The 123,465-nt window shown below is 42.5% G+C and overlaps 5 protein-coding genes and 1 pseudogene across 9 annotated transcripts; 4 read left to right on the top strand and 2 right to left on the bottom strand.

Moving 5' to 3' along the window:
* Positions 1 to 5,565: 5,565 nt before the first annotated feature.
* On the bottom strand, positions 5,566 to 26,732 carry cavin1a (caveolae associated protein 1a). The gene is made up of 2 exons (XM_035405175.1): positions 25,936 to 26,732; positions 5,566 to 6,600 (listed from the first exon to the last, which is right to left on the bottom strand). The coding sequence occupies exons 1-2, from the start codon at positions 26,401 to 26,403 to the stop codon at positions 5,821 to 5,823; spliced, it is 1,248 nt and encodes a 415-aa protein (XP_035261066.1). The 5' UTR covers positions 26,404 to 26,732; the 3' UTR covers positions 5,566 to 5,820.
* Positions 26,733 to 35,585: 8,853 nt separating this feature from the next.
* atp6v0a1a (ATPase H+ transporting V0 subunit a1a) lies at positions 35,586 to 69,160 on the top strand. Of its 3 annotated transcripts, none has more exons than XM_035404962.1 (22): positions 35,586 to 35,742; positions 37,871 to 38,046; positions 38,460 to 38,538; positions 38,670 to 38,767; positions 38,893 to 39,021; positions 41,688 to 41,770; positions 43,188 to 43,314; positions 43,631 to 43,713; positions 44,452 to 44,545; positions 47,080 to 47,292; positions 50,875 to 51,025; positions 51,433 to 51,572; positions 51,999 to 52,162; positions 52,282 to 52,372; positions 52,512 to 52,630; positions 52,944 to 53,160; positions 53,279 to 53,386; positions 53,858 to 53,965; positions 56,732 to 56,749; positions 58,105 to 58,222; positions 58,848 to 59,019; positions 65,692 to 69,160. In XM_035404962.1, exons 2-22 carry the CDS (start codon positions 37,930 to 37,932, stop codon positions 65,783 to 65,785), a joined length of 2,523 nt encoding a protein of 840 aa, XP_035260853.1. In that variant the 5' UTR covers positions 35,586 to 35,742; positions 37,871 to 37,929; the 3' UTR covers positions 65,786 to 69,160. The 3 variants fall into 3 exon arrangements, with proteins under 3 accessions (XP_035260853.1, XP_035260851.1, XP_035260852.1); XM_035404960.1 differs by having other exon boundaries at positions 53,768 to 53,965; XM_035404961.1 differs by having other exon boundaries at positions 35,588 to 35,738; positions 53,768 to 53,965.
* A 12,930-nt stretch (positions 69,161 to 82,090) lies between these two features.
* Positions 82,091 to 82,996, bottom strand: LOC118220335 (C-reactive protein-like). The gene is made up of 2 exons (XM_035404187.1): positions 82,917 to 82,996; positions 82,091 to 82,745 (listed from the first exon to the last, which is right to left on the bottom strand). Exons 1-2 carry the CDS (start codon positions 82,978 to 82,980, stop codon positions 82,123 to 82,125), a joined length of 687 nt encoding a protein of 228 aa, XP_035260078.1. The 5' UTR covers positions 82,981 to 82,996; the 3' UTR covers positions 82,091 to 82,122.
* Positions 82,997 to 91,261: 8,265 nt separating this feature from the next.
* LOC118220329 (C-reactive protein-like) lies at positions 91,262 to 92,676 on the top strand. 2 transcript variants are annotated; one of them, XM_035404178.1, is made up of 3 exons: positions 91,262 to 91,376; positions 91,723 to 91,806; positions 91,979 to 92,676. In XM_035404178.1, the coding sequence occupies exons 1-3, from the start codon at positions 91,343 to 91,345 to the stop codon at positions 92,599 to 92,601; spliced, it is 741 nt and encodes a 246-aa protein (XP_035260069.1). In that variant the 5' UTR covers positions 91,262 to 91,342; the 3' UTR covers positions 92,602 to 92,676. The 2 variants fall into 2 exon arrangements, with proteins under 2 accessions (XP_035260069.1, XP_035260070.1); XM_035404179.1 differs by having other exon boundaries at positions 91,297 to 91,376; positions 91,738 to 91,806.
* A 3,339-nt stretch (positions 92,677 to 96,015) lies between these two features.
* LOC118220330 lies at positions 96,016 to 101,957 on the top strand (annotated as a pseudogene).
* LOC118220333 (C-reactive protein-like) lies at positions 100,393 to 101,785 on the top strand. 2 transcript variants are annotated; one of them, XM_035404185.1, is made up of 3 exons: positions 100,393 to 100,497; positions 100,854 to 100,937; positions 101,099 to 101,785. In XM_035404185.1, the coding sequence occupies exons 1-3, from the start codon at positions 100,494 to 100,496 to the stop codon at positions 101,725 to 101,727; spliced, it is 717 nt and encodes a 238-aa protein (XP_035260076.1). In that variant the 5' UTR covers positions 100,393 to 100,493; the 3' UTR covers positions 101,728 to 101,785. The 2 variants fall into 2 exon arrangements, with proteins under 2 accessions (XP_035260076.1, XP_035260077.1); XM_035404186.1 differs by having other exon boundaries at positions 100,421 to 100,497; positions 101,108 to 101,785.
* Positions 101,958 to 123,465: the final 21,508 nt, after the last annotated feature.

Below are 123,465 nucleotides of genomic sequence, written 5' to 3'. Positions count from 1 at the left end.
AGAGCTGTGTCTGAAATATGCTCTTGTTGTTAACCTCTGCTCTACTTTTTAATTACTGTTACACTGCGGTCTCTTTACCCATTTGAAGTTTGTAGCTTGCTTGTCTACTGTCTTGTTTGACTTTGTAACATTGTGTTTTATGTCAGGCACCCTTTGCAAAAGGTAGTTTGTTAGATAAAGGTTAAATTAAATAAAAATGTGGCTGGCTCGTAAAAATTAACTTTGTATTTTAAACCTTTTAATTTCAATGCATGTTAGTATTACTGATACAACACATTTTATTCAACTGAGCTCTGTCCTAAATGAAAACACTGCCACATTTGGCACATTTAAGAAAATGCCAATGGCCATGGATTATTCAAATTCATTACCATCCTTGTTCATCAAACAACTAAATAACAACCAGTTGAGACCGGTGATTATTTTAAAGTCCCTGTGCAGCGTCCCTTTTCTTATATTTAAATTGTTCCCTTAGTTACTAAATTACAATATATATGTATTTTTTCTACTCATTAGACTTTGAAAAGATAAAAAATCTGCTTTGATGTAAAACCTGAATTTGTATAGAAGACTGAAGACTGGCTAGGCGTGTCAGTTCTGTCCTAATTATTTATGCATTCACTTTTGATTGACAGCCCGGCCGCTCACTCCCACTGACCTGGGTCAGCGCTCACTCCACGTAACGTCAGTTGTCAGCTAGTTATCATACGACCGTAATAATAGATGACGAATACAGCAATAACAGCATTAGAAATATTGAGCCGTATATGCATGAGCCCATCACTTACAGCCTACAATATAGGACCCTAACGTTATAGGATAACCTACGTTAGCGCATAACATTATCGATTGGTTTTTTTGCGGCAGTAACGTTATAACATCTGGAGTTAAGAATTAAGAAACGTTATACTCGCCAGCTAACGTTAGTTATATTTACACAAGATAAGTACAGCTCATTGCTACATTAGCAAAATTATCAATAGCCAGGCAGCAAGTAAATAGCCAGACAGCAAGTAAATTGGGGAGATGAGGTTAACGGTAGCGACCTTATAGTTCGTAGGCTTGATTCCATTAATAGAAGAGCCAGAACGTCATCTAGCCCTTTAAATTCATGATTAGAGCCTCCTCTTTTCCAAGTTCAGGAGCTTCCACTGAGTAAGACATCATACGGTGTTTACACCCTCATCTATCTACAAATGCATATGTCTCAAAACTGTGGTCCTGGAGAGCCACAGGGCCTGCTGGTTTTTGTTTTCACATAAAAATCAACAACCAATTCAGACCCAGGTGAGGTGAGGTAACTGTGATGTAAACTCCTTTAATTGGCCGATGAAGGCTTTACAACATAACAGAATAACAGAAGAGACAAAAAAGAGGTCCATTGTCCCCCATGTAATTTGCGGTTGAGAGTCTGTGTTTATTTCATTGATACATAGAACAGTTTAGAAAGAGGTGTGAAATCTTCCGCAGTAGTTGCAAAGGCAGTATAAGGATAAAATCAATGTGTACTGTAGGGAGAATTTAAAATTAATTGATTGCAGGTTAACAATTCCTTAAAAGACTCATTTTGTCTATCGCTTCAATCTTTGAATCTTTTATATTCAAACCCCTATCTGTGTTGTCTAACTACTGTACATTTACAAGAACTTTAACTTCTGCTAAAATTTTAAAGCCTAATGTCCTGTAAATGGTTGCATATTTAAATATTGGCTCTGCAAATATGACAACTCGTGTTACAGACATATGGCTCGTGGAGTATCTGCCGATGTCATGTTTTCCCCTCTGTCACATCCAACAACACGAAAATTCCTGTCATCTTAAAATGTCACAGAAGATGATTTTTAGAGATAGGCCGAAAGGCTGAATGTGAATCAGGTTGCTTTTATTGAGATATTAGTGGTTAGGCAATGTGGCATTATATGATACAGAAAGCAAATGGCATTGTTTGGGCTACATTACATACAGTATAAGCACATAACACTTAAAATATGTGGTCAGTGTGGATGGATTTTGTACACCCTCTGTATTTCCCCAAAGGGCTCTATGAATCACAAATATATGACATTTCCTTTTTGTTTGTTGTGGCTGCAGATAGTTTATATAAAGAAATGTGCACAAACAAAAATGGAATAGCCCACTGTTGTGAAATCAACAGCATTGAACAGACAGGACAAAGGGAATGAGCTATGTCCCAATCACAGCAAGAACCCTTCTCTTACCATGTACAGCTGAAGGGAGGCATCATAAACCAGATTATGTGCAGTTACTATGTCAATATTAACTCAAATAAGGCTATTATAACAAAGATGGTTGTTTTTTGAGATAATACAACCAGGCTCAAAAAAAAAAAGTCAATAAAGTTTTCATCCTCAGAGATGCACCCCTATATTTGTTGGATTGGTCAAGCTTTAAAGGGGAAGTTCACTAAAAAATAAAATAAAGCTTACATTTCCACTTACCTGGAGTGTTCTCTATGTGTCTGTAAATATGGAGGTTTATTCAGGTTGAAGATTCAGTCACATATTATGGTTTCATGTTGCCAGGTCTTCCATGAATGGTGGATAGACAGGGAACATGTTAATCTTTACATATTTACATCAATCTTGAGCAGATTGTGTACTGTAAAACTCTATGTTGCTACTATTGCTCTACTGTAAAAGCAGTGAAAAAAGCTTTTGCTGTTATTAAAGTGAATTGATGCTGCATTGCTATATATAGCAGTGATTCACAAGTACACATACAAGTGTATGCCTAAAAATTTAAACGATAAAAAAATGCAACAAAGTGATTTGCCGTTCTATTGTGATAGCATTTTATTTGCGGTAACTTCAGTAATACGCAAAGCCTTTGCCTCTTTGCTTTTTGGAGGCATCGATATACTTCTGCCCTCACAAGCCCTCTCTGCTTCCTCCAGAATCTGCAGCAATCCCTTTGTTGTCCCCACCTTTAGATCTTCAGTCTCTCTGCCTCGCTGACAATATTACATCACTTAAACTGGATCACACCCCATAAACATATCTTTCTACCCAACAACTTATCTAGGGCTAACATGGGAGTTAGGGAGAAACTTAGATAACCCTCATTCCTCTCACCATGTATTTGTTGTTTTCCCACAAGGTGTGAATCTTGCATGACCAACTTCCTCTTTGGCACTGACCACAGCTTGGGAGGGGAGCTGGATCGTCCACTCTTTCTCTCTGTAACATGTGAGCTGAGTGAAACGGTCCTCATGCTGTATATAAGCTTCACACTATTTGTTTGTGACTGTCCTTCTTCTGGAAGCCCTTGTTTGGGGGACACTGTGCTGTTGGAGATGCCTTCTTTACAATCAGACATTAAACCAAGGTGCTGACGCACTGCGGTCATTAAAGACCCCATGACTCTTTTCGCAAAAAGTAGGGGGTTTCCCCAGTGTCCTGGCTAAATTCCCAACCTGGTACTCTCAAACTTGCCACCTAATCATCCCCTGATTTAATTGGCTAAAAATGTTCTCTCCCTCTCCACATTAACTAATTTGTGGTGAGTGTTCTGGCGCAAAATGGCTGCTGTGCATCACCCAGGTGGGAGCTACACATTGGTTGTGGCTGAGGTGAGTTCCCACTCATTACTGTAAAGCACTTTGAGCGTTCAGAAAAGTGCTATATAAATGCAATGATTCATTCTATACAGCTCCAACGTGCCTCCTGTGTGATGTAAATGGAGCTGCTCTGCACAGCCCAAACCTGCTTCAACGAACCAACACACCTTGTTTGACAGGCCAAGAAACACCTTTTTCATATCGAGTGATGCCATGACGTAATCTTTGGCAGTTTCCCGCAACTCAAACGCACAATATTAGACTGCACAATCATTATATTCTTCTCTGTGGCATTGTGTGTTGAACATCAAATAATGTGTTTAACGGTCGCCCTATACATAAGGTATTATAAACGTCTTTCCAATATGCAATTACACCAGAAAAGCCAAGGCTGAAAGCAGAGGTATTGAGTCATAACCATCATGCTGTTTTTATAAAGATGACCATGCGTGAGACCTTCTATTGTCATGCCCTTAAGATATCAAAAGTACACAGTAACCAACTGATCTGGAAGAATTCACTTCTGGCAGTAGAAAAGTGGAAACATTATATATAATGTGAACTGTGTGTGTCTGTGTGTGTGCGTGTGTGTGTTTGGGATTGCGTGCGTGTGCACGTATAAGCGTGTGTGTGTATGTTCAGATCTTCTAAACTGTGAAACAGATGAGGTTTTGAAACTGTGCAGACGCATGCATATATTTACAACAAAACAAGTGAGAAATCACAAATCTAATTTCTGTCTTTTTCAATAAATCTTAGCAATGTCTTAAGAAAAAAGACATTAACTGACAACAGCCTCAATAACTTTGTGTTTTTCGTAAATTCAGACCGATATTCTTTCTCAAACTGCCATTTATGACTCACAAATGTTTTAACATTAAAGAAAGAATCTTTCCAGGAGATTTCGATTCCCAAAATGTCTCATGGTTATTATTCTAAACAGTTGTGGCATCAGTCTGATGCAACAATGGCCTCCTGTTCACATGAAAAAATCTCTTTATTCTGCTTATTACACTTTATAGCATGTCCAGCATTCAGTTAATGCACACCATTGGGAATGCATCGCTGTGATTGGTTCATTAGCTTTGTCATTGATCCTTCATTTTTTAAAAGTGTACATTCATTTGTTTAGTTGTTATTTTTTTAGTGAGAAACACTGCATAGACATACATATGACCATTGATTATCTTTCTGGAAGCTTATATGTATGTAATGTACATTTGAACTTTTGAAATCTGGGAATATCTCGAAGATTGTGAAGTCATTCTTGTGATCCCTTATAAATCAGTTTCTCTGAAACTGAACAAAACCAAAACTAGCACAAATTGCTTTTTTGTGTGTACAGAGTGGCACCAAGGTTGAATCACATTGGATTCTGGCTTAAAAATTCAATTTGTAGTTATGCTGGATGCTTTTTGTTTTTTATGAAGAGAAAATATATCTGTCATCTATATCATCCATTGTGTCTTTATGTTTCCAACTGCATATGTTCCAAATTCTCTGCTCGTATTTATTCATTTTCATTTAGCTGGCTGGGATTCTATATGCAATTAAGGCTCCCAGTCAGAGGTTTACTTCAAGCATTTTGAAGTTATGTCATGCTTAGAGATATAGCCCTCATATATTTATGTAATTGCCAAAAAAAAAAAATATATATATATATGATACCTTCACAACCGGGGTAATCTGATCCCAAAAAGGAAAAAGAAAGACTGATGTATAAAAACAATTAACCAGGGAAATCTCAAATCTGGCCCTTGAGGCCATTTGTACTGCTGGTTTTCATTCTTCCCCTCTAATCAGGACTGATTCAAAACTGGGACACCAGGTGAGTTAAATCTCTTGGCATCAATTAACTATTGGGTAGAAAAGAAAACGAGCGGTACTACTGGCCTCAAGGGCCAGATTTGAGTATCCCTGCAATAAACCATAAGAGTGTTTAATGTCTTTGAAAAAAGAAGCTTAAAAGAAGAGATAAAATCAACAGAGAGAATAATAATTTGGGAGTGTATTTTTCTTTGATCCTCTGTGGGACTCAGTTTGAACTGAACTTAGGATTCATATTCATAGACTGTTACAACATAAATGGAGAAAAAGAGTTTTCACTCTACTGACTGTGAAAAGAAGCCTCGCCCCAACCTGAATCTGTCCTTTGTTCGTATTTATGATGTTGCCTGACATCCCTCCCACCTTACCCATGCACATGCCCCCTCCCCCGCACCTCTAACCCCTCCCGGGCTGCACTAGTCGCTGTCTCTGTCGTGGTCCTGCTCGACCAGCACCAGCTCAGAGTCCTCGGCCATCTCCAGCAGGGCCTGCATCTCTGGGCTGTCCTCCGTCAGCATCTCTGCTGACTCCCCGGCCTCCTCTACCTCCTCCTCCCCAGCCACCTCCACCATTTCTGTGCCCTGCACCTCCACCTCCCCATCCCGGATCTTCTTCACGTGGAAGGTGAAGGGTGGCACTTTGTAGACGGCTGTCTTGGAGCGGGCGTAGACGGTGTGGTCAGGGGTGAAGGACTTTTTCACCTTGTCCCTGGAGGACTTGAGCTTTTCTCTGCGTTCTGGGTTGACGGACATGCGGGTGCCCAGCTTGCCCATTTTCTTCTCAATGTTTAGCCGGGTCTTCTCCAGGTTCTCTTTAGTCTTCAGCTTGGTCTTCTCCAGATTCTCCTTGGTCTTCTGCCGCGTCTTCTCTAGGTTCTCCTTGGTCTTTTGTCGGGTCTTTTCCAGGTTCTCTTTGGTCTTCTGTTTGGTCTTTTCCATCTTCTCCTTGGAAAAGGCCTTCTTGATGTTGTCCACTCGCTGCATGCTGCTGCGTTTGAAGTGCTCAATGCGCTCGGCCCTCGATGGCTCGATGGTCTCCTCGATGTCCACCTCCTCATCAGAGGAGAGGTTAATGTTGGCCTTCTCTGTATCCTCCTCATCCTCCTCCTTCAGCTCCGGTTCCCCCTCACCCTCCACAGCCTCTGAGACCTTCATGGACTTGGACACAGACACCTTTGAGGGAAGCTTCACTTCGTCCTATAGACACAAAAGAGAGAAAAACAGATGCCGTTATGATCAAGTTAAATTAAAGTTGATCTACTATTCATTATCAAGCCCAGCAACAATTTCTGAGGTCTTTAGTAAATACCAGAGGTATTTGTGTGTGTGTGTACTATGTGTATGCGTTATTTCAGAATAATTTCATTATTAGAAAATACTCATGGAAATGAATACCTTGCCAAAAGAAAAAAAAACATTCATATGCTGAGGACTATGATTAATAATTTACATGGAAGAAGGAGTTCTCCTTCTGGCTTTCCTTTATTTAGACCTTGCTACACTTGTAAAGAATGTCATGCATATCGTCAGTGGAAGGCGCCCTCTTGTGGACACTTCCACACAATTACACTCAAGGACTGTCTTGAAAGGGAAGATAATCCATTTTGTTTATTGAAATTATTACAATAAATAACTGTATATCTACAGTATTTGCAGTTGAAAACAATGTTCCTTACACAAGAATTGTTTTCAGAATCAAGATAACTTTCATGCATACAAAACCATATCTGAAGGATTTATCTGCTACATCACAATATGCATTGAACTATTTATCTGCATTATTAATTAGTGGACACAATCTTCATTGTGGTTTGGATCAAACATATATGGTGCAGTTGACATTTCTCTTTCTAAACCTGCCCAAAGTGTCATTATGATGAATGAACTGATAGAGCATACAATGCAAGAACAAGAACTTTTTTGCAAAACAAACACAACATTAGCGTACAAAAGTCAATACTGTTATGCTGACTTGAATGTACTATTGTGCTGGAGCCTTGGACCTGTTGGACTAGGAAGCTCTATCTCACATGGGTTCGACAGCATGAAAGAATGACAGACAGCTCCCTGGGAATGTTTTTGTGGTTACATTTGGTTTAAAAATGAAAGTTTTCTAGCCAACAAGACAGAGCCAGGCTACATCTGGGTAAACCTGAGCAATCGGAGTTGACCTCGTCTATTTATGTCATTGTCTCAGCTTAAATTTCTGCCTCTATACATCTGGCTTTTGCTCACTGAGCTAGCATTAAGGTGTAATAAAGTGCCATTGATTTGTACGTGTGTGTGTGTGTGTATATGTGTGTGTGCGTGTGTGTGCGAGATTGATGTCTTGTAAAATTATCATGAAAGGCCCTGAAATCAGCATTAGGCAGTCTGGGACGGGATGGATCATCACTGTGTGTTTAGGGTCAAATTAGTAACAGATAAAAAAATGTGTTTTATGATCAATTGAAAATATGATTGAGTGTGTATAATCTGCAGTACCATGAACCATGTCTGGCCATCTTATGTTTCAGCTAGTCAGCTATTGTTGCGCAGCACATAGATAAAGCTGATCATTGCTGTTTCCATTTTCGCTTTCATCATGGACAAATACAGTTATTTTAAAAGTTATCTCATTGCTCATTTGGAATTCTGATATGCTATATAATTCATATAAAAGGCGGTAAATGTGCATTTTGATCCAAGAACTGAATTTATGGCACAAATAGACTACTTTGCAGGCAATTCGGTGTGTTTGTGCACCATCAGTAGTTGAAACTGATATATACACAAGTTTTCCAGTGACAACAAGGGATCCATAATTATTATCAGCTTTGCAAGGCTCCAGTGTTATAAACACCAGAAGACTGCATAGTCTCTCTCACAAAGAACATGCAACATTTTCTCACAGAATACTATTCATTCCCATTCTCATCAGCTGGGAATAATTTTTTTGCATTTATTTATTTAAAAAAAAAAAACCTGGAGCACCCAACCTGGAGCATGTCCAAATCCCAACCTAATTTGGAATTTCTAAGTGCCGGAAATTGCAGCCACGTTCATGCTCGCACCCCACTTGGGACAGTGTGGACAGCCGGTGTTCTGCTCCGAAACGTAGTGTTGCCAGCCTGCTTCTTTTCAAACTGCAGATTATAGCTATGATCGACCAGCAGGGGTCGCTAGAAAGCAATGAAATGTGAACCCGAAACTGAATAAATCCTCCCACGCCCTGGGCGACGCAATTACCAATTGCACGCCACACTATGGAGCTACTGGCCACAGTCAGCACTGGCAGCCTCAGTTCCATGGAGACCACAGTGTGGTGCCTTAACCCAGTAAGCCACTTAGCAGCTCCCAGCAGGGCATCATTACTGGTGTTAATGTCATTAATTGTTTTTGATTGTGTCATTTACGTACTGAATTTAACTGGGTGGATTACTGAGATCATCTTTACTTCCATAGTGAGGCATTTACATGCATTGCTCTTTTCTCAAGTGACAGAAAATAATTTTTTGGGATGCAAATTTGATATAATGTGGTGCACACACCCAAAAATATCTGAATGAAAAACACATTAATAAAACCTGTTCAGTTCTTCCTTTCCCAAGTGAAAAGGCTTGTCAATCCCCCAGTTTAACCCAGTGCTATCAGTAGACCTCGCCCATACGTAGGAAAAATGTCTGTAAATTTGAATGTAATGCTGTCAACTCATCTCATCTCCAAAGTGTGCCTAGGCCACCCAAAGCATCCTGATGCCCACGCTATGCCCTTGGACAGCTTGCCTCTTCTCTTGGGTCAGCCCAACCTTCCATGGCCCTGTCCCTCCATTTCTCCATCCCCCTCCTTCCTCCTCTCAGGTCGGTACTTTTTCCACCCTCCCACCTCCCCTTGCCAAGAAATTAGCTAACTTTTACCGTCCAGGCTCCTTAATGGATCCCAGGTCTCCTCTGGTTTGCCAAAAACAATCAAAGGCCTCTATTTATACTGCCTTAATGGCTCCATTGTTCAGCGTTTCTGCTCCTGATAACAACGCCCATCATGCACTTCATCCCCCCTGCCCTCTGCCCGGCGTGCAGGAGCGGGGAAGCCCATGGACCCTTTGACTGACAGGCGCTCGCCCTGGGCAGGAACTCCGTGAATGCCCCGGGGCTGACACGAGGAAACCCACACCTTGCATCTCTCAGCTGGCTGGTCGTGCAGGTAGTGCGCTCCCTGCCAATTCTTATCGGACTCCACGGGAGCGCCGCACGGAAAACTTGCGTTTTGTTATCGTATCCCGGGCCCCGCCCTTTCCTCCCGCGGCCCCGTCCCTCGTTCCGTGCATTCCAGGAGTGGAAGCCCCGTTCTGTCCCGTGCCTGCCGAGGGCGGCTGTACACAATGCGCTTGCTTGTTTGTGGAAACGACACATTTTTTCCACCATCCTGAGACACTGAGTCACCGTTCCTCCGTATCCACCCCCCCCCCCCCCCCCCCGAGTCCCAAGCCCATATTATGCATTGTTCCCCAAGAAAACAGGAACACCCAAATGCATAATTAAACCAAAAAAGGCAGCAAATGGGGATACGAGTCCGGGGTACGCGTTGAATTGGCTAGCTGTTTTCCATTGTCATTTTTACAAAGGTAGCACCTTTAATCGTTGAAAACAATCTGTTTCCACTCCTTTGAGAATAAATTGAAAAAAAGCAAGTTCACAGGGAAGGAGAGAAGAACCAAATGACCCTCCACAGTGTGTGCGCATTGGTGTGCATATGAGCCTGTGCATGTATGAGTGTGCATATGTGTGTGTGTGTGCGTGTACATATGCATGTATATCAGTGTGAGTGTGATTATGCGGGTGCGTGTTTGCACGTAGGTGCGAAAGAGTGTGTATGCCTGTGTGTGTGTGTGTGTGTTTCTGTGTGCACGCTTTTACACGCATGTGTGTGTTCTGTGTGTGTTATCAAAGGTGGGGGCAGGGGGTTGTGTAAACTCTGCCTTGAGAGATCTGACTGGGCTTTTCACACAAATCCAGCTCAAACAATTTCCTCATACTGCAGCTGCCCAAACATCACTCATGCACTGAGCTGGTCACGCAGCACAGAACTCCCGCAGTGCGGGAAGGAGAACTCTGTTATTCTTTTTCATCTGATAATAAATGTGCAGCATGGGACCTATTCTCTATCAACTTGAAGGTAGGGAGCAAGCACAACAGGGGTAGCGCTAGTAGGAGATAGCGCTAACTGGGAGAGGCGCTGGAATGGGGTGAGCCCTATGACTGACTGTTTATGATTACACTGTCTTCACTGTCCTCGCAAATTACAATGAATACTGATCTTGGGGAATTTTTAACATTATATTGTAATATATTGTAATATTATTATATTGACCGGGGACACAAGGGAGATGAGCATTTATTTTGATGAAGTAGGATTGATATCGAAGACCAAAAATCAGTGATCATCTCAATGACTCACAAAATCTCTCACAGGAAGAAATCAGAGGTTTTACAGAGGGGGGGGGGGGGGGGGGGGGGGGGGTTGTGTTGGCGGATATCAATCTAGCTTTATACAACTCCATCCAGCCCACTTCAGTTAAAGAGTACTTTTAAAAAAATATTTCTTCAGCAGAACTCATTATTCACTATGCATTTCTATAGATAAATATTTACTGAGGCAGTTTAGCGCATATTTATTGCTGTTTCCTAGCCCTTGGGTGCCACAGCAAAGTTCCACCTGGGGTCCCAGCCTGAAATGCTATGACAGAATTTATCTAAACATTACTCTACACAGTTGCTTTGGGCCTGAGTGAGAAGAGTGCTGCAGTTATATAACTCAAATGGCTGCAGAGGCAGGAAAATGGAAAAGACCGGGCACGGAATGGAATCCCGCAGGATATTACATGTTCGGCATGTTCACCGCTGCTTAACCGGCTGGGATCCTTTCCCCCCTCGCTACTGTTGCAGTCATTGTTTGCGGAGACGAAGGGTGGGCCGGAAAGGGAACTCCTGAGTGGACGACAAAGATATTAGCGCTGTAGGCAGGGAAGGTCTCGCAGAAGGGAAGCCAGGCAGCCAGAGACAGGAAATGCCCCGGTGGACAACAAATCCAACTTTCCGCTCTTTCTGTAGTCGAGTGGCTACAGTGCAGGTACTTGTAAAGAGGGAAATCCTTTGATACAGCTGTGATGAAGGTCAGTTTCAACAGCTTGCATGGAGTCAAACAGAGTGTCACGCCTCCTAGTGTCACACTAGCTCTGAACCATAGACAAGACTTGAACTAAAATACCCTTCCTTAAACCATGTACATTTGTACTAACAGATTTCCACTTCAGGGTTCCAAACAGGCAACATAAATATTTTTATGATAAGTTCTGTTACACCACTCTGCAAAGCTGGCTGTACTGCTGTACGTTCGAAGTTTGTTATAATTTTATTACATTTTGGAGCACTACAGTACCGTTTAATATAAACAAATACAATAATGTATTACTGAGACTATGTATAAAAAGGGCTGTAATTCCTACACAAGTCGATATGGATGTAAACACATGCAAATTACTGCGGTTTAAGAGCGGCTGACAGCTGACAGTTAATCTCTTATTCATAGTTTCATTTCAAATCCAATGTTCTGGAGTACAGAGCCAAAACGACAAAAATTGTGTCGCTGTCCAGATACTTTGGACCGCACTGTGTATAGCACCACACCAAAACATGAATAGAGGTTCTTGCTGTGAGTCTACTGTTTTGCAACTTGAGCATACATGGTAGCATAAATGAATGTGGAGCATTAAATCATTCCTCTCCAGGAGCTAAATCATCCCTTTCCAGAAGCAGAGGCTTGTTCTGCCTCCAGGCATTCTGCAGCCCTGTGGAAGTCACAGTAAAAAAGGGCTGCCTTTCCTTATCTGGTGCTTTGTGTCGTTCGGGCCTGTGGGGGTCACAGTGTCTGTTTATTTCGGGTCCGCCTTCCCTCCTCCAGTCCAAATTCCATCCACACTTCCCTGGCCACCTTCCACCATCACATTCCGCTCTCCCCTTCGGCAACAGATACTGTACACACAGCTCGTGGTTGCCCTTGGTAACAACTAAGGTATTAAAAAAGCACCAGGCGGAATGAGGCAAGGGCAGCAGCCATGTTAGCACTGCCGCCTCCTCTTGTTTCTCACACGGGAGAATTCAGCTCGTCTGGCGGCAAGTTCCCACGCACATGACGGCAGTTTCCCACGCACTACGTCCCATGAATGAATAGTACATCAGATGAGAAGGACAGTCCTGAAACTGAGCTCCGATCTACTCGCACAACAATGGAGTGCATTTATACAGCCTTTGCCTTCCATTCATCGACTCAAGCAGATTTTCAGTCATTTGCACACTCCACAATTTTGAGCCAGCACACTCATCACACACAGGGAGAGAGAAAGGTTTATGGTGGGTGATCTATCTAAGCCAAAGGGAGTCTGTTGAATGATTCCACATCACTGCCACATGTCATATGTTCATTGGCCACCACTTCCAGGAGTAGCCTCAATTTCCTCCTCGATGTCATCATATTGGTGAGGGTTACAGGGAGGCGTGGCTACTGACCTCCGAAGCATGCCACTTCTAACCAGCGCAGCCCCTCTCTGCAGCATATCTGGAATGACCCCTTCCGGTCCTTAACTGTGTCAAACATGGCGCACCAGGCAAAATTTATCACCCGGAATAAAACGAACTGTTTAAAACAATGAAAGCCAAGTTTGCTCAACCCATTAACAATGTTATAAATTACTGCTCTGTAACGGTGTGAACATTTTCCTCAAGAAAAGGGGGCCAAAACCTACAGAGCATGTTCTTCATCAGCGCCCCGAGTGAAAAAACAGAACAGCCAGTTGTGTAAATCACTGATATCGAATCCTGCTGCCGCTTCTCCAGCTGCCATGCGGAAACCCCCAGGTCCGCCGCTATTGTTTGCTCGGGAGACACGTCTGCCCACTCGCCGTGTTTTTAATCTGCGCTCAAAAGACCATTATGTAAATGACAAATACAAGCGTGAGGAGGGAAAGGGCCTGGCTGGCCGGTGGAAACTCCGCCGCCGTGCAGCGCACTCTGGGGCAGACAGAGGGAAGGCAAATAAAGAAACAGGAGCTGCAATCAGCACAGGATACACCCCGCTCATCCTGAGAGCCTGTATCCTCACTGCCCTGCTGATCGCATTGCCACTGGGAGGAAACGATGCCACAGAACTGTCACCTATCCGTGCCATGTTAACAGATTAACAGACAATGACAGATGACCAAATGAGAGGAATCTGCAGGGTTTCTCCGCTGTGCCAGTGGAAAAGGTGGGTTTTGGTGTTGGGAGATGGCTGCCATGTGCCTGTTTTCGGGTTCCTCTCTCCTTCACTCCTACCTCTGTCACAGAGAGAGGAGCTTGAGTTTGGAACCACGGCTCGCAGAACGAACTGGCGACTTGTGTGGTGTTTACAGTGCATGGTTACTGTATCTGAACACAGCCCCTCACTATGTGTATCTGTGTGTGTGTACAGTACTGAGGCCAGCCAGTTTCTGTCAGAACAGCACACCACTGAGACACCACTGGAAAGCACCAAATAAGGGAATATATGAAGGAAAATGCCGATAGTGTTTAAAGAATCAAACACAGCCACGTTATTACATCATAATAATGAATACTCATGTATTATATTACACAAAAATCTGAAATAGACTGCTATACACTGTACTATACTTAATTATAACTATACTCAGTCTAGTATAGTTAGTATTAATGTATACAATGATAGGTAAGAGTGTAACAGCATATTATTAAGATGGTAGTTATTAAGAGGTGAATTATTGGATGGCTAAGTCAAACATTATCTACAATAAAAAAAACATTTCCAGATAAACCAATGATTTAATGCAAGCATGTTGATAGTTTATAGTTCCAGTTACTCAGGACAAATCCCAACAAGCTTTACTCCAAATAATCAGGTCTATATATTTCACTGTATTTGAAAAAGGCAGGGTAAAAATGAAATTGTTAAGAGAGTAGAGTGTGGTTGCCAGTTCAGCCTTCTCAAGGCTAGATGAGTAAGAGAAAAAGTATCCACCACAACCACTCTAAATCCAGTACTGCAGTGCTTTGCTTTTTATGGAGCCTTTTTAATCAAGAAATTGTGGCTTTGGTTGCTTTTTGGTCTCATTCCTCCACACAGACATTGGCAGTGGATTATTCTAAACGAGTACACTGTTGCTAAGACAAACTAGATCCCCCCTCCTTCATCGTGCACTCCCACTCCTAAGCCAACCACTGAAGCAACTCTCTCTTTCCCAATCAAAATCTTTCAGAATCCCACATTACTTTATAATAGACACTCCTTCCAATATTTTTTGAGAAACTAAGTAACAGTCATATAATGCCTCCTTTTGCCCAAACAATTTGTTACACTAAGCACATCTTGGGACAGTAACTTGTGTCCCATGACATATTGTAATCAAGCCCATCTGGTCAGCTTTGGCACAGTGAAAAGGTCAGACTGTTAATCCAACTTTAATAGTGTTTATATACATTCATAAGGGATCAAATGCATTCAATCACTGTAGATTCAACACTTTACTGAGTAGCTTTAACAATTTGAACTACCAGTAATTAATCTAAAATGCCTTCTTCTGTATAATGATAACAACATACTGGTTCACAGACTTGCAACGACAGTAGGACAGAAAGTAAGAAAGTTTCAGAAACGGGCTCCAACAGGAGCCTGTCAAATGAGAATATGGTTGCATGAACTGACAGACATCATGATACATGCTTCCCAGTTATTCTAATTACAACATCCTCTCCCAAATTAGTGGGTGAGGATATTGTAGCTACAACTTAATTGCAGGAATTAAGGTACTGGTCAGTAGTAGTCTTGCAAGCCAGGATTTTTTTCGTGTGGCTATAACACCTGGCCATCATAAAAGAGTGCTGTTTTTGATGACACACTCCAGTCTAATGTGACTTCTTTAGAACAAATGAGTGTTCAGACAGTAACGCCCTTTAAAAATATTTATTGAACTCCCCGATTCGGAAATAAACTCCTTCGTCAGAGCATAGGTAATGTGACTTATGTCATGTGAGCTAACATGTTTTGCTCTAACTGAGGCCCAGAGCCAAAACACCAAAACACCAAAGCAAGAGTGTACAGAGAACTGGTACTATTGTGTTGACTACTGCGCCACTGTGTGGACTATACAACAGCCAATTCTATCCAAAGCTGGTGCTGCTGGTGAGCCAAAAACAATGGAGAAAGCTTGGTCATCTGAGAGTGGGACTGGCCACAGGACACTGGCTGTGTTTCACCCCTCTGCTGCCCAGTTAGAAAGTATTCAGCCGTGATGAGTAACTTGGAGCTCACTTAGAGTGCACAGTGAAATGGTTAGTGTTAAATCAACACTTACAGTGTACATATGGTCCCTATTGGACTCAACCCAGAACATGTCACTGTGCAGGACAGATCCATTCACTAAGGACATTCACCCAGTGTGGTGGGACATTGTGATGAGTAACTTGGAACTCACTTAGAGCGCACAGTGAAATGGTTAGTGTTAAATCAACTCTTACAGTGTACATATGGTCCCTATTGGACTCCATAAGAGTTCAATCATCCCTGAACATTTTACTGTGCAGGACAGACCCATTCACTAAGAACATTTACCCAGTGTGGCGGGACATTGTTGGGTCCCTGTCATTGTATTCTTTAGGAATTTGGCCGCTCAGACCAGGGGCTAGCAGCTGCTTTCAGCTGGCCTGTGCACTGTGCGGTCAGCAAAACTTTGCCAAGCATTTTCAATGGACATGTGATGTTTCTCTGTCACCCATGCAAATATCCAACTGGTATTCATTACATCATTAGGATTATTGTTGTTATTACAAGCTTTCAATGTGAATATTGCAATTATGCAATTAATGGTTAGTGGCTGCTAGCAATGGTGGCACTGGAGATTTAATATAAACTCTTTTGACCTATGGTGGAAACTTGTCATATTTTTCTTTATGGTTGCAAAATGTGAGGAGAAAAATTTCTTTAATGTGTGACTCTTCAAAAGCACTCACACAATAAATTTGTTTTTATGGAACCCTAGAACACTTTTGAGCTTGTAGATTTCGGTGTCCACAGATTTCAGTGGGTTATCCATGGAAATTTCCGGTTGCTAAGCTAAGCAGTGCATCACGGGACACCCACAACGTCAGACTGGCGTAGGACATAAGGTGGTAGTGTTTGACGTGGTGAGGGAACAGAGCCTGGGGTTCCCCTGAAACACGCCATGGAAGATTTCCACTGAGCTTCAGCAAACCTCCTCATTAGTCTCATGTGTGGAGCTCATTCACAGCTGTCTGCGTACTGAGGAATCCCCGAGAACACTGTCTCCCTGTTCCTCGGCAAGGCCCCACCCTGTGGTTACACAATATCCATGCTGGAGCCTGAAAAGGGGGGGTTTTCCACTAAAAATTACACAGGGAATCCTCATGACTTATCATTTGATACTGGCAGAGAGTGAGGCATGGAAACGTAAACAAGCACTATTGTGTTTAACTTTTATTTTCGTCGTTCTCCTAGCCTGACCTCCACTTCGTTTCAGACAAAACGTTTGTAAAATAATGGCCCTCTCAAAGCCAGGCTGGTGCTTCTGTGTGGACACAGTCCACAAGCAAAGGGTGGCATCCACATGACACAGGAGGAAAGGCCAAACAAAGTGGACTCAGCTGTGCCATGTGCGGAAAAGAGCAGAATTGAGCGAGAGCAAAATGAGAAACCTTCATGTGTTCTAGCACTGAGCTTGGCTATTAAACACACCCTGGCGCTTTGTCAACAGACCAGAACCGGATAGAAATGTATAGGCTCTGAGCTTGGTACCCACAGAATGCCATGCTCAGCCCCTCCCTGAAAAAATGGCGTCTCTCAGCTACAGTGGGGTGAGGGGACAAACACAGTACACGGAGTGCAGAACTGGAGCTCCCGAGCAAGAAGCATGGGAAATACTTTGAGAGGGGCGTGCTAATGACTCCATGGGGCCAGCTGCTCTTTTTTTCCCTGTAATCATGGGTCTGGGAGAAAGCGCTGTTTTAAGTTACGGGATGCCGGGGCCACCTCAGGGGAGTGCTTCCCCCTCTCCCACAACCCACGGCCCTGTTGTTTGGACACCTCATTCGACCTTCGCCTTCGAACCCCATGCCAGGCTCTGGGGACAACATGATGATGTCAGAGAGATACTTCGCCTCGACCCGAGCTGCTGCTGCCACAGGGAGACGGGACTCTTAACAGATTGCGGCAAATGGACGACCCACCCAGACTGCGGGTTCATCTCTATTTCAACACATCATTCCAAGTTTAATCTGGTTTATAGTTCACTCTGTCTGGTGCTACAAGACAGAGCTTGTCACTGTGAAAACTTGCTTGTTTTTGTAGACGGGAGATGGATGCATTTCTGAAAATGATGTCACTAAATAAATGTATACACTTACCCGCTTTTCTTCCCAGGTATAATGCATACCTTGTAAAACAATTAGGATTATGCCCAGCCATGCCAGTTAGACACAGCTGGTTGAAATGAGAGACTGATTTATGAAAAACTCCATACAGTTTCAATCTATCAATGTGAGGTATAAACTTCTGCACAACCCCCACACCCCAGCTTGACAATCTGACTGCAGCTGCATCCCAATGTGCCTGAGTTCTTAACACTAATTCTCCCCATATACTATAACTATAACATGACAACCTACAATCTGTTGCTTATTAAATGCATTCTGAGAAATTGCTTTAGATGAATTTAACACTTCATTCTTAATCTTTAAAAATTATTTGTTGCTGTCCAGTGTTCATGTTATGGAATTATTTATATTGAAAATTGATATTTCATACTATTGAAACTAGTGAAATCTAATATTTTGCTCATAAAAAAAGTATTTTCAAAATTGTTGAATGAATTCATTTTTGCATATTCACATTTTAAAATTACATTAGCTGCCATGCTTATTTCAATTTTTACAGGTTTGTTTGACCTTGATTATGAATCCGCTGTAATCTGGTCCCACTGATGTTGGTTATGTGGGAGTTGTAATAAAAAAGCATTAAGCAAAAAGTTTACTCTTAGCATACCGAGTACAGGATGTACAGTCAGGACCGATAGTTTACATGTTTGTTTGGAATGCATTCCTAGTTGCTATGGCATTGTGGTTGTGCTCTTTCCAAAAATAAGAGGGAGTTCTGTAGCTTTTGCATGGAGATTTATAGCCTCAGACTATGCTGGGATAGCCTTTTCTATAGCTCCGCTCAGTGGCTTTTCATTCACCAGTTTACTGGACACCGAAGAATTCCAGCTGTTCAAAAAGTCCACGTTAGTAGAGATGATGAGACTTCACATTCCAGCAGTTCTAAATAATTCGATATTGGCGGATGGTTAAAAAATAATATTTTATGCACTGATTAATTCATCCATCTGAAAATGATACTGAACATCACTGTGCTCCAAAATGATTTACAGTCTTCCACAAAACACTAAATAATAGCTGCTGGAAGGACTGAACGTATCAAAGCCATCTATCTTTGTTTATACAGTTTTGTGTTTGACCGACGTTCCTGTTGTGTAACAGGCACCTTTTCTCTGTGGCCCCAGGCGATGTCTGAATGGAAATATTGAGGCACTGTGCCTCTATTGTTCTCTGTTTTTGTACGGTCTTTAGACCTGGGGATGTGCTTCATGCTCAAAACACTCCTCCATTCTCCTTTTTCAAAGTACACCTCATCCCTGGCATGTCAGGGTGTACAGCAAAGCTGGCCAACAGCAGCTCCTAGATCGCTTACACCTGGGTAAGAAGGTAGCATGCCAGCCCCCCCCCCCCACCCCCCAGTATTTTGTTGAGAATTTTTAATCAGAAGCACCCATTGACCACCCACATGTTATTTCATATTGGCGATCCTTCTTCCCTGACACCGCATTCGCAACACATCATCACCGTCTATTAATATCCACTTTCCCATCAAACAAACATTAATAATTCTTCTTAATTATTTTCACAGTCATGCCACATATGGTCTCCAATCGCTGGCTCAGCTGCAGGTTTTTCATCCGCTTGATAGGTTGGAGTGGGTTTCATCCATATTCATCACTTGTGATCTGACTGAACCTACCCACTCACCAGGTAGTATTTTGATTGAACATCTGTGCGACTGTGTATAAATTGCATTCTGTACAGATGAATTTATCATGTCTGAAACCTGCTTCCTCCGTCTGCATCACACAAGCAAGTTAGAACTCATTAAACCATACCAAGTACATCAAGTTCCTGTGGCAGACCCAGTTAAAATGCCACTGGCTCTGCAGATACCTGGAACTGCAATTTGTTTTATAGACGCAAACATACACCCTGCACATGCGAAGTCTTGTTGCAAGTCAAGCTACAATTGGATGTTTAAATTCAGCCCCTCTGGCTGCTATGGAATACAGCAGCCACCCTAGACTTCACGTCAGACCCACTATTTACAACCAGTGGACAGTTCTAGTTTTTAGGACCTTATGCACAGGTTGGGCGTGGCCCCCTGACTGTGGGTGCCCACAGTGAAACACAGAGAAACTGAGAGAGAGAGAAAGCGTGTGTTTGCACGTTCTTTCAGTGGAATGTGAATGCATGCCTGTTGTTCCCCCAATGGCAAGCCTGGCTGACAGCATCATAAGGCACAGCACACTTGGGTTTATCTTGGCCTTTATAAATCACGCCGTCCTCTCTCTGCTTGTGGCCATTGACTCTGCAAGCCCGAGGAGAAGAAAACAAGGTGGGCTGGTGCACTTGCAGCACACGACAGCAGGGAGAGATGAGAAGGATCAGCTAACGGGCACGGAGGGCTATAATGTGCGAGCGTGCAAAACGGCACGAGGAGCGGGTGCTGTTTTTCAAGGAAGGCCTGAGAAGACGTGCCTCAACACACATTTTACAGAGCCCTGTCTGCACAACAACCGGCGGAAATTCACCCTGCCAGAACCAACCTGAAGTATGTAATAAGAAACACTGTGGAGAGCAGTGATCTCATAACTTCCAGCTTGTAATAAAAGCTATTAGTAGGTACCTTCAGATCCCTGTGCACGATGGAAAGGCTTACAGGATATAATTTCATCCCTCCCTTTATCTCCGAAAGTGGCCCCCTTGTGAGACACGACTAGGTCCTCACTGTTCTGGAGTCGATGTCCTGTTTTTCCCTCCCGTGGGGACCTCTGGCAGAGACTGACAGGAGGGAGTGAAAAAAAACCCTTTTGCAGCGAGGACACAGAATTATTTATGGCTCTGCAAAGAGATAGATACACACACGTGCGCGCACACGCACACATAGCAGTATAAATATATATATACACGTGCAAACACACACATGCACACACACACACACACATACTGAGGTGACTGTGATGGTTGGACAGATTTGCTGCCTGATTCTACTCTGATGTGTTTTGAGTTGAAATAAAGTAGAATCAGCTTCTGCGAGTGCTAAAAAGGTCAATAAAAATATTCCCATAGGAAATGTATACACAATTCACAGATACAATGTTTTGATGTGTGCTGTGTTTGCCAGACAGAACTGCACATTGTGTCACTGTGTGTATTGAACTTTTCTGACTTACCAAAAACGAGAAAGCAAATATTGAAGAACATTGCTCAGTTTAACTTGAAAAGTCGCAGATCACCATCAAAATAAGATAGGATATGTTACTGCTACGCTTGACGCAAGAAGACAGTGCTTGTTATGGCGACTGGCTCCAAACATGGTCACCACACAGCAACACATTACTGAGTGACTGTAAGCTGAAAACACTCACTGATTTTGGGAGAGGGCCTCATCAAATGAGAGGAACCAATCAGGAAAAAATGACTCCCAGAGCTTTTCCGTTGCAAAATCAAGCAAGTATTTGGGACTTCCTATTTTTAGAGCTCATGTTCCCTTTTCCCCTCTTTGGTGCAAGCCCAGTTGTTTTTTTTTCTTCCCATTTCTCTGACAAGCCCTCCCTGGATATGTGGTGTGAGGCCCTTGAGCTGATTTCACATGCTTGCCAGGAGAGAAACCCCGACATGTCCACTTGAGTAACTTGAGTAATGGGGGTTACGCAAATCGGCTATAAAAAGGATTTTTGAGTGAAAAAAAAGAGTTTCAGCAACTCCTGCCCTATATGGTCTTGCAGAAAGAAAATACTGGATATGATGAAGAACACTAAAACAATCACATCTGGCAGTGATGAATGACGTGCAAGAATAAGACTACCAGTTATTTAGGAAGGGGATCTTATGCCCACATATTTTAGTGAAGAAAATGGCACCAGAGTACATGCCCCTCCCTTAAAGAGCAACATTCTTACAATGCCCTTATTTGGAGATTGTTGCAAGCCCCAGCTGCATGTAGATGCTTCTGAAATGATAGTTATGGCTAAGAATCTATCGTGGAAACTCATGGAGTTAATGCGATTCTGGTAATTTATTTTAGTAAGTAAAGCGATAAGGTGAAAGTAATTACCCTGGGCCCCTTGCTTTCCTAAGCCCCTTGGCAACCATGCTGACGTGCAATGATGAAATGTTTAACCTGTTTAGACATTGCTGTCCAGTGCCTGGTCCAAGTGCAGGGGGGGGGGACCAAAGGGGAATGAGGCTGAGATTTGGACAGGGGTGGGAGTGCAGGGCGGAGATGCCAAGGGGATGAATCAGCCCGCTAACTTGGCACAGCCGTTTATCAAAAACGCCCGCTTCCCCGGGGCGCTCTGTGCAAGGAGGACGGTCTCTGCTTTCCCCAAACAAGCTCCCCGCAGCACGCGGACATTCCTGACTGACTGGACTGGGAGATGAGTGACTGCGAGCAAAGGCTCAGGCGGGTGCCGTGGGTACGGCCATGGGCGCGTGCCACCTAGGTCAGAGTCGAGGCCCGGGCCGGCGGCCGTGACCGAGCAGACCGGTGGCCCCAGCCGGAGGGCGTGGCTCGCTCCGATGTCATGCCAGCTGGGAAAATCTGCCACTTCTGAGACTGACATGGGAAGGGGAGGGCACAGCCGCTCCCGTTTCAGCAGCGGAAAATGCACGTGACCTTTGACTGAGGAGGAGCTCAGCACGAGGGAGGCTTTCATTTTTACTTTCCCCAGAGGAGGAGAGGGGAAAGGGGGATGGACCACACCTGTTGCGGCCTGGGGCTCCGGAGGACAGGCAGCGGTGAACGTCGGGTCAACAGCCACTTGCGGGCGAAGACAAACAGGCTGTGCTTGCTCTATTACAAAGCCCACCAGCTGTGACCACGGCCTACTGAAAAGCAACCCCCCCCCCCCCCAGCTGAACGGTCCATACAGTACGTGCTGAGGGACGGGACGACATGGAAACACAATGCAGCTCTCCGCTGTGACTCATTCTTTTGGTCTCAACCAAGAAGGCATGCCACAGAGACGGCCACGGTTCTCCTTTGTGAGTCACGCTTTTGATCTCCTCTGGGGAGGGCAATCCAGCTGCTCCGGGAGAGGGGGGGGGGGGGGTTTGCCTGCATTTGGGTGTCTCGCTGAGTCGCTGCGTGGAGCCATCTTTGCTCTGCGTGTTCAGTTGCAAAACGTTCCCTTCTGTGAATTTGCGAGTTGGAAGCGGGTTGCTGTTCTGGAGCATTATGTCGTAAACAGCATAGCGTAGACGCCTGTGGAAAATGTTGGCACATGCAGAGCAACCCTAACCCCAACTCCCCGGCTGTCATGCTTCACCCCAATTGGCTCTTCACTTCGTCCCTCGACCCATGTCACAGACAGGGTCATCCCCGCAGTTGCAGACAGAGTGAACCACGTCCATCCCTGCCCCGCCCTGCCCCGCCCTGCTCTGCCCCACCCTATCTCACCACACGGACAATCGAAACCTGACTCTGAGCCACTGTGATCCACACTCACTCCTCCAGTGTAATTTAACCTGACACCATGCGGGCATGGGACAAAAATAGAATGGGTCTGTGGGCCCTGCAGAGTGGAGGTGGCAGTTTGGTTTACCAGGCTGAAACTGCAACTTTCACTTGGTTCACGTGCTGCATGAATGCGTTGGGTGGGAACCAACACCCATGCCGCATTAGAGAGGCGCTGAGCAGGCCAACGTGTACATGACAAAAAGTCTAAAGATACACCTAAATTAATTTTCATAAAGATTTAACCAGCGTAGCAGCGCCACACATTTCATAAATAAATAAGCTCATCTGAGCAAAGAATGTCAGCCCTTCTCTGCGTGCCGTGACAGCCCTCCGAGGGCTGTTCCCTTTTTTGATTAGGATTAAGGCTCTGTGGTTGGGTTACATGGAGGCAGGAGCTCTGAAAAGCCTCCGAGCTACTTAAAACATCCACTCATCATGTAGCAGCGCTGCATGAGGCATGATCATGAGCAGCTCACAGAACGGCAGTTACACAATCCGCACAATGTAAATGGAACTCCTCGCTCGCCGGCAGCGATTTTGTTAGAATTCGGCCTTGGATTCCCGGGAAAGTGCACACCATAGACACACCATGGCATAGCTCCTCTGTAGTAATGAAGATGGCGCACAAAAGAAAAGGCGAAATCTTGCTTGCCCTTGGTAATTCAGGGATAGCATTGAGAAAAGCTTGGTTCGGGTTGGATTTCTGTGAAATGCCCCGGTGTAATCTATGAGCCCTTATTGACGTTCCAGAGAAGCCATGCATATGAGCTTGCATAAGCATGTTGGTCCCAGAACACACCAGCAGAAATTCAGTGTCCTGCCAAACTCTCAGTAGGAAAACAGAACGCCAGAGAATCAGAAAAGAACTGTGCTGTCGATATATTCAGCCGGGCTGAACTGTTTTTATTGACTTTGAAGTTAAGTGAGAGAAAAATTATTTAAGAAAACTCAGAAGAACACTGCATTCTTTCTTCCCCTTTCAAAGGTTTCATCTGCTAGGCATGAACAGCCATGGGCTGCCAGCTTATCTCGGAGGGCATTAGAGTGGAGATGAGCCTGAGTGTGAGTGTGGAGCTTCTGGGAGACAGTGGCTGGACCGCCTGCACAGCCCCCCTCCCGCCGCCCCATGCCTGTCCTGGCTGCAGGCATGGATGGATGTTGGAGGACTGCAGAAAACTTTCCTGTGAGCCAGGGTGGAAACTCTGAATGTCTCCCACCACCGCACAAGCTGCAAGCTATTAGACATTACAGCATGCAGTGCTAAAAAAAGCACAGGCTCTGGAGCCATAACTACAGAGCGTCTTTTCAAACCAAACGTCTGCCGTTTCTTTCCCCACTCCTGCTCTCTGTGCCACCGCCAACCCCACCTGAACCCACTTTTAAAGAAGCAATCTGCCATTCTCATGGTATTTTCCACCATTTTCCAAGACTGACTCACAAATGGATTCCTTATGGCATTCACTGAGCCACATGTACAGAGATCTGGCGTTAGCTTTCAATTCATTCACCACAATGAGCAGCTCACACACCCTAAATATGACGCCCCTCTTCCATAATAGATCCGAGCCAATGAAGTTCAACAGCGTCAAATGCAGGCAGACAGAACACTCAAAAAATGTCAGCCTTAAAGAGAGACAGATCATGTGAGTTATGGAATTCATTAAAGAAGAAATTACTCCAAAGCCTTGGAATCAACACCATTATCCATGATATAAAATAAATCAAATCATTTGATTTAAATCATAATTTGAACTGAAAATTAGGATTTCTTAGAATGGGTGTCAGTGAGCATGAGCTTCATTATGAACATTAACGGCAAGCTGTTTGAGGGATTGGACCCCTAGGAATTGTCCGTTCCTTGCCCAATCTTGTGAGCATGTCTACCGTCACTGAAATAATTTGTTTCTGGCTTCATTACTGATGGCATAGTGGTAGTATATATCATATGGTTGTCATCACGGCTTCATGATCAGTTATTGAGCTGTGCCTTATTTAAACCATTGGTTTTACACAGCACTGATGTGAATGGCCAGGGATACTGGTTTCTCTATTAATCTACTGTGGCAGGACTCAGTGGTCCCTGATTTCCTCTGCCAGACTGAACCCTGCCACATCCACACACCCGTATAAACCACTGATAGCTATTTACACACAACATTTTCACATAAGAAATGCCTCATTATCAATGAACACCTGCAATTTCAGCTTCACCATCAAACACATAAGAGCTTGTTCTTTGACATGCAAATGAACAATGGAGAGTTTAAACAAATCAACTGAGACGCTTGACGATGTGTACACTGTGCAGAGCTCTATCCCAGTGGGAGCTGTGAGGGGCGTCAGACGCTGCCACATGGATACATGTGTCAGTCCTGCTGTCCACATCAGCAACGCAGAGTAACTCAAGTGTGGAGTGACATTCCATCACTACAGACTGCACAGGACACTGCAGAGCACAGAACAGAGGAACCAAGATGTCCCTATCTGAAGCCCTCTAAAAACTGATTCACAATGCCAAATGCAGGAAAAAAAAATTCAATAGACCATAGTGAAATGGCAGTCACATTGAACCCCCCCGCCAGCCCCCGCCCACCTCCCACAAGCCACACCTTAAACCCCGCACCCCACCCAAACAGCCATTCTCCTGACCTGGTATATCATGACTTTGAAGTTACGCCTCTTGAGAAGCTCGTTCTCGTTGCTCTCCAGCTTCTTGATCTGGCCAGCCTGCTTCTCCAAGTTGGTGCGGACCGTCTTGACGTTGACGCTGACCTTGCGCACCTTCTCCAGCATCTTGTTGACGGAGTTGGAGGTGGTGGTGTGGCTCTTGGAGAGCTTGGTCAGCTCGCTCTGGATGCCCGTCACCGAGCGCTCCATGTCCTGCTGCCTCGCCTCCAACCCGGTCTGGGTCTGCCGGATTTGGTCCACAGCGCCGATGATCTTGTCCAGCAGGGCCAGCACCATCACCCCGTTCACCTGCCCGTCGCTCTTCTCCTCCTTCTCCTCTCCCGCCCCTGTCGCCTCGTCTTCATCGTCCGACGGTGCTAGCGCCACCTCCTCGTTGTCTGACACCTCGGCCAAGGCCACCGGCTCCATCTGCAAGCTTGAATCTTCCATGGCTGTCAATGGCTTGTTGAAAATTGGGAAATAATAATCACACAAGACAGCACTTAAGGGCACACGAGGTCCAAATCCAACTTCTGTTTTTTCCCTCAAAGAACTTTTTCTCTGCCTTCTCACCCAATTCCCTCTCTTTTCTCCCTTCGAGCCTTCTTTATTTTTCTCCCCTCTTCTTTCTCTCCTTCTCTTGCACTCTCCTTCTCTTTCTTCTTCAGCCCTGGGTAGCTGGCCAGCGGACGGGAGTGGACACCTCTGACAGCAATAGACTGCACGCCTGGACTCAAATGCCACAGCTCCCCGTGAAACCGTCCAGTCAAACTAGCCTGCTGCTCTTCCTTTCCACACCCCTTCACACTGCTCCTCCCTTTCCCCTCCCAGCCTGAGGTTGTGTCCGCCCACCAGTATAAAAGGCCCTGGCCCTAGCCACCTCCCTGGCTGGTCCTGGAGGGCCAGCCCCCTCAGCAGAATGGTTGGAATAGTTAGAGTAGAGCTGTGGAGCGGTCTTCACATGCAAGCACAGGCACAGCTAGGAGAGGAATGTAAAGCCAGAGCTCCAATCATTTTTTCCAAAGTTCCCCCCCCCCCATCCTTTCAGGACATTTTAAATTAAAGCAAGGGAGAGGTTGCAGGGAAGTTAACTGTTTCTGTTATAACACTGGCCAGTGGTTAACTGAAATGCTAATGTAGATGTGGCAAAGACAGAACTGATTTTGACTGTGACTAAAAAAAAAAAATGGTTTCATCAAAGTACTGGGATGGGCAAATCACATAGAGGGAGAGAGGGAGGAAGAGAGAGAAGGATAGAAAGAGAGACTAGGTAGAGCTGAATTGTTTGGATGTTGTCCAGTAACACCCCCCCCCCCCCCCACTCCATTGTTTTGCAAGAACAAAGGAAAGGATTATTTTCAGAGGCATCCTGGCATCTGGTCAACAAGCACAGATTAATAAAGACTTATCCTGGGTGACCCACCCTGACATATATACTCACACACAGGTCAGCCTACAAATAACTGGAATACAACTCATAGTGAGCAACGAGTTCTCTAAATCTACAAAAATCACACAAAATATATATTTATCAAAAACTGCTGTCAGGCAGTTTTTGATGAATATTGTACCCACTTTTTCCATTGTTGTCTGAACAAACTGTACTACAGCATCGAGACAAAGACAACACTGAGGTCAAATGTTGGCCTCAGCTCCCCAGTGCATTTGTCTCAAACAGAAATCTGTAATGCCATGTGCAGCGTGCTCCATAATGTTTGGGACAAAGACTTTTTTTTCTTGATTTGGCTTGTGGTACTCCTCTCTTCTAGATTTGTAATCAACATGTGGCTGAAGTGCAGATTCTTAGCTTTTATTAAAGGGTATGTTTATACATTTTTGGTTTCACCATGTAGAAATTACAGCACTTTTTATACATAGTCCGCCCATTTCAAGGCATAAATATTGTGGCGCTCACTGTAAATAGCCTTAGTTACAGGCTGTGTAAATAAGCCTGGAGAATTTATTTTCTGCTATCCCTCATGCCTCCAGCAGAGGGAACATTTTCTAATCCAAGCCTGACAAATAAAACCCTGCAAAAACGTGGCTTTAAGTGACCAGAGCCTCATAACTGCAAGGCAGCTCACACACCAGTTCAGTGTTTTGGTATGTTGTTCACTTTCGCCTTTCACGTATAGCCTGATACTAAATATACCTACAGTTAATTACAATGTCGGTGAGAAATTCTCGACTGTTGCCCACTTCCCTGCAAATGGTTTCACCTCAGTCCTTCAGGCCTTTAAATTTATGACACCTCCACAGAAATGCCTATTGTGACATCTTTGGATCTCTCAAAAAAAAAAACTGAGAAAGAAGCTTCTGATAAATTAAAGGAAAAACCAAAGTGTTTTAGTAAGGTGTTGAGCCACCATGAGTGGCCAGCTTCAATGTGCCTTGGCATAGATTCTACAAGTCTCTGGAACTCTACTGGAGGGATGGAACACCATTCTTACAAAAAATATTCCCTCCTTTGGTGTTTTGATGATGATTGAGAGAGCTGTTTAACACATTGGGCTAAAATTTCCCATAGGCATTCTATTGGGTTGAGATCTGGTGACTGCAAAGGCCATGGCATATAATTCATATAATTTTCATACTCATCAAACCATTCAGTGACCCCTCGCGCCCTGTGCATGGGGGCATTGTCCACTGCCATCAGGATAGAAATGTTTCATCATAGTATAAAGTGATCACTCAGAATAACAGCATGACAAAACCACTGGACCCCCTCACTATAGGGGTCAAGCATTCAGGCCTGTACTGTTCTCTTGGTGTATGCCACACATTCACTCACCCACTTGTCCAGAATATGACTCATCAGACCATATCACCTTTATCCACATCTCTGTAGACCAGTGCCTATGGTATTTGTACCACTGAACTCTCAAATATACATTCGCCTCAATCACCTGAAGAAGAGTGGCTATTTTGTTTTTCATATCGCACTAATGCACGAGCTTCATGGTCATTTGAATGTACACTTTCAACCACAATTTTTGACCCTATTGACTGATGTCTTTCCCATGGATCTAAATGCAGATGTGACTTTAGTCACTGTTCCTATTTAAACATGAGCCAGTTGAGCAGTCTTTGAGACTGAAGATCCTGCCATCCATGCCTCCATAATGAACCCTCTTTCAAAGTCACTTATATCTTTTCCTCTTGCCATCTTGATCCAAAATTGAGGTCAACTGGGACTGCTCAGCATTTTTATACATGCCACCGAGCATGATAGGGTGTTAATTGCTTAATTGTATCATGCAGTACACCTGTATGGAAGCACCTGCATTTGATACGTTTCTCCACTCATTTATTCAGGTTTTTACTTAAATTTGTCACCTGTCTGTATGTGCAGATTCACAGCTTTTCTTAAAGGGTATTTTTTATGCATTCTACACCATATAGAAATTACAGCACTTATACATAGTCCCCTCACTTCAGAGCACCATAATGTTTGGGACAAATGGCTTCACAGGTGCATTTGATTAGTCAGGTGTGTTAAATTGCTTCCTTATTGCAGGTGTAAGGACGCTTTCAGTACCTAGTATTGATTCGAGGCTTTTTATTGCATTTGGAGTCTGTTATTTGTGAATTACATGAATGAAATTCAAGGAATCCATTATGAGGCTGAGATAAAAACAGTATAATAATATTATAGTATATCATTATTGCACTGTATATTATAGTATAATATTGTGGTTACAGTAATATAATAATATAAAATAAGATTTTAAAAAAACTGTTAAAGACATAGGCCAAGCCTTAGGCTTACCAAAAGCAACTGTTTGTAACATCATTAAGAAAAAATAGAGCACTGGTGAGCTCAGTAATCACAAATGGAAGACCTCTACAGTTATATGACCAAAGAATTCTCACCATAATGAAGAAAAAAACCCCAATCACCTGTCTAAACAGATCAGAAACACTCTTCAGGAGGCAAGTATGGATGTGTCAGTGACTACTGTCTACAGAAGACTTCACAAACGGAACCACGGAGGCTACACTGCAAGATGCAAATCAAGAATTAACCACAAAAACAGGATGGCCACGTAATAATTTGCTAAGAACCACTTAAGAGCCTGCAAAGTTCGGGAATAACGTTTTGTGGACAAATGAAATCAGGATTCGCTTATATCAGAGTGTTGACAAGAGCAGTATGGAGGCTAAATGGAACAGCTGAAAATCCAAAGCACCCCCCCTCCTTATCTGTGAAACATGGGGATGGGGGTTTTATGCTTTGGGCATGTAAGGCTGGCACAGGCACTGGCTCACTTCATTGATGATGTAACTGCTGATAACAGCAGCAGAATGAATTCTGGTGTACAGGTGTCACGATATGGGGGTTAGGACCCAGGCGCAGAGTGGGGAAAAAACACAAAACTCAAAAATGTAGATTCAAACAAAGACTTTACTTACAAAAAAACAGAACAAACAAAAGGCCACGAGGGGCAATTCCAAAAGAAAACTCAAAACAAGAAAACACGTAAAGGAACTCAAAACAAGCAAAACTAGAAACTCTTAAACTCAGAAGCGTAGCCGACACAGAGAACAGAAACAGTACGGGCAGAACACAGACAGGGCAGAACATAGGCAGGTCCAAATGCAGGCAGGAAGAACACAGGCAGACGGAACACAAGGCAGGCAGAACACAAGAAGGCAGATATATATACGCAGGCGGAAACACAAGCAGGAATGCACGCAGAAACACAAACGAAACGCAAAGGCAGAAAGACACCAAGAAACACAAGCAGGAACAAAGTCAGAAACACAAGGAACCACCACCCGAGTCAGGGAGACAAAAGACTTATATAGACTCAAAACCAATAAGACACAGGAGGGCACAATTAACAATCAAACCAGGACAGGGTGAGAACAACGAGACACAAGCAGAAACAATAATAAAATAATTGAAAGCAATAATACAATTAACCATCAGGGGAATGAGCAGGACACAAAACAGAAGTGCCACCATCTGTTGGCCCAACAAGGAAAAACAGAGACAGAAACACAGAACCATGACAACAGGTGCATCTTATCTGCTCAAGTTTAAGCAAATGGCTCCAAATGAATCCTACAGCAAGACAGTGATTCCAAACATAATGCTAAAGCAACAGACAAAATTTGAAAAAAATTCTTGACTGGCCAAGTCAGTCAACTAATTTTTATCTAATTGAACAAGCATTTTATTTGTTGAAGAGAAAACTTAATGTAAGCCCCCAAAACAAGCTGAAGATGTCTGTAGTACAGGCCTGGCAGAGCATCATTGAGAAGATACTTAGTACCTGGTAATGTCTATGGGCCGCAGACTTCAAGCAGTCATTGCATGCAAAGGATGTGCAGCAAAGTACTATACATGACAACTTTCATTTACAAAACATTAATATGTCCCAAACATTATGGTGCCCTGAAATGGGGTGCTATGAATTAAAGGTGCTACAAAACCAAAATGAATGAAAATATCCTTTAATAAAAGCTGAGAATCTGCAATTTAACCACATTTGAATTTTAAGCCAAGTCAAGAAAATGTCTTTCTCAAACGTTATGGACGACATTGCATGTATACAGTATACAGTGCCTCCAAAAAGTATGAGAATGGAATGACATAATCCAGGAGTGGTGAGGGGCATACTGAGTCAGGCACAGAGTCAGCAAATGTCACTTCCTGGTTAAAAATGAGTGATGACATTGGCACTTACGTGGACCCCAGAACTGGTGCAAGATCAAGCACAGGCTGACGCTGGCGGTGACAGACTCTACCAGTGAGGCAAACCACAGTTTCTCCTTCTCCAAGCTGGCACTGGCTCCAACAAACTCTGGCTGCCGCTTGAGTGTGTTCACTGCCAGCTAGTGATTGAGTATGGTGATGCTGGCTGGTGCTTGAGTATGATGACTGCTCGCTGGTGTTTGAGTGTGTTCACTGCCAGCTGGTGCGTATGTATGGTGACTGCCAGCTCATGCTTGAGTAGGATAACTGCCAGTTGGTGCACTCCCTGTCCCTCTAGTGGTGGGACATTAGTAGTGCTAGCTGGGTTGCTAATCTTCAGTGAAACCATATGACCAGATTGTCACTCTCTGGGTGCAGTAGTGTGGTGCGGGTCTTCCTGATGGAGATGAGGTGACACACCTTGGTAAAGACTTGTCTTTCAAAGTTCCTCCCCTGGTTGCTGATCACTTCCTCTGGCACCCCAAACCTGTTGAACATCCCCAACAGAAGGCCCAGTCACAATGACGACAGGAACTGCTGATACAAGGGCAGCAAGAGAGTCTGGCCATGTTGCAGAGCTTGGCCCACTGGCAGTGCTCCAGTGAGAAGTGGTAAAATCTGTAGCAGCCTAAAATGCTATCCAACCTGTTGCCCCTCAGTTTCTTTAAATCAAAGCAGCCATTGGTAGGCAGTATGATCCATCCTGATCCTGCCCTTGTCGGTACTCCCATACTCCCCCGCCACAACTACCAGAAGCTCCAGCCTCATCACACAGCAGTTACATTCTGTTTTGCTGATTTACTGACTGAAGTAGGCAACCACCTTATCAACTTTCTCTGCCAACTGTGACAGGACTCTGCTGAGGCCCGTGTTGCTGGTATCAGTGTCCAGAATGAAGAGTTTCCTAGGGTCGGCCAGGGCGAACATAGGGGTCGTATGCCTGCTGAAACTGATGGGACCAGTGGAACTGGCTGTTCTTCTCTGTGAGGGCATACAGTGGTGCGGCGATGCTGGTGAAGCCCTGTATGAACTGCTGGTAATAGGAGGCCAGTCCCAGGAAGCCACAGACCCCCTGAATCAGGTCAATCTCCGAGGCAGCTGGGACTTTGCTAATGCGCTGTAGGATGAAGCGAAAGATGAGGCGAAGGTTAGCCAGTGCTGCTTCAAAGGTAGAGGCCTGGACCAGGATACCATCCAGATATACAACGCAGGCTGTTGCTGGGAAACCCTGCAGAACCTTCTCCATCAGCTGTTAAAATGACGTGGGTCTGTTAGTTAACCTGAAAGGCATGTCATTGGACTGCTTTGCCAATGGAGAATGCTGTCTTGGGGCAGGCTGCTTCTCGAGAGGGGGATCTGCCAGTAACTGCAGTGGAGGTCCATGGAGCCAAACTAAGTTGACCCCCAGTGCTGTATAGTGCATCATCAATGCAGTGGAGAGGGTAGGAGTCCCTCTTTGTTGTCCACACAAAATCTCAGGAAGCTTTCTTACACACCATGTTTACAGTTGATACAACAATGTTTTACAGATCACAGTGGAGATTTTACAGATCTCCACTGTGTGGTAAGTGAATCTTTCTTTGCCATCTAAACCATCTGCTATCACTATGCTTGGTGATAAAATGTATGTGCATCCTTGAATGCATCCAGGATGTGTACCACTGTTCCAGAGATTCTTATCTTTTTAATTATTAACCTAATTTTGGAAACTGGTATCTTTTTATTTGCTTGTAGTAATAATCTCCTGACTTGTGAAGGTCAGCAACCATTTTTTTTAGTTACTCGCCTTTCCTCATGGATAATGATAACGCATGAACTTCACGTGTGTTACTTCATAGTTGTGGTATACATCTTTTTTGGAAGATAATCATTTTTAAACAAAGTTTTTGCCCATGTGCAACAAAATTAGTATAATTTTGGAGCATACAACATAGCTTATTACCTGTATTGTTTATTTTACAAGGCCTTTTTTTGCTCATGGTCAACATGTGTATGAATAATTCTGCAGGGCATTCATACAGTATGCAAATGATTAACTTGGTATTCAAAGTTCTACTGTTGATTCAGTGGAATAAGTCAATATTTACACTGAGGGACAACCCTTTGTCCTCTTTTGTGTCAAGGGAAGGGTATGGAGTGGGAGGATTTCTATGAATGGAGGCTTTGAAAGTGAAGTGTATATCTCAATCTGATGAAAAACACGTTTTCAACATACAAAAATGGCAAGTTACGCACACATAGAAAGCACTGTCTACAAATCATTAATTCAAATCTAGGCCTGCCGTTAAAAGTATTGATATGAAAATTGTGTGAAGTTACATGAAACAATATTGGCTATCTTGGCTACCTCACTCAAATTAAACAAGCTGTGTTCCAATGCAATGCTACCCAATGTTTCCTAAATTGTTTCAAGCAACTTGACAACTTTCACCTCATTAGCAAAGTAGCTAATGTTAAACTTGGTCAAAAGTGGAACTGTGTAAAGTGTGGAGGTATTTTATTTGGATTTGAGAAATATGAATGAGTTCCCTGCAAAGATTTCACAGATGCAAAACCAATAGTTTTATTTTTAGTTAACCAGCAATCCAGTGTAATTAGTTTGAGGTTCATGTGAGTTCGAGGGGGGATTTGAACCCGGATCTGTCACTCGTCCAAAAAATACCAATGGCAAACATCCTACCCAGAGAACTATGAGATAAGCAGACACTTAAGTCACAAAGTTTTGTTGTTTTAAATGTCTGCACTTTGTGTATCCAATGTTTTTATTGGCTGATACACCTAAATGTCCAATGGTGAGATGTATTCTTTGTGTGCCTGGAGCATTTATGATGATGTAATCAGGCAGGAAAAAGAAGAAAAAGGAAAAAAACGCAAAATCCCCTAGGTTTGGGGCTTTATTCTGTGGTACAGAAATTAATGTTTTTAAGGGCTGAGAGTCTGTGGTCATTGTAGTTATTTCTGTTGGGAACCCTGAAAAGTGCTCTATAGGTATGGGGCATGCCGCCACACCAAGCCGTCACTTCGCTATCACCACCCTTGAATGGAATTAATATGTATTTTATGTATATTTAAATGGAATATAATAAAAATGTACAATTTCTAATGTTTTAATTTTGTGTTTTTTTGTAAGTCACTATCATGTCTATCATGACTGGTCACTGAATGATGGCAGCAGCCCCCAATTTTACATTTCTTTTGAATAAGTTAGCAATGATTTATATCAGATGGCAACCTCTATATTTCTCCAACACATTTTACAGAGGATACAGGTTTTATAAATATAAATTCTCATTGTATGATGCAATAGAACACATGTCTTTGGAAACAATGGTTTGTGGTTAGATCCTACTCAATTTCAGAACTACCCGGACAGAAAAATAGCAAGAAACTGAGCTTTGCGTGGAGTATTTGAGAAAAATCTTACTTAAGTCAATAATTATGAAACAAGAAAACATGGACATTCCTTCAAAGATGAATCCTAAAGAACGGCCAGCTTATTTCAGAATCCAATAATATATTTCTTTTAAGGTATAAACCAACAAATCTCAGAAAAACTGAGATGCTGCTTGTCGTGGGTTCAATAATCTTGCATCATATGTTTATTTTTATTTAAAATCTAACCACTAAGAACATAATTCTGGACAAATTGCAATCAAGTCTGACAAATCAGTATATTTTTATAATAATAAATATACTGAATATATTTTTGTTCGTACGTTTTGATTGCATTTTTTACGCTCAACATATTGACAGAGATAATTAAATTAATATTGTCACTGTGGGAGAGTTTTGGTTTTAATTGCTGATGGTCGCCAAAAATCTAGTATTAATGAATGTTTTATTTCGTGAACTCAAGATTCTACAATAGCGGATCAAGGGTCTGACAAGAGTATTAAGCTAATTACCCAGCCCACTTGCATCATGTGATCAGAGCTGGGAGGATTGGTGACGTCACGTTCGCGCACAGTCCATCTGATACCCTCTGAAGGTTGGAAAGCTTCAATTACAGCAGCCGGTTAATGAAATGAAAGAAAATTATCAAGGACATTTTTGCGACCTGAAGATTTTTTATTGACTTGGCGCTGTGGGTATGGATAAACGAGCAGCTTCTTTTATATGCATGCATTTTCTTATTACAAAGCTAAAAGAGATATCAATACTGTCGATAGTTACCTTGGCCTATGTATTTATCATTCTCCAGCGGTAGCTTATATGATATCATAATGTAAATTAGGTCTGTACAGGTGACCATTTGATACATTTGATATTTTACGTAAATCTCGATTTTAGTGACGGAGGATATATAGCATCTTAAGGCAACGCTGATGTCCATTACAAGCTAAAATATTAATTATTTAGATGTCTTGGCGGTCGTTTATTTTACAACTGAATTCGCTGAAATCGCTTTTATGAAAGATGTTGAACACCAGTGGGTTTTATACGCAGGCCAGGTTGTCGTGCACAAGATTTTTTATAAGGTAGCCTTCTGCTTTCGGTGGAGCTACGTTTGAGGATGCTGCGAATGATCCGCCTATCTTCTCTGATGATGATTGTTGGTTTGTTGCCTCGCACTATTAGTTCAACATATGAATACCCGTTGTCACGAACTAAATTTATAGCCTACAATTTATATCTCGATCTATTGGGCTACTCATTCTGCTATATTTCTATTCTTGGCAGCAATTCAGAGAAGATCACAATATTGCCTAGAGCATCATTTCTGGGTGTAGCTAGGCTACTCTACGCATGGGTGACGTCGATAGCAAAAAAGCCATATTCGATAAATGGTCTCACGTTAATACATTCTGAATTTTCCAAGTTTCCCTGGCATGTATCAACGATACACCACACTTGTTCATGGTGTTAGGTGTTTACATTGATAGATTGCTGCCCAGAACCGACAGCGGGCATAGATTTCTTATAATGGCGTCCTTGAAAGGTTGAAGTCAGTGCGGCATAAATGTCAGGGATGTTGCGGATTCTCATTCATTCTTCATGCAGCAGCGTTGTTGATTATTCACTCAAGGGACGGTTTTAGTCGCATATGCAATGAATTGTGAATAGTAAATAGTTACAATTTACCAGTTGTGGTGCAATTACTTTCGTTTACATTTTTTTTAATGAAATGGTGCATTTCATTTCGGCCTACCTGTAAATGTAGGATAATGCGCAAAATCTTGTAACATGGAAGTCCACACAATGTATTCATGTTCTGAACCGTTTATGAGGTTTACATTATTGTCATATATTATGGGATCTTTTCATTAGAATGTTGAGAATTAGCGCTGTTCTCCATTATCTCTCGACGGGTACCCGGAGTCACGTGGTACTACTCTAACGCCAAGCCAGGTTTCAACGAGCGCTTTTAATTCTCTGTGAAATCCGGCTTTGGATAAATTCCTTGAAACACTAATGTTAATGTTAAAATCGAAACGTTTAAGAATTATTCGTTTCACCCTGGCTTTAATATACCAGTGCATACGTGATACAAAATGTAGGCTACAATGAGCAAAATGGTAATATCATCATACATGATCATCATAAAGCTGGATTTATGTGGTAATTGCAGCATGTCTGTGCAGGATAACATCCAATTTGTGGAAAAAAGTAAAAACCCAAAAGGTAAATTATCTAAATCGCCTAAAGAGAGTTCACACTATAGGAACATATATTTCCTTTAATGCACGTGCAGCAACAGGACAGATACATATATATATTTTTTAGTTTTGTCAGATTAAATCAACAGATCACATTTCTCACTTCACTTATAGAGGTTTTTTATATCTTGTCATCTTGTTAGGAAATTATTAACCCCCAATCTCTATTCATTATATATTTATACAAATATTATATAATGCACATTTTCAAACATTGTGAAATAATATGCCTAACAAAGCACTGTTTTACAGCTTCCTGCCATTTCCAAAGTAATTGTCTTAGCTGTTATATGTGTGATGCAAATCATGATGCACATTGATATTCTTTTTCAAAGCCATTTGTGACGGAACAAGTAAAGAACATTAATAATATGCTGAGCTACAATATGAACTCTGGTGGTTGCAAAAAAAATCACATTGGAACAATTTGTTTGATAGACTGATGGCTTAAAAATTGGATTAAATAAATAAACAGGAGAATGAAAATTGAATGGAAAAGGGGCACTTCTGAAATGGTCAGAATCTAAGCGTTTTATTTTCTGTTATTTTGTCTCTGTAGGCCTTGGGCAAGCAAGTTTTATTTTACCCCAGATCTAAATTTGCGCATCTGCTGCCACCATGGGTGAACTCTTCAGAAGCGAGGAGATGACCCTCGCTCAGCTCTTCCTCCAATCAGAGGCTGCCTACTGCTGTGTCAGTGAGCTAGGAGAGCTGGGAATGGTCCAGTTCCGTGATGTAAGTATCTGTTCTATGTCCAATAGTTCTCTTTGGAGTTCTCTCCAGTTTTGAATTATGAGCCAAGTAATTACTGGGTTTGTATGAATTGCGATTAACCCTCTTTTATCTACATTGTTTATTTTAGTTACTGTGCATGTTTCTGACATCGCAGGCATTGTGTAAACAGTTGACTTTCCCATACAGGATAAGGCATGCACATGAAACCGAAATGTGCATGCCTTAAACAAAAATTCAAAAAGGAAGCAGTTCTTTGCTTAACAAAAGTAATACTGCCAAATTGGCTATATGATATACTATTGCTTAAGTTCAATGTTGTTGGGTTGCTTAAAAATTTCACGGTTTATAATGAAATCAATGAGAATAGTAAATACTAATTTACGAGAATGGTTTTCGGTTGTTCTTGTTTGCAGCTGAACCCTGACGTGAACGTGTTCCAGCGCAAGTTTGTCAATGAAGTGAGGCGCTGTGAGGAGATGGACCGCAAACTGAGTGAGTATCTGACATGATGTTGTTAAGATGAGTGACTCAAACTTTGCAAACATTCAGAGTTTACGCTTGTATAGGCCTAAGGGACACCAGTTAATCCATTTTGCTGGCTCATAAAATGTTTTCATCCATAGGGTTTGTGGAAAAGGAGATAAAGAAAGCCAATATTCCCATTGTAGACACGGGGGAGAATCCAGAAGTCCCCTTCCCAAGGGATATGATTGACCTGGAGGTGACTGAGCATTCACAACTCTTGAGCATTTTTTTGAGGGTCATCTGAATGTTAGAACGTATCCACTGTCATCTCCCTGTGTGAAGGGACTAGCTGACTGTTTCCGTCATGTCGCTGTGTCATAGGCCACCTTTGAGAAGCTAGAGAATGAGCTGAAGGAGATCAACACCAACCAGGAGGCGCTGAAGAAGAACTTCCTGGAGCTGACTGAGCTCAAGCACATCCTCCGTCGCACCCAGCAGTTTTTTGATGAGGTCAGGTGCTCCTTCCATCAATCTGGCCATTTATGGTTTCCTGTTAACTATAAGCTGCATCACTTTGGCTTCCTGTTTGTCTGGTTAGCTGTTTGGCTGGCTAACTGCCTTTCCTACCCCATGCTCTATAGCCATCCATGGCAATGTTCGCTCTTGCAGCTTTGGCTCAATGCTGGCTTTGTGAGCATTCTGAATCTCAGTGGCTGTTACAGGCCTGTGTTTAATCAACAGCGTTCCTTTGACTTGCAAGTTAATGTGAGCATTCCACGTTTCCTTCACAAGCACAGTTTAGCAAGTTCGTTTTTGAGTTAGTTGCTGAACTTGCCATACTAATTGTTAAAAACAAAATTATTACTGGATTTAATTACTAGTCAAAATTAAGGATAAATGTTGATTGAATCTGGGCGATAGGTCTGTTATCCAGATCCCGTTATATGCCTCCTTTACAACTCATTAATTAGCCAACTTATTGTAGTTCAGTCAGCCAGCGTTGCCTATAAATGACTAACTCTAAATTAAGCATGACGTCCATTAAGCAGCATGATGTCCATTAGCCATGTCCTCACTGTATTCACTTACATTGGTCATGCTGTTGACCTGTGTAGTTGTGTGAGGGTTCTTTTATAGTTATTTTATATTTTTTATAGTATACTTGAGATTTGTCTGATCAATGAAAGTACATGATTTGCACTTGTAGTAATCATAGAGATAGGTTAAAATTGTGGCCTTCTAGATTTTTGCAGTTTAATTAAGTAACTCAGGATTTGACTCTGTCATTAGCTGTGATGTTCTTAAATATCTATAATTATTTATAACTATTTGTTGGTGGGTAGGTGTAGTGTAGCATTTTTGGCAAAAAGAATATGTCAGATATGTCATGACCTGTGTCCTTTCCCTAGTTCTTTGTTGTGAAGACCAGAGGGAGTTTTTGCCGAGGGGAGTGTGTGTCCTTCAGTTCAAAACACATCCCTCGGCCAGAGTCTGGGAAAGTAGCTGTTAATGGCATGCGGCTCCCCACCCCACATCCCATCCGATCCCTTCCGCATTCCCTCTCTCCATCCTCCCTGCCTCCTAATTCTGACTCAGCCCCCTTTCACACTCTTCATCCAACTCTCTGTTGTCCTGCTCTATGGATGGAATCCCCTCAGAATGTTCCTTAAGCATGCTTTTTTTCACAAATTTAAGTGTGATGCAAACGGTCTTGCCTGTGTATGATCTCACTGACGCAGATGTGTTCAATTCCGTTTACAGTATATGTTGATAATATGCCACATTCTTTCATAAGACTACTGCAGTATAATAATGTAGGTACTGTAGTCTATCAATAACAATGCTTTGCTCATCTAAGCAGTGTTTACACTCATTCATGGACGAGATGGAGCTTCCGGTTTGGCCCTGTCGCATGTGGCATGCAGGCATGTTCGAGCAACAGAGTCTAATGGCCAACTAACCTGCCAACTAAAGACCCCTTTTAGGCATTTAATGAAATCATGAATCTGTTGTTTTATAAATCAATTAAAACATACATTGGTAAGTCACTTTATTTTTAACATAGAGTCACTTAAAGATTGCCCTGCAACTCACTATCTATGTAGATTGCAGCTTCCATGACAATAAAGTGACAGGTAGTCCACCTGTGTAGCCCATCTGAAAACAGTTTAGTTTGCTAACTATTAAAGTGGAACTAAATATTTAATTTCCTGCAAAGACAAAGTAATGTGAACTTGCTAACGTTAGCTTGGCTAACTCAATCTTTGTGAAACTAATATATAGACTGGTAAAAAAACCATCTAGTTAATTTCAAATGTAAATTGATTACAGCTAATAACTAGCTAGCTAATATCACAGAAACTGGTTGGACAGAGTCACTACAAGGCTACAGAGTGAAAGGGCTCCGCGGCACTGAACTGGGTGGAAGCTGCCATCCTCCACTTTACGACTCCCAGGAAGCTGGCCCCAATGTGTTTCTGGGTCGGGGGTCCTTCTTCCGGACGGAAGGATAGGAGTGATGTTTGAAGGGGATACCGACAAGTTCGGAAGAGAGGAGAATGAACAGTACACAATATCTCCTTCAATGATCTGCACCACTGCTTGATTGTTGGTCCATTACAGTTTGTTGCTCATATCACTGTCACTACTAGTCCACTACTACCACCCAGTCCTCTTTTTTAATAAGATTAAAGAAAAAAAGTAAGGAAAAAGGTAGATTACTCACACTCCCACTTATCAACTGCTATTAGGTTATTTGACCACACCTCATTTTATTGCCTGTAATATTTCAGTATTTAGACTTAGATAGCTCAAATGACCACTTTAACATCACCATCCTGACCGTCCACCCCGCACTGCTTTTGCTTTGCGCTGCCTGCAGTGTTGCGTTCGCAAATTCTATGACTCCTCCAGTATGCCTCAGCATTTCCCATGTCCAGAACTAAATGTGGCTGTTCAAAGTTGTTTTTACCCATCATGCTTTGCATTCTTGTGTTCATTTACAAACCCCTCCGGATTTGGTTTTCCTTCAGTCTTCCCCCACATCCCTTTCAGTGTCTCTTTCATTAGTCCCCCCCCCCCCACGACCCGTGCTCCCTGCCGCATGTCACTAACGGGGGGTGATGAGTGGTGTGGTCGGTTTGTGAATTCAGGCTCAATTACATCATCATCAGCAGATGGAGGACCCGAATCTGCTGGAGGAGTCGTCCTCCCTGCTGGACCCCAGCGAGGCGGGACGGGGGGCGCCGCTGAGGCTGGGGTGAGTCCCATCACGATTTGTTTATCTCTGCTCTTTTTGTCTTGAATGCAACAATTAGTTGAACATGTTGTTTCGCCAAAGCTGCCTGCAGATTTGCAGGCCCTTAAGGAAGAGAGTAGGAAATCAGTGCTCCCCATAAGGCCTGTTAATAAAAGCTGAGGTCTACCATTTCAACTACTGGTGCAATTATCTGGTGCAGTAACTGCACAGCTATGAACAGTAGTGTGCTAAAAAAAAAGTGAACGACTAACTGCACGCACTTCAGAAGATGTAGTAGCCCCTCTGAATTGACAGAGGACAGCAATGACCCGGGATAGCCCTGGAGTTATTATTGACCATTTAAAATTGGGATTACGGGGAAATAATCACAAAGGGTCCATCCTGCTCTTCCATCAGCATTTTATGAGATTTTTATTCTTATGATTTTTCATTTTTTGTCTTGAGAGGGAATATGAATATTGAAGATCAATCTGATGCATTTACCATACTGTGTGTTTTAATTTGAATTAAATCAAGCGAACACATACACGCCATCGCAACAAAATACCATTCTCCCCCAAGCAGTGATGTGTATTATCCTGTGGGAAAGGGCCAGCCCAGTGTGTGTGTGTGTGTGTGTGTGTGTGCATGTGCGTGCCTGTGTGTGCGCGTGTGTGCGTGTCATTTCAGCCGGCACTTGGCAAACCCAGTCAACCTCGCATGCCCTGTGGGCACAGACAAGCTATTAACAACGACAGAGTGAGACCAGCAGCCAATACGTTCGGATATCAAATATTACACACCATGCAACTCCCACTGACTCTACTGCAGGGGAGCTCAGGATCAATGCACCGGGCAGCTAGTCAATGGGAGCGTGAGCTGGCTTGATTCGAGCTTGGGAGAGCGCTGCCATGTTTATCGATTGCCATCGCATTGAGTCGGCAGTAAGGCACGGAGCGGGACTGGTGTGCCCCTCTCATGTCACGCTCATTTAATTGCCTCCATGCAGGCCAGTGGACTTTTAAATCAATTAGCAATTGACTGACTGAGGGTAAATGCTGCACCAGCTCTTTATGGCACACGACTGCAGATCAGACTATAGGGGGACGCAGCCAAATAACACAATTTTGTCAATGTGGCAGAGAGGTCATGAGGGTGCACTGAAAATGCTTCTTGGAATGATCTTGCGACAGTGTGTTGGTTTCATGCAGCTTCTTCTTTGGTGGGACAAATGACTTGTTTTGGGGACTCCTAACCCCACTTAGGTTCTGAACCTGAGTATGAACACTAATATACCTAACATCTTGAACAAACTGGGTTTAGCAGCTTTGCTCTTGTGCAGTTGCAATCAAGTACTTGCATTTGTAGAGACTGGTTTTGTGAGGGCTTTGATGCTGTGGGTTAGTGCACTCTAAGAGGCATGTTGCTGACCGCACAGGTTCGTCGCTGGGGTCATCAGCAGGGAGCGGATTCCAACTTTCGAGAGGATGCTGTGGAGGGTGTGTCGCGGGAACGTGTTTCTGCGTCAGGCGGAGATTGAGGACCCTCTGGAAGACCCCACCACAGTCAGTACCTCTTTAAGGCTTTTCCTACAGATGCCTTGGAGCTGGAAATGGTAGTTTCAATGCAATCAATGCAATGAGAGAATTGCATTTTATAAAAACATATGGGAACCTTTTCTGTGATAAGCTATGCCTATGACGAGTTTATTGGCCCATGAGAGCCATCTTATTTTAGATACATACAGTTTAGTATTGTTTAGCTTTTCATTAATTCCACAAATTGGATTCTTAAATTTTGATTTAAGAATCACATCAGCAAATGTCAAAGTCACATTCAGGGATAATGCAAAGAGGAGCCTATTGTTTTTTCTGTCTGCAGGGAGACCAAGTCCACAAGTCCGTCTTCATCATCTTCTTCCAAGGTGACCAGCTGAAAAACAGGGTTAAGAAGATATGCGAGGGGTAAGTACCAGCTGAACACTGTTCACCCTCTGTTCATCCAAATGCCTCCTGGCAACTCGGCTCTTAATTATTTATTTAGGACCTTTGACTGGGTGGTGCTGTTAATTCTGCACTACTAAGACTGCATAGTAAGCATTGTCCAAATTGGTGAACATGTGTGGATATTCTTTTTTGTTGTGTGTTCTTATTTTAAAATAACGTTGCTTATTTGTGACAGCATGTGTTGTCACAAAAGTTTTTAAAGAACATTTTACTATGATGAGGTATTTTCTGATTGGTGTCAGTACAATGAACATGTAAAGATGCTGTCATGCATTCATGCATTATAATTGTGTTACAGCCATGACACTAATAGCCTTTCACACACTACCTTTTGTACAAATATGGATTGTTTGGGACACTTGCATTGAATATAGGATCTTTTTATTTGATCTTTTAGTCTGAAATTTTTACAGTTTTGTATGACATACCTTGCAAGAATTTGGCTCCTGACCGAACATGTCTAGCTTTACATATGACATCCACGCAAATGTACTGTTCTGCAGCTTTACAGCTTCCAATGGCAGACTCGGCAATATGTTATCCCATTTCTGATTGGCTAGAGCAAAGAGGATTAAGCCCTGGGTGCTGACTGAGCAGCTGGTGTGTGGGAAGGCAGTGTTTTTATCTTTGTGCTTCTGGCAGAAGCAATATGATTACATCACAGATCCTCACTCCCCATTGCCCCTTGTTTCTCAGATTTCGTGCTTCCCTGTACCCCTGTCCTGAGACACCCCAGGAGAGGAAAGAGATGGCAGCGGGGGTCAACACTCGCATCGAGGACCTCCAGATGGTATGCACCTGACTGACCCATCATGCAGCAAAGTAAACGCCAGCGGCGTCTCATTTTTGAAGATTTTAGCATTAATACGGAGATTAACAGTGCATAGTTAACACTCACTGAATACACTTCTCTGACATCTCTCCTGATCAGCACTAAGCTGGGGAAATCCCAAGCGTTTGATGCAGAGTTGGAGGGAACCTCGGTCAGTCTGGTCTGTTTAAGAGGGTGTCGTCAGTATGTTTCATCTCCCTTGTTTTGTAAGTTTCCCTGTGGTGGAGCGGAGCATAGGGAGGTTGTGGGTACGGTTTTTAGATGATCCTAGGTGGCTTATCTCCACAGCTGCTGGGGGCTGAACGTTCAGTTGGTTTTGAAACCTGAAGCCACTTGGCTGACTGGTCCTTTTCAGAGCACATAAAAACACGTACTGCATTAAGCTCTGCACCATTTGAAAGTTTTATGAGGCACTAAGCCTGGCTCTGTGTGAAAATGAAACCCAGAGAAGGCAGTTGGTTAGATGTGTCATACAGCTAGCAGTTAGCCTTGAGCCTTTGACTTTGAATTTGTCCTAATGACAAAATTTGGGGATTTTGTCATTAGGAGAAGGTTACATTTGTTATTTTGAGAAAGCTGAAAAACTTTTGCGAAAGGACATTATTTCCATTTTAAGAACTGTTCCACACAAATACTGTTTCACATTCTCCATGTGACTTACGTACTTATCTGGAGGGTATGCTCATTCCCTGGTTATCTGCTCCCTGCTTACGGGAAGTCATGATATGACTAGATACAACCTTTATAAATTTTATGATTAATCGTCTAATTCATGATGGGGAGTTTAAGTATTACCTAATTATTACCTTTGGATTATTTCCAAATCTGCCGAGGCAACAAAGATGTCTACTAAGATCATAAGTAGAATGCAGTTGGGAGAACATTTTGGAGAACACGTTGAAAACACAAGAAAAACACATTGCCCAACATAAGTACCAACCTTAAATCAGTAGGAATCAAGCAAGTTTTAGAAGTAGTTCCAAAATTACCTTCAATGTACAATTTGAAGACAATAAGATGGGTTGGTGATAAGTTGGGTGTCTTCATAGCACATGTACATGGAGATTCGTATAATAAAGCGCAGTCCAAGTATTAGTATTCTTTTTTAGGTTGGTGCTGTTGTTTTGGCATGCATTAACGCCTCCGTAGTTTTCTGTGTGTGTTTGTACTTGAAATATTCCATTCTGAAACACCACATAGTGTTTGTAATGGGTTAATACAGTAGGGAAGCAGAGGATTTCTGAGCTCAGAGTTTGTTTTTGGCACCTGTTGCTGGCCATGAGTTCAGTAATCTGTATTTGTGCCAGCCTGTGCTAGGCACTCACTGATGGGGGGTGTGGGACCGTGGATAGCACTATCTACCCTCTGCATCTGGGCCAAGCTGCACCAGGAAAGCCAGCAGTCCAGGCCACTGACTCAGGGGCTATTGTTAACACTCCCCTGCCACAGGGATGAAGGCCTTCTCCTTGTATTCTGTTGAAGTCTATTTCAATGTAATACCCAGAGCCCTACTGCTAATGTGGTCCAGGAACCAGAAATACACTACACACAGTGCTAATGAGTTATTGAATGTCAGACTGTATATAATATTAGATTGAAAGAGTTGTGCATATAAATAAAGTAGTTTCTCTGAACAATGTTATGGTTAGCAGCAGAGAGCTGGGATGAGCCTGTGCTCTTGCGTTTGTCTTTCCCTGGATCACAATTTGTTTGGGGCTCATAAAATCCTTTCCTTATTAGGGTAGGAAAAAAGGGACTGTCTCATTCCTCTCTTCACCCCAAAAGGGGGATGATCCGGCCCAGCAGGGCTACCTCTGCCCACCCCCGCACGCCCACGCTAAAAGAGCGACCACGTTTGACAAGCTTCTGGGGCAGTGCTGGCCTCTGCCACCCCCGTAGTGACTTGCTAGGCCAGCTGCGTTTCTTCAAATGCACCAGCTCCCACCGGAGGTGTCGGATATCGAATGCCTGACAGGTCACTCTTCAGACTGCCCCTTTGTGACTGCCGACGACAAGCGGTTTCATCACCCGTCCCGCTGTTTGGGTGTGGTTACGCTCACGTGTGTGTGGGTTGTTGTGCCTGACGATATGGGTGGCTGTGTGAGTGGGTGTCACTGTGGTGTCTGATAATCTCAGGACATAGACCCTCTCTGAGTCAGAGCCATTATGTTCTGATGCACAGACAGAGCCCTCTGTAGCCTTCCAGTGGGTACTGTAGCATGTAAAACCTTTGCTTTTGTCAAGCTGCATAGCCTAGTAAATCCTTCTAATTAAGCTAAATCCAGCGACACTCAAGCCAGTAGATAAAGATCTAACATTGTTTAACTGTTGCTGGGATACATGATGTTAATACATAGATCTTGGCCAAATATGAAGCGTGGCTAACAATAGATGTAACGTGCCATAGTCTTGAAGTGTCATCTTATTGGCTGACTGTCACTTTCTTTTTGCATAAGTCCTTATTTGCTCTGACCGTCTCTGTGTACTTCTAGGTGCTGAACCAGACGGAGGATCATCGTCAAAGGGTCCTCCAGGCTGCGGCCAAGACAGTGAGGGTGTGGTTCATCAAGGTCAGGAAGATGAAGGCCATCTATCACACGCTCAACCTCTGCAACATCGACGTCACCCAGAAGTGTTTGATCGCCGAGGTGTGGTGCCCGGTCTCTGACCTGGACTCCATCCAGTTTGCCCTGCGGAGAGGCACTGTGAGTTCACCAGTCGTGTTCAGTGATCTGATCTCCAGGTTGAAGTAATAATAATGACTAATAACAACAAACTGTCCCATATTAGTGATAAGAGCCCTTTTAATTGCCTTATAATGGGCTTAATCAATTCTCTTTGTTAGTCGGTCATTTCAACCAATCGTTGACTCCTCTGTGGAGAGCAGTGTTTTCAATGTTTCCAGACTGTTTCCGTCATTACGCTGAAACAAAGTGCTTCACCAAATCAAGCCATACTACAGGCCAGTCCTATCTGATTTAATTCTCTTACACACAAGCTGTATAGCAGTAGCAAGTCTACACTTAATATCAGAGCCCTTAGCCAAGCACAATAGAGTGTCTGCCAAGTCTGTTAAACGCCATTGTTGGACTGTTGTACCGGCCTGAAGCCATTTCCTGTTTTTATTATGATTATTAGTCACTTAAATGGTGTATTGCCAAATTTCCCAAAAAAAAAATGCTGTACTCACATCAGGAGCCGCTGCCCACGGACCCACGTTCAGATCCCCTCTGCGCAGCCATGGGTTCGATTCCTGGCCATGAATGGCTCTCTGAATAAAGTGGAAAAACATAGGAGGGCTGTCCTCTCTCCTTTAAATAAAGGGAAATTTAAATACTGTACCTGTTTTGTACGGTACAATTTAAAGACATCCAGGGTTGTTCAGTAAGGGGAATAAACGGCTGTCCTATTTTCAGTAGGCTGCTACGATATGTATCTCCCATTGAAATCAGGTTGTTTCTGAAAGAACTCGGGCAAATGTTCAGGGGCATAGCTGCTAGGCCTCATGGGAGCGGAGAATGAGAGGAAAATTTATGCAGTTGGTGCTGAGCAAATGGAAACGTTAAGTCTGTCCTCAGTTCCAATGACTCATTTACTCTGAGGGAGGGAATGTTCCCGCTTCTAACCCCCAGACCTGTTTGGACAGCGCTAGGGCTGGGACCAGGGGACCCGTTTTCATGTTTTGGAGGTTTGTTCCTGGCAGGCGAAAGCTAATCCTTGGGTCAGATCAGAGCATGTGAAGGGAGTGGGGCAGACGAAATTTGACTGGAGCGTGGCGCGAGGGTTTCAAAGGATGGAACGTTGGTCTTTTCCCTCCAGTATCACTAAATGACAGGCTTTGCGCGTGAGCACACAGAAAACCTCTTCTCCATTTTCTTTACTCCTAACCCACAGCAATTAATTAGCTACATTTGCTAAGCAGTGTGTTGAATATTTTCGCAAGGAGACGGACAAATAGGTGCACCATAAATAATTAAATACATAATGAGTATGATGTAATATTTCCCTATTCAATACAAGCTATTACTCTGATTTAATTAGTAAACAATACAGACTACAAATTTATAGTAATCATTCATTAAGTGTTTTCATATGGAGTGAGAGCAATGTTGAGAGACTTTACAGTATCTGAGTTAAAGTCAAACCCGACACATACTTTTGCAGTCTAAGACTGGTCTGTACGACTGGGTCACAGCTGATTCATTTGGTTTGATGTTGAATCTACTTTCAGTCCTATGGAATTCTCACAGTTGACATAAAATATGAGCCGTTTGAAAGCACGCTGGACTCCCACTGTTTGTTGCGAGACTTTATGAGTCTCTGGGACTAATTACAGTCTCAGGTTGTGGGTCCATAGAGTTCTTGGAGAATTGGAATGGCTTAGTGTTGAATTTATGACTCTCATAGCATTCGAAATCAACTAGTCTTACCTTTTCATAATTATGGTCAATATTTTCATATTTAGACTTACTGAGCCTTTTGAGTGACACGCCCACAGCTGTACTAACAAAAATACACAGCTGTGGAGCATTCCATGCTTGTCCTCTTGCCCATCAAAGCTTGGGCTTTTGGGAGTTGTATGTTACTGTACGTTATATTAATAGATTCTGGAGCTTTCTTCCGCAACTCCTGAAGGACCAAGCCAGTCTGATTATCTTTTCCTCTGCATCATCAAACCCTTCCGCTCCCACAGAGGTGGAGCAGTAAAGACACCCCGAGCTCCATGGCTGCTGACAGGGTGTGTGCCTTTAGTGGATGAATGAGGATTCACACCCACACGGAGACCGTGATGCAGTGGCTCACTGGGAGCTCTGGCCTCCATGATGGAATTCCTCCAGGTTAAGGGTCAGAATGGGAGAGGGTCCTCGGAATCTCAACCCAAACTTTTAACATAGCTGCGGGAAATTTACGCCCCCACCCCCCACGTCTCTCCCATGAAAAAGTACAGTGCAGTATGCACGTAATAGGGTGAGGCTGCAGGTTGGGAAGCAAGGCTGAGTTTTGATGGCCAGACCTGGGCTTTGTGTGTTTAGGTGTGTATTGAGTCATCCATTTCCAGAGATTGAAATAAGACTCCTAATACATAGCAGTTTGAGCCATTCCTGTTCTTACCGTAAGCAGGTTAGCATAACGCCAACACATGTCCGCTGATCTGCTTTTAATAAATGCTGGTCTGGCTCAAACTGCCATGGACGTGCCATAATGTGTTGTTTCCATCTGCGCTTGGCACGTTGTAAATTCCATTTCTATATACGCAAGCCTGTTTTTATATGGTGTTTGGCATGTGCACATGACTGGGTCTGCCAGTGAGGTGAGGACAGCAGAGATTTTGCTTGTTGTCACAATACATCAAGTGGCCGTGTGTTTGCCACTCGCCTTTGGCTGGTAAGTACTGTGGAAATATTTGGATGAGTGAAAAGGGGAAGTTCTCTCAAAAGGAGCTTTAGATTATTGTCCTTTTTTAATAACTGGTTTCTGGTGAATGCTGACATTGAGACATTTGCTCCCATTTTACTAAAAAGCAGTAGGAAAATAGCTGCTATGAATACAAGAATAATTAAGCAATGGCTGTGCAGCGCTGAGATTCCTTCCTAACAATTTCTATCATTAGGCCTGGAAATAGGCCCAGGAATTTACGAGTTACCAAACATAGATTAACCAGAAGTGGATTGAAAGAATGAAGCAAGCGAGACTGAGAAGGGTGTGCCTGCAGTGAGAATCTCCTACTGCTGTTGATACTGAGTGATGTGCAAAATATGAACACCTGCGTTTCTCCCACTTGTGAATACGCTTCGCTCGGCGTGTCCACATATGGAACATTTTTTCCTTCTTATCAAGTTCCTGTTGTCCATATTGCTGGTTGCTAAACAGTAGTTGTCAGGTTTTTAGTGAAGTTTCAGTGGTTCTTCAAACTAGACACACTGCAAGCTTACCTATAAAGTGTGTAACATTTGCAGCAGAAAAGAGGAATAGATTGTTCAGTGTTTGTTGTGCAGTTTGTGGGTCCCGTGTGTTTTAAGGAGAGTGGGAAAATCTGCCCTCCTTAGAATTTTTTTCTTTATGCAGACAGATAGAATGCTGAGAGGGTTAAGGATAGAGATGGCACTGCTGCTGAGAAAGTTCCAAGTTGACAATCAAACCCTTTCCCGCACGGAAGGAATTGCACATGGCTGAAAATCGACTCCCCTAAGGCCTGCGCCACATATCTTGCTGGGTCCAGTGTGTTTCTTGGTAAATTAAAATGGTGACCATGTGATGAATTCTCCAATTCTCCTATGCGTCTGCAGGAGAGAAGTGGCTCAACGGTGCCCTCAATTCTCAACAGGATGCAGACCAAGCAGACCCCGCCCACATACAACAAAACCAACAAGTTCACTTCCGGCTTCCAGAACATCGTGGATGCTTATGGAATTGGGACCTACCGGGAGATCAACCCAGGTCTCACTTTTTGACTGCTTGGCCATTAGCACACACATCTACCAGCTCCACCATTGTAATTGGCAAGGGTGTACTTGGTATAACCATTATGATTTTTGTGCAAATTTTGAATTTAAGCATTTTGACCGTATTGTTAGCATTGACTTACATTGAAACAGGTGATTGAAACACCTATACTGGATACAACTGCACTGGCGCAGGTGAGTAACATCTCTCAACAAGACCAGGAAGTGAGCTTCAGAAACGCATCCCGGTTTTGGCGGCTTGCTTCCATCAGACCATTGTCTGGTGTTGTTTTATACAAATTAGCTGCCTGCTGAAGGCCTGGAATGATTCTAACTGCTATGAGGGATCTACTCATTTAACTGTTTATATAATGCTGTCTTTCCCCACATTCCTTCCTGTAGCCCCCTACACCATCATCACCTTCCCTTTCCTGTTTGCGGTCATGTTCGGGGACATGGGCCACGGGCTGCTAATGACCGGTGCTGCCCTCTATCTGGTCCTGAGGGAAAGCCGGCTCCTCTCCCAAAAGAGTGACAATGAGGTAGGGAGAGACCTCGTTTAGATGTTTTTTTGAGTTACACATGAAATATTTGATTTTGCTTTTCTTGTGATTGTAAATCAAATTGGGTAAGTCATCAAGAGCACTCTCTCTTTTCTGTTGTTTTCCTGAATCCACCTAATTGTACAGTACATGCCACAATCTGAGGAGAGAATAAAAAAGAAAAGCTTGAGAGACAGCCGTATTGTTGAACACTGCTATGCCTGGAAAGCTTTACAGAGTAAAAGCATAACTTGACAGTTTAAGGAAATTTTCAGGAACAAAACCCTTCACATTGTAAGCCATTGAACTGGGAACTGAGAACACGTTATCCTTCATATGAAATAACAAAAAGACTCTTTGCTCTTTTACCTTTGGTTTGCAAATCCGGAACTGGGTAGTTGATGGCAGCATCTGTTCCCTGTGTAGATTTTTAGCATGATCTTTGCTGGACGGTACATCATCCTGCTGATGGGAATCTTCTCCGTCTACACTGGAATCATCTATAATGACTGCTTCTCCAAATCACTCAACATGTTTGGCTCTGGTTGGAGTGTCAGGCCCATGTTCGGGTCAAAGGGTGCAAACTGGACGTAAGTGGGTACCTTATAGCTTCTAGTTGAGTGTTTTTAAGTATGCTTTCATCACTACAGTAACCCATTGTCATAAGTGTAAAAGAGACTGCCAATATGATTAAATTCTATGTCTTCAGATTTGAGACCCTTGATACTAATCCAGTCTTGCAGTTGGATCCGGCAATACCAGGAGTCTTCAATGGGCCCTATCCTTTAGGTATTGACCCGGTAAGTGTTCAGTTTTTAACTCTGGGTATTGCATGATGAAAGGACAATCTGCTCCTCTTGTATATATATGGTATTTATTTGGAAAAATGTTGGACAGAAAAGACCAAATGTTTTTCATTTAACCTGTTTTGTGCTGTAGATCTGGAACATTGCCACTAATAAGCTGACGTTCCTCAACTCCTTCAAAATGAAGATGTCTGTCATCCTGGGGGTCATCCACATGCTGTTTGGTGTCAGCCTCAGCTTGTTCAACCACCTGTAGGTAACAGGCAGGGCCTGTATTCTCTGGTAATTGGAGAATCAAGTATCATGAAGTTGGGTGGAGCTACTATATTCTGCCAGAAACTCCTAAATTTGAACCAATCATTGTTTATAGTAATCATTGTTGGAGAGGCAAAACCTTTTGGTTGGTTCAAACGAGCTGGTGATTGACAGCGAAGTATAGCTCCACCTAGTTTTTTGTCATGCCTCATTTTCCTAACACTAGTAGTCCGTCTATCCTCCATCTCATGACATCACTTGACCTTGGACATGCAGTGCAAACTGAGGTACCATGGTTGATTTTTCCCAGGTACTTCAAGAAACCCCTGAACATCTTTCTGGGCTTCATCCCCGAGATTGTCTTCATGAGCTCCCTTTTTGGCTACCTGATCCTGCTCATCTTCTACAAATGGGGAGCGTACGACGCTGTCACCTCTAAGGATGCACCCAGCCTGCTCATCGCCTTCATCAACATGTGCCTCTTCAACTACAGTGACCCCACTAACAAAGCCCTCTACAGAGGACAGGTGACGGCCACACCTGTCCCTCTGCCCAGTGGCACCAGATGCGTGGGAGGAAAAAAAAGACAACTTTTAGCCCCCTCTGTGTGTCTGCAATCTAACCTCTCTCTGTTTGACTCTATAGATGGGGATCCAGTGTTTGTTGGTGGTGATTGCCCTTGCATGTGTTCCCTGTATGCTGATAGTGAAAACAATGGTGCTTCGGCGTCAGTACCTTTGGAGGAAGCACCTGGTATGTCCATCTGCGCTGTATACATGCCCATGCCTTCTCTGACGTGTGTATGAGCCCTGAAAAAATGACATTAAACTTGCACCTGGGTTTTTCTCTTAAAATGAAACACTTAAGGCATACCTTGGGTTGGCTGTAAACTAAGAAAAAACTATTTTTTTCCATGAGCTTTGAAGAAAAGACTAGACATTTTGCTTGAATTGAATAACAGATGTGTGGGAAGATTTAATTCATACCATAAATGCAGCGTTTTCCTGTTTGACCCATGCATCTGTCAAGCGTTCACGCATAAATTATGACTGTTTGGCAGGTACTTCAAGTACCCAGTCAAATAAACCCAAGGCATGCTTTAAGCCAAAAAAGTCTTGTGGATTTTGCATCTAGTCACAGAAGATAGAAGAAAGGCCTGCTGAGAATCTAGAAAATTTAGAGCAGACAGGCGTGTCTTCATCATGCACCGGACTCACTCAACAGGGCACACAGAAATTTGGTGGGATCCGGGTCGGTAACGGGCCCACGGAAGATGAAGCTGAGATAATCCAGCATGACCAGCTCTCGCAGCATTCCGAGGACGAGAATGAGGTGAGTGCCTGGCCACGCGGAACCACGCCCCCTTGGAACACCACCTCGCATGCACCCCCTGCTGACCGGCTCTAGACTTGCATACAGTCTGCCCAAATTGTGCATGAGACATTTAACTTTAGAAATTCCTGTGCACCCTCTTTCATCCAAGTCCCCAGAACCAAGCTCACTCCTTTCGGTTGACAGCAACATTATGTATTCGATCTACACTGTTATTAGTGGTTTGCTTCTGTATCACTCTTAATTAAAAGTTTACTACTTGGGTTGAACATGGCAACAAAACTGGCAGATATTTGTACAAGTTGCTGTTGTGGGGTGTAATTTCAGCCCAGCAGCTGGTTGGGCCCAGTGTGCACTATAAATAAAAATCAGCCATAAACTTGAATGGAACCACCTTGAATTGTAAATTCATCAACATGTGTCACATAGTGTGGAAACCATTCATTCTAAATGCATAGAATTTCCATAGATCTAAACTCTAAACATTGGCTTAGAAGAGAGATGAGGCAGGGGGAGTGAATGGAAATATACTAAGAATTTTTAATTATTTATTTCACTCCATTTCACAGTGATCACAAATACAGTGAAACCGATTCAAAGGGTATATCCAAGCTGGTACACTGCAACTCACAGAAAACATAAGCACCCTGACCTCAAAATGTCTTCGTTGGGAAGATGCAAACACAGACGGAACAGAACATTAACATTTTTCCAGGGAAATGTTCAGTTTGTTTTTCTACAGCCATCGCCTAGTTTCTGAAGGATATGAAACAATGCTGCATGTCCTCCACTGGCCAGGCTTCAAACCACTGGCTGTGCATTTTCTTTAATTCCACTTTTTTCTGACATTCTCAAACAGGAAACTCTACAATGGAGCTTGTGGTGGTTAAATTCAGATCTATTGGTTTAAGGGAGGACATTTTGCTTTATTTATCAACTTATATAAGCCTTTCAAACAATTAGCAGTTATGTAAGGTGGAGTTTTATATGAATGCCATCTCAGTACTCATAATTAGTGATACAAAACCTCCTTGCTGTTAAACAAACAGTCCTTTTATTTATAGATGGATATACAGACAAACCAAGCAAATGCTTTCACCAACACTAGACATCCACGGACAGCACTGACCCACGGAGAATAACATCAAAAACAGCAAGCACGTGGCACCTTGCACTGATACTAATGCATGGTGGATTGGCTGCTGTGCACAAGCCCAAATACTCCGTAGATGGATGAAAACAGTTAGCATTATATATAGATCAGAAACTTTCCTCATTATGTAATTTATACCTATTTATATCTATTGTAGGCAGGAATTGTGGACCAAGTTTGTTCAACAAGTAATAGCACAACACAAATAGCACAACTATTTGATGCCCTACACATAATAGCAAGGATGTTCTGTTTTCATTATAGAGCTACGATCTCCATAGCCAACAGGCTTCCCCATTGCTTTAAAATAGTGTACTGTTTCTCAAAAATATGAATAACTCACTTGAGCTTAGGTGGGGCAGGGTGCTACAGAAAACCTGTACAATTAACTGAATTACCTGCTAAAGCACAGTCGGCCTAACCACCAGGGTATGATCACCTCAGTTGTTTGCTGAGCTGACCAGCTTTTGTTCTCTCCTCACCTGACCAGACTGAGTTATTGCCATGAATGTGTTTAATCCTTTAGGATTGCGTGATGCATCAGACTGTGCCACTCACTGTGTGTGAGGGTGCAGTCGATGCTCAAATAACAGATGTTCTGGAATAAGGACTGTTCCAGGCAGCTGGGCCTGGGCCTCAGGTCCTGCACCGCGTCACTGCCTTCTCTCGTCATTTCCTGTTGACTGTGACGATGGTGGTTATATTCACTTTCTCATTCTTGATATTTGGTCTGCAAAGCAATGCTTGTTTATTGGGATGGAATGGGGAAGTGAATAATAAATGAGAATATCTTGAAAGTAGCAGACAAATTGTATTCAACTCCCAGGTGGAGCCTAAAGTTTGTGCTTTGGACTCCAGTATGGGTTGCCAGATGCTGGGGTGTGCACACATACCGTCCTATGCTGAATAGCTGCATTTCCACAGTCTGGCTGGCTAGATTGAGCCAAAACGTTGAGCCTAAAAGTGTACTTAAGGAAGCTTATTCCTAAAGCCTTCTGCTAAAGACTTAGACTGTTGGCCCATTTGCTTGTCTGTTGTGTGGTGGGGGGTGGCTTTGAGGTCCATTGTCACTCTGAATTACTTCCCATTCAAATGGCACCTTGCCATTGAAAGATAAATGCTAACTAATGTATTTGGAGGAACTGTTCATGTTAACTCTACCATTGACTATGCCCATGGTCCTTTACCCTGACTGGCCCGATGAGGTGTTCTGAAGGACTAAAAGCACATAAATGAAACACTGCCTGAGCTTGGAAGTTGCTCTGGAACAGCAGGAAGCACATACTTACTTGCCCTTTATTGGCAAGGCTGTGGAAATGGAGCTAACGATCATCTGAAGGCATACAAATACAAACGGAAGCTGAACGTGGCTTTAAGTCTGATTCAGCAAGGACTGCCCTACACTGCATTGAAGGGAAAATGTGCACTACCCAGCAGGCAAAGACAAAATTTCTGCCACTAGCGTGGAACAGTTCTTGTATCTGGAACAAGGCACGCTGTTCCATGCAAGACATGCCATTTTGCATCAGTGTCAGTTCCCCGTTTTATAACTTTTGTTGTGACCATTGCTTTCTGGACTCTGCAACTAAACCTAACCTGTGGTTATTTTCAAGCCCGCTGAGGAGGAAGTGGTAAGAGGCAACTGCACGTTCCCTGCATCTCGCTCGTCTGTCCACCTGTCCCCCATGTCGTCGTCTGTCTCCATCACCCGTGTGTCCATGTGCCTCGCCTGATTCCGCCCTCACACTTTTCATTGTTCCGACTGAGGGGGGCCAGTGTGTCTGTGGTGCTGGGTCTCTGGGTATTGTGTGGGCGAGGTGTCTCCTTGCAGCTGTGGTGATTGGCTTGGACCTTGGTCCTGTAATTCAGCAATTCTGAATGGGGGTAGACTCTGCCATCCATCGTATTGGACGGGTGGCCTTTGTGTGATAATCCAAATTATTTATTTTGATTAATTGAGATCAGGCGCTGAATAAATTTGAATATTTCTGAGATCCCTGCTCACACTTTCTGCATTCAACCAGCTGAAGGTAAGATGTCACAATGTCACATGCTATTTCCACCTCTCACCATCTACATTTCAGCATCTTCAGTTACAGTCATGCCTTGAAGCTGTAGCTTGACAAAGAGGCTGACGGTTCACCCGGTTTCAGAAGAATCTACTGCGGGTGAACGTGTTATGATTATGACTGAAGCATCACAAACCATGACTATCCATTGTTCTGCTTTCACCAGTATGTGTTCCTCCTGGTTTGTTTGGTAAATCATTATACTCTCTAGATTGGAGTTTAAAGTAGAGGCACTGGATGGAAAATAGACGCTTGATCCCATCCAAACAAAATATAAGAGCAAGTAGGAAATCCACTCCTGCTTGCCTTTCATGCTTTCATTGTCCATGGGAGCCAGCCTTCTAGTACATGGCTCTCTGCACATGAAGGCCTGTTTAGGTAGTAATGCCCCAGCAATACAATGACTGTATATGCATATTCAAGAAGGAAGTTTGTCTTTCATAAGCAAGAATCTGGATTGACCTTGCCAACAACAAGGCCTTGAAGGCTTAAGATATAATTCTTTGGATGTTTTGGATGTTAAATAAACAGACTGGATACTGTAGCAGCATACTTTCTTATTTAGTTAAGAATGGAATGCACATTTTTTAAGTGGTTCAAACATTTTTTGGAGGTCAAACATTAAATCCAAGAGAGATATGAAATTATATCCAGTTTAATATGTAATGATGAATGAAGAACCCTGTTCGAAAATGTGGACATGGCATTGATAAGATCTCAAAATGAGAAATAATATTACCTTTGGACAGAGTATGAGCAGGTTGGAACAAGTTCATTACACTGGCCTACTGGGACATTGAAATTGCTCATTTTAATAGTTTTTGGAAAATAGTGACACTTTACCTTCTCTAAACAGGGAATCCTGAGTAGTAGCATACCTGCTGCCTCTTACCCTAACTGCTGTCTCTTCCATCCAGTTTAACTTTGGAGATGTAGCAGTCCATCAGGCCATCCACACCATAGAGTACTGCCTGGGCTGCATCTCCAACACTGCCTCCTACCTACGGCTGTGGGCTCTGAGCCTGGCCCACGCACGTGAGTATCACCAGAGGCGTAGTCTCCACCCAAGTCACTCTACCTTTGGAGTCTCTGGAGGAGGACATTTGTTCACGAGATTGATTTCCACTAAAGGTCCTGTAACCTCATTGGTTCTAAACAGTTTTAGCCAGCTTTGAGTAGGTTGGTAAGTAAGTTTATCGATGCACCACCAGGGACGTTTTTTCTGGTTTGAATGACCATCTCCGGTTGGAGCACCATTTACAGAAGATAATCATTCATCAGAAAAAATAACAGTCTGATGGTTTGCTAGCAAAGTATATCCCCGGGGAGTTGGACCGACTTATCTCACATCGGAATGTCAGCCTCATCAGGCTCATAAATAAGTCGTAATTTTATAAGCCTTACGGGTGTATCTACCCATGCATGTCTGATCTCTGGTTGAGATTCCAGGCCTCAGGCCTTTCCTGTCCCTCCTTGTCATGTTCATCTTTTCAAGAGTTCTCTTATGTCAGTTTATCATGGACACCTACCTTTAGTTGGACAATGTAAAGAGTTTTGTGACATAATCAGGTAGGGTAATATCCAAACATAACTGAAAGATCAGTACAACCTGAAGATCCTCAAGATCCTCTCTTTTCTCCTGCCTTTCTCATGGCAACAGAGCTGTCAGAGGTCCTGTGGACCATGGTGATGCACATTGGGCTGTCGTCAAGGAGCTACGGTGGGTTCTTTGGCCTGTCCATCATCTTCTCGGCCTTTGCCACTCTAACCGTCTGCATCCTGCTGATCATGGAGGGCCTGTCAGCCTTTCTGCACGCGCTCCGTCTGCACTGGTGAGTTCGAGCATCAGTGAAGGATAAGATAATATCCTTATTGTTATGGTGAGAATATTTGCTTATGTTGTATCACTACAGGCTTATAGATACCTACAATTTACTCTCATATTTTTGTCTTTTGCATTTATCCTGTCAGTATAGTTATTAATAATAATCATTCAAGGTGCTTCACACTGGTTGACAACCCATTTTAAGAAAGATTAATTGAAGTAAATACTATACCTGATGAAAAACACATTTTCTAATGTACAAAAATACCAAGTTACTCACATACCAAACAGTGTGTAAATCATTAATTCAAACTGGCAAAATCTAGGCCTGCCATTAAAAGTATTGATATCAAAATTATGGTAAGTTATAAGAAAAAATATTGACTCAAATTGAGCAAGCTGTATTCCAAAGCAATGCTCCCAATGTTTCCTAAATTGTTTCACGTAACTTACTTGACTTCATACAAAACTTAATGACTGTGTTTTGAAATGTTAATTTAATTTAGAACAAATGTTAAACATTAATTTAGAAATGTGGCGATGCAGGGTAGCTACAGGTGAAAAGGTGCAGCAGGAATTTGAACCGATTACTGATTTTTTTACTGAAAATGAGAGACCACTGCTCACCCCACATGATGTGTTCCAGTGGATGTACTGTATAATTCAGTCAGGATTGCACAGCAAAACATTGGAAGCATTTGTGCTGGTTCACCATTAGAAAGGTCTGAATAGCCTTGAATGAATTAAGGTTTGTGTTTGCTTCTCCTTGTGGATATCACCACTGATATTTCAATGAGCTCTTTGAATTTTCTAAGCAAATTTAAGATACATATCTTCCTTAAGGGTTATTATTGTTCACTCAACTGAACTTGAAAGGTTGAAATGCTTCAAGATATTTTTTAATTTTGAAATGGCCATTGAAATCTATTTAGGCCTGTCTTTGCACTGGGTCTTTAATAGTTAAATGCAACCTGAAAAACCACCCATGTGACTGCATATCAAAAGAGATAGCTCAAGGGAAATCTTCGAGGATTCCAGTGTTGTGAAAACTTGATTTGGGGAAAAAAAATTCCTGGAGAGAAAGCTGCTTGTATTCTGCCTTTTTAACGAGGGCCATTGGAATGTGGGGCTCCAAAGGTAAGGTTTATTTTTTTTAACCTTCTTTGTATGCTATAAGCTAGTAAGAACTAATGATGACCTTACCTTGTGGTTGTGAAATGAACTTCAGAAAGCATGTTTATGTTGGAACAGGATGGAGGCCTAATGCTTTTTTGCTTGTTTTTATAAATCAATATGGCTTATCTTAGTTCAAATGCAACTGTTTCCTAAAGCGTTTCTTAATATCAGTCTGGGGTTCTTAAGATAATTTAGAAAATAGATTATTTGTAAGAATGAACACCTATAAAATGGAAATTTCAAAATTTGTATGATGGGTATTTTAAACAGTTATTACTATAGATCAACCAGATTGTTGAATGCATTATTAACTTTAAATGTACTGTCTGCCTTGAAGGCATACAGTACTATGCAGGATTTTTTAACCTTGTATTTACAATCAGAGAAGTCTCCTCCTCCGTCTTCAACCTCTCACCCCGAATACCTGGCCGAGTCACTGACACGCAAATTCATAAGAAACCACCAGTAAATTTCGAAAACCGGATATAATTTGAAATCCGGATGTTTTGGTCAAAACCCGGACGTCTGGCAACCCTAGCTGGATACCTAGAGGTAATGTTACTTACAGGTCAAACAGAAAACAAGTCGATGCCGAGTCGCATTTCAATCCCTTGGCTGATTCCAACAAGGAAATTCCAAGGTTAACTCTAGTTCTTGAACGAGCTCTGTCGACTTGTCTGTTTGCTTCGCTGCATCGGCTAGCTAGCTAGCTAGCAACAAACACTCCTGCATAGTATGCCTTTAAGTTAAAACCTTCCAAACATTCTAAATGTTCTACGCATTCAAAGTGTGGTTAAAAATAATAATTTAGGATATAAAGTGTAGAAGTAGTTCATAAATTATCATTTATACTTCATATTCTAAATTAATTCATGCAGCTTTATCAATGTTTGTTACCTGTGTCTGAAATACTTTATTATGATTAAAATTGAGGAATTTAAGTGCAAAAGTACTTAAAAACTTTATTTAAGTGTCATTTTTTAAGAAAGAAAAAACTTTTATGTAATACTTTTTCATAAGGACTGTTATGAGCTAATACAGCACCAGAAACTCCTGTTACTAACCAAAGCCTCCTGTCATTAAGAGCAATTTAACAAGAAAGGAACATGGGAATTGACCATTTGGCTGATTACTAGTTATATGTGGTTTTACCACTTGGGTGTTTATTCAGAATAATCTCAGAACAACGCTCCGTCAACTGAGAAAAGAGTGACCTGGCTGCACACATCTGTTGGACCACTCCGGTTCATTTTTGTTTTGTTCTGGTTGTACTAATGAACTGTTTTAGTTGAACTAAAGAAACAAGCTGTTAAGCGTAATTGGAATTTAAATTAGCATAAAAATATGAACAAATATAAACAATCAAATATTGTGCTAGTGCGTACCAGTTGGTCCGACTAACAGATCAAGATCCTAACATACACAGGCACAAAGGCAGACAAATAGGTTTGAGTACGGAAACCCATGCACACACACACCTTGATGCGAGGTTAGTATGTGTCTTAGTGTGGGCCTTGTTCTTTTCACCGCTTGCTCTCCCTATCCGTATGCAAGATTGATGAGAGGCCTTGACAGGGGAGCACTTTTTCCGTGGCCTCTCCTCCTCTTGTTTAAACTGTTCTCTCAACTCCCTTGCAAAAATATTTGCCATTGCTGTGAGACATTCCCGTGGTCTTTCCATGCTCCGCTCTGACTCAGGTTGCTGTCTATCGTTGCCATGGCAACAGGATGGAGGGTCAGATCGACAGCGAGCGCAGGGCCCTGTCGGGGTTTCCCGTCGTGGGCTTCTGTTGGCTGTGTCCAGTCAGATTGATTGCATGTGGGTGGAGCGAATGGAAGCAGAATGGAATCTTTTTGATTGCTTGACAAGATCCTGTTGCTTTCTGATACCTATATAACTGACCCAAATCTCTCCTTCAGCAAAGATGCCGTAACGAATCCTGTTGAAGTTTGTTTATAGTATTCATTTACGTGGTGTGTCAGAATGGACATCATGCACTGCTTTTGCCTGTTAAAGCCACAGAACCTGACTTATTAGTCTTGTTTGCTGGATCTGCCCATGGTTACGCACCTTTGTGCATTAGTGTGTGTGAGTGTGCATGTGCACGGCAGCATGTTTTCATTCTCGAAAATGCCTGTCAGCAGTTGGCACTGGAGTTGGTCCACACTGGAGCCAACAAGATCAATATCTGTGCCTGGGGTGAGTTATGTCTTTAAACAGAGTTGAAAGAAATGGTTTGAAACAATAGGGCTCCGTCCAAACCCTGAACCAAGAGTCAGGGGTACAAGGGAGGGAGATTTCCATTTAGTCACATGAAATTCTTGAGCCTTTAACTGCCCACATTAACAGGACTAAAACATGACGCAAAGAAACCAATAATTTAGTCACAGAGACAAAGGAGTGGGGATCTGAAAACAATCACAGTGAACCAGAATGATGAAGAATTCTTCCATTTAAAATTATGGTTCCCAGCGCTGTTCCTGGAGATCCACTGTCCTGTAGGTTTTCACTCCAACCTTAACAGAGCATACCTCAGTCAACAACTAGAGATCTCCTTGAGCTGCAAATTAGGTGAGTTAGGTGTGCCAAATTAGGATTGAAATTAAAATCTAGATCTCCTGGATTTCCAGGAACAGGGTTGGACAACATTGATTTAAAAACTGATTGTTTCAGCACTGGAGTTTTACTGAATAGCATAACTGTTCAGACCCAATGTCTGTTTTTTATATGGAAGTATGGTTTAAATCGACTGCAAATGTGCACTAAAAACTCAACTCTGGCAGTCCCTTATGTGATGAAAATGTTTGACTTAAGCATTTAATAGAAGCATTTTTCAATTTGTCCATGTTACCCAGTCAACAGAGTTTTCTGATGCATTTGATACAGTCACACTGTAGAACATGAGTAAAAATTGATTAAAGAAATTTAATTATAAACTTTAAAAAATGCTCACTCAGTCATGAAACTTGGGTCTTATAAATTGCGTTTGGTGTAATGTAAATACCTTCAGCTTAACTAAGGAACAGTGTGTAGACTGCAGCTCCAGGGCTCCCCCTATGGGGGTAGCAGTGAAATATGAACAGGTGGGAGTGAAGTGTTCCTAGTGGGGGAGGAGGCCTGGTCTGACCTCCGGCATGGTCAGAGAATCCAGGGCGTGTCGCTGTGGGGAGAAGGGAGGGATGGGAAGGTATTTAGCAGATTGGTACAGTTGGAAATTGTGGCTGGACATCACTGTTTTTCCTGGCAGGATGCCTGGAATTTTTTCACAGTGTGCCTAGAGGAGATATTTTTTCTAGTGTTCTGTCATGTTCATGAACACTTGACCTAAAGCTGTTTTCAGTGGAAAAACCTACCCATTGTTCATCCGTGATTAAGAAACATCTCATGTCAGTAAATTAAGCAGACCTCCCAGGTAGATAATTTAAAGTTTTATATTTTCATGCATTTTTGGTGCTTCATTGAAAGGTGAATGCACCTAAAATCAGCCAGATTTATCTCAAGTGTCTTTTATGTTGAAATAACACATGAATTGGAGATATACATCTTAAATGAATAACACTGTCTGAATGTTCTGCAGATTCTTTCCAAGTGTTGGGGCAGAATATGATTGTAGCCATTCTCTTCCTTCTCAGTACTGATTAAAGAGCACAGAAACAGCTTAAGAACAAAGAGGCTGGACTGAGTTTCTCAGGACACCCGTTCCTTAACCATCAGCACAGTTCAATGGCTTATCAGCATGGATAGCTGAAAAATGACTCATTTCCAAACCCACATTCCAACCCTCTTCACTCTATGCATGTAAACGTGCCCTCTTCTCTTTACAAAGTAAAAACCTTCTGTCCAACGTACAATTTCTGGCAGCTCTCAGCAGAAGCAACAGAAAAAACTTCAGGAAAATAACTACTTGAGAATACACAAAGCTAAATCCTTTCTCCTTTCCGACCTAAGTCTAGACCTTCTGAGCTTTATTTGTTCACCATCTTTAATTTGACCACAGTTTGAAGAAAGGAAGAATAGTAAAAGTGATAGGAATATGCATTCCGAGGTTGAAGGGGAACTGATTGAGCTTGAAATGTTATTTATTTTTATTTATTATTTCCCACCAGTTTGTTTCCACATGAAATAACTGACTTCAGAACTTTTTAATGGATCACTCGACTGGCAGGATTAAGTCAGAGGTGATATGACAAAAGGATTTTTAAATTGTTTTTAAAACCAAAGGAATAGCATGCTTTGTCATTATGAAACTTTTAATATGTATAATGCTCTCCAAAATGCTGTCTTGAGAATTTCAGGTGCACTTTGAATGAGTGCTGACCCTCTGCCCCAAGCACTATGTCTCTCAGGACCCTCAGATGTGCTGTTAGTTATTGGGTAGAGATGTTACAGTCCTTACCCAGGCAAACACAGCCCAGTCCCTGTCAACTCTCATCTCCCAAACCAACATTTGGCTGCATCAGTGAGTTTATGAAATACAATTGTCAGGTTGGATCATGGAAGTCTTCGTTTTAGGTTGCAGATGGATAGATGGATTCCTATTTTAGCTTGTTGAGGCAGGGCTGTAATGTGCAACGATATTGCCTCATTTGTGATTTTATATATATATATATATATATATATATATATATATATATATATATGTGCAGAACAGATGGACCGGAGGGGGTTGTTGAACTCCTTGCAGACCGGGGAGGTAGGGATAAGGGGAAGGAGGGAAAAAAAGCTTAACACTGCAGTCTGAAGATAGAATTCATTACAAACTACTGGTCAAATTTCAATCCACTATTCAGACCGGGCATTTATATTGTCCGGTGGGGAGCACAAACCAGACCTGTGCAAATAAATTGAAAACCGAACATTCTGGTTCAAAACCGGGCATCTGATAACCCTACGTGCTACTGGCAAAAAAGTTAATTTACATCCCTGTGCTGAGGTCTAAAGTGCACTCAGCTAGGCAGTCACATAAAAGGCAGGCTTGTTCTAAGCCTTTTCTCTCTCACAAGGACTGTGCCAGTGAGGGAGAAACGTTTCCACTCTGACTTTAATCAAAAGGGAGATGAAGGATCTTTATTCACAGGAGACAACTTTGCATTTCACTCCTTATTTGGCTCTGCTGCTCTGGGAGGCTAGTTTCTGGCAGGTGCCCATGTTTTCTCCCCTGGTTGATCAGTGGAGCCCACAGCTGGGATATTAAAACAGAATTTCAGTTATGGAATACTGGATGGGGAGTTCGGCAGAACAGACACCCTAAACATCACAAACGGGGTTGTGGTTTGGTTTTTCTGAAAAAAGCTATCGAGCCACACACACACACACACACACACACACACATTCCCTTCTGTGATGAATTTTGTTCTGTACGTCTGTGAGTGAATGAATAGCACTGAATTTCAACAATACTTGTTAAATCAGTGGCTGCATCTTTGAAGGAAACTCTTGAAGGAAAGCAGTTAAAACACACTGGAATTTATTCAAATTAAGGCTCCTGTGTTGTTCTTGCAGGGTGGAGTTCCAGAACAAGTTCTACACGGGACAGGGCTTCAAGTTCATCCCATTCTCCTTCGACAGCATCCTGGAGGGGAGATTTGACGAGTAGACATATCCAGCACCCCCCTCCAGCTTTGCCCCTCCCTCTGGTAGCGGGGTTGGTTCTGTGTAGTGTTTGTGAACTATGGCGTAGTTTTCACCCCCTGCCCCATTGTGGCTCAATGTTGTAGGAGTTGTGGCCCTGCATTGGTGTTAGTTTTGAATGACTTTGTGTCTTTGCTGAACAGCCAATCAAATCCATCAATTTGAGTTCTCCGCAATGCATTTTAAGCCAGTGGTCAGAAGTGAATTCTGAGTTCAGTTATTATCCAATATAAGGCTATTTCTAAGTTCTGTGCTAAACCAATGAAACAATTAGTACCTTCTATTATAACATGAATAAAGTCACTTAATTATTTATTGAAAATTATATTTAAAAAAAAGTATCACTTATTAAATTAAAAGCAGACATTTTTGACCAAAGCAAGTCCTCAGTATATAGCTAGTAAACTGCATTCTTGTTAATGTTATTGTTTATTTTTTATCTGATAAATTATTGGTTGTGTACTTTATAAAAAAGGGCGGGTGAGACCCAGTACTCCATTTGTATTGCAATTGCACTACTGTCCACAAAAAAGGAAAACCTAACTGACCATTATCTACACTTAACAGAGCCAGTGCCTATTGGTCAATGAGTATTATAGGGATGTGTGAAAGCACAGAAGTAGCAATGAAACCTGTTAGTTTTGGATTGTCCCTAACTTTAATACCACTGAATGGACAGGCTTTACTTGTCTTATTGAGAGAAGCGAGCTGTCATCCTCTACATTTCCAAGGTACAGTAGTCTGAATTGTTCTGACCTCAACCAGCGGTAGTTCTGACCTCAGTCACCACACCTTCCCTCTCACACCAGTGAGGGTCTACAAAATCACGCCCATCAGTCTTGTGCTCACCATAACCATCCCACAATGCCTTGCTCCTCAAACAGGATGTTTCTTCATGAAAAATCTGCCAAGCTGTTATTCAGAGACCAGACACCGTCACTTTAAGGCAGGGGTGTCCAGTCTTCTCCAAAAAGGGCTGGTCTGAGTGCACGTTTTTTGCTTTAGCCCATCAGTACAACGCCCGATTCAACACAGGTCTTCAATCCAGACATTGATAAGTAGAATCCTACCAGAGAGGATTTATTTAGATTACATTAGTTACAGGGTGAGGGCATATGAGAGGGTTCCACTGGGGTGTTATTGGTGTCTGGACTATGGACACGTGGCAGCAGTTTGTAGAAAAAGGGATCACAGGTGTAGAAGGTGTGGGAAAGATGGGTGTTCAGTTGAGGATTGTACAATGTCTAAAGACCAGGCAATATGTTTTCACTGTGGGGGAAATCATGATGTGGGGGCAAAGCAGTGTGAAATAAGGAAGAGGGAAAGTGAGGCAGAAAGAACACAAGTGCAGAACAAAATAACATGCAGCAGCAACGAAGAGAGTGAGGGCAGAAACGGGAACTGTGAGGAAGGAACAGAATAGAACTGAAAAAGGGAAAGGATCAAGTGAGATGTGACAGACAAATGACGTATATGGATAGAAGAAGGTTCTTGGCATTTATAGCGATGGTGATCAATTGTGCTAGTGAAATAGAGGCAAAATCAGAGAGGATCAAGATGGTGGTGAACGCAGCGAAAGAGATTTTGGGTATAACGGATGTGAAGGGGGACGAAATACAGGGAATTTTAGCGAAAGGGTTTAGAGGGAGTCAGATGCCAGGGATATAGAGAAATAGTGAAGAATCGCGAGTCAGATATGGGAGGGTTGGTCTGTTGTTTTATCTATTTTTTGAGAGAACTAAACCAGATAGCAATGCATACAGTAGGTGGCAGTAATGCACTAATTTTAGTTTGCCAACCGCCATTAAAACCAAAGAAGAAGAAGATAAGTAGAATCAGGTGTCTTAGTGTTGAGCTGAAACAAAAACCTGCACCCATGCCGGCCTTTTTCGGATAAGATTGGACACCCCTGCTTTAAAAGCCCAAATGGAAGCAGTAAGGCTTGCACAGGTTGACATCTGTAAAAATCGTTATTCCAGCAGAACTAGCAGGTTTCTTCAGTTTGCTAAGCAAAACAATCTGAGTGCACTCACAACTGTAATACTGTAATATAAGGTATATACACCTGCTATCATTTCTCCACAGAAATGATAGGGGCCCAGCATGTACTGTATATGTGTGTTGCACAGCATTTGTAAAAATTGTAAAAATGGCACTGGAGTTCAACTCAAACCTCTTTTTTGTTGTCATGGAAATTGTGTTGTCTGTGAATATTCCCTACATTTGTTTATGTATTTATTATTTTATTCCATATTTTTATTTTCTTTATAATTTACATGAAGAAATATTTATAAAGTGAGCTATAATCAACAAAACTGGATTTAGATTAGTGGCATTACCTGACAGAGACATGCTGAAGCTGAATATCATACGGGTCTTACTTGAGTTTGAAAGGTACATCAGGCCTGTTACCCCTTCCCAGAATGAACACTCACCTTTGGAAGAATTATACATCTCCCTCTTAGACTTCAGTGTATAATTCTCATTGGCTTTTAGAAGGTAGTCAAGGCATCTTTGCATTATCATTTTCTTTAGCTTTTCCATGCAAATTAAATTAGTGTATTCTCTATAATTGTTTCGCTGCTGAACCTCTAAGGGAGGTTGCTGGCAAAGCAGGTATTCAGAAAAACGCAGCTTTCGGCTTACAGAGCTTTACTGACAAACGTGTGTGAGATTGTTTCGACATTCGTTACCAGAGCGGCGTCTCAAGACAAGGCCTTTCAGGAGTGCTAAGAATGTTTTTTTTTTCCTTACATATATGAGATTTGCTACTTAACACATCGCACAAAATCTTCTCTTGCTCAGATGGATTTTGACCTACAAGCAAATTTCGCGGTAGAGTATGAACCCTGCTTTGGAAATGTTCCGAAATGAGAAAACTGCGTTCTTTAAAAGCTGCTTCTCCATTTGCTTCACATTAAAAATGGCCTGCTGTCTTGACCTTTCTGGAAGTGACGTTTTCACCACCACTTTCTGGGTTTTCAGCATGAATCATGCACTGCTCTATAATAAAAACATATCTGGAAGTGAACTAGGTAGAGTGCTATTTTGTCACCTGTAACAGTAGGTAGCATTATGTTAATGGTGTGTTCTGCAGTGATCCAAGTAGCGATGTTCGACCGCCTGTTTTTGTTCATGGTTGACATGTTGATTTGTGAATGTTTACAGTGTGGGGGAGGGGGGGAGGACTCTGGATTCATGCTTTTATCAAGCCAAAACACTGTCAGCTGGGGGATCAATGGAATTTACTGTGTTGTGTGAGAATTATGTGAAGTGTCCATTTTGAATTGTGGCTGATGTGTATGTGTATTTAAGTATTAAAGGGGGCAATGCAGGGAAATGCTTTGGTCATGCCTCTTATTGTGGAGAACATGAAGTTATGTAACCACAGGTTCACAAGAACCACATAAATGCATTTCACTGCACTATTCATTTGCTTTACCTTTGCTTTATATTCATATGGTTTTACACTGCAATAGTTCACTTCATATGCCTTACCCACACTACACCGTCATATGCCTTACCCATAATATTACTGAGCCTCTTCCAGTTAGTTATTTCTCCGGGATACATCAGTTGAGTCCCATCTGGAAATCAACCCACAAACTACTGCAAGTCCCAAGTACATCCCTGCAGTGCTACTGCATCGAGCCACAGTGCTGTTGATGCTGAGAGCCAGCTGTCTAAACGAAGAGACACTGCAGATCCACACCGGCTCAGACTAAAGCTCTTTGAGCGGTTTGACCAGCCCCTGTTCATAAGCTCATCTCCTGGTAATTACCGATCGGTTGCTCATTAGGTGAAGTGATCAGAAGAGCAGTGCTGTTCACAAGATGGCCAAAAACTCATCCCACCCATTTTCCCTAATCTCAGTCGCCTATCTCACCTCCCAGAGAAACTGGGGGGAAAAGGCCTGAGAGGACAATGCAATGCTTAATGAGAACTGCAGACCTTGGCTTCTCCATGTTTCCTGTGCACTTTGAGAAAACTCATCAAGTGCTAATGGCCTTCAGAAACAGGGAAAGGTGAAGACCCCATTAGCACAACTTAATTCACTTGCCCAGACAGTGCCCTCTGTGCTGTATGACAGAAAACCTGGTACATTTTTTCTGAATCATCTAAGAGCTCAGTATTCTATTTGGCACCTCACAAAGCTAACTAGCCTCATATTACATACATAGTCACTGATTTGCCGTTCTTCCTTTGCTTAGAAGGCTGACTGTTCCTTCAGTGTCAAAATGTTGTCTTAAAGAGGAGGAGAATCTCCACAAACTGGCAAAGTCGGAGTTAGTGATTAAAATGAGCTGAAGACCCCTCACAGTCTTGTTCAAATGCCATTGGGTGTCAGCCCTGTAACAAAAACAAGCCGTTAAAGTTTCCCTTTTCCTGATCACTAAATACTCCAGGCTCAGTGTTTCCTAAAGAGCGCACGCAGGCCTTTGCGAAACAATTGGCCACCAGCAAGCTGCCAATTACCGGAGCACTTCCTTCGTTTCCCCCGATGCGCGCTTTCCCTCAGAGTGGAATTGCAGACTTGCTATTGGCCTGTCCTGTCCGTATTTCCTCCCAGGAAGACACGCCGGTGAGCAGACCTGGGGTAAGGCGTCGTGTCCCAGGCACCGACTGCCCCGTTTAATCATTCGGTTGTGGAATGCAGCCAGAGGCCAGGTTTATGTAAGAGAAGGGCGGCGTCTCTTCGGGGGTGCGGTGGGGGGTGTTGGGGGGATGCAGAGCCCAGGATTGCAGTGGCGTTACCTCACCCTTTCTGGAACAAGGGATCTCCCCTCTGAGAGCTTGGCACGAGAACGACTGACCCAGCCTCCTACTTTAAACACCGCAGAAATTCCTGTGCTGGTCAGTACAAGGCCCCCAGTGCTTTCCTACATAGATTTATTTACTTATTAAAGCCACACAGTTATCCTGGGAAGATGTCCATGTGGGAAAGTAATTACAAATAGCAGCAGGTTTTTATGTTTACTATTTATGCACTTGCTGGGGAGACTTGAACATTGATTGTACAAAGCTGCTCCCCTGTCTGGAATACAGTCCTTTGGTCTTCAATCCTTTAGGTATTTCTTCACTGGAGAAGTGCAGTTATATGGATGACCAAAAATGGCAAAATTAAAAATAAATAAACAAAATAACTAAATGTATACATAACTACAAATACAAGAGAAATGTAAAAAAAATCATTTCTGCACTTTCCGTGTTTATTTCTTGATTCATTTATTCCTGCACATATTTATTCCAGTATTTCTTCATCCATATGATAATTAGGGGATGCAGCTTTTACATTCAAGAATCATACCATGACATATTTTGACTGACATAAGTAAGCCCATAAGTACAGAAATTAATAATCAAGAAAATAAATAAATATGCAAATAAATGCAGAAATACCCATTCAATGCAGATTTTATCTGCTAATTCATTTTGTGTGCATTCATTTATTTACATTTTTCTTGAATTCATATTTATATATTTATTAATTCATCTATTCATTCATTTAATGTGATCAATAAATAAAGCATTTAATAATGCTTTTGAATAAAGGTTCAACATAAAACAAGATAAACACATTGTTATATACTGTAAATACACTTGTATATATTAGTAGTTGAGAACCTAACATCTTGGAACACAGAAACACATTTTATCGAAATGACATGATAAAGGTAAAAGCCACTATTACAGTACAATATAATACAAAGAGTAAGAGACAGTCTTTCCTTCAATTCAACATTTTAACAGAAGTTCCATAAATAACCATTAGATGATATTGTGTGGAAGATGTGGACGGATATACCATTATACCATAACAAACAGCAGTATAGTAGTAAAATTAAACAAAATGTTATTGATGAAGCAAGAGCTGTTGTACTTAAATGTAATAAAAAAGATGACAAAAAAAAAAAACATGGCATTCTGTTTTCACATCCATTTACTCTGGTGGCACATTTACGCAAAGGGGGAAACATGGACAGTTGGCCACAACTTATCCAAAAGTATAGGCACAAGTATGATGTTAAAAGCAAAGAAAAATTGTTCATTTATTAGAAAAAGTCCAACATCTAGATCTGATTAAATGAAGGCATTCGCTTTTATTCGTGTTGCACTGAAGCGCGAAATGTTTTTGTGAATTGCATATTCTGCACAAGTGCAGACAGTCTGCCTCTAGTGCACAGCTGGGTAACAAGGACCAAACCTCTTTCTAATTTTCATGTCAAATTCTGTCCTTAATTACTTAAGCAGCCCTAACATTTACACCATATGACAGTTAGGCTACATTTCTTGATAAGCACATGAATGACAAACAAAGACTGCTCGTGTCCCAGTATGAAATGGTTTACTTTAATCGAATCACTGAGTGAACCAGCGTTGGTGTATACAGCCAATTAGCTAATTTGGCCAGGAAAACTGGAGGAAACAAAAATCTACATACAGGTCACCAGCTCTCCAGGACTGAAATTGCCCACCCCAGTGGCAATACTTTTTTCACTCCATTGACACCCATGTACATAAAATGTACATTCTTTTCTGAGAAACAAATAAGTGTTGAATATATTTTGACATTTTCGTTACAAAACTGCTTTTAAATATACTGATACAATCCATGTGTTAATTTGCTTATGAAGTATTCAGGAAAATGTCTGGCCTCTATATTATCCATTCATAAACTGGTCTGTGGTCTAATAATTGAAATTCAAATTCAATTAAACTAAACTCAAAACTTCATTTACACTCGGGAAATCAATTGGAATTAATTCAATGAATTAAAAAAAATGCATCTTATGTTACCTGAGGATTCTCTAATTTAAACAGTGAATTGGTTTTTCCTCCCCTGAACTTACTGAAATGGAATTGACCCACTCAGCAAGTTAAAGTGCTAAACAATGGCTCTCTCTGGTGGCCATACAGAGCTTTGTCAGGCCTGGACTGCAAGATAATTATCACATTGCACCGTCATCCTTGCATGTGCAGATTATATGAACAAATATTTTTGTCTCATTGTGACTCTGGATAAATAAAGGATTGCCACGGTGACGCCCCTGGGAGAGAGATGCGGAAGTTCCGCGAGTGCACTTCTGGTTGCCACAGAGAGGGAGACACCCACACCAACACGAAATGAGATAAACAAACACTTTCACCCTTCCCCCTTACGGGTTCTGGGTGAAAACTCTAAAACTACAAACTGAACTAGAAAGGATACAATTCCTGAAGGAATTGTATGGGCTTGCTTCAAATTGCAACTGGCACTGTCATCAAGCCTCAATGCATTTCAATGAGGGCTTATAGCTCAGAAGAAGCACAAAACCGTCCAGACCCACGGCGCACCGCCACCATGTATACAGCCGGGGATCAGCAACTAGCGATTATGTTCCAGGGATTAGTCATATCCTAAAAGTGTAATGAGTTAAACTTGGCTAACTATATAGCTAGGTAGCTATGGCATGTCCTCACCTCTGTAACGTTATTTGTTGTCCTCCGTGTGTCCATACATCTGTATCGGTGGTTGTAGCTTTGTGTCATTAGCTCCTACTCATGCGTGCAGGATAGCATGCGTATGCGCTAACTAGTGGCATATGGCATCAATTTAATGCCAATAATCAGCGCGAGCAGATATTCACTGCCCGAGTAAAACAAGCAGCCACGCGAGCAGATATTCACTGCGCGAGCACAAAACCACTTTCACGCACGCAAATTTCAACACAGAGAGTAAAACAATGAGCCGCGCGCGAGCTAGTTCTACTCGCTCGCAAAATATTTCTCCTCGCTCGCGAAGAGCCATTTTCTCGCGAACAAACAAAAAAACAAACAACACAGCCAAATTCAAAACCGGAACACAGCACACCTTCCACAGCCAGGCCTGAGCCCCCTCCCCGCCCTGCCAAGTCATCTTCACCACCACCCATACACTGCAAAGAGAACCTTCAAAACCCCATCACCTTTTGACCCAGGACCATTAGGGACCAGCCAGCCCCCGGTCCAGACTCTGTTAAAGGGTCTGCAACATCAGCCTCCTCTCAGGGCCCTCCAGGGACTGGGGGGATGCCTGGGGCAAGAACACCTGCCCCCACCTCTCCAGGACGGAACCTCCCAGGCAGTCAGGAGGGGAGGCCTGTGAGTGCACATGGTCCGGGGGTGAGTAGGCGTCTTAATAACCAGGACATAGTAAATCAAAAACACAACAAAATATGTAAAGACATTGCAAACAGCAACATTGGTTCATAAATCATACATAAACATAAAATTCATCATGACATATCCACTAAAAATTTCAACCCTCAACACATGCAGCATCAAAGACCCGACCAAAAGACATACAGTCTTCTCCATTCTGTCTCAGGTCCCCTCAGACGTCATCCTGCTCCAGGAATGTGGCATTCCTTTCCGTGAGTTGGATGGCGTTCTGGGGGGAGAATGGAGAATGGGAGACTCTCTCTGGTCTGGCTCCAACATCACCAGAGCTGATGGGGTCGGCACGTTGGTGAAAAACCCCTTTGTGCATTTAACAGCACGCAACATTGTAGAGAGTGGGCGAATCCTCGTCACCGATTTCGAGATCGGGGGTTCCCCACTCAGGGTCATCAACGTGTACGGCCCCACCAGCGTGGCCGAGAGGGTCTCCCTCTTCACAAAACTCCCACCACTACTACATTGCTCAATGCCGGTCGTCGTGGGGGGGGGGGGGCGGGGGCGATTTCAACTGTGCTTTAACAGATGATGACTGCAGCAGACCCAGACGGGATCGTTCCAGCGACCTGCTGCGGTCCCTCATAGAGAATTTCTCCCTTTGCGACGCCGGGGGCGCCTCTCCCTCCCAACACACGTGGGTGAGTTCCTCTGGTAGCTCCTCTTCCAGAATTGATTTGTTTCTGCTCTCCCCAGGCCTGGGCGTGCCTGCTTATTCCATCCAAGCGGTGCACTTCTCAGACCACCACATGGTGACCGTGTCCCTGGCCTGGAAGAAAACCATAACCGTGGGTAAGGGGCTCTGGAGAATGAACATCAGCCATCTCCCCAGGTGCGACTCTCCTTCTCGAGACGTTACCTTGAGTGGGTGAGTCTAAAACACCTCTTTGACTCCCCGGTGGAGTGGTGGGAGATGGTGAAGGAGCGAGTGCGAGGCTACTTCTGGGCAGTCGGGCGGAGGAAGGCGAAGGAAAGGAGGGCAGTTTTTGTACATCACAATGCTGCCCTCCAGAGACTGAGCCTCCTCCAGTCCCGAGGCCTGGATGTTAGCAGTGAAATCGCACAGACTCGGCAGAGCCTTACCACCCTCTACCGGGAAGAGCGGGAAAAATTCACTTTCCGTTTCAAGCTCGAGGGCCTTGAGGAGGATGAGAAGTGCACACGGTTTTTCTTCCGCAAGGCGCGGTGTAAGACTAACAACATCTTGTCTCTCTATAACAACAGAGGTGTGGTAGTGTCTGAAGAGGCGGAGGTCCGAGAGGTGGTCAGGGAGTTATACGGGGGCCTTAGTGAGAGGCCCTCCGATGGGGCTCTCATGGACACCTTCCTGGGCTGCCTTGACAGACGTCTGGGTGATGAGCAGATGGAGTCGGAGTTGAGCACCGAGGAGCTCACCCGGGCCGTGCTCTCCCTCAATCAGCACAAAGCTCCGGGTCCTGACGGAATCCCAGCCGAGTTCTACCAAACTTACTGGGATCTCCTGAAGGAGGACGTGGCGGAAGTCTTTAGAGCGGCATACAGGGAAGGGCGGTTGGGGGCCTCACTGAGACAGAGCTCAGTAGCTCTTGTCCCAAAGAAGGGGGATCTGAAGGACCTCCGTAACTGGCGGCCGATCAACCTCCTCTCAGTCGACTATAAGATCATGGCAAAGGCGCTGATGAGGAGGTTCCAAGGCCCGATAACATTGGTGATTGGACCGGACCAGACCTGCAGCGTGCAGTGGAGGTCCATTAATGACAACCTGCTCCTCGTGAGGGATTTAATTATCGACTCCGGGGGGTGGTGGTCCCCCTTGTGCCTTCTCAGTCTCGACTAAGAGGAGGCATTTGACCGGGTGAGTCATGTGTACTTGGAGAGAGTGCTGGAGAGAATGAACATTCCTGGCCCCCTCCGGCGCTGGACGAAGATCTGCCTGACTGACATAATGGGCAGAGTGGTTGTCAACCGGCAGCCCTCTGACTCATTTGCCATCAGGTCTGGCGTCAGGCAGGGGTGCCCTCTAGCATCTCTCCTGTACGTCATCTACCTGGAACCGTTTCTCCAGGCCATCAGGGCCAGCCCCGGAGTGTTGGGTTACCCGCTGCCGGGGGCGGGGGGAGAGCAGCTAAAGGTGATGGCGTACATGGACGACATGACCATCGTCGCCACAGATAGTCGCTCCACCAAGGTGTTGGACGACTTCTGTGCGGCCACTGGCGCCCTGGTCAACAGGGACAAGAGTGAACTGTTTCTGTCTCCCTATTATAGTGAGCCGCTAACCGTTTCCTTCCCTGTGCGCAGAGATAACATCAAGCTCTTGGGGGTGACCTTCCAGGCTGACGGAGGAGGGCAAACGAGTTGGGAGGGAGCCCTATGCCACATCCAAAATAAAACCCGGAGGAGCTGGAGTGCGTGGCCCCTGACCATGGCGGGTAAGATCCTTGTCCTGAAGGCAATTGTCCTGCCCATTCTTCTTTATGTGGGGGGGGGGGGGGTGTTTCCCCCAGACAAGGCCACTAGCAAGCAAATTGCTAGGTTGGCCTTTCGCTTTGTCTGGGGGAGCAATATGGAAAAATTGAGTAGAGCCACCCTCCTCAAAGAGGAGAGGAATGGGGGGCGGGGGTCCCTGACATCGTTAAAATCATTATGGTGCAGGGTCTGGCCGCCCTGGTCCAGAACGCTGGGAAGGAGGGAAAGGCCTCTGGTGCCAGGTACTACGCCACTCCCTTCCTAAGGGCAATGGGCCTGGGTGTGCTGGACCTTACCATACCGTCCAGCTGGGACCCCCCCTATGTCTATCAGGCCCTGAAGGACTATTAATCAAATGTAATTAACACAATATAATGTCAGCTAACAATTAGAAAAAACGCTAGCTAACGCTACCGACCGGTACCGACCTCGCAAACCGTCTCTCGAATGCAATGCTACCTTGTTGCAACGTTGCAATGTAGCTAAATAAAGGCCAGGTCAGATCAATGATTCGCAAGGAGACTGGATGCAGCTTGCAAAATTCCAAGACGTCTGATTGTAAACGTTCTAAAACTGCACTTGGCGATTTGACAAGGTGGGTCTTTTGAGACCCCAGACAACGGCTTCAGACGCTCTGCAACTAACCAGTTCACACCGCTGCAATTTTCTCTGCAACATTCTAAAACCGTTTTGTCTCGTTGCGAATCATTGATCTGAACTGGCCTTAACGTTACCGTTATTTACATTGCCATAAAGTTCATCAATATATTATAATGATCGAAATAAAGCCGGGGTATAGGTGGAGCAGAGCCGGGTCTGATTTCTGTGTAAAGATGTGAAACCGGAGAAAACTAAATAAAAGAATACAACAGTATGGATTAGTATTGTTATTTTATTACGCTTCCTCATGTGTTCCTTCAGCCTTGATTACGGTCAACGGCACTGAAAATTTTCTGTTGCACCTTCAAGAAACGGTAAAAGTTCCACTATAGGATTGATCATAGCACATCTTTCAGCTAGCGACTGTAATGAAGCCAGTGGTGGAGCCTGTACCAGCTCGCTTGGAAGCATATGAATCTATTTTATGTTTTTGAACTTCTCCATAATTTGTTTCATGCAGGCTAAATAAAATTTCCATTGCATCTACAGTATACCTTTACTGCACCTCTTTTTTCACTTTCTGCATAATATGACATATTGTTTAAGTGGTAAAACATATACAGTCTTTTTCTTTTTGCTCTTGGCTTTTAAAAGTAATCTTGATTCTATAGTAGTAGTAATTCATTTAGTTTGGGAAGTGGGCAGCAGTGGCAATGATTGGGTCTTGGGGTGGAGCTCGGGGTCGGAGGAAGTTCTACTTAAACAGAATAGAACAGAATTTAAAAAACGGAAGAAATGAACGTGAACTAGTTCATTTTTTGGGACTGTGAACTTAGTTCAAAATTCAAAATATGAACGTGAACTAGTTCATTTTAATCTGTGTGAACTGAACTTTGAGCTTGCTCTTGTGAAGTGTGAACTTGCACAACACTGGGCATAGTTTTATCTAGCAAAATAAGAAATTTACAGATTTGAGAGTTTTTTGAAGGGGTTGAGATGGCTGGGTTTTGTATAAAAAGGAGAAATGGGCTTGTGAAAGTTGTTGGTATCAATTTTACTCTCACTTTTATTTGGAGATACTGAAAGCAGCAATTGACCGTTTGAAAAATACCACCCTCCTGAGCGACTTGCTATGTACTACAAACAAAGCAGATGGAGTCAGCTGGCAGCATCTGCTTCAATGAATTACCACAAGAAATTGCAGATGGTTTTTGAAAGTATAATCCAGAATCTTTTTTGGCTTGATTCAATCATATGATACAATCAGTGTATAAATAAGAAATACGTCAAACTGTGGAAATGTTGACAAATGAAGGCATTGTTTGATTTTCCATTTACAAAATTCTTTAAAAGGTCATCTGCCATTTAGCCTTGTTTTCTAACAAACAGTTGGTCGGAATAACAATACTACTGCAAGATTTGCAAAAAAAAAAAAAAAAACACCCAAGAAGTACTAATTAATGTTAGCTGTGATTTTAGCCTAGAGCACGTTTGGTCAAAGTCTAGCTTTAACCAAACGTGAGTCTAACTTTCAGTATCTGTAGGGCTAATGTATGCCCCATATACTCTACACTGTTGAGGGAGACCATAACGACGTAACTGAACGTTAATCATGTGCAATATCTAGCCTACCTACCGGCAGCTCTATTTATACTTCCTTTCTTATCTATCTTATCTTTTGTTTGTTTTTTAAGTTTATTATTTCTCTTATTGTTTCAGAACTGTTTTCTCTTTGCGCAGCTACACAATGATGCACGTGGGTGAGCTTCAGCATTTAATTGCCAGATAACAACAGCCTATCTGCTGTGTTGTTAACAGTGCATTTGACAAATGAACTTTTATTTGATTTAATTATTCAGCTTACTCCAGTTAGATTTGTTATCCAATGTTATTAATAGGCAGAATGCAACTTACCTTGGAGTAAAAGTAGCTGTGTCTGTCTATGGCATTGACTGCAAGTTTCAAAAAGTTTTATCCACGACAGACACTTTTGTACCAAGTTTGTCTTCGGCTTGGGGAATGGAATAAAAATAACTTTAAATTTGGTGAGATATGGATTCGGAGGTATTTGATACTTGAGGTGGTCCACTTGAATGGCAGATCCCTGGGCTCAGCATCCAGGTTTATTTTGTTTAGAGGCAGAATCTCGGATTTGGACCAATTTATGGAATAACCAGACACCATGGCATACCTGCTGATGAGACTATGGACTGAGAGAAGGGAGGATGAAGGGTTTGTTATGTATAACAGTATATCATCAGCATATAGATCATCATTTTATGATGATATGATTTAGGCTGTATCCTCATTACAAAAAAACTTCAGAACACAGTTGTAATATTTCAAGTTGTTTAATTACCTACAAAAAAGCCAGCAATCTTCAGAGTCACCATTTCTCAACTTCTCTAACAGGCCACTATTCCTAAAGATGAAGGAGTGATGTGTTTTAAATAGATTTAAAAAGATTCTCTCCTTTCGCAAACATAGATAGCGAAGAGTCACCCCAAATGTAACGCTTGATAAATGTAACAAGGTCAATAACTTAATGTACAATGAGTCTACCGGAGCCATTTATGGTTTGTACATGTGCAATTCAGTCTTCTACTGCCCCCCAAAGGAATGGTGCAAAGTGATAGCCTTTTCGGGAAATACTTCCAAAAACTGTTTTTGAGTGAGGCAAGTAAAGCTCTGTTCCGGAAGTCATTTTTGGGTATATGGCTGAAAAGCTAGTATGGTTTTCAGAGTGTATTCTTGTGGGAATTGGATGCTAGGTGACCACAAAACTTGATGTCTTCATTTGTATAAATGTAACAGCTGTTACAGTTACGGCACCTCTGAGTTGCTATAACACACAACCTGCTTTTTTCCATTGTATGTTTATATAATGCCATTTAAAGATAAAACAAGAGGGTTTGTATCCAGGGCAGTCATGGGGAGGGCTTCAGCTTTGGAGATAAGGGACTCTATATGGTGCTGAAAACGATCTAACCTATATATTGTGTCCTTTTTGGGGGAAAGGCATTTTAAATGGTGCTTAATCTTCTGGATGCTTCAAGTGATTCATGGAAAAGAAACAGCTACCTGGTCACAGACATTTATAATTAGCGTGTCTGCATTGGTTTCCTCCCACAGTCCAAAAAGATATGCATGTTGGCTAATTTGAGACTCTAAATTGCCCCTACTGTAGATGTGAGTGAATGGTGAGTTAATGGTGTGTGTGCCCTGCGATAGATTGGCGGCCTGTCTAGGGTGTATTCCTGCCTCTCTCCCAATACACACTGGGATAGACTCTAGCACCCCCCGTGACCCTGCCCAGGATAAGCAGGTATAGATAATGGATGGATAGATTGGTCCGTATGGTTGGCTATTTGCTTTGTAGAAGCTTACAAGGGACGTAAATAAACGAACAAAAGTTGCGTTCCTCATCTATTTGGATGTTACCACAATTTATGTCATGGTAAGATAAGACATTACTTGTGTGTCAGTGGTTGTGCACATCTGATTTTTTGATTATCATTAGTATGTGCAGAAAAAACCTGTTACATTTACTATTACAATTGTTCTGCACCTCTGATACAATAGACTACTAACATGTCAAAGCTTTTGGAAGTAAAATTTCATAGTGCTAGGCTAAATATATTCTGAATAAATTAGCAAAATCCAAAAACTGTTACATTTATGGAAACTCTCTCTAACACACTGACAATGTCTCCTCTTACTAATGGCCATGTTAATCTTGTGCTGGAAAGAAGTTAACATCCGCTTTTCACAGACATTAAAACACAGATACAATTACCTTTGCTGCAATGGCCACCAGCTGAAGCTACCAAAATTTTTGCAGTGTGTTATCTTTTATATTCTGCTGGAGTAATGTGCTATACTAGTAATATGAATGAGGTTATCAAAAAGCCAGGTTATCATATTATATGGCCTATGGGACCTTACCTCTGCCTTGATATGTATGGGTTAAAAATCAAAATATAATTAGGCTGATTAGTGTGCACTCATCATTTGATGCTTTTCATAGGCTTTAACACAACAGCAATAACAATAATTTTGCCTAAATAATATGCAAATTGAGATTAATTGTTTCAGTGAGTGGTTATTGATATTATTTTCTATTTAAACTTGAATAGGAGGATTCACAAGGTATTGATCAAACAACCAATGCTTGAAGCGGACTGGGAAACATGAGTACCGCACTTATGCACTGCCTTCAACTGATGTTATTGGTAGGTGAAAGTTTGTATGCCTAAACAGCATTTGTTTGATACGGTATTTGACTGCACAGGTTCTGACACATATATACTCAGAAAAAATGCTTTTCATATGCCTACCACTCTGGAGGGTGCTTTGGATTGGATAGCATGTGTGTATCTGAATTATTGATGAATAGAAACATGCTTTCAACATGCCCCTTTGTTTTTAACCAAATTATCGACCAATAGAAACATGTTTTCGACAAGCCCCGTTCACTGGTCTCTAGATACTGATACTTGGCAACTGAAGCTTATTTTAATTAGCTCAACTGCTAACTCGTTGCCTAATCTTTAGAACTGTGATGTGTTGGAACCAGGGGTTTTGTTTGTGAACTTTTGACTGTTTGGACCGTGGCATTTTTGGTTTGGTTTCCAACTGATTTTTTGAGTGTTTTGGTTATATGTGTTCTGGTTCTAATAAACAGCAATAAACCAATTGTATGACAATATGTGCATCGCTTCTGTCTGTTCACCATGTGATGCAGGGTTGGGGGCGACCACTGCATCACGTGGTGAACAGACAAAAGTGATGCACAAATTGTCATACAAAAGTTCACACGTTCAGTTCAGCAGAAATATGAGCACGTTCAATGAACGCCGCTCTTTTTGCACGTTCATGCACAACACTGGTCATGCAGTCATGCAGTGGTTAATCATTATAACCAAGAACCAACGTACAAATTCTGAATACATATTATATCCACAAGAGAAACCAAGAAGAGAACTTTAAACATGAGATTCCTCAAAGCAAGGTATTTGTTTATTAGCACTTTTTTTGCACACTTTACAGTGTGTATGCTTGCTAATTACAGCCACCTGATTGGTTTGATTCTACAAGCACTTCACCATTCACTTTGTAATTTAGTGCTTTCCAATTCAGAACATTGCCTGGTTTAAATGTGAAGTAATTCATGTAATTCTGGATTTCACAGATATCAAGAACATAATTCCACATGTGCACATCTGTAAGGTCTCCAACAAAACACTGGTTTTTGTCAAAGCCCCCACCATATGTGTCCTGCTCTTGGCCAAGGATTATGATGGGAGTTCCAGCTAGGACTGTGTCAGTGGTGATCTTCACCCTTATGCTGCGTTTTCCATTCACCCACACTTGAGTAAGTCCAGTTCTACCATCCCAGGTCCAGCAGACAGAGTTCCATTCGTTTTGATTGTCTGGCATCTCAAAGAAGTCATGAGCCAAGTCATTGACATACACTTGATAATGACTTTTTTTTGGTTTGTACAGCAAAAAGGCGTTTTGGTGTGATGGTGTGGCCAAGGAGAAGAGAGTTTGTATTCTGCTGTTCTCAGGGAAGGATCTCAGGCAGAGTGTCACAGCTGAAAATGGCCAATCCATATCAGGTGTGAGTGTTGCATATCGAGTATCAGACTCCGATGGGAAGGTAAAAGCTTTACCTGTAAGATCTGTAGGGGTTTGCGAGTGGAAAATAAGTTATTTTATTAGATTTCAAGGGTGACTGCTGAAAACAAAATTAATCATCATTTTTTCATGAATGGTACAGTTATAAGAGCCACCATTAAGCATGCATAGAATGATTATGACAGTTGGCTCCATCAAAATTTAAATGCTCCCACCTTCAGACTTTGTACAACCACAAGCGACAAGGAGGAGCAAAACCACCAACTTCCCCATCACCATAAGATTTGCACAAATTCTGTTTGAAAAGCAAAAGTCTTTGTGTCTTTCCTTGTCTCACATTTAGACCATGTTTCAGTGCAGCTTAATTAAATTCCGCCATAGACATATACTGCCTGTTGTTCCCTTTTTCATTGTTATAGATCTGGAGCTCAGCTTTGACTACATTATCTTGAAAGAGAATCTGCACCAGCCTTCTCCACAAGATTCACATTGACAGCCTGAATTCAAACGACGTATTAAGTTCATGTTCATTTTCCTGAAACAACAGTAAAATCTTTTAAAATCAATAAATCGTTTTTAAGGCAGTTTCAACTAATCAAACCATAGAATTAAAACTGGCTATTTTGCTGTGCATTTTAAAAAAGAGAGACTCACCGATGCAAAAAATATTTTTACTTCTGCGTGACTTCAGCAGCACTGCTAGCTGTTCATGTTTTAACATTCAAGGGTTAGAATATTTATAGACCAGTTTATTGAACAGCACACACGTAATGGTTAACTTTATGGCTCTATGATAGCAGTTCTAGAGTTATGATAAAATGATAGTTTCCTTTTCCTTTAAGGCGGTCGGTGCAAGATTTTTAAGCACAGCTTTATCGCCTACGCTAACACGCGTTTCGCCTACTTTAGTTATATACGTTATTTTTTTTAATTAAGTGTCTTTAAATAGGTTAGTGGTATTATATAATGTGGATATTTCGCACTGTTAGCGTTAGGACTGTAATAGTTTTTGTGATGCGTGCAACAGTGATGACGAGAGTGTTGGAACATTACCAAAGTGTGGTGGACAGTGAAAATTGTTTTCATATCGTCCCATCCCCATACAAGAAAACATGCCATAGTACAGAGAATAGAAATACATACAAGGGTCAATTATTACACATTTAGGACGCTTTACTCCGCCCATGACTCCTACCTTCACGGGTCTGTTGTGTAATGGAGAAGCGCAACACGCAACAGGGCACGGGTAGGATACATAGACGAATGCTTGCCGTCCTGTACCGTGCCATGCTGGTCAATGGAGAAGCGCCACTAGTTAGCGCGTACGGATGCTATACTGCACGCATGAGTAGGAGCTACGGACACACAGCTACAACCCGCGTACGGATGCTATCCTGCACGCACGAGTAGGAGCTAATGACACACAGCTACAACTACAGATACAGATGTATGGACACACAGAGGACAACAAATAACGTTACAGAGGTGAGGCCATGCCATAGCTAGCTAGCTATATAGTTAGCCAGGTTTTACTCGTGACACTTTTAGGATATGACTAATCCCTAGAACATAATCGCTACTGATCCCCGCCTGTATATGTAACGCTACGGTGTGCTGTGGGTCTGGATGGTTTCATGCTTCTTCTGAGCTATGCGCCCTCATTCAAATGCATTAGAACTTCCGCATCTCTCTCCCAGGGGTGTCACCGTGGCAATCCTTTATTTATCCAGAGTCACAATGAGACAAAAATATTCGATCACATAATCTGCGCATGCAATGTTGACGGCTGTGGTGTGACAAGAAGCAGCTGGCTGGCAGGCACATGTTTTTCGGAAGGAGAACTGCATATTGCCTTCACTCTCCTGAGCCAGCCGCCTAGGCTATATATGAGCATGCTTGTACATAGTTTGCGAATTGGACATTCCAAAATTCGGGTGGGATTTTGAGCCAAGGGCTTTTAAAGAAAATATACAAATACATTAAGTGGTAAAACATATACATTGTTCTTTCTTGGCTTTTAAAAGTAATATTGATTCTATAGTAGTATACAGTAATTCATTTAGTTCGGGAAGTGGGCAGTGGCAATGATTGGGGGCTAGGGGTGGATGGTTCTACTGAAAAAGAATAGAATAGAATTTAAAAAAACCGAAGAAGTGAACGTGAACTTGTTCATTTTTTGGGACTGTGAACTTAGTTCAAAATTCAAACTATGAATGTGAGTGTTACAGTATTTCTAGCTGTTCTCATATACCCCCCACATAATAATAATTAGCTGGCCAAACGTTATCAATGGTCTCGAAATTATAATTAGCCGAAATTGCCAGATGTCCATCTTCATGTAATAGTAGTGGGATTTCTACTGCATCCACTTCATCGGTAACAAAGAATGCGAACGCGATATCTGCCATTGCTGGACGAGGCGAGCAGGCTAGTCAACCAAGAAGTGTCTGACTTTTTGACTCCTCCCCCGACTGCAATCGGCTACTCTCGCCTGTTTTCGAGGCGAGCCGAAAGTCATCTGAAACAAGCCTAATAGTAAGCAGTGCGTGAGCTCACGTTAATGTTCATTAGTTGCACAAGGATACGTTCAGTTCACCGTTCACCAGAAATATGAGCACGTTCAATGAACGCCGCTCTTTTAGCGCGTTCATGCACAACACTGACCATACCAATAGACAAATGGATATCAGATCTTAATATACAATACTCTGGCAAACCATATGCAATAACACATTCTCCATGACCTGCAACTCAAAGATTCAACTGTACAGTGCAAGATCATAGAGCTCACATCACCAACCACAAACTACATCTCATGCAACACACATACAGCGACATGTCCTCACACTACCAAAACACGACAGATCATTACTTTCATGGAAGCTGGCTTTGCCCATACATCCAGTAATTCAGGTTGGAGGTCATGAGCCATCAGTGATCCTTGGCGCCAGCATCCCTATCAGCCCATCTGTCTCATGGCTGGGTGACCTGCCCACAATTCAGACATCCCCTCAGTACAGAGTGTTTATGCTCATATATCACTAGCGATTGCTAAAAAGGTCATATTACTCAACTGGAAAGACAGAACAAAGCTATCCATAACCCACTGGCTCAATTTATTAATGGAAAAACTCGACTCAAGAAAAACTTACAGCAATGCTTAACGAAAACATCCAATCCTTCTGTGACACGTGGGCCCCCTTCCAGCAATATCTTGAGAGCTGATCCCCCTGTACGCCCCTTCCCATTCCCCATGTATCACATCCAAACATTTCAATATTTCAACCACTTCACCAATATTTACAGTTACAGTACATTACACTGATTTCTGTCTTGCATTATGCCATTCTTTCTCTTTTGTTGTCCTTCATTTTATTTATTTTTTGGTATGTGTGTATAATGAAATAAAAGGAACACAATCCATCACATAATCTCATCACAAGCATGCACATTCTTAAGCATATTGTAGGCTCTCGAAACTACACCAAGGAGGGAAATAGTTCGGAGTGAAGGTTTATGCAGAATGTCTTCCTCTGTTGCTGTTGGAAAAGGTTATTCTTTAAGCAGCCTGTGAATACTGTATCTATGTTCTACTGTCCCCGCTGATCTTACTCGTTATATCTGACTCCATATTAATTAATACGTTATGTTCCAAATTAGAATTTAGGCTTGATTTAGAATGGAACTCAGTTCATCTGAAGTTCTACACCGAGGGTCAACGCAGTTTCACCCGGTACGCACCGCGGATACGCCCGTAACGACAATTTAACTAGCTGTTTGCAGACGACACATCGGTTGTGAGATTTCCCTCATGGGGAGTATAACCTAATTAAGGTTCAGGGACTCCGAAAGGGCCAATATTGGTCATCCCAGGATCAACTTGGTTCTGCTGACGGTCCCGCCTTAACTGAAAACTTGGTGATCAAACAAGTCCAACGGGCAGTTCCCTAGTCATAATTGGGGGAAACCGACTTAGAGGGCTGTTACAAGAACGAAACATTGACCAAGACCACACAAATCAAGTCATTTACAGTTTTAATGTCAGGTAGGTTGTACACTTAAAATAATCAATTTGTCGTTTCAGAATTTAGAAAATAGTAAAACAATAAAAGTACATCATATCAAAGATAAAGATGAGCATACCTGACAGCAGTCTACACACAGAAAGAGTCTTGTGTGGGAAGTCTGATTGCAGATTCCCAGAGGGCCCTGTTCCTCTCCTATAAGAACCCAGCGCAGGCAGGTGGATGTCGCCACAAAAGGCTCATAAAACCATAAATTTACTTGGAGGGGGGAAGATTGGAATTTGGTTCAGACAGGATCAGACAGATGGATTTACCAGGAGGAGTGTCCAAAAAATACAGTTGACTTCCAAATTTATTAAAATAGATTTTCTCTAGGTTTGCTGGTTTTAAAACCTAAACCAGAGCATCACTCGCACAGAGACCATAAAAACCATACCAAATATGAATATTTGTTCTCGTGATTGTCATGAAAACTCTGAAAAACATGAAATAACTGTACAATCTTTTACATGAACCAACTGTCAACTCTCAATGTCTTTCCACAGGGTATCAAGATTGCATAGTGTAGTGTATCAATGTATTTGACCCAAATCTGGATTTATTTCCTAACAAAAAGTGTGCGTGAGTAAATTTCTCTCCTTATGAAGGTTGGGAGACAAGTTACCCAGTGACACCAGGTGAGGGCACTGTGACTGTCCCTCAACTGTCCTGAGCAATTTGCCCCATTTCCATCATGTGATTTTATTACTTGCCATCTGAAACCTCCAGGACGTTGGGATAATTTTAGAACTGCTTTCCCATAGAAAAGAGGAGTCACCTGTTAACTGTCGCAAAACCAGATGCCAAGGTCTTACGGGTCACTCTGTCCCGACAATATCAGACTCTGCACCTGGCGAATTGCTTTACGACAGTCAGAGAGGAAATTCCACTCTATGTCTGTTCCCGTGGGCCTTACAATATCATTCATAAATCATATACAATAGGAGGAAGAAAGGACGATCTTCTTTTTTTCCATTTTGGCTAGGCCCATTGGTTCTAGTGAAAGCAAATCTTAATGCAACAGCATTACATTCTGGACAATTCTCTGCTTCCGCAACAGTTTGGGGAAGGCCCATTCCTGTTTCAGCATGACAGTGTCCCTGGGCACACAGCAAGGTCCATATGGTCCATAATAGTTTTCCAAGAGCAGTGTAGAAGAACTTGTCTCGCCTGCACAGAGCTGTGACCGCAACCACATCCAACACCTTTGGGATCAATTGGAAAGCCAACTGCGAGCCAGGCCTAATCGCCCAATCAGTGCCCAATATCACTAATGCTCTTTTGGCTGAATGGAATCAAATCCCAGCAGCAATGCTCCAACAGCCTTCCCAGAAGAGTGGATGTTATTATAGCAGCAAAGGGTGGACTAACTCCATATTAATGTCCATAATTAAGGCTGAGATGTTGGATGTCAAGTGTCCACATACTTTTGGCCATGTAGTGTATGCTTTGTGATAACTGTCCCCCATCACCAACTCTGCAATGGTGTCTTTTGGGTTCTCCTCCAGCGCAGCACCTGGGTCCTCAGTTCAGCTAGTGGCTTCTGCTGACCTATGAGCTTCCTCTACCTTGTCCTCTTTTCTCTTGGGTGGCATCTTTGTTTCTTTTGCTCCCCACTGTGACATAGACCATACCCCATAAGACACCACTTGTTACAAGGATGGTTGAGGCGGTGGATTTTACAGTGAGATTTGAGAGATGAGACTAAAGCTTGTGCAACCCAAGCGGGGTGTTTTATTTACCAAGTGCCTCCCAACTTATTTTCAAAAATAACAGATGAGATTTATTTTGTATAAGACATTTTGGCACCATTGGCTTGCCATAGAATTGTGTTTGCAGGTCACAAAACATGTGAGTTGTGAAACACATGAAAATGATATTTGCATTAAATTCACTCCATCTCGGGAAAGAGAAATGCAATACATTGTGATTTCACCACTAAACAGGTCTATGTTTCTCCTGGCACATGAAAGGGAGCTTTGTGCAATCGTCCTCCCATAACCCTGTATTTGCTATTACAGAGCCAAAAAGTAAATAATTACATGGGTGCTGGTCAATAAACAACTGGTCAATGAATACTCCAACTCATGCAAGTTAAAACATATATACAGGATAAGTAAAAATATTTCTTGGACGAGTAAGTCCATCTCCATCTCTTTTCAATGCACAGTGAAATTATCAGTGTTTTATTCTGTTTTTATAATTATAAATTACTTCAAATATTATTTGTTGGTTATGTTGTTCTATGCTGTATATATTTGAGGAAAATAAGTACACATGTTGTTTGAATTCAGGGTGTTAATGTGAATCTTGTGGAGACGGCTGGTTCCGATCCTCTTTCAAGTTAATGTAGCCAAAGCTGAGCTCTATTTCAATAAAAATGAAAAAGGAAACAGCAAGCAGTATATTTCTATTGAAGAATCTAAGCTGCACTGAAACATAGTCTAAATGGGAGTCAAGGAAAGACAAAAATGTTTTCATTTTCAGACAGTATTTTTGCAGATTTCATGGTGATGGAGAAGCTGGTGTAAGTTCAGTTCACCGTTCACCAGAAATATGAGCACGTTCAATGAACGCCGCTCTTTTAGCGCGTTCATGCACAACACTGACCATACCAATAGACAAATGGATATCAGATCTTAATATACAATACTCTGACACTCAGTGGCAAACCATATGCAATAACACATTCTCCATGACCTGCAACTCAAAGATTCAACTGTACAGTGCAAGATCATAGAGCTCACATCACGAACTACAAACTACATCTCATGCAACACACATACAGCGACATGTCCTCACACTACCAAAACACGACAGATCATTACTTTCATGGAAGCTGGCTTTGCCCATACATCCAGTAATTCAGGTTGGAGGTCATGAGCCATCAGTGATCCTTGGCGCCAGCATCCCTATCAGCCCATCTGTCTCATGGCTGGGTGACCTGCCCACAATTCAGACATCCCCTCAGTACAGAGTGTTTATGCTCATATCACTAGCGATTGCTAAAAAGGTCATATTACTCAACTGGAAAGACAGAACAAAACTATCCATAACCCACTGGCTCAATTTATTAATGGAAAAACTTGACTCAAGAAAAACTTACAGCAATGCTTAACGAAAACATCCAATCCTTCTGTGACACGTGGGCCCCCTTCCAGCAATATCTTGAGCTGACCCCCCTGTACGCCCCTTCCCATTCCCCATGTATCACATCCAGCCATTTCAATATTTCAACCACTTCACCAATATTACAGTTACGGTACATTACACTGATTTCTGTCTTGCATTATGCCATTCTTTCTCTTTTGTTGTCCTTCATTTTATTTATTTTTTGGTATGTGTGTATAATGAAATAAAAGGAACACAATCCATCACATAATCTCATCACAAGCATGCACATTCTTAAGCATATCATTCATAAATCATATACAATAGGAGGAAGAAAGGACAATCTTTTTTTCCATTTTGGCTAGGCCCATTAGTTCTAGTGAAAGCAAATCTTAATGCAACAGCATTATATTCTGGACAATTCTCTGCTTCTGCAACAGTTTGGGGAAGGCCCATTCCTGTTTCAGCATGACAGTGTCCCAGGGCACACAGCAGGGTCCATATGGTCCATAATAGTTTTCCAAGAACAGTGTAGAAGAACGTGTCTCGCCTGCACAGAGCTGTGACCGCAACCACATCCAACACCTTTGGGATCAATTGGAAAGCCAACTGCGAGCCAGGCCTAATCGCCCAATCAGTGCCTAATATCACTAATGCTCTTTTGGCTGAATGGAATCAAATCCCAGCAGCAATGCCCCAACAGCCTTCCCAGAAGGCAGCAAAGGGTGGACTAACTCCACATTAATGTTCATAATTAAGGCTGAGATGTTGGATGTCAAGTGTCCACATACTTTTGGCCATGTAGTGTATGCTTTGTGATAACTGTCCCCCATCACCAACTCTGCAATGGTGTCTTTTGGGTTCTCCTCCAGCGCAGCACCTGGGTCCTCAGTTCAGCTAGTGGCTTCTGCTGACCTATGAGCTTCCTCTACCTTGTCCTCTTTTCTCTTGGGTGGCATCTTTGTCTCTTTTGCTCCCCACTGTGACATAGACCATACCCCATATGACACCACTTGTTACAAGGATGGTTGAGGCGGTGGATTTTACAGTGAGATCTGAGAGATGAGACTAAAGCTTGTGCAACCCAAGCGGGGTGTTTTATTTACCAAGTGCCTCCCAACTTATTTTCAAAAATAACAGATGAGATTTATTTTGTATAAGACATTTTGGCACCATTGGCTTGCCATAGAATTGTGTTTGCAGGTCACAAAACATGTGAGTTGTGAAACACATGTAAATAATATTTGCATTAAATTCACTCCATCCCAGGAAAGAGAAATGCAATACATTGTGATTTCGCCACTAAACAGGTCTATGTTTCTCCTGGCACATGAAAGGGAGCTTGTGCAATCGTCTTCCCATAACCCTGTATTTGCTATTACAGAGCCAAAAAGTTAATAATTACATGGGTGCTGGTCAATAAACAACTGGTCAATAAATACTCCAACTCATGCAAGTTAAAACATATGAACAGGATAAGTAAAAATATTTCTTGGATGAGTAAGTCCATCTCCATCTCTTTTCAATGCACAGTGAAATTATCAGTGTTTTATTCTGTTTTTATAATTATACATTTTTATATTATTTGTTGGTTATGTTGTTCTATGCTGTATATATTTGATAAAAATAAGTACACATGTTGTTTGAATTCAGGGTGTTAATGTGAATCTTGTGGAGACAGCTGGTTCCGATCCTCTTTCAAGTTAATGTAGCCAAAGCTGAGCTCTATTTCAATAAAAATGAAAAAGGAAACAGCAAGCAGTATATTTCTACTGAAGAATCTAAGCTGCACTGAAACATAGTCTAAATGGGAATCAAGGAAAGACAAAAAAATTTTCATTTTCAGACAGTATTTTTGCAGATTTCATGGTGATGGAGAAGCTGGTGGTTTTGCTCCTCCTGGTCACTTGCGGTTCTACAAAGTCTGAAGGTGAGAGCAGAAAAATTCTGAAGGAGCCGACTGTCATAATCATTCTATGCATGCATACAGTGGCTCTTATAACTGTACCATTCATGAAAAACTGATGATTCATTTTGTTTTCAGCAGTCGCCCTTGAAATCTAATAAAATAACTTATTTTCCACTCTCTGAAACCCCTACAGATCTTACAGGTAAAGCTTTTACTTTCCCATCGGTATCCGCTACTCGATATGCAACACTCACACCTGATATGGAGGGGCCATTTTCAGCTGTGACACTCTGCCTGAGATCCTTCCCTGACAACAGCAGAACGCAAACTCTCTTCTCCTTGGCCACACCATCACACCAAAACGCCTTTTTGCTGTACAAACCAAAAAAAGGTAATTATCGAGTACATGTCAATGATAAGGCTCATGACTTCTTTGAGATGCCAGACAATCAAAACGAATGGAACTCTGTCTGCTGGACCTGGGATGGTAAAACTGGACTTACTCAAGTGTGGGTGAATGGAAAACGCAGCATAAGGGTGAAGATCACCACCGACACAGTCCTAGCTGGAACTCCCATCATAATCCTTGGCCAAGATCAGGACACTTATGGTGGGGGCTTTGACAAAAACCAGTGTTTTGTTGGAGACCTTACAGATGTGCACATGTGGAATTATGTTCTCGATATTTGTGAAATCCAGAATTACATGAATTACTTCACATTTACACCAGGCAATGTTCTGAATTGGAAAGCACTAAATTACAAAGTGAATGATGAAGTGCTTGTAGAACCAAACCAATCAGGTGGCTGTAATTAGCAAGCATACACACTGTAAAGTGTGCAAAACAAAACAAAAAAAGTGCTAATAAACAAATACCTTGCTTTGAGGATACTCACGTGTGCTTCTCTTATTAGGGCTTCTTACGGATGGAATACATGTGCATTTAGTATTTGTACTTTGCTTCTTAACATAGTTAATTAGGTCTTAATGATGTTGCATCTTTACTCACTGGTCTGGGAATGTTGTTAGACAGGTTGTAACAAACAACATACTTTCAGTGTGATGGCCATTGTGTAATGGTCAGACCTGGGTGAAATACAAATATGTATTTGTATTTGAAAATGTATGTAAATTTTCAAATACATTTACTCATGAAACACTTTGTATTTAATTTATTTAAATTATTTTATTGGAAAACCAAATACTTTCACAAATAGTATTTAAAAAATACATTCCTTTAAATAAATACTTTCTTCGGAAACCAAATACATTTTCAAATAGTATTTAGAGCCTTTTAAAAAATACATTAAAATACAATTACAATTTTAAAATATAGCTACAAGCAGCAATGAAGGGGCCAAGCACTACAGGGGCACCAGGTAGACAAGTAACCAGAACAACCCCTGAACAGGACACCAGTCCATCACAGGGTGAACAAACACATTGACACACACTCTTACAGTTACACTTATGGGCAATTTGATGGAGAATATTGATTCTATAGTAGTATACAGTAATTCATTTAGTTTGGGAAGTGGGCAGTGGCAATGATTGGGGGCTTGGGGTGGATGGGTAGGAGGAGGTTCTACTGAAAAAGAATAGAATAGAATTTAAAAAAACCGAAGAGGTGAACGTGAACTTGTTCATTTTTTGGGACTGTGAACTTAGTTCAAAATTCAAACTATGAACGTGAGTGTTACAGTATTTCTAGCTGTTCTCATATACCCCCCACATAATAATAATTAGCTGGCCAAACGTTATCAATGGTCTCGAAATTATAATTAGCCGAAATTGCCAGATGTCCATCTTCATGTAATAGTAGTGGGATTTCTACTGCATCCACTTCATCGGTAACAAAGAATGCGAACGCGATATCTGCCATTGCTGGACGAGGCGAGCAGGCTAGTCAACCAAGAAGTGTCTGACTTTTTGACTCCTCCCCCGACTGCAATCGGCTACTCTCGCCTGTTTTCGAGGCGAGCCGAAAGTCATCTGAAACAAGCCTAATAGTAAGCAGTGCGTGAGCTCACGTTAATGTTCATTAGTTGCACAAGGATACGTTCAGTTCACCGTTCACCAGAAATATGAGCACGTTCAATGAACGCCGCTCTTTTAGCGCGTTCATGCACAACACTGACCATACCAATAGACAAATGGATATCAGATCTTAATATACAATACTCTGACACTCAGTGGCAAACCATATGCAATAACACATTCTCCATGACCTGCAACTCAAAGATTCAACTGTACAGTGCAAGATCATAGAGCTCACATCACCAACCACAAACTACATCTCATGCAACACACATACAGCGACATGTCCTCACACTACCAAAACACGACAGATCATTACTTTCATGGAAGCTGGCTTTGCCCATACATCCAGTAATTCAGGTTGGAGGTCATGAGCCATCAGTGATCCTTGGCGCCAGCATCCCTATCAGCCCATCTGTCTCATGGCTGGGTGACCTGCCCACAATTCAGACATCCCCTCAGTACAGAGTGTTTATGCTCATATATCACTAGCGATTGCTAAAAAGGTCATATTACTCAACTGGAAAGACAGAACAAAGCTATCCATAACCCACTGGCTCAATTTATTAATGGAAAAACTCGACTCAAGAAAAACTTACAGCAATGCTTAACGAAAACATCCAATCCTTCTGTGACACGTGGGCCCCCTTCCAGCAATATCTTGAGAGCTGACCCCCCTGTACGCCCCTTCCCATTCCCCATGTATCACATCCAGCCATTTCAATATTTCAACCACTTTACCAATATTAGAGTTACAGTACATTACACTGATTTCTGTCTTGCATTATGCCATTCTTTCTCTTTTGTTGTCCTTCATTTTATTTATTTTTTGGTATGTGTGTATAATGAAATAAAAGGAACACAATCCATCACATAATCTCATCACAAGCATGCACATTCTTAAGCATATCATTCATAAATCATATACAATAGGAGGAAGAAAGGACAATCTCCTTTTTTCCATTTTGGCTAGGCCCATTAGTTCTAGTGAAAGCAAATCTTAATGCAACAGCATTACATTCTGGACAATTCTCTGCTTCCGCAACAGTTTGGGGAAGGCCCATTCCTGTTTCAGCATGACAGTGTCCCTGGGCACACAGCAAGGTCCATATGGTCCATAATAGTTTTCCAAGAACAGTGTAGAAGAACTTGTCTTGCCTGCACAGAGCTGTGACTGCAACCACATCCAACACCTTTGGGATCAACTGGAAAGCCAACTGCGAGCCAGGCCTAATCGCCCAATCAGTGCCCAATATCACTAATGCTCTTTTGGCTGAATGGAATCAAATCCCAGCAGCAATGCTCCAACAGCCTTCCCAGAAGAGTGGATGTTATTATAGCAGCAAAGGGTGGACTAACTCCATATTAATGTCCATAATTAAAGCTGAGATGTTGGATGTCAAGTGTCCACATACTTTTGGCCATGTAGTGTATGCTTTTTGATAACTGTCCCCCATCACCAACTCTGCAATGGTGTCTTTTGGGTTCTCCTCCAGCGCAGCACCTGGGTCCTCAGTTCAGCTAGTGGCTTCTGCTGACCTATGAGCTTCCTCTACCTTGTCCTCTTTTCTCTTGGGTGGCATCTTTGTCTCTTTTGCTCCCCACCGTGACATAGACCATACCCCATATGACACCACTTGTTACAAGGATGGTTGAGGCGGTGGATTTTACAGTGAGATTTGAGAGATGAGACTAAATCTTGTGCAACCCAAGTGGGGTGTTTTATTTACCAAGTGCCTCCCAACTTATTTTCAAAAATAACAGATGAGATTTATTTTGTATAAGACATTTTGGCACCATCGGCTTGCCATAGAATTGTGTTTGCAGGTCACAAAACATGTGAGTTGTGAAACACATGTAAATAATATTTGCATTAAATTCACTCCATCTTGGGAAAGAGAAATGCAATACATTGTGATTTCACCACTAAACAGGTCTATGTTTCTCCGGGCACATGAAAGGGAGCTTTGTGCAATCGTCCTCCCATAACCCTGTATTTGCTATTACAGAGCCAAAAAGTTAATAATTACATGGGTGCTGGTCAATAAACAACTGGTAACTGGTAAACAACTGATAAGTAAAAATATTTATTGGATGAGTAAGTCCATCTCCATCTCTTTTCACTGCACAGTGAAATTATCAGTGTTTTATTCTGTTTTTATAATTATAAATTACTTCAAATATTATTTGTTGGTTATGTTGTTCTATGCTGTATATATTTGAGGAAAATAAGTACACATGTTGTTTGAATTCAGGGTGTGAATGTGAATCTTGTGGAGACGGCTGGTTCCGATCCTCTTTCAAGTTAATGTAGCCAAAGCTGAGCTCTATTTCAATAAAAATGAAAAAGGAAACAGCAAGCAGTATATTTCTATTGAAGAATCTAATCTGCACTGAAACATAGTCTAAATGGGAGTCAAGGAAAGACAAAAATGTTTTCATTTTCATTTTCAGACAGTATTTTTGCAGATTTCATGGTGATGGAGAAGCTGGTGGTTTTGCTCCTCTTGGTCACTTGCGGTTCTACAAAGTCTGAAGGTGAGAGCAGAAAAATTCTGAAGGAGCCGACTGTCATAATCATTCTATGCATGCTTACAGTGTCTCTTATAATTGTACCATTCATGAAAAACTGATGATTCATTTTCTTTTCAGCAGTCGCCCTTGAAATCTAATAAAATAACTTATTTTCCACTCTGAAACCCCTACAGATCTTACAGGTAAAGCTTTTACCTTCCCATCGGAGTCTGATACTCGATATGCAACACTCACACCTGATATGGAGGGGCAATTTTCAGCTGTGACACTCTGCCTGAGATCCTTCCCTGACAACAGCAGAATACAAACTCTGTTCTCCTTGGCCACACTATCACACGAAAATGCCTTTTTGCTGTACAAACCAAAAAAAGGTCATTATGAAGTCAATGTCAATGATAAGGCTCATGACTTCTTTGCGATGCCAGACAATCAAAATGAATGGAACTCTGTCTGCTGAACCTGGGATGGTAGAACTGGACTTACTCAAGTGTGGGTGAATGGAAAACGCAGCATAAGGGTGAAGATCACCACTGACACAGTCCTAGCTGGAACTCCCATCATAATCCTTGGCCAAGAGCAGGACACATATGGTGGGGGCTTTGACAAAAACCAGTGTTTTCTTGGAGACCTTACAGATGTGCACATGTGGAATTATGTTCTTGATATTTGTGAAATCCAGAATTACATGAATTACTTCAGATTTAAACCAGGCAATGTTCTGAATTGGAAAGCACTAAATTACAAAGTGAATGATGACGTGCTTGTAGAACCAAACCAATCAGGTGGCTGTAATTAGCAAGCATACCCACTGTAAAGTGTGCAAAACAAAACAAAAAAAAGTGCTAATAAACAAATACCTTGCTTTGAGGATACTCACGTGTGCTTCTCTTATTAGGGCTTCTTACGGATGGAATACATGTGCATTTAGTATTTGTACTTTGCTTCTTAACATAGTTAATTAGGTCTTAATGATGTTGCATCTTTACTCACTGGTCTGGGAATGTTGTTAGACAGGTTGTAACAAACAACATACTTTCAGTGTGATGGCCATTGTGTAATGGTCAGACCTGGGTGAAATACAAATATGTATTTGTATTTGAAAATGTATGTAAATTTTCAAATACATTTACACATGAAACACTTTGTATTTAATTTATTTAAATTATTTTATTGGAAAACCAAATACTTTCACAAATAGTATTTAAAAAATACATTCCTTTAAATAAATACTTTCTTCGGAAACCAAATACATTTTCAAATAGTATTTAGAGCCTTTTAAAAAATACATTAAAATACAATTACAATTTTAAAATATAGCTACAAGCAGCAATGAAGGGGCCAAGCACTACAGGGGCACCAGGTAGACAAGTAACCAGAACAACCCCTGAACAGGACACCAGTCCATCACAGGGTGAACAGACACATTGACACACTCTTACAGTTACACTTATGGGCAATTTGATGGAGAATATTGATTCTATAGTAGTATACAGTAATTCATTTAGTTTGGGAAGTGGGCAGTGGCAATGATTGGGGGCTTGGGGTGGATGGGTAGGAGGAGGTTCTACTGAAAAAGAATAGAATAGAATTTAAAAAAACCGAAGAAGTGAACGTGAACTTGTTCATTTTTTGGGACTGTGAACTTAGTTCAAAATTCAAACTATGAACGTGAGTGTTACAGTATTTCTAGCTGTTCTCATATACCCCCCACATAATAATAATTAGCTGGCCAAACGTTATCAATGGTCTCGAAATTATAATTAGCCGAAATTGCCAGATGTCCATCTTCATGTAATAGTAGTGGGATTTCTACTGCATCCACTTCATCGGTAACAAAGAATGCGAACGCGATATCTGCCATTGCTGGACGAGGCGAGCAGGCTAGTCAACCAAGAAGTGTCTGACTTTTTGACTCCTCCCCCGACTGCAATCGGCTACTCTCGCCTGTTTTCGAGGCGAGCCGAAAGTCATCTGAAACAAGCCTAATAGTAAGCAGTGCGTGAGCTCACGTTAATGTTCATTAGTTGCACAAGGATACGTTCAGTTCACCGTTCACCAGAAATATGAGCACGTTCAATGAACGCCGCTCTTTTAGCGCGTTCATGCACAACACTGACCATAGCAATAGACAAATGGATATCAGATCTTAATATACAATACTCTGACACTCAGTGGCAAACCATATGCAATAACACATTCTCCATGACCTGCAACTCAAAGATTCAACTGTACAGTGCAAGATCATAGAGCTCACATCACCAACCACAAACTACATCTCATGCAACACACATACAGCGACATGTCCTCACACTACCAAAACACGACAGATCATTACTTTCATGGAAGCTGGCTTTGCCCATACATCCAGTAATTCAGGTTGGAGGTCATGAGCCATCAGTGATCCTTGGCGCCAGCATCCCTATCAGCCCATCTGTCTCATGGCTGGGTGACCTGCCCACAATTCAGACATCCCCTCAGTACAGAGTGTTTATGCTCATATATCACTAGCGATTGCTAAAAAGGTCATATTACTCAACTGGAAAGACAGAACAAAGCTATCCATAACCCACTGGCTCAATTTATTAATGGAAAAACTCGACTCAAGAAAAACTTACAGCAATGCTTAACGAAAACATCCAATCCTTCTGTGACACGTGGGCCCCCTTCCAGCAATATCTTGAGAGCTGACCCCCCTGTACGCCCCTTCCCATTCCCCATGTATCACATCCAGCCATTTCAATATTTCAACCACTTTACCAATATTAGAGTTACAGTACATTACACTGATTTCTGTCTTGCATTATGCCATTCTTTCTCTTTTGTTGTCCTTCATTTTATTTATTTTTTGGTATGTGTGTATAATGAAATAAAAGGAACACAATCCATCACATAATCTCATCACAAGCATGCACATTCTTAAGCATATCATTCATAAATCATATACAATAGGAGGAAGAAAGGACAATCTCCTTTTTTCCATTTTGGCTAGGCCCATTAGTTCTAGTGAAAGCAAATCTTAATGCAACAGCATTACATTCTGGACAATTCTCTGCTTCCGCAACAGTTTGGGGAAGGCCCATTCCTGTTTCAGCATGACAGTGTCCCTGGGCACACAGCAAGGTCCATATGGTCCATAATAGTTTTCCAAGAACAGTGTAGAAGAACTTGTCTTGCCTGCACAGAGCTGTGACTGCAACCACATCCAACACCTTTGGGATCAACTGGAAAGCCAACTGCGAGCCAGGCCTAATCGCCCAATCAGTGCCCAATATCACTAATGCTCTTTTGGCTGAATGGAATCAAATCCCAGCAGCAATGCTCCAACAGCCTTCCCAGAAGAGTGGATGTTATTATAGCAGCAAAGGGTGGACTAACTCCATATTAATGTCCATAATTAAAGCTGAGATGTTGGATGTCAAGTGTCCACATACTTTTGGCCATGTAGTGTATGCTTTTTGATAACTGTCCCCCATCACCAACTCTGCAATGGTGTCTTTTGGGTTCTCCTCCAGCGCAGCACCTGGGTCCTCAGTTCAGCTAGTGGCTTCTGCTGACCTATGAGCTTCCTCTACCTTGTCCTCTTTTCTCTTGGGTGGCATCTTTGTCTCTTTTGCTCCCCACCGTGACATAGACCATACCCCATATGACACCACTTGTTACAAGGATGGTTGAGGCGGTGGATTTTACAGTGAGATTTGAGAGATGAGACTAAATCTTGTGCAACCCAAGTGGGGTGTTTTATTTACCAAGTGCCTCCCAACTTATTTTCAAAAATAACAGATGAGATTTATTTTGTATAAGACATTTTGGCACCATCGGCTTGCCATAGAATTGTGTTTGCAGGTCACAAAACATGTGAGTTGTGAAACACATGTAAATAATATTTGCATTAAATTCACTCCATCTTGGGAAAGAGAAATGCAATACATTGTGATTTCACCACTAAACAGGTCTATGTTTCTCCGGGCACATGAAAGGGAGCTTTGTGCAATCGTCCTCCCATAACCCTGTATTTGCTATTACAGAGCCAAAAAGTTAATAATTACATGGGTGCTGGTCAATAAACAACTGGTCAATAAATACTCCAACTCATGCAAGTTAAAACATATGAACAGGATAAGTAAAATATTTCTTGTATGAGTAAGTCCATCTCCATCTCTTTTCAATGCACAGTGAAATTATCAGTGTTTTATTCTGTTTTTATAATTCTAAATTACTTCAAATATTATTTGTTGGTTATGTTGTTCTATGCTGTATATATTTGAGGAAAATAAGTACACATGTTGTTTGAATTCAGGGTGTGAATGTGAATCTTGTGGAGACGGCTGGTTCCGATCCTCTTTCAAGTTAATGTAGCCAAAGCTGAGCTCTATTTCAATAAAAATGAAAAAGGAAACAGCAAGCAGTATATTTCTTTTGAAGAATCTAACATGCACTGAAACATAGTCTAAATGGGAGTCAAGGAAAGACAAAAATGTTTTCATTTTCAATTTCAGACAGTATTTTTGCAGATTTCATGGTTATGGAGAAGCTGGTGGTTTTGCTCCTCCTGGTCACTTGCGGTTCTACAAAGTCTGAAGGTGAGAGCAGAAAAATTCTGAAGGAGCCAACTGTCATAATCATTCTATGCATGCTTACAGTGGCTCTTATAACTGTACCATTCATGAAAAACTGATGATTCATTTTGTTTTCAGCAGTCGCCCTTGAAATCTAATAAAATAACTTATTTTCCACTCTGAAACCCCTACAGATCTTACAGGTAAAGCTTTTACCTTCCCATCGGAGTCTGATACTCGATATGCAACACTCACACCTGATATGGAGGGGCAATTTTCAGCTGTGACACTCTGCCTGAGATCCTTCCCTGACAACAGCAGAATACAAACTCTCTTCTCCTTGGCCACACCATCACACGAAAACGCCTTTTTGCTGTACAAACCAAAAAAAGGTAATTATCAAGTACATGTCAATAATAAGGAGCATGACTTCGAGATGCCAGACAATCAAAATGAATGGGACTCTGTCTGCTGTACCTGGGACGGTAGAACTGGACTTACTCAAGTGTGGGTGAATGGAAAACGCAGCATAAGGGTGAAGATCAGCACCGACACAGTCCTAGCTGGAATTCCCATCATAATCCTTGGCCAAGAGCAGGACACTTATGGTGGGGGCTTTGACAAAAACCAGTGTTTTGTTGGAGACCTTACAGATGTGCACATGTGGAATTATGTTCTTGATATTTGTGAAATCCAGAATTACATGAATTACTTCAGGTTTAAATCAGGCAATGTTCTGAATTGGAAAGCACTAAATTACAAAGTGAACGATGGAGTGCTTGTAGAACCAAAACAATCAGGTGGCTGTAATTAGCAAGCATACCCACTGTAAAAAAAAAGTGCTAATAAACAAATACCTTGCTTTGAGGATACTCACGTGTGCTTCTCTTATTAGGGAAAAAACACAAAATCAAAAAATATCTAAAGCTGCGTTTCCACCGCAGGAACTATACCCCGAAACTAGGAACCTTTTGAGGAACTCAGTGCGTTTCCACCGCAGGAACTAGGGTCTAAATTTAGTTCCGGGGGCTTTGTTTTACCCCCCAAAATGTTCCTGCTCGGGGGGTAGTACTTTCCGAAAGTACAGGAACTTTTTGGGTGGAGCTTGCAGCGCTGAACATTTCTGATTGGTCGAGTACTCGCAGCATTTGTGTTGTATTTATTTTCCGCCATTACCCGCCATGTTTGAAAATATGCAGCGGCAAACCAATTTATTTTCATAATAACTTCAAATCAAACTTGTATGTTATGCGGCGCAGTAGCCTACTTTTGGTTATAGCCTGCCAACGTCTTGGAATTATAACGTGTGCTCTTCTGTTCTTTTCTTGCTTTAGTATTCGTTTTATAAAATGCTAAGCATTCGTGCTGGGACAGCATATTACGTACTAAAACATTCAAACGGATTAATTCGGTTGCTGAATATTTTCTTCCGGATTTTCTTTGTTAGCCCGTTGTAACTGACTCAAAACGTTTGATACAGTTATGTGAGGTATGCGGTAGTTCTGCGTAATTCACATTGGTGATACAGTAAAAGCAAACTGGAAATCACCTTCCGCACTTTTTGTCAGGGTAAAATAACAGGTTAATTGTAGTAATCGTACCTTTAGCTTTTTCAGACTGCCGTAATTTTACTCTGACATTCTTCAATTCCACAAAAAGACCAGGAAGACTATGGACTAATTTATGGTGCATGGTTCGCATCTGGAGGGCACACTTCGCTGCTCGGCTAGCAGTAACTTCGAAGGAAAACAAACGGTGGCTGTACCACTACTAATTTAAATTTTCACGCAAGTCCGAGTTTTCGTTCTATCCATGTCATTTTGCGATTAGCCTATATAGAATTGACGATGAGAACGTAATCAAACAGCAAATTGTTTACAACGTGTGCATGTTTTCTGCTGTTGTTGCCAGTTATATTGGAAATGTGAATGCATTCTGTCGCTTCGGATGTCAAGACATGAAAGCGAATGTTCGCATAAAAACATAATGAATGTGTTTGAGAGGATATATAAAACAGTTACAATCTGACTATTGGTCTGTTATATCCTATTTGTTGCATAACGGTCCAAGTTCAACTACCAACGACAGTTTTGCTTGACAACGGTAAAATATGCCCAAACGGCTGCAGAAGAATATTTCAATTCCATGTGATTAAATCGATAAAAATCTATAAATACAAAAGTAACCATATATAGTCATTGTTGGTAACCCGTTGTATATAAGTGGAATACACCCCTCCGGGCTGTCCCGGTTATTAGAAAATAATGTAGGCTACTTCGATGGTAGTATGGGGTTACAGAAGAAATCATATGAGAGATGGACCGACGACAACGTCACTTTTTCATACGTCAGTGGGCTAATTTGCCTAATCTTTGCGGGACTTTAGACCCCGGTGGAAACGCAGACAACCATTGGCTGAAGGAACCTTTTAGTTCCTGGTAAAGTAGTTCCTGGGACTGAAAGTTCCGGGTAATTTTGGTGGAAACGCGGCTTAATAAAACAGAAAACAGGAACTCAAAAACACAGGCAGGGCAGAACACAGGCAGGCAGAGTACAAGGGCAGGTACATTCAAACAGATCAAACACAAGTAGGAAACAAACACAAGGAACCAGCACCCGAGTCAAGGGAACAAAGAACTTAAATAGACAGGGGGTAACAAGACACAGGTGAACTCAAAAAACAATCAACCCAGAAAAGGAGGGGATAACAAGACACAGGTGGGAACAATGATAGAATAACGAGACAACAATAATACAATTAACAGGGGGGAGCAGGACTCAAAACAGAAGTCCCGCCATCTGGCGGCCCAACAAGGGAAACACAGACAGGAAAACACAGAACCATGACAAATACATTTACACATGAAACACTTTGTATTTAATTTATTTAAATTATTTTATTGGAAAACCAAATACTTTCACAAATAGTATTTAAAAAATACATTCCTTTAAATAAATACTTTCTTTGGAAACCAAATACATTTTCAAATAGTATTTAGAGCCTTTTAAAAAATACATTAAAATACAATTACAATTTTAAAAATTAGCTACAAGCAGCAATGAAGGGGCCAAGCACTACAGGGGCACCAGGTAGACAAGTAACCAGAATAACCCCTGAACAGGACACCAGTCCATCACAGGGTGAACAGACACATTGACACACACTCTTACAGTTACACTTATGGGCAATACAGCATGTCCAATTGACATTACCTGATTGTGTTTGGACTGTGGTAGAAAACCAGAATACCAAGAGGAATCCCACATGAACACAGGGACAAGGCACAAACTGAAAGCGGATGCACCCCGAACCTGAAACCTCCATATTGTTAGGCAGTAGTGAAATCCATTTCCACCACCGTACTGCCCCCCACTATATATATGTCAAGCTTAAACATAAGCAGTGCCATAAAATGCAATGTGCCTTCTTGGAACATTGCAATAAGAAGTGCCAATGCTGTCGGAGGAGTGCTATTTTTGGGTATCTGAAAAAATCCAAAATCGTGAGAACATACCATATTAGCTGAATATAATAACATGTCCCTGATTAGAAAAGGACCCCCCATTTTTCAACACCTTTTTTGGTAAAAGACTTTGTGAAGATCATATCTTAAGTTTTAAAGAAAAGAATTTCATTTGATATGAATTTAATAAAACTCACTGAATAAAATAAGGTATGCTGATATATTTTCTACATGTTTCAAATGAAATTGTCACATTTAAAATAAAATAAAATGTAATCACGTTTTCAAATGAATAAGTTATTTAAATTAAATTTAAATTAAAATAAACTAGTCAGTCTACTGGGATTTCTAATACCATTAAACCATCCACTTGTGAAAAGCAACCATTTTACAGATAAATGGCGCCATCTGCTGTTGTTAATGTATAATTTCATTAAAAAGTCTAGTCCTCCCATGTAAGACAACCTCACTTTTCAGATGCAATTTCTGAAATAAAAAAGAATCTTATATTCCGGCCAATATGGTAAGTCCAAGTGTTTCTTCAACACTATTTAGTGTATTAGTTGTGGCAGTAGGTCACAACTTTCCAATGCGCCCATTGGCAAATAATATAAATTGTTTTAAATGTTCCAAATTTGATTAATTAGATCATGTATGCTTCGCTAAACTTTACTCATTACTATGTGAATTTCGCTCAGCAGGAAGTCCGCCCAAATCGCATTCACATGTTAACAACATTATAATTACTCTCCATAGAAGGAGACTAAAGGAGGGGCGATGCGAGATCCATGTGAGAAATGCCAAATCTGCGAAGGCGGGATAGAATGTCACAGAGTGTCACCTAATTCACTTCTTTTGAGGTGAACATTTCGTTTAATTTTGGAAAATGATCCGTCCGGAAGCCGACACCGATGAAGAGCGGTGTCATTTCGAACAGCGAACTGATCCAGCTGAGGATCAACTTCATGCGTAAGTATATTTCTTATGTGTACTGTATTGCAACGTATCTGTGTGTTTGTAGGAATATCCAGAAATGTGCGCGTTTGTAAATTCCCACACTACGAACGATTCGAACTATTGCATCTCAAAATTATAGGCTAGGCTCTCTGCGTCTGGTTGTGTTAGAAGTATCAGGTAGACTGTATGTTTTTCGATCATATTCGTAATAAATAGCTCATGCCTGGCGTGTAGTGGCGTGGCTAGGATTCTAAAACTGATGTCCTTGCACAATCGATATTAGCATACTCTAAGTAAGTTCGGGAAATAGCAATAAAATAACCACTTAGCTAAACAGACCTAGCCTAGTTCAGATTGAGGCATTATTGATGAGTTGCGTGTAGTTTAGTTGGAATATCAGTGTTTATTTAGTTAAGCTAATGTTTTTTCGTTGATAGCTTGCAGTATTTGTAAATGTGTGCTGTATTACATTCTCTGTGTGTTTGTAGGAATATTCACTAATATGCGCGCTTGTAAATTCCCACACTACAAATGATTCTAAAACCATTGCTTCTCAAAATTATAGGCTACCTCTCTGCATCTGGTTGTGCTTGTTTGGTTCTTTGTTTGTATATGATGTCACATTTCATAAATTTCGTTTTCATTAGTTAGTGGTTTGTCCCTTTTTTGTAAAGCACATTTAATTTTTACCTGTTGAAGGAAATGTGCTACATAAATAAAGTTTGATTTGATTTCACATTTCCTAACAATTTTGTTTTTATTATATTTGCAGAGATGTTGATCAGGAAACACGGCCTAGTTCACCACTAGCTAAGAGGCCAGGCAGACGTTGCAGGAGTACACCAGTCTCATCTCATCTTCCATGCAGTTTACTTCAATAAATGTTCTAAAATCAAAAGTTGTCTTTGATTCTGTCTTCTAAATGGCTCACTGAGTCTTTGTCTGGGGTGGTGGGGAGGCATGCGGCCAGGTGTGAATAGCCTACTTAGCTGGCAGGTATTCCTACCAAATGCATATTCATTACAGAAAGGCCATTTGCCCTCCCATTCTCATCTGGTGTTGAAAAATAATAGTCACAACACTAACTTTTAGCAATTTATTTTATATTTCTCATTGGATTTGCTAAAATATTTTGTCATCTTTTGATACCCAAGACCTTGAAGAACACATTTCAGTGACCAAAAGTCTTATTCACAATTGTTTAGTGTGTTTTATTACAACATTCCTGTGCATGTTCAAAACTACTGTTTACAGTTTGTGTGTTTTTAGAGCAGTTTACAATCCACACATTATTATGACCTACTTACTGCTGCCATATTGTTGTAGCTGAGTTTGTGCTGAAAACAAAGATATGAAACACTTTGGAATCACTGTATATAAAGTTGATGAAATTTACACAAATGTCAGAGCATCGCACAATCACCAGTGTGCCTCATTTTACCCTTAGACCCCAGAGAGTTAAAAGCAAAAATGTACCTTGAAATTTGGCCTGTTGGTGGCACTACAGAGATGGATGGATTGACCCCAAAATTGATACCTGGATACACTGGACTGTCCTTTATCAATGTGCCAAATTTAATCAAAATCCACCAAGGGGTTCTATGGGCTGCCATAGACTCCCATTGCGGAAAGTATAATAACAATAATAATAATAATAATAATAATAATAATAATACTATTACACGATTACAACAGGTGCCCTGCACCTTCGGTGCTTGGCCCCCAGTTAAAGCCACAAGCGGCGTTGGGAGGGGTACAAGCATTGGCACTATTGGCGCGATTTTAAAATGGTTTTGTCCTCATGATCATGTACCTTCACCCAACATATCTACTGAATATCATGATGATTGTATAAAATATTGATGACTTATGGCCAATTTTGTGCTAAGAGACATGCGCTTTGACAAAGTTCAAGAAGTTCGTTGGTTGACAGCGGCCATACCTTTTATCCGAATGGGCCCATTTATATTGTGTTTATGTAGGTTGTTCCCCTACATAAACACAATATCCGATTTGGTGCTGATTGGGCCAAAATTGAAAAAGCCCTGTAGAAATACCTGTTTTTCAAACTAGACCAGATGGTGTCGGATTACTTAGTCACCAAGGATGTCTCCTAGCCGCTTGCCGTAAAGGGCTTTACTATGTCGTAACACCTAGATGGCATGTCGTAACACATGGCCCGGTGCGTATGTAGAGCTACAGCACTTCCGTGCCGCAAATAAAAAAGGCGTAGGACACATATTCCATTCATTGCTCAGCTTAGCAGAGAATGCACATTTCAGAGTGCCTCAGAGACAGATAGAATAATAATACATATTTCAAATAATAAATATGGCATTGAGACAAAACGAAACAAAAAACGAAATATCAACTTACCATCCCTGCTACCTGTGTGCTGCCCGCTGAGTACCGTATTATTTATTAATGAATAAGGCAGGATTAATGTGTTCCCTGGTCCCCTCCAAATAATGTCATCCCGGAGCCTCCTCCAATTTTCCATCCATAGCCACTTCTCTGCTCCTGGGTTTGATGCTGAAGCTGCTCCAACTCAAACATTTTTTATTTTGGTTTAGTTTTGTTTGGTTTCTCTCCCTGTACTGCGGCCAAGGCCGCTGTTATCGCTCCCTGCATGGCTGCTCTTTTAGCCTGTTCATCTGTGCACCTATTCCCTTTGGTGTGTGTCTTTACTTTTATTACTGCTACTCACTTTGGTGCCCATACTTTTTTATATAGTCTCTCCAGCACTACTCCCCCATTTTGAATTGGGGATCCTGCACTAGTCAGGAACCCCCTATTCACCCACAAATAATCGTGTCCTACCCCAAATGCGTAGTGTGAATCAGTGTAAATGTTTGTCATAGCCTATCATTGCTTCACATGCCTCTGCTGCTGCATACAATTCTGCCACTTGTGCAGACTGTCCTGTTAGCTGCCCATATCTTATCAATGCTCCGTCCTGTGTGCATACTGCCCACCCTGTGTGTTGTTTCCCATCAACATAAAAAGAAGATCTGTCCACGTACAGATCAAGTGCCTCTGCTATCAGTCTTCCCATTACCGTAGAAGTGCCACCTGGTTCTATTTCAACACACCAATGATGAGACACACCCCCATCTGGTGATGGCAGCAGTGTGGCTGGATTCAAACAGCTGGCACATTTCAGATGAACGGATGGCATAATAAAGCTTGTTTCCCAACGGGTCCACCGAGCCACATGGACTACAGAAGATTTTTTCCTGACAAAATATCAAGGACAGCGTGAGACATAACAATTTCCACATCTTGTGTTCCTATCAGTGGCAGTGCTTGTCTTAGAGCATCTGTAGCCCGGTCTACTGCCTGTAAGCATCCAGCCTGGATGAAAAATAGGCAACCAGCCGCCGCCGGTCCACGTGCTTCTGTGTGAGCACCGCAAACATATGCTCCCCCGAAACATGAGTGAAGAAAGTGAACAGGAGCATAGAACTTGACAGTCCCAGTCCTGGGGCCACACACAGTTTTTGCTTCAAAGTGGTGAACGCCACCTCACAGTTCGACATCCACTCAATTACATCATGGGGCCCTCCTTCCCCTTGAAACAAATTATTCAGTGGTTATACAATCTTAAAGTAGTTTGAAATATGCAACCAAAAGTTAAATAGTCCCATAATATTTGCATCCCCCAAACGGTGTCCCCCAAGGTCCTGCATGTGAGTCTCCTTGTCAGGAGATGAGATAAACAAATCATCAACATATTGAATCACCTCAGATGGGCATCGAGCCAACACATCAGCCATTGCTCAATTAAACAACATGGGTAAGTTATGGAATCCTTGACTTAGTCTTGTAAAAAGTGTATTACTTTTCACCTATAGTGAAGGTAAACCAAAACTGGCTGTCCGGGTGCACTGGAACAGAGAAAATACCATTGGACACATCCAAAACCAAACAATTCAGCTCTGCCTTCTCCTAACACTGCTGCATGACCTGCTGTATTGCTGCCTCATAGCTCATCACGAAACACATTACAGCATATTTCTCTTTTTCCTTCCCATCTGTAAGCCTTATCCACAACTTGTCTATAGCCTGACCTTCAATCTCCCGCTCCTTTCCCACTCCAGGGGACAGGGGAGTTCCAATACCTAGGCACTACAGACTTTAATGCTTTGTCTCTCCTATTTTTGCACTGCATATTTGCATTCCACACTTTGCCATTTTGGCCCAGCATGTCTGCTATATTCAGGTTCAGTTTATAAACAACGAAAGGGATAGTAGATGAAGTGCACTTTACTTTCACACTCAGTTTGCTTGCCTTCCTTCCTTATGTGACCACCCTTATTGTCAGTGACTATGGGGATGTTGTGTTTGTGCACAGGCCTCTTTATATGTTTTACTCCAAGTAGGTGGTTTATATTGCTCCCGTTATTATCGGATGTTGCCGATTTATGCGGGCTCCCTACCTTATCTACGACACAAGAGGACTAGGAAGAATGCAGCAAACTCCACTCTCAGAACCACACATACACACATACACACATACGCAGATCTGCACAACCATCACACACACACACACAATGGCCTTATGCCTGACGTCCAATCTGCTCATCTCAAATTAGCCTTCTCAAGAACAATGCTCATCAATGTTCCACAAGGCACCTGATAGCACTAAAAATGGTCCTCAGCCTGCCACAAGGCACCTGATAGCACTAACAATGCTCCTCAGCCTGCCAAAAGGCACCTGATAGCACTAACCTGGGAATGACAACTATGTGTCACACTAGCTTTTCAAAACCATGACATTCACAACATGTCCTGTCCAAGCTGTTCCTTTACGAAATGATTTAGGAGTCACCTCGAATTGGTTCAAGGATCATCAACACCTAGCGAGGGTGGCAAGTTTCATAAAAATGATACTCACCCTCTCGTTGATGCTCATTGATCCAACTGAGAAGATATTTCCAAATCCTATCCTCCCAAACTGTTAGGACCCAGCTTCTTCCCATGGAATCAAAGTCAGGACAATGCAGGAACTCACTAAGACAACAAACACTTTACTGAAGAAAGTAAAAGTTTATTGTAAATCACACCGGCCAGCAGGAAGGTCACTGAAACACAACACAAGTTTGCAATACAGCACCCCCCCCCCCTTCCCCCCCTCCCCCACACTGATCTTCTAGCCTAGTTTAAATACCTTTTTGGGCCTTGACTGGGTACGCATGTCCATCCTATCTGCGAGGGCCTATCTCTTTGTTCCCTAATGACGTCTGTTCTGTACATAAACAAACTATGCCCTTAATGTTGCCTGATACCATATGGCGTCACTACTTGCAGAGAGGAAAAACACTCTGAACCCATCAGCGCATTCATGAGAGCCAAAGACTGCTCTCGTGTCCCAGTATAAAATGGTTTACTTTAATCGAATCACTGAGTGAACCAGCATTGGTGTATACAGCCAATTAGCTAATTTGGCCAGGACAACTGGAGGAAACAAAAATCTACATACAGGTCACCAGCTCTCCAGGACTGAAATTGCCCACCCCAGCTCTAGTGGCAATACTTTTTTCACTCCATTGACACCCATGTACATAAAATGTACATTCTTTTCTGAGAAACAAATAAGTGTTGACCATATTTTGATATTTTCGTTACAAAACAGCTTTTAAATATACTGATGCATTCCATGTGTTAATTTGCTTATAAAGCAATCAGGAAAATGTCTGGCCTCTATATTATCCACTCCATAAGCAGATCTGTGGTCAAATACGTGAAAAACCATTCAAATTAAATATAACACAAACTATCAATTTTAATTACACTCGGGAAATTTATTGGAATTAATTCATGTTGACTAAAAATGCATCTAATATAATCTGACGATTCTTTAATTTAAACAGTGAATTTCTTTCCCCCCCTGAATTTACTGAAATGGAGTTGACCCATAATGAATTGACCCCAAACTCAGCTAGAGATAAATGGTAAACAATGGCTCCTTCTGGTGGCCATACAGAGCTTTGTCAGGCCTGGACTGCAAGATAATTATCACGTTGCTTTGATAGTTGTGCTGAAGCAGTGTTTCTTGTTTTAACCAAAATGCAAAATACGTAGTACAAGCATAGCATAGGCAACCTGTAAAATCATTAATATTGTATTTTGTTTCATGTTTCATATTATACTGTCCTGCATTTTAAATTCTGCTATGCGACAGTAATTTATTTGTATGTTTTTTAAAAAGCCCTTGGCTCAAAATCCCACCCGAATTTTGGAATGTCCAATTTGCAAACTATGTACAAGCATGCTCATATATAGCCTAGGCGGCTGGCTCAGGAGAGTGAAGGCAATCTACATTTCTCCTTCCGAAAAACATGCGCCTGCCAGTCAGCTGCTTCTTGTCACACCACAGCCATCAACCTAGCATGTGCAGATTATATGATCGAATATTTTTGTCTCATTGTGCCTCTGGATAAATAAAGGATTGCCACGGTGACACCCCTGGGAGAGAGATGCGGAAGTTCCGCGAGTGCACTTCTGGTTGCCACACGGAGAGAGAGAGAGACACCCACACCAACACGAAATGAGATAAACAAACACTTTCACCCTTCCCCCTTACGGGTTCTGGGCGATAACACTAAAACAACAAACTGAAATAATAAAGACTAAAGAAAGTAAAACTGAGCGACAGTTTTCACCTCACTTCATAGCTTGCTCGCTTTTCAGCTGACCAGTTCCTCCAGCTTTTGAGCGGTGGGTTTTCTTTCCGCCGACACAGCCAAGACCAATCCGCTTCCCAGGCAGACCGAATGTGACCAGGGGAAAAAAAATTAAGTCACGCAGAAGTAAAAAAAAAAATGTTTGCATCGGTGAGTCTCTCTTTTTTTAAAATGCACAGCAAAATAGCCAGTGTTAATTCTAATGTTAATAATTCGTTGAAATTGCCTTTATTTATTGATTTTAAAAGATTTTATTGTTGTTTCAGGAACAAGAGTAGGCCTACACATGAACTTCATACATTTTTTCAATACAGGGTTTGAATGTGAATCTGAATGTGAATGTGAATCTCATTGTACCCTTGAGCAAGGTACTTAACCTGCATTGCTTCAGTATATATCCAGCTGTATAAATGGATACAATGTAAAATGCTATGTAAAAGTTGTGTAAGTGCTCTGGATAAGAGCGTCTGCTAAATGCCTGTAATGTAATGTAATGTAATGGAGACGGCTGGTACTGATCCTCTTTTCAAGTTAATGTAGTCAAAGCTGAGCTCCAGATCTATAACAATGAAAAGGGAAAAAAATAAATATGTTTTTATTTATTTATACGTAGTCGAGCTAACTGAGGATATGGCTTTTCTGACTGCATACCCTGTAGAAATTAGTTCGTTTGTGTGTGAGTCAATGATCACTTGGAACAAACCGCCGATTTATTAAAAATATAAAACCCATGTGAGCAAAACCAACGTGGAGTGAGTCCACTTGCATGACCGAACTAGAGGAAACTAGAGCACGTTGATTAGCCTAACCATAAACACACATACAGGTATGGTGGCTCATAATGAACAAACAGAGCCAAATGATCTACATCCCCTTCCTTTAGCTCACACCTCCTATATAAAACAAAATAGCTCTGGGTAAATATCAACATTACCAAACATTTCTTTCTTACCATGTTGTTATCCGATTTTCATGATAACAGTGATAGGACAAGCCATAGGCAGAGATTACAGGGCCAAGGGATCTGGTGTATAAGGAGAAGAGAAGGGGACTGAGCCCTGGGGAACTCCAGTGGCGAGGGGACGGGGCGGCGATACTTTACCCGCCCAGGCAACCAGGAAGGAACGGTCGGAGAGGTAAGACTCAATCCAGTCAAGGACTGTGCCGCAGATCCCTGTTGCTGCCAGGGAGGACAGGAGGATGGAGTGCTCCACAGTGTCGAATGCAGCGGAGAGGTCTAGAAGAATCAGGACAGAGGAGAGAGAGGCTGCTCGTGCGGCATGGAGTGACTCACTGACCAAGAGGAGTGCAGTCTCTGTCGAGTGGCTTAGGCCTGAAGCCAGACTGGTGGGGGTCAAGCAGGTTATTCTGAGAGAAGAAAGCAGAGAGTTGGTTAGATGCAGCACGTTCAAGTGTTTTGAATACAAAAAGGGAGGAGAGATACCGGGCGTTAGTACTGGATGACTGAAGGATCTAGTGTGGGCTTCTTCAGCAGCGGGGTGATGTGGGCCCTCTTGAAGGATGAGGGGAAACATCCAGAAGATATGGAGGAGTTCACGAGGGAGGTGACAAATGGGAGGATGTCTGGTGTGATTGCCTGGAGGAGAGATGAGGGGATAGGGTCGACGGCGCAGGTGATAGGGCGGTGGGAGAGCAGGAGCTGGGAAACTTCAGAGTCTGTGAGGAGAGAAAATGTGGAGAAACGGGGGGCGGAGGGGGCAGAGGTCGTGGGGGGCGCAGAGGGCGCGGGGGGCGCGAAGGGGGCGGAGGGGGCGGAGGGCGCAGAGGGGGCAAAGGAGCTGCGGATGTCTGCAATCTTTTCATTAAAGAATGCTGCAAAGTCATCTGCAGTGAAGGAAGACTGGGGTGGGGGAGGTGGCACGCTGAGGAGAGAGGAGAAAATAGAGAACAGTTGATGAGGGTTAGAAATGGAGTTATGAATTTTAGTTTGATAGAAATTTGCCTTAGTGGCAGTGATAGCAGAAAAAAAACTCTGTCAGGAGAGACTGATAGGTTGAAAGGTCAGATGGGTCCCTGGATTTGCCCCACTTCCTCTCAGCAGTGCGGAGGCTGGCCCTGGAGGTGCGTAGGATGTCAGACATCCATGGACTGGGAGGGGATGAACATGCTGGCCTAGGAACAAGGGGACATATAGAGTCTAATGCTGAGGAGAGAGATGAAGTTAGGGTGGAGGATGTAGCGTTAGTGGGGAGCTTGGAGAATGATTGAAGAGGGGGGAGGGAAGCAGTCACTCTGGGAGCGAGAGAAGAGGGTAAGACAGTGACAGTGGGGGTGGATGGAGGAGTGGGGGTGGGAGGAGGAAACTCATTCAAGTTTCAATATTACTCGTCTTGCAAATTACCTTTGTTATTTAAAGTACTTCACACAGTACAATATGTCATAAGGCACTATACAGTGCAACAGTGCTTTTGGTTTACAGAGTACCCCTTATATTATAAGGCTTGACTTTAACCCTCTGGGGTCTAAGGGTAAAATGAGGCACACTGGTGATTGTGCGATGCTCTGACATTTGTGTAAATTTCATCAACTTTATATACAGTGATTCCAAAGTGTTTCATATCTTTGTTTTCAGCACAAACTCAGCTACAATAATATGGCAGCAGTAAGTAGGTCATAATCATGTGTGGATTGTAAACTGCTCTAAAAACACACAAACTGTAAACAGTAGTTTTGAACATGCACAGGAATGTTGTAATAAAACACACTAAACAATTGTGACTAAGACTTTTGGTCACTGAAATGTGTTCATCAAGGTCTTGGGTATCAAAAGATGACAAAATATTTTAGCAAATCCAATGAGAAATATAAAATACATTGCTAAAAGTTAGTGTTGTGACTACTATTTTTCAACGCCAGGTGAGAATGGGAGGGCAAATGCCCTTTCTGTAATGAATATGCATTGGGTAGGACGACCTGCCAGCTAAGTAGGCTATTCACACCTGGCCGCATGCCTCCCCACCACTAAGACAAAGACTCAGTGAGCCATTTAGAAGACAGAAACAAAGATATCTTTTCATTTTCAGAACATTTATTGAAGCAAACTATACGCATGGAAGATGAATTGAGACTGGTGTACTCTTGCAACGCTTGCGTGGCCTCTTAGCTAGTGGTGAACTAGGCCGTGTTTCCTGATCAGCATCTCTGTAAATATGATAAAAACAAAATTGTTAGGAAATGTGACATCGAATCAAACTTTATTTATATAGCACATTTCCTTCAACAGGTGAAAATTAAATGTGCTTTACAAAAAAGGGGCCCACTGATGAGGCTGAAAAATGACCCTTTTCCAAACCTGCGGCAAGCCCTGCAAAGACTTCTCTTAGAACTACTGTGCAAGCCTGTTGAAGTTGGACTGCATCTACGGGAGCAGCCCCATTCTCCCCACCTTGGTGACTGACTGCTGCCCTGGGCAGGTGGATGGATAGGAGTGAATGCCTGCTGTTCTTCTGCTTGACTGACGAACAGTTGCAGGTGTAGGCAGCTCCTCTTCAAGCTCATCCTCATCCGTGTCTTCCTTCTCAGACCTCTCTCCCTGCTCTGACTGGCTGCTGGCCCTTTCTTCTGAACACCCCTCCTCCAACAAGGGGGCTCTGTTCCTCCGGCTTGATCTTCTGACACACACAACACTATCCTCATCCTCATCCTCACTGCTGCTCCCTGCTGGCCGAGTGGGCAAGTTGGGTGGAGAGTCCTCATCATGCCCCCGCACCTGAACTCCAGGACCGCACAGTTTTAGCTTGGTACGATAGACATTTCTTGGGGGTTTTGAAGACTGGGGCCACTGAATAAACTGGTTTCTGCGGGTCCAACTGTGCAATCACTTGATGTGGAGTAGGGAGCCACATATCCTGGATCTTATGCCTCCCAGTGAACTTGCGATTGCAAACATACACTAACTGACTCGGCTGTAGTGCACTGTCCTTCGCCAGAGGCCCTGCATACTTGCGCCGGGATTCTGCTGCCAGCTCCAACTGCCTCCCAGTCTGGTCATAAGCCATCTGCAGCTGCCGTTGGTGCTCCTGCACCCACTCATTCACATCACCTTGGAATAGATCTTCCTCTTCCTTCCCCAGCATGACATCCAGGGGCACACATGGAGCTTGCCCAAACAAAAGAAAATAGGGTGAATATCCTGTACTTTGATGCTCAGTGGTGTTATATGCATAGACTACCTCCGGGAGATACTCTACCCATCTCCTCTTCTTTTCGGGGGGAAGGGTGCGAAGCAGGTTGTGCAGAGTTCTGTTAAAGCGCTCGCACTGCCCATTGCCCTGAGGGTGGTACGGAGTTGTTCTACTTTTCTTCATACCATACAGTTTACACAAGGACTGGACTACTTCAGCTTCAAAGCATTTTCCCTGATCAGAGTGAACCCGGGCAGGAACCCCGTAGGGCTGAATCCAATGTTTCACCAAGCACTTGGCCACTGTACCAGCACGTTGGTCACGGGTGGGCACGGCCACCATGAACTTTGAAAAAACATCTGTAAGAATTAATACATTTTTGCACCCATCAGAGGAGGGCTCGAAGAGAGTGAAATGCATTGCTACCACCTCCAAGGGGCTGGATGCCAACAAGCTTCGCATGGATGTCACAATCTTGGGCTGTGGGGCTTTGGAAACAATGCACCTTTCACAGGACTTACAGTACTTCTCCACATCACTGTACCTGCCCGGCCAGTAGCAACGACTATGGACTAGTTTAAAGGTTCTTTCGATGCCCTGGTGTCCATGCCCTTCATGCATTCGAGCCAGCACCTCTTTCTGTAGGGAGACTGGCAGAACAAGTTGCTTTATCTGCCCTTCCTTTTGATCCCGTCTCTCCCGGTACAAAGCACCATCCCTGCTCACCACCTTCTCCCACTGCCTCACCAGCTCCACAGTTCTGGATGACTCCTTCATCCTCTCCTCCCGACTCGGCTTCTGGCCTCTGGCCCAATACTTCAAGAAAGAAGGGATCACTGGGTCAGCCTCCTGTAAGGTGGCCATGGACTACTTACTGTAAGATGGGAAACTGAAGGTGGAAGCTTGCTCTGTGCGAGTGGCTGCAGCAGTTTCCTCACAGGAAGCTCCCTGATGAGGGATGGAAAGGGCACCACGGGTCTCTTGGAAAGTCTGAACCACTTGACTCTCTGGAGCCTTGTCTTCTGTGTACTGTCTGGACAGAGCGTCAGCAGCTGCATTCTGTTGGCCTAGACGATACAGAATCTGGAAATCAAACCGAGCGAGTTCAGACACCCAGCGCTGCTCTACGGCACCTAGCTTCGCTGTCTTTAGGTGGCTCAATGGATTATTGTCTGTCAATACAGTGAACTTGTTCCCAATCAGATATTCACAGAATTTGTCCGTAACAGCCCACTTCAATCCCAGCAGCTCGAGTTTCATTGCGCTGTAGTTCTCCATATTCCGCTCAGTTGGTCGAAGGCTCCGGCAGGCATAGGCTACAGGTTTTCTCTGGTCGTCCACCTGTTTCAAAGGCATGCTCACAGGCTGAACTCCAGTTCTGGCGAAACAGGTGAGCGGGAAGATGTCTTTTGTTGATCTTCGATGGTCCAAGTGCAGTTAGGGCAGAAGGGGAGCAGCCAAACGTGCAAAGTTTTTCACAAACCTTCTGTAGAAGCTTGCAAAGCCCAAGAATGATTTCAATTCTGACAGGTTCTGGGGCCGCCGCCATTCCGCCACAGCACGGATCTTCTCGGGATCAGTAGAAACCCCATCGGCAGAAATGACATGACCAAGGTAAGATACTTGAGACTTAAAGAAGGAACACTTACTTAGCTTGACTTTAAGATTGAAGTGCTCAAAACAAGACAAGTCAAGGTCCAGGCGTTCAAGGTGTTGCTCGAAGGTTGAAGAGAAAATCACCACGTCATCTAAATACAGCAACAGGGACTGAAATCTCTGGTCTCCTAAAATCCGCTCCATCAATCTCTGGACCTGCTAGCCAAGTCCAGTGTTGAGAACCACCTGGCATTACTCAAGGAATCCAAGGACTCTTCAATGCGTGGGAGAGGGAATGCATCCTTCCTCGTTTGAGCATTTCTTTGCTTATAATCCACGCACGTCCTCATCGAGCCGTCCTTCTTCTTGATAATCACCAAGGGGGAGGAATAAGGACTACTACTTTCCCTGATCACACCCTGTTCCAAGAGCTGCTTAATGTGTTCTTTAACCTCCTCATACTGACTAGGGGGTATCATTCTGTACCTTTGGCTAACAGGGGCATCATCTGTAACAGGAATCTCATGCTGAATGACATTAGTACAACCTAAATCATTATCTGACATGTGCATATTTACAGAGTAACTGCTTTGCTTGTCCTGCCTGCTCCTCTGAAAGCCCTGCCAACTGTAGCTGTGCCACCTCAGGCGGAATCCCTTTACCATCACAGCTAGATGAATGATGCTTCAAAAGGACAACCTGCTCTTCCTGAGTGCCTACTCTCTCAAACACCACAGAGGTTGCACCACCTGCAACAACCTCTGCTGGATGAAGGGAAGCAAGGCGTGTTTGAGGCTTCAAACTCACAACAGTGGTTCCTACATTGACCACAGGCCCAACTAAGTGCCAGTACGGGTTCGTACCAAGGCACTAGAAACCAATAACCCCCCGGGTAGAATACCACTGTCCCTAAGGCCTCTACTAAAACCAAAGACCCTGAAGGAATCTGACTTTCAACCCCTGTAGCTGGAATAAAACACATAGACCCTGCAGGTACTTCACACGGAACTGTGGTTTTAGCAAAGGCTATACTGTCTGTCAGGACAAACTGCTCATTTTGACATGCTTCAAATGCAGCCCTCCACCTTAGGTCACACTGACTAATGGAAATGGGTAGCCGGGCAGGGCCATCATGGGGAAGCAATAACTCATAGCATTCCTTAACAACATTCATGCCTATAAGGCCTGGAACTGCTTGTTTACGTACTCTGGTGTCATAGTCTGTGGGGTCCTTCACAACCAACACCCCTCTCCTTGGTATGGTCTTGCCCAAGGCCTCAATGTCTATCTCAAAGTAACCAAGATAGGGGATGGTGATACCATTTGCTGCCTTCAAAGCGAGCCATTTACAGTCTTTCAACTCTTTATGCCCCTTAGACTGAAAGTGTTGGTAAAAAAAGGATTCTGTAACAGTGGTAACCATAGAGCCAGTGTCTAAAAGACACTGTATCTTTACTACCCCCATTACCACCTGCACAATGGGGCTCTGTCCCACAAGGCATTCGTGAAGCTCCTCTTTACAATTACTACCTGAGCCCAACCCTGCCCCACCTGTGGTTTGGCTCCTCACCACAGGGGGGGGGGGGTTTCCCTGCTGCTCTGATATATGGGCAGTCCCATCATTAGCACCTGAGGGTATAGGTGAAGAATTATTACTAGAAGATTGGCAATGCCTTGCAATGTGACGAACGGTTTGGCATTTAAAACAGATAGGTCTACCGGAGGGGTCAAATCTCGGCTGTTGTCTTTTATTTCCTGCACGCCTGCCCCCTACCCCCTGCATACTGGATAACTGTCGTGTCACGTTATCAATTTGAGCCTGTTGATTTTTAAGGGTGTTCAGGATCTCTGTTAGCACTGGGTCTGATTTAGGAGTAGTTACGGCAACAACGGTATTCACCTCGACTGGCTTTGCTTCCAATTCGCAGGAACTCACTACCTTTTTAGCACGTTCCCCCGCCACATCGTAATCCTCCCCCCATTGAAATGCCTTATCAGGAATATCAAGAAACATTGGGATCCTGGCGAATTGCCTTCCTAAGCTCTCTGCGAAGGACAGGATCACAGACGTTCTCTGCAAATTGGTCATGCAGGGCAAAATCACTATACCAGGACCTTTTCACATTACAATAATTAATCTCTTCTGTAATATCCATGAGAGCATGAGAATATTCATGAACTGACTCCCCTCTGTCAAAAAATTGTTTCTGCAATTTAGTGATCGACTGGGGCTGCCCATATATCTCTTTGAGAATCCCAAGAACACAATCTGGGTCCTTCCTATCCTCCTGAGGGCGGTACCTAATTTCTTGCTTTGCCTCACCACCCAGATGTTCATAAATGTACACCGCTTTTTCAGCACCAACACAAGGGCGGTAACTCAAAGTAGCATTAATGTCATCTAACCACTCGTAAAAAGACATACTAGGTCCATCAGTAAAGATTTTACATTTCCTCTCCTTTGGCAGAAAAATTACAAACTCATTAGGCTTTGAAGCCAACCTCTCACTTGCCCCACCAACACTACTTGGGGGTCTAACCCCAGGGGAGGCTGGTTGTGACTCCAACTTGTCTAGTAATGCCTGGTTTGTATCTTTAAGTTACATTACATTACATTACAGGCATTTAGCAGACGCTCTTATCCAGAGCGACTTACACAACTTTTTACATGGCATTTTTTACATTGTATCCATTTATACAGCTGGATATATACTGAAGCTATGCAGGTTAAGTACCTTGCTCAAGGGTACAACGGCAGTGTCCTTACCCGGGAATCGAACCTGCGACCTTTCGGTTACAAGCCGAGTTCCTTACCCACTGTGCTACACTCCGTTGAGACATGGTTACCTTGTCTGCCTGCACCCTGGCCCTGAGTGCCTGAATCTCCTCCTGAAGTTCCTCAGCCATCTTAAGATTAAAAAAAAAAAAGAAAAGGAGGGAGAGAAAAGAAAAAAATACTAGTGTCCTTTTGTTGTCCAAGTATGTCTTGGACCTTGGTTAGATGCTGTCCACGTTGCAGTTCATCTTTGTTGCCCCAGTCATCCAAGTCTTTGTGTTTGCCACTGCTTTAGTCTCAAAATATTCAGAAAAAAAAGAATCTTCAGAAAATAATTAATTCACACCTCAAGCACTGTGCCGATCCAACCTGCCTCTTATCCAACTGTTTATTTCCAAAATGACCCTGCTCGCAGTGCCAAACTTGGTTACATATCATGAGCAGGCCCCGGACCTCTCAACCGGTAAACAGTACAACATACAAAAAGAGGCAAACTGGATATGAAAAGGAAATTACAATTAAGTATTTTGGTAGCTAAAATATATTAAACTGTTCTCAGAATCTCATTCAAGTTTCAATATTACTCGTCTTGCAAATTACCTTTGTTATTTAAAGTGCTTCACACAGTACAATATGTCATAAGGCACTATGCAGTGCAACAGTGCTTTCGATTTACAGAGTAACCCTTATATTATAAGGCTCGACCTTAAATAACTGAGACCCAAAAAAGCAGTGGCTAAACACACGCCGCCAACCGTATTAGCACATTGGCTCTCCCCACGTACCCCACAGCATTCTGGCACTGTGTAGCGCTGACTCATGCATACCACGCCTGTCCGTTCGCTTCCTCACCAACTAAGATTACACTTCGTTACACACAGGAAATCAAGAGCCAGGCTAACAACGTCTCAGCATCTCCAACAAAGAAATGTTTGATGTGGGGGAACATGGAAGCAAGTTATCACCTGTGCATGGACTACGTGCCCCACCTTATGCTTCCTACCTGACCCACTAGGATCAATATTACTTCCGCTGGGCTACAGATGTATAATTACTGAGTGTAGGCCTATGAATTACCTTCTCCTGGCTTACAAGGAGGATAGCTAACAGCTACATTCATCAACATTAGCTGGCATAGATGAAAAACAATCTTAGAATCAACATAATTATCACATGAAATATAAAGCAACAATTCAGGAAAGCCAAATATTATTTATCTAACTAGCTACGGAGATTTGTTGACTTTGTACATTTAGCTTTACAGGGTTTTCCGCAGCGCCTTAAGCCAAATGAACGTAAACACACATATCAGATTCAGAATGAATGTAAAAACAACCGTGAGAGTTCTATGCGCTGACAAAAAAATAATAATAATAAAAAATAAATAAATAAATAAACGGAGAGGTGGCTTTTGTGGTTTTAAACACTCCACGCTATGATGACATTATAAATAGAAGTAGGTGATTGACAAGCGTTTTTATGCATGGTAGGTTTGAACTAAATGAATTTACAGAATATAGCGTACCAAATATGGTATGTGCGGGTCAGTCACTCTTCATGGTAAGAGGTAATTTTAGGGCTTCCGATTTTGCTTGTGTCAAAAGTTCTGCGACGAAAACAGCGATAGATTTACCCACTAGCCACATCTGTCCAAAATGTAAACAAGCAAGGCAGTTTTCACTGTCAGGATAAATTTATGACAACGTTAGCCTGCGAAGCTAGTTAGGCTAGTTGACGTTACATAAAGATGCCTCGACTGAACTAACGTTAGTAAGCTGTCTAACGTGACTTGGTCAACAAACTTAGGCTATGTTCACACCACGTCTTTTTCTGATGAAAACCGCTGGTCAAAGAGTTTTTTCATATATATATATATAAAAACACTGTTACAAAATATAGTTGAGAGTGCCTAAGCCCTCTGAAAACCTACGTAAAGCCCTGCTTTACCTATCTACTGAAATGTAGCCTGTCACCCTATTATTTTATCTTGATGGCTGTCACAGTCAACATTTTCCCACCATCTGCACTTTTATTTTTTTTACGCCATCGTAATTAGAATTTGCCCGAGTTCATTGTAGGCTACTAGCCTACTGGGAGGGAATACTGACTTCAGCTGTCTAGCCTACTTTTCTGTCATTTTAAAATGTATTTAAGTATTTTTCTGCGTGCCGTGGGAAAAACCCGGCGGTCACTCTAGCTGTAGTCTCAGCCTCAGACGGTCCGCCCACTAGCTGCCACTCAAAACGCAAGGAGTACGCCCTCGATCCCGCCAACGCAGTATCCGACCCCCATAGTAACATGATAGTAACATTTTTGTGATATGTCCAAAACTATACATTTTTATCATTAATAATAAAAAAAACAATTTTAAAACCATTTAAAAACAATTTTGCAATGGTATAGAATATAAATAATGATACAGTATTTCAAATTTCAGTCCGACTTTAATATTGACAGGGAGGGTGAGGGAGTGGACCCACGTGCGGAGTCAAAAAAAACTCAAAATCCAAAAGGGTGCATCAAAACAGAGAACTTTAATAGAACAAAAACAAAAGGGAACAAAAACAAAGCCGCGCAGGGAAAGTCTCAAACACAAAGCAAAGTTCTTAAAACGCAAAGACAAAGAAAATCCTGAAAAACCGCCCCCCGTGGCCTGGGGGGCGGATAAACAGGCCAACATACTGGCCGACAAACACGCGGGCAAACAGGGAGACAGGCAAGCGGGCAGACAAATAGACAAGGGGGCAGGTGAACAGACAGACCCACGGTTGGGAACAAGGATGGGGCGAGGTCTCTGGGCACTGGGTGGGGGCAGCGACGGCTTGGAAACACTAGGGGGCGCGAGAACACTAGGCGGAGCACGGACACTAGGGGGCACGGGAACACTAGGGGGAGCACGGACACTAGGGGGCGCGGGAATGCTGGGGG

This window comes from Anguilla anguilla, chromosome 2 (assembly GCF_013347855.1).
Source record: "Anguilla anguilla isolate fAngAng1 chromosome 2, fAngAng1.pri, whole genome shotgun sequence".
Lineage (NCBI taxonomy): Eukaryota > Metazoa > Chordata > Actinopteri > Anguilliformes > Anguillidae > Anguilla > Anguilla anguilla.
The sequence above is the reverse complement of the archived record's forward strand: the minus strand, read 5'-3'. Positions and strand labels throughout refer to the sequence as shown.

Coding starts and splice junctions, on each gene's coding strand:
- cavin1a (XM_035405175.1), bottom strand. CDS start 26,403: ATGGAAGATTCAAGCTTGCAGATGGAGCCGGTGGCCTTGGCCGAGGTG. Junction 6,601..25,935: donor TCAAAGTCATGATATACCAG/GTCAGGAGAATG, acceptor TTGTGTCTATAG/GACGAAGTGAAGCTTCCCTC.
- atp6v0a1a (XM_035404960.1), top strand. CDS start 37,930: ATGGGTGAACTCTTCAGAAGCGAGGAGATGACCCTCGCTCAGCTCTTC. Junction 38,768..38,892: donor GGGATATGATTGACCTGGAG/GTGACTGAGCAT, acceptor GCTGTGTCATAG/GCCACCTTTGAGAAGCTAGA. Junction 41,771..43,187: donor GGGGCGCCGCTGAGGCTGGG/GTGAGTCCCATC, acceptor CTGACCGCACAG/GTTCGTCGCTGGGGTCATCA.
- LOC118220335 (XM_035404187.1), bottom strand. CDS start 82,980: ATGGTGATGGGGAAGTTGGTGGTTTTGCTCCTCCTTGTCGCTTGTGGT. Junction 82,746..82,916: donor TGGTTGTACAAAGTCTGAAG/GTGGGAGCATTT, acceptor AAACCCCTACAG/ATCTTACAGGTAAAGCTTTT.
- LOC118220329 (XM_035404178.1), top strand. CDS start 91,343: ATGAACAGGATAAGTAAAAATATTTCTTGGATGA. Junction 91,377..91,722: donor TAAAAATATTTCTTGGATGA/GTAAGTCCATCT, acceptor TTTCATTTTCAG/ACAGTATTTTTGCAGATTTC. Junction 91,807..91,978: donor CGGTTCTACAAAGTCTGAAG/GTGAGAGCAGAA, acceptor AAACCCCTACAG/ATCTTACAGGTAAAGCTTTT.
- LOC118220333 (XM_035404185.1), top strand. Junction 100,938..101,098: donor CGGTTCTACAAAGTCTGAAG/GTGAGAGCAGAA, acceptor TCCACTCTGAAA/CCCCTACAGATCTTACAGGT.